At 46.4% G+C, this 144,179-nt stretch overlaps 2 protein-coding genes across 6 annotated transcripts in view; one reads left to right on the top strand and one right to left on the bottom strand.

Moving 5' to 3' along the window:
* Positions 1–30,827, bottom strand: part of RNF4 (ring finger protein 4) — a 56,663-nt gene extending 25,836 nt beyond the window's left edge. Inside the window, exons 1-7 of the mRNA XM_077280167.1 lie at positions 30,693–30,827; positions 22,718–22,758; positions 12,016–12,033; positions 11,198–11,321; positions 10,079–10,180; positions 5,047–5,200; positions 3,597–3,645 (exon numbers count right to left, since the gene is read on the bottom strand). Coding sequence (XP_077136282.1) covers positions 3,597–3,645; positions 5,047–5,200; positions 10,079–10,180; positions 11,198–11,321; positions 12,016–12,033; positions 22,718–22,750 — 480 coding nt within the window. The 5' untranslated portion in view covers positions 22,751–22,758; positions 30,693–30,827. The remainder of the gene's footprint in view (positions 1–3,596; positions 3,646–5,046; positions 5,201–10,078; positions 10,181–11,197; positions 11,322–12,015; positions 12,034–22,717; positions 22,759–30,692) is intronic.
* A 33,306-nt stretch (positions 30,828–64,133) lies between these two features.
* Positions 64,134–141,553, top strand: BOD1L1 (biorientation of chromosomes in cell division 1 like 1). 5 transcript variants are annotated; one of them, XM_077280166.1, is made up of 22 exons: positions 64,134–64,456; positions 83,003–83,127; positions 83,978–84,168; positions 87,626–88,234; positions 96,775–96,927; positions 97,414–97,583; positions 98,643–98,757; positions 111,150–111,282; positions 111,411–111,489; positions 112,337–118,999; positions 119,114–120,368; positions 124,201–124,244; positions 125,214–125,298; positions 125,407–125,489; positions 125,582–125,663; positions 125,745–125,803; positions 135,527–135,563; positions 136,001–136,047; positions 136,811–136,892; positions 137,145–137,295; positions 137,412–137,540; positions 138,679–141,553. In XM_077280166.1, the coding sequence occupies exons 1-22, from the start codon at positions 64,229–64,231 to the stop codon at positions 138,797–138,799; spliced, it is 10,641 nt and encodes a 3,546-aa protein (XP_077136281.1). In that variant the 5' UTR covers positions 64,134–64,228; the 3' UTR covers positions 138,800–141,553. The 5 variants fall into 5 exon arrangements, with proteins under 5 accessions (XP_077136281.1, XP_077136280.1, XP_077136279.1 ...); XM_077280165.1 differs by having other exon boundaries at positions 119,084–120,368; XM_077280164.1 differs by having other exon boundaries at positions 112,337–119,143; positions 119,198–120,368.
* Positions 141,554–144,179: the final 2,626 nt, after the last annotated feature.

Raw genomic sequence — 144,179 nt, 5'->3', positions numbered from 1 at the left:
GACGGACCCGTACATATTTGTTGAGCTGTTTTAGGTCTAGTATGGGCCGTACACTGCCTCCTTTCTTGGGAACTACGAACAGATTGGAGTAGAACCCTCGGAAACGGTCGGTCGTGGGTACCGGTACTATGACTCCTGATTGACAAAGCGAGGAGACCGCTTGGTGGTAGGCTCGAGCCTTGGCTGGCGGTTTTGGGGGGACAGAGAGGAAGAACCGGTCCGGTGGGTTGGAGGTGAAGTCTATTTTGTATCCGGAAGACACTAGTTCCGTGACCCACCTGTCTTCTGTAATAGGCAGCCAGACTTGATGAAAGAGCAAAAGTCGGCCGCCTACTGGTGTGGTGTCTTCCGGAGTCCGTGAGTCATGAGGAGGAGAAGGTCTGAGATTTTCCTCCTCTGGGCTTAGACTGGCCGGCTTTTGACTGCCAGGTCTTGTCCGACCTTTGCGTCGATCGTGAGTTGTCCCTGCGTGGGGAACGGTTACGATTTTGTACTGGACGCGAGACGGACCAGCCGGAGGAATTCCGAAAGGATCGGAATCGAGTTTGATTACGCTTCTTGTAAGTGCGTTTAGGTTTCAGTTGGGGAAGAGAAGTACTCTTACCCCCTGTGGCGTTGGATATCATAGTGTCCAACTGTTCACCGAAAAGTCTCCCACTGAGGTAGGGGAGGTGCGTGAGGGACTTCTTTGAGGCTGCGTCCGCTTTCCATTCCCGCAGCCAGAGGATACGCCGAATCGTGATGGCGTTTGATGCTATCCCCGCGACTCCCCTTGCTGAATCCAGAGCTGCATGGAGCATGTAATCTGCTACAACAGCAATTTGAACCGCTTGGTCCGACAGTTCAGGAGCGGATGCTTGGAAGGCTTGTAAATTGTTTGCCCAGGCCAGGATGGCCTTGGCAGCCCAAACTGAGGCGAACGCGGGAGCCAGGGATGCCCCTGCAGCCTCGAAAATTGAACGAGCCATGCGTTCTACCTGCCGGTCTGCTGCGTCCCTTAGGGTTGAGCTATCTGGCAGTGAAAGGAGGGTCTGTGCTGCTAGCCTGGAGACTGGGGGATCCACTTCAGGTGGATCTGTCCATTCCTTGGTGTCCTTCTGTGGGAAGGGGTACCTCGCCTCCAGATATTTGCGATTAGCGAATTTTTTCTCAGGCTGTGAGAGCTGTTTTTTAAGGATCGCCTTAAACTCTGGGTGGTTAGAAAAAAACCTTAGGCGGCTTCAGAGGTCCTTCAAAGGAAATCTGATGTTCTGGGGCCTCTGGTGGCGGATCAGAAATGTCCAGCACCCGATGGATGGACGATATTATGTCCTCAACTAGCGCTGTATTGCTAGGAGGGATTGGGATCAGGGATCCCTCAGTTTCTCTGTCTGAGTCAGTGTCGCAGATGCCTTCCGAATTCTGTGTATCACTGAGGCGTCCCCTGCTGGGTGAGCTGGGGAGGAGGCCTTCTCTGGTTGGGGATTGCGGAGATCTGCATTGTCTGTCCCTGGAATGGGACGGTCTAGATGACCTGGAGCAACGGTGTCTCTCCCTAGAGGGGGATGACCGTGTGCTATGGGATGACGCAGATGGACTTGATCTATGGATCCGCTTGCGTCCTGACCTAGACGTGGATGTGCCAGGGGCATCTTGTTCCTGAGTCAAGCTCTCCCGTTGTTGGGTAACGGTCATAGCCGGGGCATGACCCTGCAGAGCCTGAAGCAATGTGGAAGTTAGGTTATCTATAGACTGCGTCATAGATTGCGATAACTGAGTAGCCCATTCCGGTGTGGCATTAGACACCGAGGCATTGGCAGGGGCTTCTTGAGGCTGTGACACAGTAGTTTGTATACAGTTCTGACAATGCGGGTACATGCTACTACTGGGTAGAGCGGTCCCGCAGGCTGTGCAGAATGCATAATAGCAGTTCTGCCTGGTTCTCTTGGACCTTGAGCCCGGCATAGTGCACAGAGTGCAGAAGTGCTGCCAGCAGATGGACCTTACAGGGGTAGAGAACCTACAGGGGAGCCTTATAGGTAATATGGATTCACAGCTGAGTAAAGATAACCCAGCTGTGATCTTACCCCACCAGTGTGCTCCGAGGTCCAGCGCCGAAAATCCACAGTCCTGTGCCCCCCGGAGACTGGCTGCCTGGTCCTGCAGACCGGGAGATGCAGGGTTAATCTGCAGCCGAAAATGGCTGCAGAGACAGAGGAGAGAGGAGAAGGGGGCGGAGAGCTGGAAAAAGGCGGCAAGGCTATAAAAAACCCGCCCTTTCTGTCTCGATCCGCCCCTTGTATGACACTGTAGAGTGTCATATTTGTCATCTGGGGGGCGGGCCGGGGGGCGGAGAGGAGGCTGCTGCTTCAGCTAGGCCGAAGTCGGGGCCTAAATTAGATGCCTGAGGCCCAGAAGGGCTCCAGGCCGGCGCGAAAGTCCGGGAGGGGGTCGGATCTGAACCGGACCCCTCCGGATTTGAAGGCAGGATGGCGGTGGGGCTATAAGCGGAAGGGGGAGCCCGGCTGGTGGTCCCCCTGAGGCAGTATAGAGCTGGTGATGCCGCAGAGACAGGGACGCAGGGAGCCCTGTGTCTGTATGTGCCATGCCTGCCTGCACTCCCCCCGGCCCCAACAGGAGCCCGCAGCTGGGCTGGGGTCCCTGGATGCAGGCGCAGTGTGCTGGCCCATTGCTGGGAGCTGTAGGATGCTGCCTGTACAGGCCTTACCTGAGGTGTCTCAACCTAATACCCCCAGAGGGGGATAGGGAGGGTGCTTTTGTCACACCTTCAGGGGGCTTTATCCTCGCCTCGACCTCAACCCAGAAACCAAAAGGAATTGGGGAAGGAGGGGGGTCTCGACTTCGAACCAACACCCGAGAGGTTGGGGAAGGAGCAGCATGGGGAATAGCCATCTCAACTTCAACTGGGCACCCCATAATAGGGGGCCGAGGAAGGAGCCATGCCGGGGGTCTCACAGGAGACCCTCTTTTCTTCATCTGTAATGCCGTCGGAAAACGGGAAACGGAGTAAAAATCTTTAGGTGTGCCTCCTTTGCGACACTAAGCAAAAACTGGAGAAGGGTGTATACTGCACAGGAGGAGCCACAGTTAATCTTTTTCAGATTATGCATAGTGTCGCCTCCTAGTGGACAGCAGCATAACACCCATGGTCCTGTGTCCCCCAATGAGGCGACAGAGTAAAGAGGGTGGCACATGTTAAGGAGCTGAAACTCCTAAAATCTTCATCCAATTTTAATGTGGATACCCTCAAATGAAAGCTGAAAGTCTGAACTTCAACTGCATCTGAATTGTTTTGTTTAAAAATCATTGTGGTAATGTTTATAACCAAAATTGGAAAAATGTTGTCTCTGTCCAAATATATATGGACCTAACTGTATGTAATCCTATATTATTGGTTTTGTTATCCACCTGGATTATGGCTCATAGATGCATCAGAATCCGCATAGTTTCCTTTGTGCAAACTACATCACAATCCTACCAACACTACCGGCTGGTGGGTTACAGAGGTGCATCATGTGAAGGTTATTCCCAATAATTGCAGTCATGCCGAACACTTCAGAATTGAGTAAGACAATGCTTTAAACAGCAAAACGCACCTCTGAGTAACCATCCATGCAAATTGGACAAGTCACGCTCCCAGACGATCTGTAGAAACAAAGAACAAGTCACTAAACCAGATCAAAATACGCATGTCACAACTAGTAGTCCACACTAAAGACTGCCTGCTGTCCCATCATTGCCCAGGTCTTCTTCAGGATGCCGGATCGGCGGGGATCTGACATCATGTACCCCTAGCGATCAGATGTTTGCAGGTGTATTGATCTAGAACAGCACAGAGTAGGGGCCGTTCCCAGGTACTGCAGCTCAACACTCATTTGCCTCAATAGGCGATAAGCTGAAGTAGCAGAGAATAGCCATTATGCACGGTACCTGGTTGGTGGTGGGGCTACCGGGCATCAAAACACTGCAGACCTGATGTTAATAAAGCATCCTAAGGATCGATTATCAATATCATACTCTTGGACAACCCCAATAATCACCTAAGACTTCAGTATCCGAGACTTCTCCTGTGTCGCTTCTCTTCTTTGGAAAGCTCAGCCCAATTGTATAACAATTATCACCGGAAACAGATCCATTCATTACTGAGGGATCCATCTGCTGAATGCTATGTGTCCATTTTTTTTTTAGAACGGGAGAAGAATTGCATCATTCCACTCAGTAGGGATGAACGTCTTAATTTGGGGCAGGCCATATGTTGACGGCATAAAAGGGTCGTTTGCCTGAGACAACTGGTCATGTGTCCTGCGAGAAGTACTAACCAAAGGCGCTTGAAAAAGTGAAATCAAGTACAGGTAGATGGCTTTCTCCGCCACTCACAGAGAATGAATGGATTAGCAGTGGAGAAGGCACCTCAAGCTCTGGCAATTGGTGGGCATCTCAATGGTGGTCAGAGAGACCCTTCGACCTAGAAGTTAGCTCCCTTCGTGTGGATAGGTAATAACTAGTGATGAGCGAGACTGCTCGGATAAGGTGTTATCCGAGCACTTTCGAGTCCTAATCGAGAATTTTCGGTGACCTCAAAAAAAAAAAAAAAAAAAAGCTCGACAGCCACAACACATGAAGGGATGGTCTGTCAGGAAATCCCGGCATGTGTTGTGTCTGTCGAACAGCCGAGGCGACTCAAGCATTTTTTTCGAGCTCGCCGAAAATACTCAATTAGGACACAAGTGTGCTCGGATAACACCTTATCCGAGCACGCTCACTCATCACTAGGAATAACGTCTTGTGCCTGGATTTCACCTTTCCTACAGATCTGCAATAGCTATCAGGCAGAATTGTGAATACAGCTCTAGAGTGTAATACAGAACGTAACTCAAAATAAAGTAATTACAAAGTTTCTGTATATTTTATCAACTTATAAATTAACTTTACTTTTTATTTTTCTGAACAAAGCAGAGGATTTTTGTTTTTCTTTAGTGGCTGGGTGGGAGAATAATAACACTAAGCCATATGCAGCATCTAGGACATGATGACAGCAGCTTATACCTTGAGGTGGTATGCATTGTAGGAGGGAGATTGCTGGATCTTCTGCCTGCCAATATATCATTGTCTAATGAATCCTCGTCATCGCTGCTTAATATACAGCTGGTCGACTGGGCGGTGGTGCGGCCGGCGTTCCTCCTCCGATGACTTGACTGCTCTGGAATACAGAAATCTCATTAGATTCATGGGATCATTCTTCTCTTGGGGAATAAAACAAACCCTCAGATGCTGCTCTCAATAGCATCTAAGATGCTTGACAAACAGGGAAGGGTCTAAACTGTCAGCCCAGCAGAGCCTAGTAAGACCACCAAATATAACACCTAGGACTGAATAACCTCAAGGGTATATCAAACTTTCTGAAAAACAACAAAAATGTGCCTAAGTACTAACAGGCAGGTAGTTACTACTTACCTACCTGCCAGTTGTGGATGGAGCCGTTCTTCCCCGCCACAGAGCAGTCACTGACAGCTCCTGCCGGCGATTCAGCTGCCTCTGCTGAATGTAGGCTTCTTTTCCATTCCGCTCTGCCCGTTAACGAGTGACTTCAAATGTCATTTTGATTGACAATGGGCTCCTCCAGTTAGGTAGCTGGATTCCCGCTGTCTATCAGAAAGACATCGGAAGGCCGCCCTGTCAACAGAGCGGAGCGGAACAGGAACCTCCGCTCTGTCAACATGAAGTCAGCAGAGGCAGCTGAATCACTGGCAGGAGTGGTCTGTGACTGCTCTGTGCCAGCAAAGAACAGTGCCATGCACAACAGGAAAATAAATAGCAACTACCTGCCTGTTGGCGCTTAGGAACATTTTTTGGTTTTAAGAAAGTCATGGATATACCCTTTAAAGACTAATCAAATTTAGATTTTTGGGCTTTTGCTTTTTCCTCATCTTCTTCCAAGAGCCATAACCTTTTAATTTTCTGATCACACAAGTCTTATTTTTTTGGGGAATGAGATGTACTTTTGAATGACGCCATCCATTTTATCATGAGATGTACTTAAAAAACGGGAAAATTCCAAGTGCTTGAAAGATTGTGGAAAATAAAAAAAAAATCCTGAATTATTTTTTGGGGTTTTGATTTTATTGGTGCACATTGTGCTGTAAACATCACCAATATGATTGTTCTCCAGATCAGTAATTACAGCGATACTAAACTATATATATATATATATATATATATATATATATATATATATATATATATATATATATATTATATATATATATATATATATATACATATACACATATATATACACACACACATACATACATACACACACACAATTTAAAAAGGGGTATTCCCATCTCCAAAATCCTATCCCAATATGTAGAAGCTGTAGCAATAATATTAGGAAATGTGCATGACCATTGAAGTGGCTCAGGTATCCAAGGTTACAACCACTCATGTAGCATGTTAGTTGTTAGTGGTTGTAACCATTGATACCTAAGCTACTGCATGCCTTGAACATGGGGTAAGTGACATGTAGCAAGTATAGTTCTTCCGGTAACCTTTGCCGTTTACCCCATTTGCAGGGCATTGCAGTAGCTTGGGTATCCATGGTTACGACCATTCAGTGACAGTGGTTAGTGGTCGTAACCATGGATGCGTATGCTACTGCAAAGCCCGGCACATAGGGTAAGCAACAGTGAATCAGAAGAACTATACTACATTTCTAACTGGAGGTATTTCATATTATTATACCTTCTATATATTGGGAAAGGATTTTGGAGATGGGAATACCCCTTTAAGTGATGAAAAAGAAATCCAGGAATTTGTAAAAAAACAAACCCTTTAGCAGCCCACAATCAAACCATGGGGAGGGCTGACTGGCGCTGTAAATGCTGCTGTCAGATATTGACAGCAGCATCTAACAGGTTGACAAAAGCAGGCAATGCTCCACTCCACCAGCAACAGTTAAGAGGCAGATGATGACTGAAAAACACAGCAATCATCTGCTGGGAATGTGGCAGGCTAAGCTCCGGAGCCTGCTCAATAAACATGCTGCTGACGATCATCGTACAAGTACAGCCCTTGTAAAGGGGGTCAAAGGAGATAAAATCACCGCAGTTAATGGCACATGGATAAGCCTCATTATAAGGAACTAACCCACAAGTGGATCTGGGATAATGCAAACTGCTGACCCGCTGCAGAAACCTGAGAATTCTGCTGCAGATTCGGAGCCACAGCTCGTACATCGCCAGTTTTTGCTAAATTGAATAATAGCACGGTGTAATTTGCCATGTGTTGTTTAACGGAGGCTGCATTAAACTGATATTATGACCTTTTAAAGACCTCTCATATGTAAAACTAGAGCAATCAAAAAGGTGTACTTATTTATTTTCTCACGACTAACACAAATCATGCAATTCCTCCTATTAATATAATATGTGGAACAAGAAATCTCACCTGCAACAATCTGCTCACATGTTCAGAAGGTAAATGTCAGAGGGGAAAAAAAAAAGTTACATTAGTCATAAATACGATCTTATCGTCAATACAATAGAGATCTGCAGCTCATCGGACTGCCAGTACGGCTGCCGGAGAGGGGGCCGCCACCGACCGCCCACCATGGGGGACACGTAATGGCACGGGTACAGGCTCGTAGGTTGTTGTCTGTATGACAGCCACTATTTACATCATTACTTCAGGCTCAGCGACGCAAAATTAACCCCTTATACAATTGATAGACAAAAGTATTAGGACGTGATCCCGCCACACACACTCACCCAGTGTATAACATCTGGCCCCTCGTTTCACCTCAGCTGTATAACATCTGGCCCCTCGCTCCACCTCAGGTGTATAACATCTGGACCCTTGCCCTCTTTCCCCGCTCCCTAGGGTATAACATCTGGCCCGTCGCCCCACCCGATGTATAACATCTGGCCCCTCGCTCCACCTCAGGTGTATAACATCTGGCCCCTCGCTTCACCTCAGGTATATAACATCTGGACCCTTGCCCTCTTTCGCCGCTCCGTAGGGTATAATATCTGGCCCCTCGCTTCACCTCAGGTGTATAACATCTGGCCCCTCGCTTCACCTCAGGTGTATAACATCTGGACCCTTGCCCTCTTTCGCCGCTCCGTAGGGTATAATATCTGGCCCCTCGCTTCACCTCAGGTGTATAACATCTGGACCCTTGCCCTCTTTCACCGCTCCGTAGGGTATAACATCTGGCCCCTCGCTTCCCCTCAGGTGTATAACATCTGGCCCCTCGCTTCCCCTCAGGTGTATAACATCTGGCCCCTCGCTTCCCCTCAGGTGTATAACATCTGGCCCCTCGCTTCACCTCAGGTGTATAACATCTGGCCCCTCGCTCCACCTCAGGTGTCTAACATCTGGCCCCTCGCTCCACCTCAGGTGTCTAACATCTGGCCCCTCGCTCCACCTCAGGTGTCTAACATCTGGCCCCTCGCTCCACCTCAGGTGTCTAACATCTGGCCCCTCGCTCCACCTCAGGTGTATAACATCTGGCCCCTCGCTCCACCTCAGGTGTATAACATCTGGCCCCTCGCTTCCCCTCAGGTGTATAACATCTGGCCCCTCGCTTCCCCTCAGGTGTATAACTTCTGGCCCCTCGCTCCACCTCAGATGTATAACATCTGGCCCCTCGCTCCACCTCAGATGTATAACATCTGGCCCCTCGCTCCACCTCAGGTGTATAACATCTGGCCCCTCGCTCCACGTCAGGTGTATAACATCTGGCCCCTCGCTTCCCCTCAGGTGTATAACATCTGGCCCCTCACTTCACCTCAGGTGTATAACATCTGGCCCCTCGCTTCCCCTCAGGTGTATAACATCTGGCCCCTCGCTTCCCCTCAGGTGTATAACATCTGGCCCCTCACTTCACCTCAGGTGTATAACATCTGGACCCTTCGCCCTCTTTCCCCGCTCCCTAGGGTATAATATCTGGCCCGTCACCCCACCCAATGTATAACATCTGGCCTCTTGCACCCCCCTCCGGTGTATAGCATATGGACCCTTGCCCCACCTAGTGTATAACATCTGGCCCCTCGTGCCGCCCTCTTGGAGTAGAACATCCAGCCCCTCGCGCCCTGTGTATAACACCCGCCCCCCCCAGACATGCCATCTGACTTTAGTAACGGGAATGAATGGCCGGTGGTCCAGAGATCACTGATCCCAGTGTGGTCCTGTAGGAGCCATCGATGTAACAAGTCCGGTCATGACATTTCTTCCTCCTAAATATTCCCTTTATAGAGAAGTGTAAGGGAACGCAGCAACTCATCCACAAAATGGAGACCCCGTAACGTTACAGTGCAGGGGGCCGAGTGCTGAGGGCAGAAAAGTCACCAACACTCACACCACACAAATTGTGCCCCTGCCAGGAGCTTCCTAGCTGTAGAGCGTCTGATAGAGGAGCCTGGGGTTGGTGAACACAAGGAGATCGTTACCCGGCCGTACGGCACAGTGCCCGCTGTACAATTTGGAGGAGGGGGTGTTTTTCAGGACTAGTCCAGTATTAAGGGAAATCTTAATACTTCAGTATAAGACATTTGTAGTCTCCAGCTTTGTGGGAACAGTTTGAGGAAGACCCGTTCTGTTCCCCATGACTGCGCCCAGTACACAAGCTCCATTCAGACATGGAGGGGAGAGTTTGGTGGAAGAACATGACCGGCCGCACAGATCCCGGACCTTTGGGATCAAATAAAACGACGATTGTGAGCCTGTCCTCTCCCCAGGATCTGACCTCACAAACGCTCTTCTGGATGAAGGGGCAAAAATTCCCACGGACAGAAGTCTACAAGATCTTGTAGCGAACCATCCAGAGAGTGGAAGCTGTTCTAGCCGTAATAAAAAGGGAGGACCAACTCCATATTAATGTCTATGGATGTAGAATGGGAGGACATAAAAGCTCCTGTAGGTGTAATGTGGAGGGGTCACATTTGTTTTGTTCATATGCTGACTATTCCCAAGAGGATGAGACTCAGAGACCCCCCCAAAAAAAACATCAATAAAGATGGAACTTAACAGTAGAGGTGAGAATTAGCCCGTCCAGCGTATGTGAGTAGGGGAGCACTTACAACCACCGAGTCATTGAGCGTTTGGTCAATATTGTGCGTTAGGTCGACAACCACTGGTTCCAATGACGACTCACATGTCAGGTCAACGACTTCTTCTCCTGTCCGAAGAGATAAATGACGTTGTGTAAAACCAAGTAACCGCACTTATTATGACGCAAAGGTTTGTGGCAAAGTCTGTAAAATGTACTCAGTTGAGTTATTTCACGAGAGGTTGTCATGCACTTGAAGTTTTCAATTGCCAGAAAAGACTATGTAGACTAATTTCTGCTTTATCATCCAAGCTAAAAAACAAATAATTTTTTTATTATTTTTTTTTTTTTTTAACAGAGAAACACACAAAAAAATTCAACCTAAGCCTTTCAGAAAATGGCCTTCTGAAATAACTAATGACTGGATTGTAGGGATCTGTACACGGTAACTGCATCACTGTTAGCAAAGTCTATAGCTGAAGTTAAAGGGGTTTCCTCCCATTTTTTTTAAAAGGAGGTTATTAGGAAAAAAAAGTGTCCATGAGGCTAAAAACTTACCAGCAAGTAGTTGCTAAATACCTGCCTGTTCTGCCCTGCAACAATCTCTCACGGCTCAGGCGGCGATTCTCTGGCTTCCTTTGACCTCACGTCAACAGAGCAGCTCTTCCTCTTCCGCTCTGTCGACAGGCATCACTGCTAACGTCATGCTAACTGACAGCCAGCTCCCCGCTGCCTAACTGAGGGGAGCCACATGTCAATCAGCAGGACGTTAGCAGTGACGCCCCGATGACAGAGCAGGGTGCAAGAGAAGGAGCTGTTCTGTTGATGTACCTTAACCGTAAGCAGCAGAATTTGCCGGCAGGAGCGGTCCGTGACTGTTCTGAGCTGGGAGAGATTGCAGGTTAAGATTTTAGCCCATGGGCTGGGAACAAAAAAACCATAGCCCCAGATATACCCTTTAATCAGATTTTATACTAAATCTGTATATTGGGCCTTAATACAAAAGTTCCACTTTTCCTGCCTGAAGAACACATTAACTTAAGTTTCCTGAAAAGGCCGCCACAGCAACTTGCGTATTATAAGGAGATCAGACTGATCAAATGTGAAGAAAACCTAAAAAATGTGAGATTAGTAAGCTGGATGTACCGCTTTCCTCTACTTCGATGGGTTCGGTCACTGCTGCCATTGTGCTGGTCGTACTCGCTCCTCTCCTCCTTCTCTGCGACAATCGTGACTTACCCACGGCTGATGTTTTACGCTTTCTTTGACCCTAAAAAGGAAAAAAAATTAACAGTGGGGAGGAGGTAATGCAAAATGAAATAGTTGAAGCATAGAATTTCCCACAATAACATCTCAAGATGCAGTCACGTTTTCATTTTGCCTATTTACCAAGAGCTTGGGAAGAACACTGTCCGTATAGTTTCAGATAACTTCTATGACAATCTTTTTCTACAATGAAAAAAGTTCCACAGTATGGTGGAGAGCAGAAAGAGTTAAGGGTGACTCCCCTTATGGCCTTTTGATAAGTTACGTGGTCAGCCATGGGAATGGGTAGGAATTAAAACCATATTTTACCCTTTGTTATAAACATAAGGGAAAAGCCTCATCAAATATGAGACCTGGGGGAGCACAAGGGAAGGAAACCTCAGGAGCACAAGCTCCTCCACCACTTCAAGGCCAACCACGGTCACTGTACGCTGCCAATTACATATGGGCTTAGTTGTTTCTACAGTCGAGGGTTCTTGATGATACACTACATTTACATTCAGTTTTCTGTGTCACTATATATTTCACTAGGACACGCGCTATAATACTTACAGAGCTCATGGTGGTCTTCAAAAACAAGTTAGACACAAAAGAGTGATAAAGACACCATAAAGAGTGCAGAAAGAATAGGACTCCGCTCTTCAGAGTGCAGCGCTTCTCACAGAGTGACAACTACAGAGAAAAGTCCAAGATCTTACGAGAATGATCTTCAACACCTGGAAGAGAAGACGGGGAACATTATAGACAACCACATGTCACATGAACGATAAGTTATCACCTATCCTAAAATGATTTACGGATCAGTCCGGATGCCCACTGATCCCGAGAATGGGGTTATAGAATAACTGTGGGAAAGGAGAGGTGGACATCCATGTCATGAAAGAAGAGGTGGACATCCATGTCATGAAAGAAGAGGTGGACATCCATGTCATGAAAGAAGAGGTGGACATCCATGTCATGAAAGAAGAGGTGGACATCCATGTCATGAAAGAAGAGGAGGACATCCATGTCATGAAAGAAGAGGAGGACATCCATGTCATGAAAGAAGAGGAGGACATCCATGTCATGAAAGAAGAGGTGGACATCCATGTCATGAAAGAAGAGGTGGACATCCATGTCATGAAAGAAGAGGTGGACATCCATGTCATGAAAGAAGAGGTGGACATCCATGTCATGAAAGAAGAGGTGGACATCCATGTCATGAAAGAAGAGGTGGACATCCATGTCATGAAAGAAGAGGTGGACATCCATGTCATGAAAGAAGAGGAGGACATCCATGTCATGAAAGAAGAGGAGGACATCCATGTCATGAAAGAAGAGGTGGACATCCATGTCATGAAAGAAGAGGTGGACATCCATGTCATGAAAGAAGAAGAGGTGGACATCCATGTCTTGAAAGAAGAGGAGGACATCCATGTCATGAAAGAAGAGGTGGACATCCATGTCTTGAAAGAAGAGGAGGACATCCATGTCTTAAAAGAAGAGGAGGACATCCATGTCATGAAAGAAGAGGAGGACATCCATGTCATGAAAGGAGAGGTGGACATCCATGTCATGAAAGAGGACATCCATGTCATGAAAGAGGAGGACATCCACGGTTGCTCACATTTTAGAGCTTCATTCTCAGGATTGGCATGGTTTTCAAATCTAATAAAGGGTAAAATACGGCGCTACAAGGGTCTGAAAGGTGCTGCTCGTACTTTCAGACCCTTGTAGCGCAGTATTTTACCCTTTATTAGTTTGTTTGCTTCTTGGCAGAGTGGGCACAAATCTGCCTAAATACCTGCAGCACTTGGGCTCTTTTTTTGCAAGTAGCGCCAGTGTGTTCCAGTACTGTTTCTATGGTTTTCAAATCTATATTATAAAAATAAATCTACTATATAATTGTCTAAGGGTCACTTCCGTCTCTCCTTCTGTCCGTCGCGGATATTCATTGGTCGCAGCCTGTGTCTGTCATGGAAATCCAAGTCGCTGATTGGTCGTGGCAAAACGCCCACGACCATTGCCACGACCAATCAGCGACGGACACAGTCCAGCGGCAAAATGGCTGCTCTTTCCTCCCCGCAGTCAGTGCCCGTTCCATACTCCCCTCCAGTCAGCCCTCACACAGGGTTATGCCAGCGTTACCGGAGCGCGGTGTAAAGCACTCCGGTTACGCAGCTATTAACCCTTTGTGACCAACTTTTTACTATTGATGCTGCGTATGCAGCATCAATAGTAAAAAGATCTAATGTTACAAATAATAATAATAATAATAATAATAAAAAATGCTTATTCTTACTCTGCGACGTCGCCCGCTGTCCTCAACAGTGCAAGCGGCAGGTTCCGGTGCCAAGAATGCTATGCGAGAAGGACCTTCCATGACGTCACGGTCATGTGACCGCGACGTCATCACAGGTCCTGCGCTCATACCAACCCTGGGACCTGAAGCTGCCGCGTGCACCGCACACAGGCGCCAGGACTTCAAGGGGCCTTCGGAAGGTGAGTATATGTTTATTTTTTATTTTAAGTCTTTTTTTAACCACGCATATAGTGCCCACATTGCTATATACTACGTGGGCTGTGTTATATACTACATCTCTGCTATATACTAACGTGGCTATGTTATATACTGCGTGGCTGCTACATACTGCATGGGCTGTGTTATATATTATGTGGCCAGTGTTATATACTGTGGGGCTGTGCTATATACTGCGTGGGCTGTGTTATATATTACGTGGGCTGTGCTATATACTGCGGGGGCTGTGCTATATACTGCGGGGGCTGTGCTATATATTACGTGGCCAGTGTTATATACTGCGGGGGCTGTGCTATATACTGCGTGGTTGCTATATACTGCGTGGGCTGTGTTATATAGTACGTGGGCTGTGTTATATAGTACGTGGGCTGTGTTATATAGTGCGTGGGCTGTGTTATATAGTGCGTGGGCTGTGTTATATAGTGCGTGGGCTGTGTTATATAGTGCGTGGGCTGTGTTATATAGTGCGTGGGCTGTGTTATATAGTGCGTGGGCTGTCTTATATAGTACGTGGCCACTGTTATATACTGCGTGGCCACTGTTATATACTGCGTGGCCACTGTTATATACTGCGTGGCCTGTATTAACGAGGCGGGTATTCTACAATATGTATCTATGTATATAGCAGCCACATAGTATATAGCACAGGCCACGTAGTGTTTGTCTGCTATATACTACATGCCTCCTATATACTACGTGGCCTGTGCTATATACTATGTGGCTGCTATATACATACATACATATTCTAGAATACCCGATGCGTTAGAATCGAGCCACCATCTAGTAAATAAATATTGGGGGAAATTTACCAAGCTAAATTGATTCTAATTAAGCAAAAAAGGTTGGTGAAATTTGCTATAATAAATGTGGTTTTTTTGCCATTTTATTTACTCCTTGCTCATCAAGGGTGTGGCTTCTTACTAAAAAGAAAAAAGAGGGGCTTTAGCTTGTGGAAAAATAAACTCGAGGAAAGAGAAGGAGAAACTCGAAGAACGACATGAGGAGGAAGACTGAGGACGTGGATAAAAGTAGGAGGAGAAGAAATAATATATTCTGCACAACTTTACAATTCACAAGTAATTATACAAAGAATATCAGACATTACAGAGTAACAAACTGAGCCAGGGCGCCGCACCCAAGAGCTTACCATCTATAAGGAAATAATGAGGCCGCTAAAGGTAATAATTGAGCAGTCCGGCCATCTTTACATTGAGTAACGCTATACAGCCCTGGCAAAAGTTAAGAGACCACTGCAAAATGTTCAGTTTGTCTGATTTCTCTCTTTATAGGTATATTTTTGAGTTAAATGTTAATTGTTCATTTATTCTATAAACTTCTGGCAACACATCTCCGAATTTCCAAGCAATAAATTTTTTTTTTTTCTGACAAGGAAAAATGGTCAAAACTAAAAAAAAACAAAAAAAACCCAGTGCTTTCAGACCTCAAATAATGCAAAGAAAACAAGTTCATAATCATTTAGTAACAACAATACTAATGTTTTAACTCTAGAAGAGTTCAGAAATCAATATTTTGTGCAATAACCATGATTGTTAGGCTACTTTCAGACATAGCGCATTTTTGAGCGCTATTTTGCGGGCGCTTTTCAAAAATGCGCAATGTCATTTTCGTCTGCCGGCAAAGTGAATGAGAAATTCACTTTGCCGTTCAGACACACCGCAAAAAAACGCGGCGCTTTTGTCTGCAAACACGCCGGCGTAAAAAGAATTGACATGTCAATTCTTTACGCAGCGGCGTGTCTGCGTATCCCCCTAGGGCCCCATATTACCTTCCACACACAGCGCCTTTGTCCTGGGTGTCGGCGTCTTTGTACGGAGGGGTTGACACCCAGGACCGGACGTGACGTCGAACAGGAAGAGGGAAGCCCCCGCCCCCCAGTGAAGCAGCATGGAGTCCTTCTGTGTGTGTGTGTGTGTGTGTGTGTGTGTGTGTGTGTGTGTGTGTGTCCCCATGCGACGCTAGTGCCACCATTGTGCTAAGTCGCCGTATGGGACTACTACTCCCATCCGGTATTAGGATGGGAGAGTTGTCCCTGTGTCCGGCGACTTAGCACAATTGTAAAGTTACACAAAACACCTACACACAATACACATACATGACACACAGTACATACAACACATAACACAGAGTATATACTCACCAACAGCACACTTGTAGGTGAAGCCCTCGATCCTCCAGGAAAAAATCCAAAAATAATAAACCAAATCCATACTCCCTGTCCGCAGAATCCATAAAACGAGTGTCCCACGCCGATCCCCTGCTCTCCGGCGATACACTGCCAGGAGCGAAGCTCCTAGCAGTGTATCGCGTACTGTCCCGGAGTTCAATGGCTCCGGCGTCTCGGTTAACAGCAGTACAGCTGCGTTGAACTTTCCCACGCAGCACTGCCGTTAAGCGAGAGTGCCGGGGTCAATGACCGCCGGTAAACTCGCTCGCGCATGCGGTGACACACCGACAGGAACTATGGCTCCTGTCAGTGTTGCTGCAGCCGTGGAGAGCAGACATATCTCTGGATGTGTCTGTTCTCCATGGAAAATCTTGATACGTGGCACTTAAATATGTGGCAATTAAATACGTGACACGTGGCACTTATACGTGATACGTGTCACTTAAATACTTGGCACTGAAATATGTGGCACATGGCACTTTGATACGTGACACGTGGCACTGAAATATGTGGCACGTGGCACTTTGATACGTGGCACTGAAATACGTGATACGTGGCACTGAAATACGTGGCACTGAAATACGTGGCACTGAAATACGTGGCACTGAAATACGTGATACGTGGCACTGAAATACGTGGCACGTGGCACTGAAATACGTGGCACTGAAATACGTGGCACTGAAATACGTGGCACTGAAATACGTGGCACTGAAATACGTGGCACTGAAATACGTGGCACGTGGCACTGAAATACGTGGCACTGAAATACGTGGCACTGAAATACGTGGCACTGAAATACGTGATACGTGGCAAAGAAATACGTGGCACTTAAATACGTGGCACTTAAATACGTGGCACTTAAATACGTGGCACTTAAATACGTGGCACTTAAATACGTGGCACTTAAATACGTGGCACTTAAATACGTGGCACTTAAATACGTGGCACTTAAATACGTGGCACTTAAATACGTGGCACTTAAATACGTGGCACTTAAATACGTGGCACTTAAATACGTGGCACTTAAATACGTGGCACTTAAATACGTGGCACTTAAATACGTGGCACTTAGGCTATGTTCACATTTGCGTTGTGCGCCGCATGCGTCCTTTTTTTGATTGATTTTGGACGTGCGCTGCAGTGACGCATGCGGCGCAAAACGCAAGTGTGACGCATGTCCATGCGCCCCCATGTTAAATATAGGGGCGCATGACGCATGCGGCGCCCGACGCTGCGGCGCAGACCGCAAATGTGAACGTAGACTTAAATAGCTGGATAGAGCTGGATCCGCGGGCTGTGATCCGGCCTACGCTCAGCACTCTGCGGAGCGCTGTCATTCAAAACACGTCCACTCATTTTGGTGTTTAGTCCCAAAATGGAGGATGGAAGAAGAAAAGGGTTGGACAAGGAAATGACATCATTTCTTTTTTTTTTTCCCCCACTGCAGTTAAAGCTTTATTTGTGTCAAACACAGACAATCTGCAGAGAAAACTGCATAAAAAACCGCACTAAAAACCGCATCAAAAACGCACCAAAAACGCACCTGCGTTTTCTGCCAAGAGCTGCGGTTTTTGTCCTGAAAAAAAAGGATTGAAATCAGGATCGTGTGAACATACCCTTACCGTACAGGGTTACGAGGGGGGGCGTCTGACTGACGCCTGCCCTAGTAACCTGGGGTTAGTGACAGTGGGGTTAGTAAACCCCAGCTGATGTCTGTTCCGCTTGCTGAGGCGTCTTTGGCTCAAGGCCATTGCAGCTGGCAGAATCGACATGATGTTAACTCCAGTGTGTATTGTATTCTGAGTCATAAAGACAGGAAATGACCTCAATGACTTTTTTTTTTTCCCCTTTTTTTTTTTTCAAACAAACTTTATTTTCAGTACACAATGCTGAAAAAAACGCAGCTGCAAAAAACGCAGCAAAAAACGCTGTGTGTGAAAGCAGCTGCGTTTTTTGCCTGCGTAAAAAAACGCAGGTAAAGCAGCAGCAAAATACGCGCGCGTAAAAATACGCAGCAAATATGCTGTGTGTGAAAGTAGCCTTAATCACAGCTTTCATGCGTCTTGGCATGCTTTCCACCAGTCTTTCACACTGCTTCTGGCGCAAAAATGTAAGCAGTTCTTCTTTGCTTGATGGCTTGTGACTATCCATCATCCTTTTGATTACATTCCAGAGGTTTTCAATGGGGTTCAGGTCTGGAGATTAGGCTGCTCATGACAGGGTTTTCATGTAGTGGTTTCTTACATTTTGCCAGAACTGTACATGTAAATCTGACTGAAACGGTCAGCAGCCAGTGTCTGCATATGTCCAGATATAAAGGTTTACTGAGTATATGGAGGGTGTCAAAACAGATCATAAGAGGCAGGGCCAGCTTCAGGTTTTTGAGGGCCCCGGGCGAAAGAGTCTCAGTGGGCCCCCCTTTAACAAATACCACGATTCATGATTGCATATAACACAGCCCACGTAGCATATAACACAGCCACGTAGTATATAGCACAGCCCACGTAGCATATAACAGCCCATATAGCATATAACACAGCCCACGTAGTATATAGAACAGCCATGCAGTATGTAGCACAGCCCACGTAGCATTTAACAGCCCATATAGTATATAGCACAGCCACATAGTATAACACGGCCCACGTAGTTTATAGCACAGCCCACGTAGCATATAACAGCCCACGTAGCATATAACAGCCCACGTAGTATATAGCACAGCCATGTAGTATATAGCACAGCCCACATAGCATATAACAGCCCATATAGTATATAGTACAGCCACATAGTATATAGCACAGCCCACGTAGCATATAACAGCCCACGTAGTATACAGCACGGCCCACGTAGTATACAGCACAGACATGTAGTATACAGCACAGACATGTAGTATACAGCACAGACATGTAGTATACAGCACAGACATGTAGTATACAGCACAGACATGTAGTATACAGCACAGACATGTAGTATACAGCACAGACATGTAGTATACAGCACAGACATGTAGTATACAGCACAGACATGTAGTATACAGCACAGACATGTAGTATACAGCACAGACATGTAGTATACAGCACAGACATGTAGTATACAGCACAGACATGTAGTATACAGCACAGACATGTAGTATACAGCACAGACATGTAGTATACAGCACAGACATGTAGTATACAGCACAGACATGTAGTATACAGCACAGACATGTAGTATACAGCACAGACATGTAGTATACAGCACAGACATGTAGTATACAGTACAGACATGTAGTATATAGCACAGCTTCCCTCACCCCAAGAATGGCCCCATAGTCCAGTACTCAGTTATAGTTACCCCCCAAAAAAAAAAAAAAAAAAAAACACTCCTCACCTCTCAACGTTCCCGCGCCGCGCTGCCCCCTCCCTGCTCCGGTCTCGGCGGCTGCCGCTGCACTGCCTGGCACACAGCGAGTGCGCGATGACGTTATCGAGCACACGCAGCGGCAGTGTCAGAGGCAGAGTGGAGAATGATGGGAGAGGGAGCGTCAGGTGACGCTCTCCGCCATCATTTGCTTTGCAAACGCCGGTAAAGTTCAAAGCAGAGGCGAGGGAGTTTGCGCTTGCGACAGGCGGGCCCCCCTGCCTCACAGGGGCCCCATAGCAGCTGCGTGATGTGCCGCTAGCTGAGGGCCCCTGGGGGAGCGGAGGCCCTAGGCATGGGCAGCTGCCTGCCCCTAACGCTGGCCCTGAATGGGTCCCCTTGTCTTGTCAGGGCCCCGGCACTTGCCCGGGTACGCCGGGTGCTGACGCTGACCCTGATAAGAGGGGTCAGATCCTGAGGAAAAAGTAGGAAGGGAGAGTTAAATTTATATTAGTGATGTGATGTGATAGGCCTGTCTATAAAGGTGTGATTTTAGGGCACACTTAAAACTCTGGATATGGGGAATTAACTGGATTTTCCGGGGGTGCAGCACAAGCAAGGTATTGGAGGTAAGAGAGAGGTTCGGATATTAGAGGATGTTTGTCAGAGAATGAGTAGGGTGGTAAACAGACGAGGGAGGAGTTGCAGGGGGGTGCAGCACTGTGGAGAGGAAGGATAGAGTGGTAGATAGACAGGGAGGAGATGTAGGGCGGTGCCGCACTATGGAGAGAACAGGTAAGTTGGTTGTTATAGATAAGAGAAGAGATGAAGGGCAGTGCAAAACTGTGTAGAGCATATTCATCACTAAAGCGCAGGATAGATTTGAGATGTATGGCTGCTGGGGATTGTGGAGTGCTGATTGTTGAGTGATCTCGAGAAAAGGGGCATGTGTGACCTCCACTTCTATAGTACATGAAAACAGCAGTGGTCGCACATGATCGCTACAGCACCAATCACACGGGGACTTTATGATCCCAGTTTTTTAAATCAATGGTGTGGATTTCAGAGATCAGACCCCCAGCGATTAAATGGATTTGTTGAGGGAGGATCTAAAGTGATCCTTCACGGGTGACTCAGTGATTTTCAAATTGATCTACAGAGCGTTGCCGGCAACTGAAAATGACCAGACTGAGACATGTGTCTCTGTTTGGGGGGATCGAGCAGATCTCTGGCCCCCGTTTATTGTGTATCACTTTTCATAATTATAGAAGTTATACTTCAACCAATCAGCATAAGAACACGCTCACAGTTCTTAACCTATAAGAATGCAGGAACAGTCTGTACGTCTAAGTCTCGTAGAACAATACACCCTCAGTCTCATGTCCTGTCCAGGTTGAAACAATCAAGGTCTCATAACAGCTGTGAACTTTACCTAGTAACAAAAATTTATCTCAAAACAGCAAGATAAGAGTCGAAAAGCACAAAATGAAGCCTGCTTTAATTTTGATCTTAGTTTAACCCTTCACAGATTTATCCCCTACTCTGCAGATTATTTTTTATTTATATAGCACCATTAATTCCATGGTGCTGTACATGAGAAAGGGTTACATACAGGGTTATAGATATCGTTAACAGTAAATAAATTTACAATGACAGACTGGTAAAGAGGGCAGAGGACCCTGTCCTTGCTGACTTACAATCTACGGGATAATGGGGAAGAGACAGGAGGTCGGTGTGCTGCAGCTCGGGTGGTTGGTGAAGCGGCAGCTCGGGTGGTTGGCGAGGCGGCAGCTCGGGTGGTTGGCGAGGCGGCAGAATGGTTATTGCAGGCTGTAGGGAGGCCACAGTGGAGGGTGATGCAGTAGTCGAGGCGGGAGAGGATGAGGGCATGCACAAGAGTTTAGTAGATTGTGGACTGAGGAAGGGACGGATTCTGGAAATATTTTTGAGTTGGAGGCGACAGGAGGTGGCAAGAGTTTGGACGTGCGGTTTGAAGGACAGGGCAAAGTCGAGACTTACCCTGAGGCAGCGGATTTCAGGTGCGGGAGAGAGCGTGATGCCATTTACTGTAATAGATAGATCAGGTAGGGGGGATACGCGAGATGGGGGATAGATGATGAGTTCGGTTTTGTCTACATTGAGTTTTAGGAAGCGAGAGTTGAAGAAGGAGGATATGGCTGATAGACACTCCAGGATTCTGGACAGCAGAGAGGCGATATCTGAACCAGAGAGCAAGATCTAAGTGTCGTCCGCATATAGGTGGTACTGGAAGCCATGGGACTTTATGAGTTGTCCTAGGCCAAGGGTATAGATCAGTGTTTCTCAACTCCCGTCCTCAAGACCCAACAACAGGTCATATTTTCAGGATTTCCTTAGTATTGCATAGGTGATGGAATTAATGCTTGAGCAGGTGATGAAATTATCACCTGTGCAATACTAAGGAAATCCCGAAAACATGACCTGTTGTGGGGTCTTGAGGACTGGAGTTGAGAAACACTGATATAGATGGAAAAAGTAGGGGCCCGAGGACAGAGCCTTGACGGACTCCAACAGTGGGCGGGGTGAGGAGGTAGTGTGGGAGTGGGAAATGCTAAATATAAGCAGATAAGCAATATATACTGTATATGGGACAACCTGTTTTGTGCTAATCTCATCTATTGGATCGCTGTACCATACTGTCTGGTCTCCTTCACATTCCACTGATCTGAACTTTTCCAGGTGTCTGCTTCAATACTCTTGCATGCCATCATTTACCAGATGGAGGACAAGAGAGTGTTCTTTTAGCCTGTGTCGGCAGGCAAATGTCTATATACCTTTTGTACAGCTGAATAGTAAAGCACAGCAGTCTGAAATTTTCTATCCAGACGGACATTGCAAATAACGTATAGCTTGGGGTATATTTTTTTCCCCCCCACAATGGGCCCCTATGGTGGACAGATGCCTCTGAAGACAGTTGTCAGGGGATAAGAATGGTTGGACGTGTCGGATTTCAACCTGCCCAATCTTCCTGTTCTCCAGCAAGGTAAGCTGTCGGCAGGGGTGTCCCATAGGTTCTTATTCCCATTTCCTTATGGAGAACCCATACTTGACTGGCCAAGCATGCCTAAATTCCAGGTGGGCGTTTCCGGAGGAGCTGCCGGCCGACCACCATCTGTATGGTCAGCTTTAGTCCGACAGCCGGTCCGCTGCTAAACACTGAAGCTGCCGTTATGTTACGGGGTGAATCAATATAGATTAATAAGTGGTGGACGCTTTGAGTCGGAGCATTAGCGAGTCCTCCGACACCGCGATCAGATTATAAAGCCTCAGTATATAGATGGGGGTGATATGACAGAACAGAGCTGGAAATATGGAAACTGACCTTTTCAAGAGACCAGAAAACCAAGACGTCCATTCAGTGACCTGCCAAATAAGCCGGAAACGTAATTATTCAGAGAAGTCATGGCAGCATTATAAAGACGTCTTTTGCGCCATCATTGTACAGACAGAGCAGAGTGTGTCTCATCGGGCCACACACACTGCAAGAAATAGGGCTATAGACGTATTATATGGTAGGAGCCATGGCGTCTTATAAGGCGGTATTCGCATTATGTTTGTAAGTTACATCGGCCGCATGCAGCAGGAAACCTCTTGGTATCTACATGGGCCAAGAGTGGAAATAAATGCGGCCTTCACACTTATTTGTGGAGTTGTTGCAAATGAAAAATGTATTTGTCAGAATGGTTGTTTAACTATTTATCCATTTATGCTGCGGTCACTAAGGGAATCTGTCAGCAGGTCTTTGCTTTGTAATCTGACAGCACCATGATGTAGGGGGCCGAGACCCCAATTCCAGCGATGTGTCACTTACTAGGCTGTGTTATGGTTTCAATAAAAATCTGTGTTATCAGCAGGAGATTATCACTACTGGACTAAGTGTCTCCTGCTTCCTAGTCATCTGTTCAGTGTAACCCCGCCCCTACCCGATTTGATTGGCAACTTTATATATACAAAGTAGGTAGGCTGGAGACTGCCAATCAGTGGTGTGGGCGTGGTCATTCAGGGCTCAGCATTAGAGGTCTGCAAAAGAGAAAACTGCGATTGTATCAAAATGACAGAAAGCAGCCCAGTAAGTGACACATCGCCGGAATCAGGGTCTCATACCCTACATCATGCTGCTTTCAGATTACTTATCCAAAAAATCTGCTGACAAATTGCCATTTAGCTGAGTCAATCATTTAGGCTGCATTCATATGACCTGACACAGACCGGTTGCAGGTCTACTGAACCAAACCCAACAGCCCAATATATGACTAACTTTGGAGGATGCACTAGAATGTCCAAATGCTGGCACCGTCTATACACAGTCATGCTATACAGGCTGCTTAAAGGGGTTGTCCTTGATGAGAAAAACAAAACAGGGCTGTTAACTTTCACCTGGAAGTTGCACCGTATGGCAGCTCAGCTCGATTCACTATGATGGGTCAGAGATGAGATGCCAGACACAACCCACTGATAGGGGAGGCACGGGTTCAGAAAGACGTTTTCTTATCCCGATCAACCCCTTTAACAGCTCAGTCACAACAACATAATTACCAGGTTCCTGCCACAATATGCTTTCTGAGGCAGCACTGCCATGATCCTGGCACTACAGGGGGTTAATGTTAATGGGGACAGATGTCCAATTCCCAACCAGGGAAACCAGGGAGGAGGCTCAGACCTCACACTTCATTCAGGATTCCTGTGCCTCCTTCACAAAGTCTGACGTCAGACAGAAATAAAATATGCCGCCCAAAAAACATAAGGGGGTTTAATTTTTTGAGGGTTTAAAAAAAGGCGCAAAGATGATGATGAATCAGGGGCCGAAGAGTCTTTCCTGTCGCTGCAGATACACGCAGATGCCGGCTATGTAGTCCGAGTCTTTTTATGTTTCCATCAATGGAGGGGTGTGATGGCATGGCGAGCTGGTGCTTTTATTGGCACCATTATAGCGCACCGTACACTTGCCTGTTAGGGTGTGTGCAGACATTCAGGAATTGGCAGCGGTTTGGACGCAGCATATGTCCGCTGCCGTCTACTGAACGCAGGTGAATCTGCATGTTCAATACATTGTGTGGGTGAAGTTTATCTTGCGGAGGCTTATGTCTCCGCAAGATAAAGACATGCTGCGGTCTGGAAAGACGCGCCGCATGTCCATCTTCACGGTTGAGCCGCAAACCAAAAATACAGCAGCCTGAATGGTGGCCATAACATCAATCAAATGACCGTTGCAGCTAGTGACTGGCTGCGAGATCAGGACATTGCCTCAGCGCTGCTGCTCCACTTTGACAGATTTCCATTCTTTTCCTTGTCTACTAAAATAATATCTAAGTTGAGGACAAAAAGACTTTTGTACGGCAGTTTCTAATGGTCCATTCTTGGGTTGAAACACCAGGACTGACCACCTATCAAGCGGTTAGCGCAGGTCTTCTGAAGTGAGAACGATCTGTGAAACCGGCCTCGGTCTAACCCAGACTAAGGAGCGATCTAGATACGCCGAGTGCACACACATCCCGCATGATTTGGCCGTATTATGCGCGAAGAATGTTCATTGTTTTCCCCCCTATTTTCCAGAGCAGGAACGCAATTCATATCACGTTTATTACGAGTTACAGCACTACAGAATGCAACTCTGCGCATATATCACACAGTCGTGCCGAGAGTAAGTCATGCGTCTTTAGTTACCCTTTAAGGATTGGCTGATTTTTCATTTTCTTCCATTTTTGTTTTTAACTGCTTTATTCCAAGTGGCAGAAGGTTCTTGTTTTTCCTTCTACTTACCTATAAGAGGGCTCGATTTGTGGGTCTACAGGGTTAAATTATGCAGTGAAAAAGGGTCTCTTTAACAATAAAAAATTAGGAACGTTTTTCTTTGTTTTTTTTTTTTACTGTCGATCGAGCCAAGAGAGGGTTTTTTTTTTTGCGTGACGAGAAGAGATGGGAGAATGGATTTGTAGGACTCTAGCCGATCAGCCGGGTCTGTGACCACTGGACAAGAAGCCTGCGTACCTCATCTCGCCTCCCGGCAGTCTCGCCTCTTCTCTTGCTTAGCCAGGGTCCCAGTGACGTCAGGTGTGCGTCATGCCACCACAAAGACATCGGGCCTCATCCAAAGAGCTGGCCGGAGGGTCAAGAGGCGGCTGGCAGCAGATTACTGACCCGCCCGTTGCGCCAGAGTCCTGCGACCGATTCTCCAATCTCTACTGGAGTGGTTGTTTTTATACTGAGCTAACATGTTGACTAATACCTAAAATCAATTTTTATTAATAAACCATTAAAATATCAGACAAAAAAACCTACAAAACCTGCAAACTACCAAAAATAATACATATACCCCTAATAAACCCTTCCTACCAGCGGAGGTTGGCACCCTATGATGTATGCAATACGGCGCCCCCGCTCACCGACGGCTCACCCTGGATGCACGCTAGTAAACCCTAGATAAAGATAGACGCAACCAGTAAAAAACGCAACAATCTGCCAGCAAAAGGTGCCGTGTGAAGAAGTAGAAAAGAAGGGAGGTAGAAAATGATACAGAAGGTGAAGTCTTATCAATGCCAAGCACTGTACATCCCTCTGAATTCTGGAGCCAAATGCAAATGACTTTACACAAACGAAAAATGACTATGACAACAAATTGGAAACCCAGATATAGATGTTTACAAGGGCAAAAAATGGAAAGGCCTAAACTGCTTACCCTAAGTGATTTGTCCCTGCCTTGCTGCGGAGTATGGATTCATACAAGGTGTGAATTTTTTCAAAAGGAATTTTAGCCCATTTTGCAGTTAAAACACCCTCGACGCGAAAATGGTGGCGGAAATCGACATCTAACTTGAATCTCTAAAATCGACCACAAATTGCTCAATAATGTTGAGGTCTGGGGATTGTGGGGCCAGATGAGATGCTCAGCTTCATTAGAATGTTCCTTGTGCCATGCGTTAACGATTCTAGATGAATTGGTGATTTATCATCTTGAAAGATGGCGTTCACCTCCGGGAGCAGTGCTTGAACCATTGGATGCACTTGGTCGCCCAAAATACCTAAATAATCTCGGCTGTTAATTGTTCCATGAAGGGATATCATTGGCCTGGCGGATCTCCACGAAATAGCACCCCAGATCATCACAGAACCTCCACCATGTTTTACGGTTGGGAGAAGGCAGTCTGGATGGAATGCTCTTTCGGCTGTATGCAAACGTACACTCGGCCGGAGGTCGGAAATAGGGTAAACGATGATTCGTCTGAGAAAATCACGTTTCCACTGCTCGCGGGACCAATTCTGGAGGTTTCTACACCACTCTAAACGCTTGGAAACATTTGTCATTGAGAGCAGCGGTTTTCTAATTTCAGCTCTTCCTTGGAATCCAGATTTGTGCAGCTCCCGACGAACAGTTTTCGTGGAAACTGGGTTCTGTAGGTGTTCATTGAGCTCAGCAGTGATTTTCGGAGCCGTGGTCTTGCGATCCTCTCTCACAATTCGCTTTAGAGTTACGACGGTCTCTCTCAGTCAACTTTGACTTTCGGCCGGATCTGTGCTTTGCTGCGGCCGTTTTTCCTTCTCTTTACTTTGGAGACAGTACCTCTTGACACGCCAAGCATTCGGGCGCTTTCTGTTATAGTAGCGACTGCCATACGAGTACCAACAATTTGGCCTCTTTGAAAATCCGAGGGGTCTGCCATTGGTATCAGGTTCTCATCAATGTTCTTACAATTATGCAAAACAAACAGTTAATTTACATACACGTATCACTTAACACAAATAATCAACTACAAAACATTACCATATGTCACGGTTTGCATGTTTATCACATGTTCGAAGATTATGATGCCAAAACGTTAGGCGTTTCCATTATTTTGTCCAACCCCTGTATATTCCAGTACTGGACTGTTTGCTTTCAAACCAAAACAAGTGTACTCACAACACCCCTCTTATGTGTTACCCAACAACATCTAATACCAGATTATGGCACTATTGCAGCTTACAGATGATAAACATATGCCTCTGCCTCAAAGCGTTTCCCTGCCATGATGCCAGTTCATCAGGAGGCTAATGGATCAGCCGATGCCAGTAGATACGCAGCAAACGGCAGTCAGGACATCCTAGTTGCAGGTGTCACACGCGTTGAGGCAGAGGCATATGTTTATCATCTGGACCCCAGATAAGATTGCTTTTTTGATTTAAGTGTTGCTTTATTACTTGCGGGATTGTGCAATAAGGGGAGCTGCAATAGTGCCATAATCTGGTATTAGATGTTGTTGGGTAACACATAAGAGGGGTGCTGTGAGTACACTTGTTTTGGTTTGAAAAGCAAACAGTCCAGTACTGGAATATATATCTGCTGTCATTGACTCCCTGTCATTACCCCTAAGCACACTTTTCAGCATCTCAAAATCTGGGCTGGTTTGTTGTCCTTTGCACCCTTGATTTAGGGATTCCGTCACACGTTGTTCCCTCACTCTCTCTTGGGTCAATGATTCCTATCTATTTTTTGAGAGTTGAGAGGGTAAGTGTGAAGGGTCACCGAGGGTCAGCAGTTTAGGCCTTTCCATTTTATGCCCTTGTAAACATCTATATCTGGGTTTCCAATTTGTTGTCATAGTCATTTTTCGTTTGTGTAAAGTCATTTGCATTTGGCTCCAGAATTCAGAGGGATGGACAGTGCTTGGCATTGATAAGACTTCACCTTCTGTATCATTTTCTACCTCCCTTCTTTTCTACTTCTTCACACGGCACCTTTTGTTAGCACATTGTTGCGTTTTTTAATGGTTGCATCTATCTTTATCTAGTGTTTACTAGTGTGCATCCAGGGTGAGCCATCGGTGAGCGGGGGCGCCGTATTGCGTACATGATAGGGTGCCAACCTCCGCTGGTAGGAAGGGTATATTAGGGATTGGTAGGGTTTATTAGTGGGATATGTAAATATTTTTTGTAGTTTGTAGGTTTTTTTTGTCTATGATATTTTAATGGTTTATTAATAAAAATTGATTTTAGGTATTAGCCAACATGTTAACTTGTTAAATCACTATACCATCATATCTTTTCGTTTTTATACTGATCACTTGTTTTTTATGGGGAAGCAGTTATTGAAGAAAAGCACATTTTCGCCTTGCAATGTTTGTTTTCCTCTTTCCACATTTTCGGCACAGCTTATATCATTTTGATTTCGGACTTTTTACAATGTCAGATGTGATTATTTAACATTTATTAAACTTGTGTTTTGTTTTCATGTTCCTGAAAACTTTTTTTGTAACTTTTCTCCATATTAAGTCCCTTCTCCCCTTGGAGGCCTCAGACCTGCGATCAGTTCCACCACAGTAGGGCAGAATATAGTAGGAGTCGGGGTCACAGGATGGCGGGATGTACAGGGGCCCCGGGGATGGCGGGATGTACAGGGGCCCCGGGGATGGCGGGATGTACAGGGGCCCCGGGGATGGCGGGATGTACAGGGGCCCCGGGGATGGCGGGATGTACAGGGGCCCCGGGGATGGCAAGACGTACAGGGGCCCCGGGGATGGCAAGACGTACAGGGGCCCCGGGGATGGCAAGACGTACAGGGGCCCCGGGGATGGCAAGACGTACAGGGGCCCCGGGGATGGCGGGACGTACAGGGGCCCCGGGGGTGGCGGGACGTACAGGGGCCCCGGGGGTGGCGGGACGTACAGGGGCCCCGGGGGTGGCGGGACGTACAGGGGCCCCGGGGGTGGCGGGACGTACAGGGGCCCCGGGGGTGGCGGGACGTACAGGGGCCCCGGGGGTGGCGGGACGTACAGGGGCCCCGGGGGTGGCGGGACGTATAGGGGCCCCGGGGGTGGCGGGACGTACAGGGGCCCCGGGGGTGGCGGGACGTACAGGGGCCCCGGGGGTGGCGGGATGTACAGGGGCCCCGGGGATGGCGGGATGTACAGGGGCCCCGGGGATGGCGGGATGTACAGGGGCCCCGGGGATGGCGGGATGTACAGGGGCCCCGGGGATGGCGGGATGTACAGGGGCCCCGGGGATGGCGGGATGTACAGGGGCCCCGGGGATGGCGGGATGTACAGGGGCCCCGGGGATGGCGGGATGTACAGGGGCCCCGGGGATGGCAAGACGTACAGGGGCCCCGGGGATGGCAAGACGTACAGGGGCCCCGGGGATGGCAAGACGTACAGGGGCCCCGGGGATGGCAAGACGTACAGGGGCCCCGGGGATGGCGGGACGTACAGGGGCCCCGGGGGTGGCGGGACGTACAGGGGCCCCGGGGGTGGCGGGACGTACAGGGGCCCCGGGGGTGGCGGGACGTACAGGGGCCCCGGGGGTGGCGGGACGTACAGGGGCCCCGGGGGTGGCGGGACGTACAGGGGCCCCGGGGGTGGCGGGACGTACAGGGGCCCCGGGGGTGGCGGGACGTACAGGGGCCCCGGGGGTGGCGGGACGTACAGGGGCCCCGGGGGTGGCGGGACGTACAGGGGCCCCGGGGGTGGCGGGACGTACAGGGGCCCCGGGGGTGGCGGGACGTACAGGGGCCCCGGGGGTGGCGGGACGTACAGGGGCCCCGGGGGTGGCGGGACGTACAGGGGCCCCGGGGGTGGCGGGACGTACAGGGGCCCCGGGGGTGGCGGGATGTACAGGGGCCCCGGGGGTGGCGGGATGTACAGGGGCCCCGGGGGTGGCGGGATGTACAGGGGCCCCGGGGATGGCGGGATGTACAGGGGCCCCGGGGATGGCGGGATGTACAGGGGCCCCGGGGATGGCGGGATGTACAGGGGCCCCGGGATGTACAGGGGCTCCGGGGTTGGCGGGATGTACAGGGGCTCCGGGGTTGGCGGGATGTACAGGGGCTCCGGGGATGGCGGGATGTACAGGGGCCCCGGGGATGGCGGGACGTACAGGGGCCCCGGGGATGGCGGGACGTACAGGGGCCCCGGGGATGGCGGGATGTACAGGGGCCCCGGGGATGGCGGGATGTACAGGGGCCCCGGGGACGGCGGTTAGGGGTTAACACTTACCAGCTGGCTCTCCCCTCACCCCTGCACGGTTCCTCCATGTAGCAGAGCCTGAATTGTGCCCACACCTGGCGACAGGCGACGCTCAGCTTTACAAGCGTCCATTTTTAATGTTTTCTTATAACAAAAAAAAACAAGTACTAACTATATAAAACGTTCCCTCATCCATAATTCAGTGTAGCCAGGACCAATGACAGCACGGGAGGGCCCCGGCAGTCACCCAGCTTTCCCAGGCACAGAAAGGCCTCAGTCACACACGACACCCCCTACACTGACACCTCTGCACACTACACAGACCGGCCTCGGTCACGTGTGCCCGGGCACTGCCAGCCTCACCCTCATTAGTAGCTTTCCCGGGTTCCCGGCCTTGACATCTTCTCGGTAACTGTCTAGTTTTCAAATCGATTCTGTTTCCGGTTCCGCGAAGTGCATTATGGGGAATGTAGTCTAAGGAGCGGCAAGAAAAAAAAAGGCTTTACGGCGCATGTCTAGTATCGCGAGAAACGGTGCATGCGTACTAATAAACGCTGGGTGCCGGCAGAGGGCAGCAGAGATAAGGACATGCGTAGAAGCCGGCGCTGTTACAGTGAAGTAATCATAGATAACACTCTATAGGAATGGCGCCATGTCCGTGACCAGGAAAATCACTGCTACACAGTGCAGGCGGCACCCCTATACACTGACAGACGGCATGTGTATATATATATATATATATATATATATATATATATATATATATATATATATATATATATATATATATATATATATATATATATATATATATATATATATATATATATAATACAAGGGTACACACAAATATATATATATATATATGTATATATATATATAATATATATAACTATACACACACACACACTAGATGGTGGCCCACTTCTAACGCATCGGGTATTCTAGAATATGTATGTATGTCTATATAGCAGCCACATAGTATATAGCACAGGCCACGTAGTATATAGGAGCCATGTATATAAATATTAAAAAAAGAATTAAAACCACATAAAATAAAGTACATGCGGAAGTGTACACAGAGAATAGAGCAAAAGCAACCGGTGGATTACAAATATGGGGCAAAAGAAATATTCTCGTTCAGACCCTCAGGCTGGACAGTCTGGAGGCGCCATATCCATTGTGTCTCAAGCATCCCTAGCCTCTTAGAGAGTTGGCCACCCCTAATGTTAATTTTCAGGGTATCTATCCCCCTGACCTTAAGGAGTGACGCATTACATCCGTGAAAATCCTTAATGTGTCTGGGGGTAACGTTTTAAGTGTAGATCCATCCGTGTGGCCAGAGGCCGCCTGTATTGGATATGGCGCCTCCAGACTTTATTTTATGTGGTTTTAATCCTTTTTTTAATATTAGTGACTGTGGCACTTGAGGATGGGTGACTGCTGTGGTAAACACTTCGGGAGGATACTAATCTCTGTGGAACATTGTCAAGATCCCCGGAAGACGACGTTACTATTGGAGTGCAATACTGGGATTATGCATGATGGGACAATTCTTTTTGGACCATGGACATTACCTCCTGCTGTTTATGGACTACTTATGATATTAATTAGTCTGGGGGGATGAGTGATTGTGCCATTATGGCTGTTAATGCATCTGTGTATCGCAATTATATATGTATTTGTATGATAGATGGTTTATTCCTTTATCAATAACATGATGACTTTACATTCTAGTAATGTCCTCCTATACTTTTGCGGTGGTTATTCTTTCTCACTTATGAGCATGTCACGATTTTCTCCTTTTTTACCTTTTACTTTATTTCTTTTGGGCGTATATAAAAATAAAATTTAGGGGTGGACATGTCGGGATTTGTTCCCTGTATATTTAGCCTTATATGTAGTTATCATCTGGCATAGGTTTTGGTATACGCCATTGTCACCAGTATGGCTGCTCCATTATGTGCATTGAGCATATGGGTATGTCCCCCCTATTTTATTTGCACAGTACCATTTGGCTATCACCTTCATGATGGCCCTGCAGCGTTATTTGGCCATGACTTTCGCTGTGTGGTATAATTTGCGTGCGCATGTTGAGCCACATTGAGATATAATCTTCGCATGTCAGGCTATACTAAGATGGCCGCGCAGTGCTATTTAGTTATGGCCTTCATTAAGATGGCCGTGTGGTATGATTTGCTCATGTCGAGTTCCGCCAAGGTGGCCGCGCAGTGATATCTAGCTATGGCCTTCAATAAGATGGCCGCGCGGTACCATCTGCGCATGTCCAGTCACTGTTTGACTGCGCTATGCCCTCAGAACCTTATTTCCAGTCCCATGTATCGTGGTGCCACTTCCTCTGGAACACATGGGGCCCGTGTGTTTCCGGCGCTATGTGACCATGTGAACTGAAGACCGGTAATTAAGGTACTCCGAAGGGCGGATATAATTAAGTTAAGCCCTATTTAAAGTTTCCCTATATATACTGGACCCAGTATTACATCTGCATACCCCTTGAGAAAGGCATTTACCGAAACGCGCGTTGGGGTGGACGCCTGCACAACTTGTATCTTTACAGTTGACTGATATGTATACTTTCTGTGAGTCTGTTCCTACTGCTGACATTTGTTTAGAGCATATACACTCACCGGCCACTTTATTAGGTACACCATGCTAGTAACAGGTTGGACCCCCTTTTGCCTTCAGAACTGCCTCAATTCTTCGTGGCATAGATTCAACAAGGTGCTGGAAGCATTCCTCAGAGATTTTGGTCCATATTGACATGATGGCATCACACAGTTGCCGCAGATTTGTCGGCTGCACATCCCAAAGATGCTCCATACAAGGCAGGATGGATCCATGCTTTCATGTTGTTTACGCCAAATTCTGACCCTACCATCCGAATGTCGCAGCAGAAATCGAGACTCATCAGACGAAGCAACGTTTTTCCAATCTTCTACTGTCCAATTTCGATGAGCTTGTACAAATTGTAGCCTCAGTTTCCTGTTCTTAGCTGAAAGGAGTGGTACCCGGTGTGGTCTTCTGCTGCTGTAGCCCATCTGCCTCAAAGTTCGACGCACTGTGCATTCAGAGATGCTCTTAGGCCTACCTTGGTTGTAACGGGTGGCGATTTGAGTCACTGTTGCCTTTCTATCAGCTCGAACCAGTCTGCCCATTCTCCTCTGACCTCTGGCATCAACAAGGCATTTCCGCCCACAGAACTGCCGCTCACTGGATTTTTTTTCTTTTTCGGACCATTCTCTGTAAACCCTAGAGATGGTTGTGCGTGAAAATCCCAGTAGATCAGCAGTTTCTGAAATACTCAGCCCTTCTGGCACCAACAACCATGCCACGTTCAAAGGCACTCAAATCACCTTTCTTCCCCATACTGATGCTCGGTTTGAACTGCAGGAGATTGTCTTGACCATGTCTACATGCCTAAATGCACTGAGTTGCCGCTATGTGATTGGCTGATTAGAAATTAAGTGTTAACAAGAAGTTGGACAGGTGTACCTAATAAAGTGGCCGGTGAGTGTATATAGATATGCAGACATATGAACTAGCCCTCTATTATTGTTTTTTTGTACGGTCACCTTGTGTACTTGTTTTACATCATAGGTACCTACCCCCTTCCTATCTTTGTACGTGCTATGGGTGGCACGGGGATTGTTCCTATTTGTCATTTTTCTACCTGTTGTTATTATTAATAAAGTTTTTTCGTATTTTGCATATATTTGGACTTTTGATTGCAGTTCTTTTACCGAGTTTGATTAATTTCTTAAAGTAAATGATGGCCACTCGTTTTTCTTTACTTAGCTGCTTTTTTCTTGCCATAATACAAATTCTAACAGTCTATTCAGTAGGACTATCAGCTGTGTTTCCACCAGACTTCTGCACAACACAACTGATGGTCCCAACCCCATTTATAAGGCAAGAAATCCCACTTATTAAACCTGACAGGGCACACCTGTGAAGTGAAAACCATTCCCGGTGACTACCTCTTGAAGCTCATCAAGAGAATGCCAAGAGTGTGCAAAGCAGTCATCAAAGCAAAAGGTCGCTACTTTGAAGAACCTAGAATATAAGACATAATTTCAGTTGTTTCACACTTTTTTTGTTAAGTATATAATTCCACATGTGTTAATTCATAGTTTTGATGTCTTCAGTGTGAATGTACAATTTTCATAGTCATGAAAATACAGAAAAATCTTTAAATGAGAAGGTGTGTCCAAACTTTTGGTCTGTACTGTATATTGCCATCCCTTATTATACAGTGCCCCCTCTTGTAAGGTACAGCACTGTCCCTTACATATTGGATTTTATAGAGCCCTGTTTTTTACCATCCTGTCCTGTCTTGTTAGCTGTATAATGCAATGATGGCTGATGGAGCATGGGAAAGCTTCTTTTCTAAAGTAGGAGCTGATGGACTGGTAGTCTGGTCACCGGCTCCTCCATCAGTAGTCATGTTATATCTAACAAGAGAGGGGACTAGGTAATAAAAGAGGGCGCTGTGAATAACAAAAATAGCAAGAATACACTATGTAAGAGACAGCACTGTACATAACAGCAGAGGAAGCTATATAATAAGGCTACGTTCACATTTGCGTTGTGCGCCGCAGCGTCGGCGCCGCAACGCACAACGCAAACAAAAACGAAGCAAGACGCTTGCACAACGCTGCGTTTTGCGCCGCATGCGTCCTTTTTTTGATTGATTTTGGACGCAGCAAAAATGCAACTTGCTGCGTCCTCTGCGCCCGGACGCGGGCGCCGCAGGGACGCATGCGGTGCAAAACGCAAGTGCGACGCATGTCCATGCGCCCCCATGTTAAATATAGGGGCGCATGACGTATGCGGCGACGCTGCGGCGCAGACCGCAAATGTGAACGTAGCCTAAGGGAGGACATCATATATAACTAGAGAGGATGGTACATAATAAGGGACGGCGTTATACATAACAAAAGAGGAAACCATGTAACTAAGGATGGTGTTATACATAATAAGTGAGTACACTATACACTAAGGGAATGTGCTATACATAAGTGAGTACACTATATACTAAGGGACTTTGCTATACATAATAAGTGAGTACACTTTATACTAAGGGACTGTGTTAGCCATAATAAGAAATCCATTATAAATCCCCCTTCCTCCCATCCCAATCCCCCACACCCCTCATTGTCCTCCTCCCCCCGCATCCCATTATTGCCCTCTCCCCCACCCCCATGATTGCCCTCTTCACCACCTCCATCATTGTTTTCTCTCCACCACCCCATTATTGCCCATTCCAACACCTCCATCATTGCCTCCTCCTCACCACCCCATCATTGTCCTTTCCACTGCCACCATCATTGTCTTCTCCAGCAACAGATACCAGCAACAGGTGTTGGTGTGGTCCGGTCGGCCTGGATGCAATGGTGGATTCCTCTCCCAGGTGAGGTTCGTAAGCCTTCCTTCTCGCTCTTTTATGTGAGTTCCTTGCTGCCTGTCGCTCCCTTACAAGGACCTCTCTCTCCTGTCCTGGGACAGTACCAATATGGTGGGCAATGCGAGCCTTTTTACAGGGTCTCTATCACGACCCGGGCTCTGTGTACTGCTGCACCTTCGGGTGTGGGTGCGGACAGACTACATAAAGTCTTCTGCTCTCCGGTTCTGCTGTGGGATGTAAAGTACTACATAGCCTCGGGCTCCCAATGCCCGGTTCCTGCGCTTCAGCTCAGAGGGTGCCCGGTCACAGTTCCCCTCTGAACTCCTTTGTTCTCCTTTGCTTCTCCCCTCTCACACTTGCTATCGATGCAAACCGTCTGGTTCTCATCTGTCATGGAGCTGCAGCACCACACATGGCTGCACGGCCCCACTCTCTGCTCACACTCCTCTCTCCTTCACTGTCTCCACTCAACTCCCTGGATCAACTGTCTTCTCCTCTGGTCTCCCTGGACCAACTAACTCCTCCTCCAGACCAGAATATATATCTGGGGCAAGCTCCCCTGAATCCGGGTTCAGAGTTCCCCCTTCTGGCCTCGATTCAGAATGTGTTGCATGTAGGTGTATTACCTGTTAAAGGGAATCCTCCTTGCCTCCAGGCATGACATCACCCTCCCCGAAAGGAATGCAACATCACTGTAACAACCGGTTACCTGGGGTGTTACATGGGCAAGAAGCAGGAAGGATCCATTCCCTGCAGCTCCACTCTGCTACCATTTTCTCTTGCAGGCAGCAGAGCTGCAGGGATTGCTCCCTGCCCACCGCACATGAGGTTGAACAGGCGGTATGTCCGCCCATGATTCAGCATCTCCCACTCACACACCATCTCCTCACCCCCTATCTGTCAGAGTCCTGCAGGGTTCAGTCCTAGGGCCTCTGCTCTTCTCCATATACACCTTGGGCCTCGGACAGCTCATAGAATATCACAGCGTTCAGTATCACCTCTACGCTGATGACACACAGATCTACATCTCTGGACCAGATATCACCTCTCGACTAACCAGAATCCCTCAATGTCTGTCCGCTATTTCACCCTTCTCCGCTAGATTTCTAAAACTTAATATGGACAAAAAAGAATTCATCATCTTTCCCCCATCTCACTCGACTCCCCCAACAGACCTATCTATTAAAGTAAATACCTTCTCACTCTTCCCAGTCCCACAAGCTCGCTGCCTCGGGGTAATCCTTCACACTCATCTCTCCTTCAAACCACATGTCCAAGCCCTTTCTGCTACCTGCCGACTTCAACTCAAAAATATTTCCCGGATCCGCACATTCCTCAACCAAGAATCTGCAAAAACCCTAGTCCATGTCCTCATCATCTCCTGCCTTGACTACTGCAACCTCCTGCTCTGTGGCCTCCCCTTTAACACTTTCATGCCCCTCCAATCTATCCTAAACTCTGCTGCCTGACTAATCCACCTGTCCCCCCCCCCCGGTATTCCCCGGCCTCTCACCTCTGCTAATCTCTGGACTGGCTCCCAATTACCCAAAGACTCCAGTTCAAAACCCTAACTATGGCATACAAAGCCATCGACAACCTGTGTCCTCCATACATCTGTGACCTCGTCTCCCGATACTTACCTGCTGTCAGGACTCTGAACATTTTTTATTACCTTTTTGTGCATTACTGCCCTTTTCCAAGATGGCGTCTTTGGTCTCATGTGCACTGTGTCTTCCTGCTATAAAACTCCACCCCAGCCTTCAGTCTGTGCTAGAGTATTCTGCCTTGCATCCAGCTCCTGACCTCTGGTGACTCCCTGGCTATATACCTGCTCCTGTTAACCTGTGGGGTTATCCTGCTACTCTGCTCGGAGTTCCTGCTGCATACACTGTTGAGGGAGGATTTAAATTGATCCTTCACGGTTAACCCAGTGATTTCCAAATTAATATACAAGGTGTTGCCGGCAACTGAAAATGACCAGACGGAGACGTGTGTCTCTGTATGGGGGATCGAGCTGATCTCTGTCCCCCGTTTATTTTGTATATGAGTTTTCATTGTCACAGAAATTATACTTCAACCAATCAGCATAAGAACACGCTCACAGTTCTTAACCTATAAGAATGCAGGAAAAACTTAACCCATGAGGATACAGGAAAAATGGAAACTACAGATATAGTCATGTCTTTTTGGCACAGTATGTGTTTTTCTAACAGATGCCTCAGTCTTGTATAGTGATACACCCCCGAATCTCTTATCTGGCTCGAGACAGAAGACTCAAGGTCTTTATACCAATTATGAAACATAGCCTAGTTGCATACCAGGCTTGTGAACAACAAGATAAAGTTACTTCATGGCAGCTGTAACCTTTTACCTAATTAAATAACAGAATTTATCTTTAAGCAACAAGAAAATGGAGTCAAAAACACAAAATGGAGAATCTAGCACAAAATGGAGAACCTTTCATAATTTGTTCCTTCACATTCCCCCCTAGATAAATTTTGTTAATTAATGTCCAGCATCAGAGATACTATCCCGAGCTCTAAGCTCGAGGGGTACTGGTCTTCACATGACTGGTGCCATGTTACCAGTCATTTTAAATACAGTTTCATTAATATCTACAAGCGAGGGAAAAATCTTATTATTTCACAGTCTAAGATATAGCAGTACAAAAAGTATATAAGAAAATATATTTTCACCTTGACAATCCCCCCTAAACACTAAGTTTTTCCCTTAAAGAAAGATCCTTCGAGACTGTCCATGTGATGGGAAAAGGGGAGGTGGATTTCTTCATCCAGACACCTCAGAAACTCTCCCCTAGCGAGAGGCCTCCAGGCAGCTGAACCCTTCACTAACCTCACATGGAGTTCTCCCACTGTCCCTAAACTAAATCTCTTAGCATCATCTGAGAATGGGGGGTTCTGTCTACTCTCTTGAGGGGGACATACTTAGGGATCTCCCCTGGATCAGTACCATCGTACTCTGGTGGGTCTACTTCTTGATTGAGGAAGGTGCCAGTCGGGATTGCTTTCACTAACTACCTAGGCCTGCCCAGGTGTACTTATACATCTATCATATTGTCATTATTTGTTTGTAAAATGAGAAAGGTTGGTTCTCAGGGTCAGCCAATTGTTTCTGCATAGCTAGCTAGTCAGAGGGCCTCCAGGGATAATATTCCTGTATCTGTCTTACCCTACCTGATGTGGTTGGTTCTCTGGTGGTGGGGGGCGACATGACATGCTGGTCTACAGCTCCTTCCCAAAAGGATTACTGTCAGCCTACTCCTAAAAGTTAATGTCTCCACTATCCACCAACCACAATCCTGTGTCAGCTTCTTATGTCACTACATGTGATCTTGTCTGGACAGGATTCAGTGTAATTCTCTTAGGTCGGGTTGCAGCACGGGTCATACAAGTGTTAGGGCCCAAATCCTCAACTATACCCTGGAAGGCATCACAGCTATAATTGACAAATCTTTGTTCACTGTAATATATATATATTTGATCCATTCAACATTTTTATTAATCTGCACCTGTGGGATTATAGAAGCAATGCCGGCATAAATCTGGTTCTGGGCTTTAAACTGGTCAGGCACCCCCCTTGGCACTCCAATGGCATCAATATATACTAGTGGATCTTCTTCATAACTCATGTGGAGCTGATCAAAACTTCTCCTCTTTCTGGTAAGTTCATCAGGTATCTTGGTGTACATATATTGTGTATGTTTAATTAGCAAATCAGTATCTAGAGAACTGTTCTCTTTGCAGAAACTTGTCTTGAAGATCCCTACTGGTGTACCTGTGGTGTCGTGGGAATTATAGCAGGTGTAATTGTCAGCTAATACGGTTACTCCTCCTGGAACCTTTAGTTTAGGTTCCTTATGAATAATCTGGGCAATCAGTGGACTTCAAACCTTTCAACAAATTCATGACACAGGCAGTGGTGTTGTCATCAGGAAAAAGCAGTGCATGTGTGTATAGGTGTGTATTCGCAGCAGCACAAGCAATACATCCTACAGAGATATTCTGGACTCTTACATTATATCTCACCCATTCTAACCATAGGTTTTTCCTTGGGGCTGTTTGTGTTTCTATGGAGAAAACCTCTTGCCAACTGAGAGCTGGAATGGGTATCACTTCATTAACTACATTTTGCAAACGCTCACCTGGGCCTGTTTTAGGTGTACTGGTAACGGGGGCTTTGGTTGGTCTGAAACTAATATCCTGGAGCTGTATATGGCCTAAATACGCATAGGGTCCAGCACTAAATACATAATTATAATGCCTTCCCAGTACAAATGTCTGCAGGTCAGCAGATTGGGGGCTTTCAAGATTCAGGAGAAGGGGGTAACAATTTTTACCCCATTTACAGCCCCTAAGTGGTTGCAGAAGGGCTGTTAGATGCATTCTCTCACGAAGACTCCTACCCGTCCCATCCTTGGGAACATGGCTTCACTAGATTTATATCCCCAATCATCTCCCGTATTCCAGGCAGCATCTGTCCAATAATAATGGTTATTGTTGTCATTTCTGGTAACACATATATAAAACTGGATGATTCCCTCTACCACCCGTTCAGTCTCAAGGCACTTGACTACATCACAGAAATCAAATCGCCAGATATTCACCGGGGCTGTCAGGTTTACCCAGAGTATATTGGGGCCAGAATTCTTATTTACAATAGGGGCCGAAGAGGTAGGGGCGAGGATGGCCCCTGGTCCCAGGATCAAAAACAAAAGCAACATTTCCCTTCAGTCACTACTGTGACTAAACACTGGTTCGGTCTCTTTTACAGTGTGAGGCGTGGATCCAGGTGCTCTTTCCTTCAAGTTTTACTGCAGTGGGGGTGACCAGGATCACCGTGTGGGGTCCTTCAAATCTCGTCTGGAGACAATCTCTGCACACAAACTTTTTCACATACACCAGGTCTCCTGGCACAAAGGGATGGTGTCCAGGAACCTTGTCTGGGTCTGGAAGAGAACTGAAGACAGTTAAATGCACTTTGGCAAAGTGTCCATGTAAGGCCTGCACATAGCTAGTCAAGTCCTGGTACTTGAGCTGCAACTGTTGTGGAAAGAAACATCCAAGATTGGGGCTCCTGCCAAACAGAATCTCATACGGTGACAGTCCTGTCTTCCTGTTTGGGGTATATCTTACTGAAAACAAAGCTAGAGGAAGGCATTCTGTCCGTGGTTTACCAGTCTCTACCATTGCCTTCTGGATTTTAAGCTTAAAAATTCCATTTAGTCTCTCCACTCTTCCACTACTCTGCGGATGGTATGCAGTATGCAATGCTTAACTTACCCCCAGTGCTGCCATTACCTCTGACATGATCTCTCCAGTAAAATGGGAACCCTGATCGCTTTCAATGACTTCAGGAACTCCATACCTGCATATGATCTCAGCCATCAGTTTCTTCACCGTTGTCTTAGCCGTAGCTTTGGCAACTGGGTAGGCTTCTGGCCAACCTGAAAATAAATCAATGCAGACCAACACATTCTCATACGTCCCTACCCTAGGTAACTGAATATAATCAATCTGCAGTCTCTGGAATTGGTTAAAGGGGCCGGGGAGTGTGTTTGGATGGGGTTTTCACTGTCCTACCCTGATTATGTGCGGCACATATCATGCAGCTCTGTACCTGCCTTTCTGCGCAGGTGGAAAACCCGGGGGGCAATCCATTGTTTCTGTAGGGTGTCACACATGGCCGTCTTCGAGTGGTGCACATTCTCGTGCAGAACCTGTGCCATCATTGGGTACAGTACCTGTGGTAGGCAGACCTTTTCACCCCTCCCCCATAGCCCAGTGACGGTATCAGAGCAAGCCCCTATCCTTTGCCACCTATCTTTCTCCTCCTTACTTGCCTGTTCTTGTAACCGGGCTAAGATGTCTTTCAACACAAGTGGAGATGGTGGGGTGTCTAGGTGATGTACTTTAGAGGCTACAGGAGTGCTTGCTGCTTTCTTGGCAGCCTGGTCTACCAGTGCGTTACCCTTCGTCCGTCCATCAGTGCCTTTGGTATGTGCCTTTACCTTTATGATGCCTGCTTGGGTGGGAAGCTGTAGTGCATTCATAAGTTGCTGGACTGCCTCAGCATGTTTAAAGGGGTGGCCATTTGCTGTCAGGAAAGCCCTGGCTCTCCAGATAGGCCCATAATCGTGTGCAATGCCAAAAGCATACCTGGAATCAGTGTAGATATTTACAGTCTTACCTTCTGCTAGTTTGCTCTGCTTCTTGTGCAGACATATGAGCTGGCATTGACTCTGCCTTGATTACCTCATGTTCTGAGACCACAGCATATCTGGTACAGTAGCATCCTCGGTCATCTTGGTGACGGGATCCATCTACAAAAAGCTCAAAATCAGCATTAGAATAGGCACACTAGAGACCAGCCGTTTCCTGAGACATCAATTCTAGACAATCATATGGTTTGGAAACCTAATCTTGTTCCTCTGGATCCATTCTAGAAAGAAAAAGTGTCCTTTTTCATGTCACCTACTCCTCCCCCCTTTGCATCCATAGGAACTAGGAGGAGAATAGCGGGGTTCAGGACAGTGCACCTTTTCAAAATCACATTAGTAGGCATGAGAATAGCACACCGAAGTCGCAGCTGTCCAGCCATGGACATGTGGCTAGATTATACTTGGTTAGGGATACTATATACATCGTGTGGGGTATGGACCATCAGTGGGTAATTTGATTGAGTCCATGAGGGTTTTAACAGCTTCAGCATTCTTCACTGGAGTCCCGGCGGTGGTAATAAACCCTCGATTGGCCCATTGGGCTCCGAAATCATGAGCCATACCAAATGCATACTGTGAGTCCGTGTATATATTAGCCCGCCTGTCTTTGGCCAGAACACATGCAGTAGGCAGAGCCTGAAGTTCTGCTTCTTGTGCTGACAGTGAGGGAGGGAGTGCAGCTCTGGTCACTACAGTATCTTCCGTAGTAACAGCGTATCTGGTGTGGAATCTGCCAAATCATCAGCACATCTTAAACCGTCTTTCAGGGCATTGTAGAAAGGTTGCATTATACGGGATGCGTCCGGTATCCACTGACAACAATAAGTACATAGTCCCAAGAAAACGCTGGAGTTCAGTCTCATCTTTTGGTAAAGGAAGGGAGCTGACGGCTATTTTTCTTTCTTTTGTGAGGTGTCTGGCACCCTGAAGGAGACAGTGACCCAAAAATATCACTTGACCAAGGCAGAACCGAAATTTCGAGGCCGAAACCCGACAGTTCAGATCTGCCAGATACTTGAGAAAACTAACAGTGGCAACAATGGTTTCCTGCTCTGTCCTTTCACACAACAAAAGATCATCCACATACTGAAGCAGCGTGACATAGGGGTGCTCTAATTGCCAGGGTAAAAGACACTCTCCCATATTTTTTGCAAACTGATTGGGACTTCTTTTTGCGTCCCCTGTGGCATAACTGTCCACGTCAATTGTCATCCCTGATAAGTGAATGCAAACAGAAACTGGCAATCTGGGTGTAATGGAATGCTGAAGAAGGCATTGGCAAGATCAATAACTGTGAACCAAGCAGCATCCTGAGATATCTGGGACAAAAGAGTATGTAGATTAGGCACCGGAGTTTCTGGAACAGTAACTGCATTAACTGCCCGTAGACCTTGTACCAGCCGGTACACAGGGGGTTGGCCGGGTGGGGTCTTTTTCTTAATGGGAAACAAGGGCGTGTTCCATGGGGAAACACAGGGTACCAGGGCACCATTATCGAGTAACGTTTGTATTTGCCCCTTGAGGCACTGCTCCTGATCATGTTTCAAAGGGTATTGATGGACTTTGGGAAAAGGGGCACCAGGTTTGAGAAACACTTTTACTGGTTCTACAGGCATTATTGGGGGAGAATCTGGGTCTATCAGGACCATTATAACTGTGGGAAGGGCATGTAGGATACAGATCTCATTATATTCATCTGCATAGGGGTTATATAACGTAAGGACCATCTGACCATCATCTTGGAATTGTATTCTGGAGCGGAACTGTGATAATAAATCTGCCCCCAGTAAATTTACCGGACATGAGGGAGAGATTACGAACTGAGCAGTAACTTCAGGGAAAGGTCCCACAGGGATAGGTTTTATAAGAGTATATTTATTGGGTCTGTCATCTACTCTAATTAAAACAAGCTCTTGATCTGAGAATTGACATGGGGCTGGGGAGGGAGATTCCCAGACAGGGTTAAAAGGGATATTTTAGTATGAGACTAGATTTGTGTAAGGTGGGGAGGGCAGGAGCCTGTTACATGATCCGCTGATAATGAGCGTCCTTGCAGCTGTGAAAGGGGGGCTGTCTTTGGAGCGGGGAATTGCTGTCAGCGTTTAGCAAGGGAAAGGTGGGGGCTACGACCCTGGATCTTCTCGCTCCACAATTGTAACAGACCTCTCTACACTGAGAATTAGTAACTCCGCATACATCACAAATCCACCCGTCAGGATCATAGCGTGGAAGCGCACTAAGTTTTGGCAACCCAGTATATATTGGTGCTTTGGGATTGAGGGGCACAGAGCTTACAGTCGGGAGAAGAGGCTTGATTTCCTGGGGAGGGACCTTATCATCAAGCAGGGAGACCCCCTGTTCCAGATCATCATTTTTAATTGTTTGTCTTTCTGATACATTATTCATCAGAATTCACTTCCTCTGTTGATCCTCAATTTGCTATATATCAACCACTCAACTTGCTTTTACCAATCTTTCAATCACTTACAAATTTCCTTCTAAAACTAGACACTAGATTTCACTTTCAATTTTCCAGATTATATTTCTTTGTACTTCAAACAATATTGTCGCCTTAAACAAAACACAAATTTATCAGCGCGTAATCTACACCAAGAAAACACAGAGAGACTCAAGAGCGCAGCTACGCGCGCGCGCCCCCTCCCTTTTCAGAAACAGAGATAAAAAAAATCACAGCATTCCTCAGCACAGAAGAAAGCCATAACGCAGCTGTATGACTCCCCCCGCCCATCGGATATTCCAAAGACAAACACAGACACAAAATACAGCAGTTCTTAGACTTAATTAATTTCTACGAAACCTTCACACACCTTAGAAAAACCTATAATTGAGAATATTTTCCCCATTTTTGGGCTAACAATATCAGATTCATAATACAACTTCAAAGACTTCTTTTCCTTCCACAAAAACGGATTCTCCTTTAGAGCTAAATATCCTTCTTAGTTGTGCATAATACCGACGGCCTTACGGTTTTATTCCACTGGGTCTCTCTCTGTCCCCCGCTGGGACAACCCAAAAACGCGGTACTCAGTGAAAGGAGGAGGGCGTCTTAGACTTAACCCTCCGGACACCCCTGGAAATACATAAATATATGATTCCTGAGTTACGCATCCTACCCAATCTTCGATCACCTCACCGCGCCTGATTCTAACAGTGATCAGGAATTCAGGATATTTTGACTATAAAGAGAATTACATCACTGGTCAATCCGGGGTGTCCGTCCCTTATGAGGTATGGTTCGAGCACTGGGCTTCCAACGGAACTACACCTCTATATGATTCCACCCAAAAATCATCCCACCTCCGGGGACAAACCTCAGATCCTCTTTGCAGCAACAAACACAGGAAAACCACACCAAACGGTCAGTCTGGACAGTATAACTGCCAACTTACCGTGGTTGTTGTGGGGGATGATCAGTCCCAATTTTCCAGTGCCTGTGTCCGGTCCGAGGATCCTTTGTCTTGTTGTCCTCCGGGCGGCAGAGGCGTTCCTGCTTGGAGCCCCACGTTGAAGGGCGCCAACTGTTGAGGGAGGATTTAAATTGATCCTTCACGGTTAACCCAGTGATTTCCAAATTAATATACAAGGTGTTGCCGGCAACTGAAAATGACCAGACGGAGACGTGTGTCTCTGTATGGGGGATCGAGCTGATCTCTGTCCCCCGTTTATTTTGTATATGAGTTTTCACTGTCACAGAAATTATACTTCAACCAATCAGCATAAGAACACGCTCACAGTTCTTAACCTATAAGAATGCAGGAAAAACTTAACCCATGAGGATACAGGAAAAATGGAAACTACAGATATAGTCATGTCTTTTTGGCACAGTATGTGTTTTTCTAACAGATGCCTCAGTCTTGTATAGTGATACACCCCCGAATCTCTTATCTGGCTCGAGACAGAAGACTCAAGGTCTTTATACCAATTATGAACAATAGCCTAGTTGCATACCAGGCTTGTGAACAACAAGATAAAGTTACTTCATGGCAGCTGTAACCTTTTACCTAATTAAATAACAGAATTTATCTTTAAGCAACAAGAAAATGGAGTCAAAAACACAAAATGGAGAATCTAGCACAAAATGGAGAACCTTTCATAATTTGTTCCTTCACAACACCAGTTCCAGTAATCCTCCTTCATCTGCTGCTCGTGTTTACTTCCATCTGAATTTGCTGGACATGTAAGCTGTTGCTGCTCTGCAAAAACCTGAGACTATTACCCAGACCTCCTTGGTTGAGCTAAGATATTATTTGAACTGCCTTATAAGCATATCTATCTGTGTTTTGGACTAAGCAAGGCCTTATTCATGTCAAGAATTCTCAAGAATAATTGTGCTTCATAGACTTTCTGTGTGATTGCATTTTCCTCTGAAGTTTCCTATAGACTGCTGAGCTGCATTTGATATTTGCACCAAGTGTTGTGGACTTGAGTTTCTCTCTGCACCTGTTTGAATCACCGTGTGATAATATAGACTTTACCACTTATAAAACTGTGTCCTGTAGTTGTCTTGTTCCACGCAAAGAGTCTCCTGAGTTATCCCCTATAATTATTACACCTGCATGTGTGGCGCCCCAGGGTCCTGGCCGTCACAATGGCATTACTTTCCCCTTGGGGAGAGTGGTGTCACGCTTGGAAGCGATGAAGGATATCTTTCATCAGGTAAATCTCACATACAACACGTTTACACTCCAGGCCAGAAGGGGGAGCTCTGAACCTGGATTAAGGGGAACTTCCTTATATTCTGGCTGGAGGGAAAGTTAGTGGGCAGTCTGAGAGAGACACTGTAAGAGAGCATACAGACCAGGAGGGTCAGAAAGTCTGAAGGAGCCCTGTGGTCCGAGGAACCACAGCTCCTGGAGCAAAGGAACAGAAAGCACGGACAGCTTTCTAAACTACTAAAACAACTAAAAGGAGAATAGGAGGGAGAAAGCAAAGGAGAGAAACACCAGGGAGCAGAGCTGAGAAGAGGCTACCTCCCTGGCTAGTGCAGATTCCGGTAGCCGGAAGACCGTGGCATTACAAAATGCTGTAGATAAGCCCCTGATGATGGTGAGCTTACCTCATCATCGATTTTGGGGGTGACAGGTTCCCTTTAAAGACCTTACCCTATTGGGTGCCCAGTGCCACAGACCGGGTCGCAGCCACCGTGACATCCCCTTTAAGACTGGACCTGGTACCGAGTACCCCCCTGCCCTGGTGGGCGATCCAACTTGGCGTCACGAACAGGATGGACCGACCCAGTGAACTGGGTCATGTACACCTCAGACACTGTGATTTGTTGTGCGACTATTGAACTGTAAATTGTGCCAAAACCGCCGCCATTATAGCACCATGTTGCGTGCAGGAGGAAATGGGCACGTTGTCGTGGGCGGCACCTGGAAGAATGGCGCGAAAACTATGGCCGCCCCCCATCAATATTACTATGTCCGTGAAATATGCCCATGAATTAGAGAAGTCCGCCTCCTGATCTGGGATGGCGGGCAGAAGAAAAAGAACCGCCTACGAAGATGGGCATGGTACTGTAAAACCGCGGGAAGCAACGCCGAGGAGGCAGAACCGGAAATCAACATGGCAGAGGGAGGTGAACTGACCCCGGGTGCGGGATGGAGTAAGAGGACTCTCCCGGCAGGGACCCGCAAGAACCATACCCATCACCGAAAATGAATCAGGACCTCCTGCAGAGAGAAGTGGAGGAGCTGACCAGACAACTCATGCGGCTTCAGCAGGAGACCATGGCCAGGTAGAGAGAGGCCTTCATAGGAAGTCTCGCCTGACGACCGCTGTATACCCTGACTGGTCCAGAGCCAAAAAGCAGTGCGGGAGCTTCAGAGGCAGAGGTACGGGGCAAGACCCTGACGACTCCGACAGCAAAAGGCCCGACAAACGCCGCCGACTCACCTCCACCGCGATATGCATCACCCGACCAGGGGTATGAGGCCCTAGAAAACACACCACCATACCAAGAGGATATCCCGGCCGGCAGCTCGACACCATCTTCTGGGCCAGACGACACCCTGCTAGGCCCCTTCCCGATCCCGCCGACACCACCGGGTGGACGGACATGTCTCCGGATACCGCGGAACACCAACGAACTGAGACAGCTGACAGCGCCACTGATCCCCGTTAGTGGGCCTCAGACTAGCTCCTCGGAGCCCATGATTTTTGCACAGGGCCCTGCAGAAGAGGATATGATAGCGCTCCAGGGGGAGATCCCCATGATTTCCTGGCAGGAGCACTGCAGGCGCCGGGAGGAAAGGGAGCAACAGGAATCTTTAAATCGTGCAGCGGCATTTGAGGAGAAGAACCTAGCGGGTAAGGCCCGTGTACGTAAGATCTCACGGTCAGAGAGAGGACCACTGCGGCTGGGGGAAATTGTGGTCTTTAACAAACAGCGTGGCTGGGGCTTTATAAAAGAACTGAGCATGATCAAGACTTTACTTTAAATAGTTGGCACCTCCTTAGGTGCTTTCTACTTGTTTTAAGTAGAACCTTTAACCCCTTCATGACCCAGCCTATTTTGACCTTAATGACCTGGCCATTTTTTGCAATTCTGACCAGTGCCCCTTTATGGGGTAATAACCCAGGAACACTTCAACGGATCGTAATGATTCTGAGAATGTTTTTTCGTGACATATTAGGCTTTATGTTAGTGGTAAATTTAGGTCGATAATTTTTGCATTTATTTGTGAAAAAAACGGAAATTTGGCGAAAATCTTTAAAATTTCGCAATTTTCAAATTTGAATTTTTATTCTGTTAAACCAGAGAGTTATGTGACACAAATAGTTAATAAAATAACATTTCCCACATGTCTACTTTACATCAGCACAATTTTGGAAACAAATTTTTTTTTATGAAGTTATAAGGGTTAAAATTTGACCAGCGATTTCTCATTTTTACAACAAAATTTACAAAACCATTTTTTTAGGGACCACCTCACATTTGAAGTCAGTTTGAGGGGTCTACAGTATATGGCTGAAAATACCCAATAGTGACACCATTTCTAAAAACTGCACCCCTCAAGGTGCTCCAAACCACATTCAATAAGTTTATTAACCCTTCAGGTGTTTCACAACAGCAGATGCAACATGGAAGGAAAAAAATAACATTTAACTTTTTAGTCACAAAAATGATTTTTAGCAACAATTTTTTATTTTACCAAAGGTAAAAGGAGAAACTGGACCCCGAGAGTTGTTCTCCAATTTGTCCTCAGTACGCTAATACCCCATATGTGGGGGGGAACCACTGTTCTGACAGGGTTCGGAAGGGAAGGAGCGCCATGTGACTTTTTGAATGGAAAGTTGGCTCCAATCTTTAGCGGACACCATGTCGCATTTGGAGAGCCCCTGTGTGCTTAAAGATTGGAGCTCCCCCACAAATGACCCCATTTTGGAAACTAGACCCCCCAAGGAACTTATCTAGATGCATAGTGAGCACTTTAAACCCCCAGGTGCTTACCAAATTGATCCGTAAAAATGAAAAAGTACTTTTGTTTCACAAAAAAGTTTTTTAGCCTCAATTTTTTCATTTTCACATGGGCAACAGGATAAAATTGATCCTAAAATGTATTGGGCAATTTCTCCTGAGTACACCGATACCTCACATGTGGGGGTAAACCACTGTTTGGGCACGTGGCAAGGCTCGGAAGGGAAGGAGCGCCATTTGACTTTTTGAATGAAAAATTAGCTCCAACCGTTAGCGGACACCATGTCGCGTTTGGAGAGCCTCTGTGCACCTAAACATTGGAGCTCCCCCACAAGTGACCCCATTTTGGAAACTAGACCCCCCAAGGAAGTTATCTAGATGCATAGTGAGCACTTTAAACCCTCGGGTGCTTCACAAATTGATCCGTAAAAATGAAAAAGTACTTTTTTTTCACAAAAATTTTCTTTTAGCCTCAATTTTTTTTAGCCTCACCTAGACCCCCCAAGGAACTTATCCAGATGTGTGGTGAGCACTTTGTACCCCCAAGTGCTTCACAGAAGTTTATAACGCAGAGCCGTGAAAATAAAAAATCATTTTTCTTTCCTCAAAAATGATTTTTTTTTAGCCCGCAATTTTTTATTTTCACAAGGGTAACAGGAGAAATTGGACCCCAAAAGTTGTTGTCCAATTTGTCCTGAGTACACTGATACCCCATACATGGGGATAAACCACTGTTTGGGCACACGTCAGGGCTCGCAAGGGAAGTAGTGACGTTTTGAAATGCAGACTTTGATGGAATGGTCTGCGGGCATCACGTTGCGTTTGCAGAGCCCCTAATGTGCCTAAACAGTACAAACCCCCACAAGTTACCCCATTTTGGAAACTATACCCGCCAAGGAACTTATCTAGATGTGTGGTGAGCACTTTGAACCCCCAAGTGCTTCATAGAAGTTTATAACGCAGAGCCGTGAAAATAAAAAATAATTTTTCTTTCCTCAAAAATGATTTTTTAGCAAGTAATTTTTTATTTTCACAAGGGTAACAGGAGAAATTCGACCCCAATAGTTGTTGTCCAGTTCTGAGTATGCTGATACCCCATATGTGGGGGTAAACCACTGTTTGGGCACATGTCGGGGCTCGGAAGGGAAGTAGTGACGTTTTGAAATGCAGACTTTGATGGAATGGTCTGTGGCGTCACGTTGCGTTTGCAGAGCCCCTGATGTGCCTAAACAGTAGAAACCCCCCACAAGTGACCCCATTTTGGAAACTAGACCCCCCAAGGAACTTATCTAGATGTGTGGTAGCACTTTGAACCCCTAAGTGCTTCACAGAAGTTTATAACGCAGAGCCATCAAAATAAAAAATCATTTTTCTTTCCTCAAAAATGATTTTTTTAGCCTGCAATTTTTTATTTTCACAAGGGTGACAGGAGAAATTGGACCCCCAAATTGTTGTCCAGATTGTCCTGAGTATGCTGGTACCCCATATGTGGGGGTAAACCGCTGTTTGGGCACACATCGGGGCTCGGAAGGGAGGGAGCACCATTTGACTTTTTGAACGCAAGATTGGCTGGAATCAATAGTGGCGCCATGTCACGTTTGGAGACCCCCTGATGTGCCTAAACAGTGGAAACCCCTCAATTCTAACTTCAACACTAACCCCAACACACCCCTAACCCTAATCCCAACTCCAACTATGACCCTAATCACAACCCTAACCCCAACACACCCCTAACCACAAACCTAACCCTAACACACCCCTAACCCTAATCCCAACCATAACCCTAACCACAAGCCTAACCCTAACCCCATCACACCCCTAACCCTTATCTTAACCCTAATTCCAACCCTAACCCTAATTCCAACCCTAACCCTAAGGGTATGTGCCCATGTTGTGGATTTGTGTGCGGATTTTTCCACACCGTTTTTGAAAAATCCGCAGGTAAAACGCACTACGTTTTACCTGCGAATTTCCAGTGTTTTTTGTGCGGATTTCACCAGCGGATTCCTATACAGGAACAGGTATAAAACGCTGTGGAATCTGCACAAACAATTGACATGCTGGGGAAAATACCGAGCGGTATTTTCCGCACCATGGGCACAGCGGATTTGGTTTTCCATAGGTTTACATGGTACTGTAAACGTGATGGAAAACAGCTACGAATCCGCAGGGCCAATCCGCTGCGGATCCGCAGCCAAATCCGCAATGTGTGCACATAGCCTAATTCTAACCCTACCCCTAATTCTAACCCTAATTGCAACCCTAACCCTAGTGGAAAAATAAAAATAAATATATTTTCTTTATTTTATTATGTTCCCTACTTATGGCGGTGATAAAGGGGGGGGTATTTACTATTTTTTTATTTTGATCACTGTGATAGAAACTATCACAGTGTTCAAAATGTACCTAGAATAAATCTGCAGGCCGGCAGATTTGGCGGGCGCACTGCGCATGCGCCCGCCATTTTGGAAGATCGCGGCGCCCATAGGAGAAGACGGATGGACACCGGGAGGGACACTGCGACTCAGCATGTAAGGGGGGTGTGATCGGACAGCGGGGGGGGGGGGGGGCGGAGGGGAGGACGGGGGACAGAGGAGAGAGGAGGGCGCGGAGGACAGGATGGAGGGGCAGGAAACACTGACGGTGACTGCAGATCGCTGCCGTCAGTTCGTGGCGGGGTCAGATCAGGGTCTCCAGCCATGGCCGATGATATTGCAGCATCGAACATGGCTGGATTGTAATATTTCACCTATTTTCATTGGTTAAATATTACGATTGCTCTGATTGACTGTTTCACTTTCAACAGCCAATCAGAGCGATCGTAGCCACGGGAAGGCGGGCAAAGCCACCCCCCCGGGCTCAAGTACCACTCCCCCTGTCCCTGCAGGTTGGGTGAAATTTCAGTTAACCCTTTCACCCGATCTGCAGGAACGTGATCCTGCCATAATGCCACATAGACGTCACAGGTCGGATTGGCAATGACTTTCATGATGCCTACGTGGTGTCACAGGTCGGGAAGGGGTTAAGAGAACTGTTCCAAAGTTGCCTTTAATTGTTGATTGTTTACCTATAGACCTGAAGCAAAACCCATTGGCGCAGCAGAACCCTGGGTCTGGATACGCCTTGTAGCCCGCCGAAGGCCTACGTTGGGGGTTGATAATGGGTCCCTCGCATCGTTGTTGCTGTTTACAAATGTTATTTGATGGACTTGAATATTGATTTAAATAATAACATTGCACTACCTCAGAGATGAGAAAAGTTAGAAAGTTAGAATTGATTTTGATGAGCTTGAGCTAGAGAGTTTGCAGATTAAATTATGCAGTTTGACCAGTGAAAGTATTGCACTTTTGATGTATATGTGATGTAGCATACCTGAAAAGGTAGTTGTTAGTTGTGAGAATAGTTATGCACTCTAATTGTGAAGATAGTATATCCTTAGAGGGTAATTGCACTGTATTAAAGAGATAGTTAATGAAAATTAAACTGCACTCTGAAGACTTGAAGATAGAATAACCGTAATGGTATTAACCGTGCATAGCGTAGGAGTTGTTTACATTAGTGTAAATATGTTTGGTAACATTAAAGAAATTAATTCATCCCGAATTGGGATGCCACAGTTACTACTAGTTTGTTACTATGCATATCAAAAATTTGCATGTTTTATTAATACCTGTCAATTGTTGTTTTTCTTTTTCCCAGTCCTGGGAAGGGGGAGTTTAGTGTTGCGTCCCAGGGTCCTGGTTGTCACAGTGGCATTACTTTCCCCTTGGGGAGAGTGGTGTCACGCATTGGAAGCGATGAAGGATATCTTTCACCAGGTAAATCTCACATACAACACATTCACACTCCAGGCCAGAAGGGGGAGCTCTGAACCCGGATTACAGGGGTTGTCCACTACTTTCAATAAACCCCCCAATGTATCCCCCCGGGGCCCCTAATGAATTTTGTAAATACCTTATGTTGCCCTTTTCGCCTTTGAGCGGCGCTATGCCGGCGGCTTAGTCTGGGTCACATGACCCTCAGGCTGCAGCCAGACTCTGGAAATTGAAGTGACGTCATCAGTAGGAGTGACCCAGCCTGCACAGACAGCGGTCACTCAAGAGTGACTGGGCTGTGGACGGTGCTGGGGGCTGCATGCGGGACTGTGCTGGGATGTACGGGCGGGGCTAAGCTAAGATGTGCAGGCTGTGCTGGGATGGGCGGAGCTGCACTGGGATGTGTGGGCGCGGGGGGTGTGCGTGGCGGTGCCGAGATGTGGTGTAGCCGCGCTGGGATGTGCGGGCGCCGGGCGGTACTGGGGTCTGCGGTGGGACCGCTGGCCATGCTGGGGTCTGCTTCGGGCGGGGGGGATGTCATTGGTGTGTGTGTCTCTGTATGCAGGCATCATCCGATGGAACTACAAGTCCCATCGGGCTATGCCTGCTACAGTGACAGTGAGTGACACGTTAGCCAATGATGGACAGTAGTAGTCCCATCATCCGGCTAATGTGTTGAATATTTAAAAAAAACCACATATATAGACATACAAGATACATACAGACATACAACATACATACAGACATACAACATACACCATGCAACATGCGATGTGCGACATGCGACGTGCGACATGCAATGTGCAACATGCGACATGCGACATATGACATGCGACGTGCAACATGTGACATGCAACATACGACATGCGACGTGCAACATGTGACATGCGACGTGTAACATGTGACGTGCAACATGCAATGTGCAACATACGACATGCAACTGTAATAATTATAGGGGATAACTCAGGAGACTCTGCGTGGAACAAGACAACTATAGGACACAGTTTTATAAGTGGTAAAGTCTATATTATCACACGGTGATTCAAACAGGTGCAGAGAGAAACTCAAGTCCACAACACTTGGTGCAAATAATAAACGCAGCTTAGCAGTCTATAGGAAACTTCAGAGGAAAATGCAATCAAGCAGAAAGTCTATGAAGCACAGTTATTCTTGAGGATACTTGACACGAATAAATCCTTGTCTTAGTCCAGGCACAGATAGATATGCTTATTAGGCAGTTCAAATAATATCTTAGCTCAACCAGGGAGGCCTGGTTAATAGTCTCAGGTTATTGCAGAGCAGCAACAGCTTACATGACCAGCAAATGCAGATGGATGTAAACACGAGCAGCAGATGAAGGTGGATTACTGGAAACTTGTGTATGCAGCAGGAACTCAGAGCAGAGTAGCAGGATCACCACACAGGTTCACAGGAGCAGGTGTATAGCCAGGGAGTAATCAGAGGTCAGGAGCTGGATGCAAGGCAGAATACTCTAGCACAGACTGAAGGCTGGGGTGGAGTTTTATAGCAGGAGACACAGTCCACATGAGACCAAAGACGCCATCTTGGAAAAGGGCAGTAATGCACAAAAGGTAAAAAATGTTCAGAGTCCTGACAGCAACGTGCGACATACAACATACGACATATGACGTGCAACATGCGACATGCAACATGCAAAAGATCGTATCTGCACAAAAGTGGTATCATTAAAAACGTCAGCTCGGCACACAAATAATTAGCCCTCACCCAACCCGATATCTCAGAAAATATAGACGCTATGGGTATCGGAAAATGGCACAATTATTATTATTATTATTATTTTTTTAGCAAAGTTTGGAATTTTTTTTCACCACTTAGATAAAAAAGAACCTAGACGTGTTTGGTGTCTATGAACTCGTAATGACCTGAAGAATCATAATGGCAGGTCAGTTTTAGGCTGTGTGCACACGGTGCAGATTTGGGTGCATAATTTTCTGCACAAAATCTGCATCTCCTGGCAGAAAACGTAGCTGCCTTTTTGATGCGTTTTTGCACGGTTTTGATTCAGTCTTTGATGCGTTTTTTTATGCAGTTTTCGGTCCATTTTTTTGCGAGGTTTTGATGCAGTTTTTGGAGCGTTTTTTTGCGCTGTTTTGATGCGTTTTTGATGCAGTTTTTGATGCAGTTTTGATGCATTTTTTGGTGCGGTTTTTGATGCAGTTTTTTATGCAGTTTTGATGCGTTTTTTATGCAATTTTTATGCAGTTTTTGGTGCGTTTTTTGCGCGGTTTTGATGCAGTTTTGCGCTGTTTTGATGCAGTTTTTGATGTAGTTTTGATGTGTTTTTGGTGCAGTTTTGATGCGTTTTTAATGCAGTTTTGATGTGTTTTTGATGCATTTTTTGGTGCAGTTTTGATGCGTTTTTGGTGCGGTTTTTGCGCAGTTTTTGGTGCAGTTTTGATTCTTTTTTTATGCAGTTTTTGGTGCAGTTTTGATGCGTTTTTGATGCAGTTTTGGTTTTTTTATGCCGTTTTTGATGCGTTTTGGATGCAGTTTTTTGGTGCAGTTTTGGCGCGGTTTTTATGCTTTTTTATGCCATTGTTATGCAGTTTTTGGTGTGGTTTTTGCGCGGTTTTGATGCAGTTTTTGCTGCGTTTTTGCTGCATTTTTTATGCAGTTTTTGCTGCGTTTTTGATGCAGTTTTGATGCGTTTTTGATGCAGTTTTTAGTGCGGTTTTGATGCAGTTTTTTGCTGCAGTTTTGCTGCATTTTTTATGCAGTTTTGATGCGTTTTTGATGCAGTTTTTGTGCGGTTTTGATGCAGATTTTGGTGCGGTTTTGATGCAGTTTTTGATGCAGTTTTGATGCAGTTTTTGGTACGGTTTCGATGCATTTGTTAATTTGTTTTGTGTTGTTTTTATGCGTTTTTTGATTTTTGTACGTGTTTTTGTATGCGTTTTTGAAAGCTAAATAAAAATGTATTATTGAACAATAAAAAAAGATTTGTGATGTCATTATTGTCCAACCTCCTCTTTTACATTTGTCCAACCCACACTCCATTACACACACAGATAGACAGATAGATGATAGATGAGATGGATAGACAGATCTACATATAGATAGATCTATAGATGCATACATCTATTTATTCATATATCTATCTGTAGATATATCTGGAAAAAGAAAACAAAAAGCAGCACCAAAAGAAAATAAAGGGTGCAAAAAATCCTTCCAGGTATGTACCAAACCTCATGCTATTATCCAGAAATTTCTCAAGGCTTGAGAAAGGTCCACATCCTGGACTGAAACGTCGCACATGGGCCAATAAACCATATTTATTTTTTTTCTATTGGAGTGCTGCCTTCATTTTTATAGATATATCTGGATAGATATATCTAGTGATAGATGTATGGACAGTGTAGGGTGCATGTCCACTGTCCGGATTACATCCGGATTAGCTGCAGATTGGATGCTGCGTACTTGTAGTCCCATCGGATGATGCCTGCACACACAGACCCCGACAGCCTCGCATACACCCGAACAGCACCGCACACACCCGAACAGCCTCACACACGCTCGAACAGCACCGCACACACCCGAACAGCCTCACACACACAAGCACACATCCGAACAGCCCACAGACCCCACCCGCACACACATACACGCACACAGTCACCGCCCACACACTTCCCTCCTCCCGATCTGCAGCGTTTCTTGGACCCACATCCGCAGCAAAACTGCAGATCTTTTTTACATCTGCGGTTTTGCTGTGAATGTGCCCGACTCAATGCAAGTCTAAGGGTGCAGAAACGCTGCAGTTCGGCACAAAAGTGTCATGCTGCCGAAAAAAAAAGCTACGTTTCGGTGCGTTTTTTTCCGCAGCATGTGCACAACAAGTCTGCGGCTCCCATAGACTTACATTGGTTGTGCACTACGCTGCGGATTTGATGCAATTCCATGCGGCAAAAAACGCTGCAGAACTGCAATCAAATCCGCAACGTGTGCACACAGCCTTAGCATTTAGGGAACCTAGCAAAAAAGCCAAACAAAAAACAAGTGTGGGATTGCACTTTTTTTGCAATTTCATGGCACTTTGAATTTTTTTCACATTTTTCTGTTACACGACATGGTAAAACCAATGGTGTCGTTCAAAAGTGCAACTTGTACCGCAAAAGATAAGCCCCCACATGGCCATATTGATGGAAAAATTATGGCTCTGGAAAGGAGGGGAGCGATAAACGAAAACTAAACAACGAAAAAAGCTCCGGGGTGAAGAGGTTTAGAAACATGGATATGGATTATCTATCTATCTATCCCTCTATCTATCTGTAATGGAGTGTGGGTTGGACAAATGTAAAAGAGGAGGTTGGACAGAAATGACATCACAAATCTTTTTGAAGATAGAGGAGGGAGAGGAGGGAGGGGTTGGGGTGTGTTTTGGAGTGGGTGTGCCAGGTGCAGAGGTACAGGCGAGTGCAATGCATCATGGAACTTGTAGTATTAGAGCACAATAAGGGTATGTTTCCACGTTCAGGAAACGCTGCGTGTTTAACGCTGCGTAGAGCCGCAGCGTCAAACACGCAGCGTCCAGATGTTACAGCATAGTGGAGGGGATTTCATGAAATCCCGTCTCCACTATGCATTAAAAGACGCATGCGGCACACCCACGGAAACGGACATGCGGCGTGTCTTTTAAGAACGCAGCATGTCCTTACAATGAGCAAAACACGCAAGAACACCTGCATAAAATCCTGACCAAATCCTGATGCAATCCTGAACGTGGACACATATCCTTAGTCAGGAGAAAGGAAGTTGTCGATTAACCCCATGAGAGCTGGATCCAGCACTGAAGATGTGCTACTACAGCATGATAAAAGGTAATATTGCTAAAATAAACACAGTGGATGTTTTCAGTGGCGCATAATAGCAAGATTTATGAAAAAAAAAAAAAAGTTATAGTAGTGGACAACTTCTTTAAGGGGAACTTCCTTATATTCTGGCTGGAGGGAAAGTTAGTGGGCAGTCTGAGAGAGACAGTGAAAGAGAGCAGACGACAGGGAGGGTCAGAAAGTCTGAAGGAGCCCTGTGGTCCGAGGAACCACAGCTCCTGGAGCAAGGGAACAGAAAGCACGGACAGCTTGTAGAAGGAGAATAGGAGGGAGAAAGCAAAGGAGAGAAACACCAGGGAGCAGAGCTGAGAAGAGGCTACCTCCCTAGCTAATGCAGATTCCGGTAGCCGGAAGACCGTGGCCGTGCTGAACTCTAAAGTGGCATAGCTGAAACCGGCAGGACAGCTGGATTGCAGATCACCTGTCCGCATTTATACCAAGGAGACACAGTGATAATTATAGGGCCCGGGTCATCCAAGAGACCCTGTAAAAAGGCCCAGTTCACCTGTCATACGGGTTGTGTCCTATCCTTTATGGGGGACAGAGAGAAACTGTGAGGACCTTATATGAAGCCTTAGGCAGTAAGGGACCACATCACTACCGCACTTGGAGGAAGGCTTTGATCTCCACCTGGTGAAGGAGACTCTGGATTCGCTTCCAAGCCGGCCGGACCCTGCCTGCCCCATGGTCTGGTGCCCTGGACTGCGGTTGTCTGAAGCTACAGTAAACCAGGTAAAGACTGCAAACCTGTGTCCTCGTTCTTCATCATACCATCCACCACACCATCGGAGCCTTACACTTGGGAAGCCCTGGGGACCCCGCTTCACCTGTGGGAAGCGTCACCATCTTGCTGCATACCATCACCCCAGAGGACCCCTTGAAGCAGCGTCGGTCTCCACTGACCGAACACCACAGGTGGCGTCACGAACAATGGACTTTATCCACAAATCCCCTTAAAGATCTTCCCCTTTTATTGGGCGCCCAGGTCCACTGACTGGGTCGCAGCCACCGTGACATCCCCTTTAAGACCGGACCCGGTACCGAGTACCCCCCTGCCCTGGTGGGCGATCCACATTGCAGCCTCCGATTCTCACAAGATCTCCTTCTCTACTCCCCTCTTATCTCCGCTTCCCACAATCGCATACAAGAAATCTCCCGCGCATCACCCCTACTCTGGAACCCTCTATCCAACATACCAGACTCTCACCTACTGTGGAAAATCTTCACAAGGAACCTGAAGACCCACCTCTTCCGACAAGCCTACAACCTGCAGTAATCACCGATCGACCAAACCATTGCACGACCAGCTCTATCCTCGCCTACTGTATCCTCACCCATCCCTTGTAGATTGTGAGACCTTGCGGGCAGGGTCCTCTCTCCTCCTGTACCAGTCGTGACTTGTATAGTTTAAGATTATTGTACTTGTTTTTTTATTATGTATACCCCTCCTCACATGTAAAGTGACATAGAATAAATGGCGCTATACTAATAAATAATAATAATAATTATGCCCCCACTCTCTATTATGCCCCCTCAGTAGCCCCCACTCTGTATTATGCCCCCTTAGTAGCCCCCCACTCTGTATTATGCCCCCTTAGTAGCCCCCCACTCTGTATTATGCCCCCTTAGTAGCCCCCCACTCTGTATTATGCCCCCTTAGTAGCCCCCCACTCTGTTTTATGCCCCCTCAATAGCCCCCACTCTGTATTATGCCCCCTCAGTAGCCCCCACTCTGTAGTATGCCCCCTTAGTAGCCCCCACTCTGTATTATGCCCCCTTAGTAGCCCCCACTCTGTAGTATGCCCCCTTAGTAGCCCCCACTCTGTATTATGCCCCCTCAGTAGCCCCCACTCTGTATTATGCCCCCTCAGTAGCCCCCACTCTGTATTATGCCTCCTTAGTCGCCCCCACTCTGTATTATGCCCCCTCAGTAGCCCCCCACTCTGTATTATGCCCCCTCAGTAGCCCCCACTCTGTATTATGCCCCCTCAGTAGCCCCCCACTCTGTATTATGCCCCCTTAGTAGCCCCCACTCTGTATTATGCCCCCTTAGTAGCCCCTCACTGTATTATGCCCCCTTAGTAGCCCCCACTCTGTATTATGCCCCCTTAGTAGCCCCCCACTCTGTATTATGCCCCCTTAGTAGCCCCCACTCTGTATTATGCCCCCTTAGTAGCCCCCACTCTGTATTATGCCCCCTTAGTAGCCCCCTCTGTATTATTCCCCCTTAGTAGTCCCCACTCTGTAGTATGCCCTCAGTAGCCCCCACTCTGTATTATGCCCCCTTAGTAGCCCCCACTCTGTATTATGCCCCCTCAGTAGCCCCCCACTCTGTATTATGCCCCCTTAGTAGCCCCCACTCTGTATTATGCCCCCTTAGTAGCCCCAACTCTGTATTATGCCCCCTTAGTAGCCCCCACTCTGTAGTATGCCCCCTTAGTAGCCCTCACTCTGTAGTATGCCCCCTTAGTAGCCCCCACTCTGTAGTATGCCCCCTCAGTAGCCCCCACTCTGTATTATGCCCCCTTAGTAGCCCCCACTCTGTATTATGCCCCCTTAGTAGCCCCCACTCTGTATTATGCCCCCTTAGTAGCCCCCACTCTGTAGTATGCCCCCTTAGTAGCCCCCACTCTGTATTATGCCCCCACAGTAGCCCCCACTCTGTAGTATGCCCCCTTAGTAGCCCCCACTCTGTAGTATGCCCCCTTAGTACCCCCCACTCTGTAGTATGCCCCCTTAGTAGTCCCCACTCTGTATTATGCCCCCTTAGTAGCCCCCACTCTGTATTATGCCCCCTTAGTAGCCCCCACTCTGTAGTATGCCCCCTCAGTAGCCCCCACTCTGTAGTATGCCCCCTTAGTAGCCCCCACTCTGTATTATGTCCCCTTAGTAGCCCTCACTCTGTATTATGTCCCCTTAGTAGCCCCCACTCTGTATTATGCCCCCTCAGTAGCCCCCCACTCTGTATTATGCCCCCTTAGTAGCCCTCAATCTGTATTATGCCCCCTCAGTAGCCCCCACTCTGTATTATGCCCCCTCAGTAGCCCCCACTCTGTATTATGCCCCCTTAGTAGCCCTCACTCTGTATTATGCCCCCTCAGTAGCCCCCACTCTGTATTGTGCCCCCTCAGTAGCCCCCACTCTGTATTATGCCCCCTTAGTAGCCCCCACTCTGTAGTATGCCCCCTCAGTAGCCCCCACTCTGTAGTATGCCCCCTTAGTAGCCCCCACTCTGTATTATGCCCCCTTAGTAGCCCCCACTCTGTATTATGCCCCCTTAGTAGCCCCCACTCTGTAGTATGCCCCCTTAGTAGCCCCCACTCTGTATTATGCCCCCACAGTAGCCCCCACTCTGTAGTATGCCCCCTTAGTAGCCCCCACTCTGTAGTATGCCCCCTTAGTACCCCCCACTCTGTAGTATGCCCCCTTAGTAGTCCCCACTCTGTATTATGCCCCCTTAGTAGCCCCCACTCTGTATTATGCCCCCTTAGTAGCCCCCACTCTGTAGTATGCCCCCTCAGTAGCCCCCACTCTGTAGTATGCCCCCTTAGTAGCCCCCACTCTGTATTATGTCCCCTTAGTAGCCCTCACTCTGTATTATGTCCCCTTAGTAGCCCCCACTCTGTATTATGCCCCCTCAGTAGCCCCCCACTCTGTATTATGCCCCCTTAGTAGCCCTCAATCTGTATTATGCCCCCTCAGTAGCCCCCACTCTGTATTATGCCCCCTCAGTAGCCCCCACTCTGTATTATGCCCCCTTAGTAGCCCTCACTCTGTATTATGCCCCCTCAGTAGCCCCCACTCTGTATTGTGCCCCCTCAGTAGCCCCCACTCTGTATTATGCCCCCTTAGTAGCCCCCACTCTGTAGTATGCCCCCTCAGTAGCCCCCACTCTGTAGTATGCCCCCTTAGTAGCCCCCACTCTGTATTATGTCCCCTTAGTAGCCCTCACTCTGTATTATGTCCCCTTAGTAGCCCCCACTCTGTATTATGCCCCCTCAGTAGCCCCCCACTCTGTATTATGCCCCCTTAGTAGCCCTCAATCTGTATTATGCCCCCTCAGTAGCCCCCACTCTGTATTATGCCCCCTCAGTAGCCCCCACTCTGTATTATGCCCCCTTAGTAGCCCTCACTCTGTATTATGCCCCCTCAGTAGCCCCCACTCTGTATTGTGCCCCCTCAGTAGCCCCCACTCTGTATTATGCCCCCTTAGTAGCCCTCACTCTGTATTATGCCCCCTTAGTAGCCCCCACTCTGTATTATGCCCCCTTAGTAGCCCTCACTCTGTATTAAGCCCCCTTAGTAGCCCTCACTCTGTATTATGCCCCCTTAGTAGCCCTCACTCTGTATTATGCCCCCTTAGTAGCCCTCACTCTGTATTATGCCCCCTTAGTAGCCCTCACTCTGTATTATGCCCCCTTAGTAGCCCTCACTCTGTATTAAGCCCCCTTAGTAGCCCCCACTCTGTATTATGCCCCCTTAGTAGCCCTCACTCTGTATTAAGCCCCCTTAGTAGCCCTCACTCTGTATTATGCCCCCTTAGTAGCCCCCACTCTGTAGTATGCCCCCTCAGTAGCCCCCCACTCTGTAGTATGCCCCCTTAGTAGCCCCCACTCTGTATTATGCTGAGCGAAGAGATGATATCATGGTGCCAGCGCACGCACAGGATGTCAGAGCCTGGCGTGATGATGCCATCATGTAAATCTGCCTACGACCTACAGAATGCAGGCTTTTATGTTAATGTGAAATGTGTCATTCAAAACTACAAGTCAGCCAGCAATAAAAAAACAGAACAAGCCCTGATAGGTCTATGTCAGCGGAAAACAAAAAAAGGGATGAAAAAAGCGAAGTCGCACAAAGGAAAACTGGTTAAAGACTAGCATGCTATGATTTCTTCAAACCGCATATCCAAGCCCTTTCCACTTTCTGCCGCCTTCAACTCAAAAATATTTCACAAATCCGTTCATTCCTCAACCAAGAATCTGCAAAAACCCTAGTCCATGCCCTCATCATCTCCCACCTTGACTACTGTAACCTCCTGCTTTGTGGCCTCCCCTCTAACACTCTCGCACCCCTCCAATCTATTCTAAACTCTGCTGCCCGACTAATCCACCTGTCCCCCCGCTATTCCCCGGCCTCTCCCCTCTGTCAATCCCTGCACTGGCTCCCCATTACCCAGAGACTCCAGTACAAAACCCTAACCATGACGTACAAAGCCATCCACAACCTGTCTCCTCCATACATCTGTGACCTCGTCTCCCGGTACTTACCTACACGCAACCTCCGATCCGCACAAGATCTCCTTCTCTACTCCCCTCTTATCTCCTCTTCCCACAATCGTATGCAAGATTTCTCTCGCGTATCACCCCTACTCTGGAACCCTCTACCACAACATATCAGACTCTCACCTACCATCGAAACCTTCAAAAAGAATCTGAAGACCCACCTCTTCCGACAAGCCTACAACCTGCAGTAACAACCGATCAACCAAACCGCTGCACGACCAGCTCTATCCTCACCTACTGTATCCTCACCCATCCCTTGTAGATTGTGAGCCATCGCGGGCAGGGTCCTCTCTCCTACTGTACCAGTTATGACTTGTATTGTTCAAGATTATTGTACTTGTGTTTATTATGTATACCCCTCCTCACATGTAAAGCGCCATGGAATAAATGGCTCTATAACAATAAATAATAATAATAAAATAATAATTTCCTTACTTAGCTCAGGCTGCGGCTACACTGACACTTTTACTGATTAATAAGTAAGTGCAGCATTGCTGTCAGTATTCAGTGTCAGCCGCAGTCCACATCCATCCTGCTACTGTAGCTAAGAGCGAAAAGTGATCAGTCCTTACAAAAAGTCGCCTCGAGTGCAGACCATGGCCCGTCACCACAGCCTGCTCTACCCTCCGGCTACCCTTAGAGGTCGCACCCGTGTAATCATCACTCTCATGGTTACTGCGCATGCGCACTTTACAACCATTTCCCACCTCTAGAGGTCGCTGTTCCCCAATGTCTCCCCGCAGCAGTGAGCCAGCTCCACCTCTAGATGTCGCTAGTTTGTTACACTTATCTCCATTCCGCTGCGGAGTGATTCTCTTGTTTCAGAAATGGCCTTTTCCCAGAATCCCTCGGCATTTCCGGGTCAGGGGTCGGGTGCGGCGGTTGCGTTTGTTTTGGGTGATGAGTGGAGCGGCTGCCGTTGGAACACACGGGACGTCATGGCGAACCTGCCGCCCGGGGACCCCAAGCTGGTGTCGCTGATCGTCAACCACCTGAAGAGCCAGGGACTGTTCGACCAGTTCCGCAGAGACTGCCTGGCTGATGTGGACACTAAGGTGAGGGGTCTCTGCTGTGTGCGGGGGGCGGCAGGGACTGCTGGCTGCTGACCGGAGGCCGCGGTGCTGGGGGCTGCAGGCAGACGCTCGGTGTCAGCAGGGGGCGCTACAGCCCGGACTTCATGTGCTGCAGGTGTCATCACAGCCTCTTGTTAACTCCTTCACTCCTGGGCACAGCTCACTATTGCACTTGCCATTTTTTTTCTCTTCCCTTTCATCCACGAGCCGTTTTTTTTTTTTTTTTCCCGTAGATGTCGCTGTACATTGTCTTTTGTGTATTTGTATTTATTTACTTTTTCTTTTGGGAGGGCCGAGTTGTAATTTTGAATGACGGTCGTTTTGTCATAAAATGTGTTTGAAAACGTAGAAAAAAAATTCCAATTGCGATAAAATGGTGGGAAAAAAAAAAAAGTATTTCTGTATTTCTGCCGGTGTGTTATTTTTAGGCTATGTGCACACATAGCGGATTTTACCGCGGAACCGCAGCAGTTTCCATTGCGTTTACAGTTACATGTAAAGCTATGGAAACCGCAATCCGCTGTGCACATGCTGCGGGAAAAAACGCACAGAAACGCAGCGGTTTACATTCCGCAGCATGTCACTTCTTTTGTGCAGAATCGCGGCTTTTCTGCACACACAGGAAAGCATTGATCCGCTTACTTCCCGCATGGGGCTATGCCCACGTTGCGGGACGTAAGCGGATCATGTGCAGATGGTACCCGGGGTGGAGGAGAGGAGACTCTCCTCCAGGCCCTGGGAACCATATTTGTGTGAAAAAAAAAAAAAAAAAAAAAAAAACTAAAATAAAAAATAATGATATACTCCCCTCTCAGCGCTGCACGCGGCCGTCCGGTCGCAGGGTTGCTGTGCGAGCAGGGCCTGCGATGACGTCGCGGTCACATGACCATGACGTCACGAAGGTCCTTCTCACACAGCATCTTTGGAACCGGACCGCCGCGTGCAGCGCCGAGGAGATCAGGACGTCAGAGGGTGAGTATAACCATTTTTTAATTATTTTTAACATTACTACTGATTCTGCATATTCCTGCATATGCAGCATCAATAGTAGGAGTAAACCCGCAGCGGCAACCGCAAGATAAATCTGCAGGGATAACCGCAGCGGTTTTGCCCTGCAGATTTATCAAATCTGCTGCGGGAGAACCCGCAGAGGACCCTCCCTATGTGTGCACATAGCCATAGTGTTCATTGTGCAGTTAAAGTAACATGATCCTCCAGGACGAATACGGCGCTAACAAACTTACATAGCTTTAACAATTTTTTCTATTTTTTTTTTATACTTTTTTTATATGTAATATATATTGCCTCCAAATTTAATATATGTAAGCAGGATGCAGTGACGGACAGGAGGCAGATCAAGGGTTAACAGATTTTAACAACAAGGTCTAAGGCTTCTTTCACACTTCCGTCTTCCAAATCTGCACAGGATCCGTCAAGACGTTGAAATGACGGATCCTGTGCAGATTGTGGAAAACGTGTGCACTGGGCTTGTCTTTCTGACGGACCCGTCGAGCCTATGTGCACCTGTTGTGTATGCGTCTTCGCGGCGGTTTTCCTCTGCGAAAACGCTTACACAACACAAACCAGGTTAAAAAATGTTAAAAAAAAAATATCGCAATATTCTCATAGGCAGCATCAATAGTAAAAAGAGAGAGAGAATTTCCCTGACGGGAAATTCTTCCACGCATGCTCTCTTTGAAAAGGCGGGACCCGTCGCTGGATTCCTGCTTTTCACAGGCAGCGACGTATCCTGCGCCCATAGGCTTCCATTGTAGCCAGTGATAGGCAGCACAGGATGCGTCGATGACCGATTTTCCGACGTGCACCGTTTTTTTATGCAGGATCCAGTGAAAGACGGATGAAACGGATGGCGATCTGTCACAATCCGTCGCTAAGGGTACTTTCACACTAGCGTTTTTTGCAATACGTCGCAATGCGCCATTTTGGCGAAAAAACGCATCCTGCAAAAGTGCATGCAGGATGCGTTTTTTCACCATTGGCTAACTTCAGCGACGCATTTGCGAAGCATTGCCACACTTCGCAACCGTCATGCGACGGTTGCGCCGTGTTGTGGTGGACCGACGGCTGCAAAAAAAGTTACATGTAACGTTTTTTGCTGCCGTCGGACCGCCATTTCCGACCCCGCATGCGCGGCCGGAACTCCGCCCCCACCTCCCCGCACCTCACAATGGGGCGGCGGATGCCCTGGAAAAATGCATCCGCTGCCCCCGTTGTGTGGCGTATACAACGCTAGCGTCGGTACGTCGGCCCGACGCACTGCGACGGGCCGAGTACGACGCTAGTGTGAAAGTAGCCTAATACTAGTCTGAGAAAATGCAGGATCCTGCAATTTTTTTGCAGGATCCTGCATTCTCAAAAAACAACGGATTGTGACGGGAGGTGAAAGAGGCCTTACTCCACGCAGGGAGATAGGGAAAAGAAACGTGAGGTAAAATGTAGGCAGAATAGGGAAAATAAACGTGAGGTAAAATGTAGGCAGAATAGGGAAAAAACGTGAGGTAAAATGTAGGCAGAATAGGGAAAAAAACTGAGGCAAAATGTAAGCAGAATAGGGGAAAAAAACGTGAGGTAAAATGTAGGCAGAATAGGGAAAAAAACGTGAGGTAAAATGTAGGCAGAATAGGGAAAAACGTGAGGTAAAATGTAGGCAGAATAGAGGAAAAACGTGAGGTAAAATGTAGGCAGAATAGAGAAAAAAACGTGAGGTAAAATGTAGGCAGAAAGAATAGGGAAAAAAAGTGAGGTGAAATGTAGGCAGAAAGAATAAGGAAAAAAACGTGAGGTAAAATGTACCCAGAATAGAGAAAAAACGTGAGGTAAAATGTAGGCAGAATAGGTAAAATGTAGGCAGAATAGAGAAAAAAAAGTGAGGTAAAATGTAGGCAGAATAGGGAAAAAGACGTCAGGTTAAATCAAGGCACAATAAGGGAAAAAAAGGTGAGCTAAAATGTAGGCAGAATAGAGAAAAAAACGTGAGGTAAAATGTAGGCAGAATAGAGAAAAAAAAAGTGAGGTAAAATGTAGGCAGAATAGGGAAAAAGACGTCAGGTTAAATGAAGGCAGAATAGGGGAAAAAAACGTGAGGTAAAATGTAGGCAGAATAGGGAAAAACGTGAGGTAAAATGTAGGCAGAATAGAGAAAAACGTGAGGTAAAATGTAGGCAGAAAGAATAGGGAAAAAAACGTGAGGTAAAATGTAGGCAGAAAGAATAGAGAAAAAAAGTGAGGTAAAATGTAGGCAGAAAGAATAGGGAAAAAAACGTGAGGTAAAATGTACCCAGAATAGAGAAAAAACGTGAGGTAAAATGTAGGCAGAATAGGTAAAATGTAGGCAGAATAGAGAAAAAAAACGTGAGGTAAAATGTAGGCAGAATACGGGAAAAAAAGTGAGGTAAAATGTAGGCAGAATAGGGAAAAAGACGTCAGGTTAAATGAAGGCACAATAGGGGAGAAAAAAACGTGAGGTAAAATGTAGGCAGAATAGAGAAAAAAACGTGAGGTAAAATGTAGGCAGAATACGGGAAAAAAAGTGAGGTAAAATGTAGGCAGAATAGGGAAAAAGACATCAGGTTAAATGAAGGCACAATAGGGGAGAAAAAAACGTGAGGTAAAATGTAGGCAGAATAGAGAAAAAAACGTGACGTAAAATGTAGGCAGAATAGGGAAAAAGACGTCAGGTTAAATAAAGGCAGAATAGAGGAAAAAAAGGTGAGGTAAAATGTAGGCAGAATAGAGAAAAAACGTGAGGTAAAATGTAGGCAGAATAGAGAAAAAAACGTGACGTAAAATGTAGGCAGAATAGAGAAAAAAAAAGTGAGGTAAAATGTAGGCAAAATAGGGAAAAAAGTGAGGTAAAATGTAGGCAGAATAGAGGAAAAAAAAAGTGAGGTAAAATGTAGGCAGAATAGGGAAAACTGAGGTAAAATGTAGGCAGAATAGGGAAAACTGAGGTAAAATGTAGGCAGAATAGAGCGAAAAACGTGAGGTAAAATGTAGGCAGAATAGAGAGAAACGTGAGGTAAAATGTAGGCAGAATAGAGAGAAAAACGTGAGGTAAAATGTAGGCAGAATAGAGAGAAAAACGTGAGGTAAAATGTAGGCAGAATAGAGAGAAAGGTGAGGTAAAATGTAGGCAGAATAGAGGAAAAAAACGTGAGGTAAAATGTAGGCAGAATAGAGGAAAGAAAGGTGAGGTAAAATGTAGGCAGAATAGAGGAAAAAAACGTGAGGTAAAATGTAGGCAGAATAGAGGAAAAAACGTGAGGTAAAATGCAGGCAGAAGAGGGAAAAAAAACGTGAGGTAAAATGTAGACAGAATAGGGAAAAAACATGAGGTAAAATGTACCCAGAATAGAGAAAAAACGTGAGGTAAAATTTAGGCAGAATAGGGAAAAAAAACGTGAGGTAAAATGTAGGCAGAATAGGGAAAAAACGTGAGGTAAAATGTAGGCAGAATAGAGAGAAAGGTGAGGTAAAATGTAGGCAGAATAGAGGAAAAAAACGTGAGGTAAAATGTAGGCAGAATAGAGGAAAGAAAGGTGAGGTAAAATGTAGGCAGAATAGAGGAAAAAAACGTGAGGTAAAATGTAGGCAGAATAGAGGAAAAAAACGTGAGGTAAAATGCAGGCAGAATAGGGAAAAAAAACGTGAGGTAAAATGTAGACAGAATAGGGGAAAAACATGAGGTAAAATGTACCCAGAATAGAGAAAAAACGTGAGGTAAAATTTAGGCAGAATAGGGAAAAAAAACGTGAGGTAAAATGTAGGCAGAATAGAGAAAAAAACGTGAGGTAAAATGTAAGCAGAATAGGAAAAAAAAACCGTGAAGTAAAATGTAGGAAGAATAGGGAAAAAGACGTGAGGTAAAATGAAGGCAGAATAGGGAAAAAAACGTGAGTTAAAATGAAGGCAGAATAGGGGAAAAAACGTGAGTTAAAATGAAGGCAGAATAGGGGAAAAAACGTGAGTTAAAATGTAGGCAGAATAGGGGAAAAACGTGAGTTAAAATGTAGGCAAAATAGGGAATAACAAATGTGAGGTAAAATGTAGGCAGAATCGGGGAAAAAAAGGGAGGTAAAATATAGGCAGAATAGGGGAAAAAAAAGTGAGGTAAAATGAACATAGAGTCCAAGAATAAGAATGACGGTTCAGGTAACAACAGTTCCTGTGTCAGAAGCTCTGCAGACCATAACTCCTATTGAGGACTCAATGGCGCCAACAACGGTTGGCGCGGTGTCTTTACTAATGGAGTTCAGCAAACAACACTGTTTTCTGGTGACAGTAGTCGGTCTCCGGTACCTTCCACTGCCCCTAGTCTATATACTGTAGTGGCTACTTAACGGTGAGGGCCACAGTCCTGTACAAGCCCAACGCGGCTCTGCTAACATACGCTGGCGAAGTCAGGTCACAAGTCTCTGAGCTGACATTCACTAGTACAGTCGGGATGTAAATAACGGTCACTCTCCCGGTCTCTTTCAGGCGGCACGCTCTTGGTACTCACGATCCTCTAACGTCTGGCACCTGGCTTTATAATGGTCACCGGGCACACACTATGTCTCTGTTTCTCTGTGTCGTCCCCGCTGTTGACTGGGGGCGACAGCCGTCGCTGGTCTGTGTGGCTCTGATTCTTCCCGGACAGAGCACTCCTCTCTCTGACTGCTGCAGCATCCGGCTTGGCGCTGCTCTGCTGGCGACGGGGGCACTTTCTACACTGCCTGTTGTCACTCAGATACTCTCTGATGAGGGAAGCAGAGCGCGCCGCTCACCGTTTTGCTCACTGCTCCCTATGCTTCCCTCCTCACTGCTCTGAGACCACGCCTGGCTGACTTTGTACGCTTTTTCTTTTTATGTCTCCATCGCTGCGTGCCCTTTTCTGACTCCGCCCACCCTCCTGGGTTCAAGGGTTGGTCCGGCTCCCTCAGGCTTCCCCCCAGCAACCGGGGAAAGTCCAGCTCTGTTAAGCCTTCCCCCCCCCGGAAACAGAGGATGCAGCCCCTTCAGTTCCAGGCACAGCGCGCAGGTACCCGCTGCTTCGTCGACCCCCTTACCCTTAGGCTAGGTTCTCATTTCGTTTTTGTGTGAGCGCTAACGGACAGCGTTGCACGGCGAAATTAACACCGTGCAATGCGTCCGTTAGCGCTCCCATTGCCAGCAATGTTAAAGCGCCTTGCTAGCGCGTGCCATTTTCAGCACGCGCTAGCGATCTGCTGTTCTTTTGTGGCGCGCCTCGGACGCTGCTTGCAGCGTCCGCGGCGCGCCCGAGGTCCGTTCCCCGCTCTGGCAGATCGGGGATCTGCGCTAGCGGGGACATTTAACGCGACCCCTAAAAAGACATTGCATTAGCGCAATCCGCTAGCGCTTAGCGCTAAACGGATTGCCCTAACGCAATCTGAACCTAGCCTGCGATGTATATTATTACACTTGGGGAGCATTGATATTTTCCGCAACCTGTCATTTTGTTAATATTTTTACAGCTGGATCTGTGAACTGTACCATTTTGGGGTCTATATAACGCTTTGCTCGCTTCTGCTGGGAGTTGTGGAGACTGATTGCTTTTCTGGTTATTAGCGTTTTTTTTAATTTACTATGCAAATTGCCTCTTCAGAGAAAAAGAGGACTTGCACTCTATAGCGCCACCTATTGGAAGTAGCGATCCAACAAGTCACAATGAACCCTTTAAAGGGACTCTGTCACCCCCTCCAGCCGTTAGAAACTAAAAGAGCCACCTTGTGCAGCAGTAATGCTGCATTCTGACAAGGTGGCTCTTTTAGTTATTGGTGCAGTCAAAGCAGAAATAAAGCGTTTTATAATTTCGCAAAAATACCTGTCTTTAGCCCTGGAGGCAGGTCTTAACCCCCCTGCTGCACACGCCACACTGCCGTCACTCAAGGCTTCTTCGGTGCCGGCTGCCGCCCCCTCCGCGCTGTCTTCAAATCAAATCCGGCGCCTGCGCTGTTTTGTTCTGCCTGGGGCAGTGAGCGCCGCACTGTGCATAATGCATAACACACTGCGTGGCTGGGATTCACAAGCTGGGTGGCCGCACAGGCGCAGTCTGCGAGACTGCATCTGAGGTCAGACAGGCAGCGCTCACTGCGCCTGCTCCAGGCAGAACAAAACAGCGCAGGCGCCGGATTTGATTTGAAAACAGCACGGAGGGGGCGGCGCCGAAGAAGCCTCGAGTGACGGCAGTGTGGCGTGTGCAGCAGGGGGGTTAAGACCTGCCTCCAGGGCTAAAGACAGGAATTTTTACGAAATTATAAAACGCTTTATTTCTGCTTTCACCAGGGCTGTGGAGTCGGTAAGCCACAGTTGCGACTCCGACTCCTGGATTTTATCAGGTTCCGACTCCGACTCCTTCATAAATGGCCAATTCGTAACAATAAATTTACTGTTGTAAAATATTAACATCGTGCTTATTCAGTTTCTCACCATCATATAAGTAATCAGACCACCAGCAAAAACTATATTTATTAGAATACAATTAGAATATAGCAAATAACTTTTATAAACTTTTCTAAACTCTTGTAAGTAAATATGCAATAAACACTGTTATGCAGTTAATAAGAAGAAATCTATAAATTTGTCCTCAGAAAAAGTACTGCCTCTGTCAGATCCTCCTTCATGGATGCCCTCAAATCTGATCTAATTATTTTGAGAGCAGAGAACAACCTCTCTACACTAACTTGGGTTGGTGGCAAAGCAGTAACCACTCGGGCAACATCTCTGACAATGTCCAGATACAGAGGAATCGCTTGTTGCACTGTTATTTTTGATGAACGGTCAAATTTCTCAATTTCTTTTAGTGCACATGAAAAATTCTGCTGAAATGTACTGGCTGTGTTCTTTGATGGGGATGACTCTTCTTCTGTGCGGGAACACTTTGCACGGTCCTTGTGATCCAAATATTTTTCAAAATTAAATTCTTCATCAGTTGATGAGGGTGAAGATGTGGCAGGACGACCAAATTCTTCTTGTTCCTCCTGACTGTTCTGCAACCCTTTCATCCTTACTGCTATTTCAAACAGAGCTTCTTTTCCTTTAGTTAGCTGTTGATCATCTAGAAGAATCCGATGCATTGGGTCTACATAAACAGCTGCCAAAAAAATGTTATTTTGTAATAGTAGCTCCTCTCTCCGTTTCATTAATGTAGCAATGCCACTTGCAATTAACCCTCCTCTTTGGGACAGGCGAATCATCAGGTTCTTCCACTCCTTTAATAAAATACCTGGAGTTAAGTCCTCTGCTTGTAATTTTTTAGTCACTATAAATGGGGGCTCTAGCAATTTTTCCAGCTCAGTCACCTGATTCCACTGACTTTCATTTAGCGTCAGTTGAGGGTTAGCCATGTCTACAAGAAAGGTTTTCAGTTCAACCAAGCGCTGAATCATTAAGTAAGTACTGCCCCATCGTGTGGCTTGATCAATAATTGCCCCTTTTCCAGCACGTCTCTTCAAAATTGAGTCAACTTTAGGGGTTCTGGCAACAGTAGCCAATTTTCTCACCTTGCCAATCAGTGCAGCAGCATGTCCTTCTTGCAGACTGTCTCTTATAGCCAGCTGTAGCGTATGCACAACACAGCGCATGTGATGAATGAAAGAACGTATTGACACAGGTTCAACAAGATCATCTAAACTATCATGTTGCTGTTCATCTGAAGCAACTTCAGTTTGCTCCTCAGTTACAATACTGTGTTCCTCTATTTCAAACATTTGTGTCTGTGGACCCAGAATGTTCTTCTAGCTGCTGGTCACCATCATTATTCTCATTCATTAGCTTAATAGTACTTATCATATTTGAATCATTGTCAGTTACGACAGAAAGAACTTGCTCTTTTTTAAGTTCATAGTCTTGCAGAACCTTTTCCACCAAGACCTGGAGAAACTCACTGGTGTGATGAGCTTTGGTGTCTTTTACTGCCAATGCCTTGGTAACTATTTCATTTTTGTCACAAACAAATCGGACATTGATGGCAAAATAGTTCACTTTGTGACTTGTGCAGGCATCCATTTTAAGAAAGAGAAAGCGTCCCTTGAGAGTGTTTTTTTTAAGTTCTTCCTTTTGTTTAAAAGCTTCTTCGATTACTAATTTTCTAATTCTCTCTCTCTCCAGAGAAACACCAAGCTTGCGGGCCATTTCCCCATTCAGACACATAAAAGCTGGTTGTGAAAATAATGAAATAGGCACACTATCCTTTACAACAAGCTCTATGATCTGTTTTTTAAATGTATCTACTGTCATTGTCACAGTAACTTTGTCACTGACAAAATATCTTGCAACTGATGGCTGCAAAGTTCTCTGCTCCTTTGTTTGGCTGGAAGAGCTGGGCACTGGTTCATTGGTTTGGATGCAGTCTTTCTCATCCACTGCTTTCAGTACTTCTGGATGAAAGCGCTGTAAATGTCTCTTTAGATTAGAAGCTCTGGTAGGAGCATTTTTATCTTTGCCTGAATATGCACTGATCTTGGCTTCACAGCATTTGTTTTTGTCTGGATCATTTGTCATACACTGACAGACATAATGTTTTCTATCTTGAGTGATGGTGAAATATTTCAAATACAGCTGATTTAATGTGACGCTTCTTTGACATTCTCAGGTTTTTAATTCTGCATTCACAATACAAGTGACTATTGTTTTTCCTAAAAACAATTGTACAAAATTGCCAGGTCGTACAACTGATATAGTGGTCAGTAATACTGTTATTCCTCATGTACTCACAGTTAACTGATGCAAAGTTTGTTGAAAGGATAATACTTCTTACAGTCTTCCTCTTCTGAGTAGCAGCTGTGAGATGCTTGGAAGACGCACACCTAGTAAACATCTAGTCTAGAGGAGGAGCTTTACTACTAAGAATTTGCAACACGTTTTCACTTTCAGTTTCATACATTGTAAGTAGGGGGGTTGGGGCAGCATGAGGTTAACCAAGTATAAGATTAGATAAGGGCAGTGGAGGACAGTGACACACAAGATGTAAAGGCCCCGTCTCACATAGCGATTTACCAACGATCACGACCAGCGATACGACCTGGCCGTGATCGTTGGTAAGTCGTTGTGTGGTCGCTGGGGAGCTGTCACACAGACAGCTCTCTCCAGCGACCAACGATCAGGGGAACGACTTCGGCATCGTTGAAACTGTCTTCAACGATGCCGAAGTCCCCCTGCAGCACCCGGGTAACCAGGGTAAACATCGGGTTACTAAGTGCAGGGCCGCGCTTAGTAACCCGATGTTTACCCTGGTTACCAGCGTAAATGTAAAAAAAAACAAACCGTACATACTCACCATCTGATGTTCGTCAGGTCCCTTGCTGTCTACTTCCTGCTCTGACTGAGTGCCGGCGTACAGTGAGAGCAGAGCGCAGCGGTGACGTCACTGCTGTGCTCTCACTGTACGGCGGCACTCAGTCAGAGCAGGAAGCAGACGGCAAGGGACCTGACGGACATCAGATGGTGAGTATGTACTGGTTTTTTTTTACATTTACGCTGGTAACCAGGGTAAACATCGGGTTACTAAGCGCGGCCCTGCGCTTAGTAACCCGATGTTTACCCTGGTTACCAGTGAAGACATCGCTGAATCGGTGTCACACACACCGATTCAGCGATGTCAGCGGGACCTCAACGACCAAAAAAAGGTCCAGGCCATTCCGACACGACCAGCGATCTTGCAGCAGGGGCCGGGTCGCTGGTACGTGTCACACATAGCGAGATCGCTACTGAGGTCGCTGTTGCGTCACAAAACTTGTGACTCAGCAGCGATCTCGCTAGCGATCTCGCTATGTGAGACGGGGCCTTTAGAAATGTCTCCAGCAGAACTGCTTATCACTGTTGTTCATAGTTTGATAGAACATATATATTTGAGTAACATTTATAAAATTCAGATGAAAGTTCAGTTATGAAATATTAATACATTTTTTTTAAAGCTGGAGTCGGTACATTTCTACCGACTCCGACTCCAACTCCAACCAAAACTATCTCCGACTCCACAGCCCTGGCTTTGACTGCACCAATAACTAAAAGAGCCACCTTGTCAGAATGCAGCATTACTGCTGCACAAGGTGGCTCTTTTAGTTTCTAACGGCTGGAGGGGGTGACAGAGTCCCTTTAACGAGTCTTGCAATATGACTTAGGATAAAAGCCTCTATCCTCCATTAATAAGCCGCGGGCTTGCTGTCTCCTGAAAGATGACATCAACCCCACAAATATTACCTCACTTACCACTACAGGATAAGTGGGAAGAGCCGGGCAAAGGGCCAGAAAAGGCGCATCTAATACATGCGCCTTTTCTGGGCAGCTGCGGGCTGCTGTTTTTAGGCTAGGGGGCCTATATCAATGGCCCCTTACCAGCCTGAGAATAGCAGCCCCCAGCAGTGAGCTTTAGCAAGGCTGGTTACCAAAAATGGGGGAGAGACAACGCCGTTTTTTTTAAATTTATTTAAACAAACAGCGTGGGGACCCCTCTATTCTTGATAACCAACCTTGCAGAAGCTGACAGCTGTGGGTTGCAGCCCCCAGCTGTTAGTTTTGTCAGGTTGGTTCAAAAAAATAGGGGGGAACCCACGTCAGGTTTTTCAGTCATTTATTTAATTACAGTGCCTTACGAAAGTATTCAGTTCCCTGGAACTTTTCAAACTTTTCCCACATATCATGCTTCAAACATAAAGATACCAAATGTAAAGAAAAGCAAGCCCAAACCATGATGCTGCCACCACCATGTTTGACAGTGGGGATGGTGTGTTCAGGGTGATGAGCTGTGTTGCCTTTACGCCAAACATATCGTTTGGCATTGTTGCCAAAAAGTTCAATTGGTTTCACCTGACCAGAGCACCTTCTGTCACATGTTTGGTGTGTCTCCCAGGTGGCTTGTTACAAACTTCAAACAACACTTTTTATGGATATCTTTGAGAAATGGCTTTCTTCTTGCCACTCTTCCATAAAGGCCAGATTTGTGCAGTGTACGACTGATTGTTGTCCTATGGACAGACTGTCCCACCTCAGCTGTAGATCTCTGCAGTTCATCCAGAGTGATCATGGGCCTCTTGGCTGCATCAATGATCAGTCTTCTCCTTGTTTGAGATGAAAGTTTAGAGGGACGGCCGGGTCTTGGTAGATTTGCAGTGGTATGATAATCCCTTCCATTTCAATATGTTCGCTTGCACAGTGCTCCTTGGGATGTTTAACGTTTTGGAAATCATTTTGTATCCAAAGCTGGCTTTAAACTTCTCCACAGCAGTATCACGGACCTGCCTGTTGTGTTCCTTGGTCTTCATGATGCTCTCTGTGCTTCAAACAGAACCCTGAGACTATCACAGAGCAGGAGCATTTATACGGAGACTTGATTACACACAGGTGGATTATATTTATCATCATAAGGCATTTAGGACAACATTGGATCATTCAGAGATCCACAATGAACTTCTGGAGTGAGTTTGCTGCACTGAAAGTAAAGGGGCCGAATAATATTGCACGCCCCACTTTTCTGTTTTTGAATTTCCACAAAAATTTAAAATAACCAATAAATTTCGTTCAACTTCACAATTGTGTTCCACTTGTTGTTGATTCTTCACCAAAAATTTACATTTGGTATCTTTATGTTTGAAGCATGATATGTGGGAATAGGTTGAAAAGTTCCAGGGAGGCGAATATTTTCGCAAGGCTCTGTAGATCGCAGCCGGCGGCTATGCAATACCTCGATCATCCACTCCTGCTGTCACTGTTATTATTAGCGGCAGCAGGTGTTGGTTCATGGGGGTAATAGTCCCAAAAGCCCCCACCTGCTGTCATTCAGACTTTAATAGAACGCTCATCATTCTCCTCTACTCACCGGCGGAGCAGGAGAGAACAATGAGAGCCGGCTTCAGCACCAGCTGCCGGGGAATAGCGCTTACTGTAGCTCTTCTTCCCCGGTGGCTGTCCGTGTGGTACTGATACGGCACACGGGGTGGCACATGGTTGCCACATGTGTGCCACACATAGTATACACATGGACACGGATATCTCCGGGAACCGGGGTTTCCGTTACCAGGAAATAAACGGACGTGTGAAACCGGCCTAACTCTGGCAGAGACCAGGCAGACATGCAGGTTATACTGCAGCTTCTAGCGAATTTATTTCATTTCAATGCTGGATTCACAGCCACACTGCTCAGTATTGCTGTATAAAGACATCATGTTGAAAGGATAAAAAAAATTCCTTCTTGAGGGAAATGTTGGAAACGTGCTTATTCCCCTCTACTGAAGGAAGGGAATTTTATAGGCACTTCCAACCGGATAATAAAATGAAAAATATTTTATTGGATAAAATTAAAAACTGTTAAAACAGAACCTCGAAACCTGACGTGTTTCTGGTGTACAGCGACACCCTTACTCATAGAATACAGGTGGTAGCTATGGGTGCCTCTATATAGAACGGCCTGAATGTGCCAATTACAACAATTAGGATAATTATAGATGGTCAGCTGTGCCAGTCTGGAGGAACAAAAACCACAACATGGAATGAAAATCAGTCAAGGAAATAAATACATTCCAAAGAGAAGTGCGCATCAGATGATGATGTCATTTACCTTCTCAAAATCGCCATTATGTCTTATTACTTGGTAATAAAAATAAACGTGTTAAAGGAGTTATCCGGGAGTTACACACATACTTGGATTTTGCATGGGGTGGAGAGGGTATGCTGTGTGCTACTTTGTTTTTTCCCAAATGGATTAACCCCTTCCCGACCCATGACGCCACGTAGGCGTCATGAAAACCTGTGCCAATCCGACCCATGACGCCTATGTGGCGTCATGGTTTGATCGCGTCCCTGCAGATCGGGTGAAAGGGTTAACTCCAATTTCACCCGATCTGCAGGGACAGGGGGAGTGGTACTTCAGCCCAGGGGGGGGGGGGGGGTGGCCCCCCGTGGCTACGATTGCTCTGATTGGCTGTTGAAAGTGAAACTGCCAATCAGAGCGATTTGTAATATTTCACCTAAAAAACTGGTGAAATATTACAATCCAGCCATGGCCGATGGTGCAATATCATCGGCCATGGCTGGAAACACTTATGTACCCCCCCACCACCACCACCACCGATCTCCTCCCTGGTCCTCCGTCCGGTGCTCCGCTCCCCTCCGTCGTCCTGTCCGCTCCCCCGTCCTCCTGCCCGCTCCCCCCGTGCTCCGATGCCACCCCCCCGTCCTCCGATCCACCCCCCCATGCTCAGATCCCCCCCCCCCTCATACTTACCGGGCCTCCCGGTGTCTGTCCGTCTTCTCCATGGGCGCCGCCATCTTCCAAAATGGCGGGCGCATGCGCAGTGCGCCCGCCGAATCTGCCGGCCGGCAGATTCGTTCCAGGTATATTTTGATCACTGAGATATAACCTATCACAGTGATCAAAATAAAAAAAATAGTACATGACCCCCCCCTTTATCACCCCCATAGGTAGGGACAATAATAAAAAAAAGATTTTTTTTTCTTTTTCCACTAGGGTTAGGGTTAGAACTAGGGTTAGGGTTAGGGCATGTGCACACAGTGCGGATTTGGCTGCGGATTGGCCGCGGATCCGCAGCGGATTGGCCGCTGCATATTCGTAGCAGTTTTCCATCAGGTTTACAGTACCATATACACCTATGGAAAACCAAATCCGCTGTGCCCATGGTGTGGAAAATACCGTGCGGAAACTCTGCGTTGTATTTTCCGCAGCATGTCAATTTTGTGCGGATTCCGCAGCGTTTTACACCTGTTCCTCAATAGGAATCCGCAGGTGAAATCCACACAAAAAAACACTGTAAATCCGCAGGTAAAACGCAGTGCCTTTTACCTGCGGATTTTTCAAAAATTGTGCGGAAAAATCTCACACGAATCCGCAACGTGGGCACATAGCCTTAGGGTTAGGGTTGGAATTAGGTCTAGGGTTGGAAATAGGGTTAAGATTAGGCTTGTGGTTAGGGTTACGGATAGGGTTAGGGGTGTGTTGGGGTTACAGTTGTGGTTAGGGTTGGGATTAGGGTTGGGACTAGGGTTACGGGTGTGTTGGGGTTAGGGTTGTGGTTAGGGGTGTGCTGGGGTTAGGATTGTGATTAGGGTTATGGCTACAGTTGGGATTAGGGTTAGGGGTGTGTTGGGGTTAGTGTTGGAGTTAGAATTGAGGGGTTTCCACTGTTTAGGCACATCAGGGGTCTCCAAACGCAACATGGCGCCACCATTGATTCCAGCCAATCTTGCGTTCAAAAAGTCAAATGGTGCGCCCTCCCTTCCAAGCCCCGACGTGCGCCCAAACAGTGGTTTACCCCCATATATGGGGTACCAGCGTACTCAGGACAAACTGGGCAACAACTATTGGGGTCCAATTTCTCCTGTTACCCTTGCAAAAATAAAAAATTACTTGCTAAAACATAATTTTTGAGGAAAGAACAATTATTTTTTATTTTCACGGCTCTGCGTTATAAACTTCTGTGAAGCACTTGGGGGTTGAAAGTGCTCACCACACATCTAGATAAGTTCCTTGGGGGGTCTAGTTTCCAAAATGGGGTCACTTGTGGGGGGTTTCTACTGTTTAGGCACATCAGGGGCTCTGCAAACGTAACATGATGCCCGCTGACCATTCCATCAAAGTCTGCATTCCAAAACGTCACTGTTTCCCTTCCGAGCCCCGGCATGTGCCCAAACAGTGGTTTACACCCACATATGGGGTGTCATCGTACTCAGGAGAAACTGGACAACAACTTTTGGGGTCAAATTTCTCCTGTTACCCTTGGGAAAATTAAAAAATTCTGGGCTAAAAAAATATTTTTGAGGAAAGAAAACACATTTATTATTTTCACGGCTCTGCGTTATAAACTTCTGTGAAGCACTTGGGGGTTCAAAGTGCTCACCACACATCTAGATAAGTTCCCTTGGGGGTATAGTTTCCAAAATTGGGTCACTTGTGGGGATTTCCTACTGTTTAGGCACATCAGGGGCTCTGCAAACGCAACGTGACGCCCGCAGAGCATTCCATCAAAGTCTGCATTTCAAAACATCACTACTTCCCTTCCGAACCCCGACGTGTGCCAAACAGTGGTTTACCCCCACATATGGGGTATCAGCGTACTCAGGAGAAACTGGACAACAACTTTTGGGGTCCAATTTCTCCTGTTATCCTTGGGAAAATAAAAAATTGTGGGCTAAAAAATCATTTTTGAGAAAAGAAAAATTATTTTTTATTTTCATGGCTCTGCGTTATAAACTTCTGTGAAGCACTTGGGGGTTCAAAGTGCTCACCACACATCTAGATTAGTTCCTTTGGAGGTCAAGTTTCCAAAATGGGGTCACTTTTGGGGGAGCTCCAATGTTTAGGCACACAGGGGCTCTCCAAACGCAACATGGTGTCCGCTAATGATTGGAGCAAATTTTCCATTCAAAAAGCCAAATGGCGTGCCTTCCCTTCCGAGCCCTGGCGTGCGCCCAAACAGTGGTTTACCCCCACATATGGGGTATCATCGTACTCAGGACAAACTGGACAACAACATGTGGGGTCCAATTTCTCCTATTAACCTTGGGAAAATAAAAAATTCCAGGCTAAAAATCTTTTTTGAGGAAAGAAAAATTATTTTTTATTTTCACGGCTCTGCGTTAACTTCTGTGAAGCACCTGGGGGTTTAAAGTGCTCACTGTGCATCTAGATAAGTTCCTTGGGGGGTCTAGTTTCCAAAATGGGGTCACTTGTAGGGGAGCTCCAATGTTTAGGCACACAGGGGCTCTCCAAACGCGACATGGTGTCCGCTAGCGATGGAGATAATTTTTCATTCAAAAAGTCAAATGGCGCTCCTTCCCTTCCGAGCCTTACCATGTGCCCAAACAGTGGTTTACCCCCACATTTGAGGTATCGGTGTACTCAGGAGAAATTGTCCAACAAATTGTAGGATCCATTTTATCCTGTTGCCCATGTGAAAATGAAAAAATTGAGGCTAAAATAATTTTTTTGTGAAAAAAAAAAAAGTACTTTTTCATTTTTACGGATCAATTTGTGAAGCACCTGGGGGTTTAAAGTGCTCACTATGCTTCTAGATAAGTTCCTTGGGGGGTCTAGTTTCCAAAATGGGGTCACTTGTGGGGGAGCTCCAATGTTTAGGCACACGGGGGCTCTCCAAACGCGACATGGGGTCCGCTAAAGATTGGAGCCAATTTTTCATTCAAAAAGTCAAATGGCGCTCCTTCCCTTCCGAGCCCTGCCGTGCACCCAAACAGTGGTTTACCCCCACATATGAGGTATCAGCGTACTCAGGACAAATTGGACAACAACGTCCGTGGTCCAGTTTCTCCTTTTACCCTTGGGAAAATAAAAAAATTGTTGCTAAAAGATCATTTTTGTGACTAAAAAGTTAAATGTTCATTTTTTTTCTTCCATGTTGCTTCTGCTGCTGTGAAACACCTGAAGGGTTAATAAACTTCTTGAATGTGGTTTTGAGCACCTTGAGGGGTGCAGTTTTTAGAATGGTGTCACTTTTGGGTATTTTCAGCCATATAGAACCCTCAAACTGACTTCAAATGTGAGGTGGTCCCTAAAAAAAATGGTTTTGTAAATTTTGTTGTAAAAATGAGAAATCACTGGTCAAATTTTAACCCTTATAACTTCCTAGCAAAAAAAGATTTGTTTCCAAAATTGTGCTGATGTAAAGTAGACATGTGGGAAACGTTATTTATTAACTATTTTGTGTCACATTTCTCTCTGGTTTAACAGAATAAAAATTCAAAATGTGAAAATTGCAAAATTTTCTAAATTTTCGCCAAATTTCCGTTTGTTTCACAAATAAACTCAGAAATTATCAACCTAAATTTACCACTAACATGAAGCCAAATATGTCACGAAAAAACAGTCTCAGAATCCCTAGGATCCGTTGAAGCATTCCTGAGTTATTACCTCATAAAGGGACACTGGTCAGAATTGCAAAAAACGGCAAGGTCATTAAGGCCAAAATAGGCTGGGTCATGAAGGGGTTAAAGGGAATCTGGCAGCAAGTTTTGACTATGTAATCTGAGAGCACCATGATGTAGGGGGTGAGACCCTGATTCCAGTGATGTCACTTACTGGGTTGTGAGAGTTGTATCAATAAAATCAATGTTTTATCAGCAGATTATCGCTACGGGACTAGGGGTTTCGTGCCTCCAGGTCCGCCCCAGCCCCCACCACTGATTGGCTGCTTTCTGTCGATGCAAAGTGTATGCAGAAAGCTGCTAATCAGTCCTGCAGGCGGGTTATACAGGGCTTGGCATTGAGAGCATGGCCAGATCTGCTGCAGAAAATGCAACAATATTAAAAAATGACAGTGACAAAACGCTGGAATCGGGGTCTGAGACCCTGCATAATGCTGGTGACAGATTCCTTTATCATACAGAAAACAGCTCTGATTTTTGAGGCAGACTGAGGTGCTGTATGAGGCCGTGTGTTTTTCCGTGTATATCGACTCATACGACACAAGAACCCCTCGTAATGTGTGTGTTTTCGGTGACCTGTGGCAGCTTTAGGCTGAGCTTATTGCTTTTTCCTTGCAGCCCGCATACCAGAATCTGAGACAGCGAGTGGACAATTTTGTGTCTAACCACTTGGCAAACCACACATGGAGTCCTCATCTGAACAAGAACCAGCTGAGGAATAACATCCGGCAGCAGGTGCTCAAGTGAGTAAGAAGCGTCAGTAGAAACAAGCAAAGCAGTCGGCTTGCGCTGAGCCCAGAGATGATGGCTGTCGGTCGACTTCTGTCCACCTCAATATTTCTATTAATGGGACGCTGTCTTTCTAATGAAAATACTGGTACGGCTGTATACGTCCTAGTACAAGAGTAACAATGACCTCTCCCTTATAATAATCCCATGTGCCAGTGCTGAGGAATCGAGCTTTAAAGCCATATGCATATTACCCTGCAAGTGCATTGGGGGCAATGCGAGTCCAATCCAAGTTCCAACACGCCCCCAATGCACTTCCAGGATAATTTGCATGTGGCTTCAAAGTTTCCAGCTCTGGCAAACTGACTTGCAAAACTTTTTAATCTTCTTTTCATTACAGACAACTTCTGACATGAAGTCCTGTAGTTTAATATGGTAAAGGCCTGTGGTTCTCTGTGGAGGCGTGAGGACAGTCTGGAGAGCGACGTACACAGGACTGTGGTTTCGGAGTCATGGAAATTGAGGAGGCGGAGGTTTGGCTTTCTGACTCCACAGCCCTGGCAGGCCTGTGGTGTCGGAGCCCATTTTGGTGGAGTCGGTGTCATGGAACTTGAGGAGTCAGTCGGAGGTTTGGCTTACCGACTCCACAGCCCTGGGTGTACATCTGCAGCTTCTTCCAGTCGATGCAGACTGTGCACCGCGCTCCACTCTTTACCGCAGCCCCCTCGTTCTAGGTTTCAGCGAGGGTCCGACCTCTTCCAGACAAGTCGCGACATAGCATCTGCCTGAGCAGACTGGCTGTTCACTGTTTCTACGATGTGTAGGTAATAAAATGGCCATTGAGTTGTGTTCTCCTCTCCTTAGGTCCGGGATGCTCGAGTCTGGAATTGACCGTATTATATCCCAGGTTGTGGACCCAAAGATAAATCACACCTTCAGACCTCAAGTGGAAAAAGTCGTGCAAGAATTTTTGGCCACGCTAAACAACAAAGACGACGCAAATGCAAATTTCGAGCAAGTGGAAGAAAAGTCCGAGTCATCTCTGCCTGTCACCGGTAATTCAGTCTTGCTGTTTTAAGATCATGGTTGAATGTGTTGTGGCTGCAGGGGCAATGCACTATTATACAGCGCCTATGTAATATGTGATTGGTCCAGTGGTGGCTGCCACGTGCAGGCGCCCACAGCTCAGGTTTGTGGTGAGGAGCCCAAGTGGCGGACTACTGAGACAGATGTAAAGGGGGTGATCCTGACAGGACATGGCCAAAGCTAGGCTTTGTGCAACTTTATCTAACTAGAGATGCAGTTAAGTCACTTTGGTTCAGGGATAGACAGAGGAGCAGACCTGTATTCCACCAGATGGAGCCATGCTTCCTTGGTCCATTCAGGACATTCTTTCACAGGATTGGAGGAGAGTGGGGGAAGGTGATCCTACATTGTGCGATTGTTCAAATAATATACATATTTGTCCAAAGTTGTGTAGATTAGTAGACTGCAGTGGACCGATGCAATGCGTACTCAGCAGGCATTCACAAATTAACATACAACCAGAGACAACGAACAGTTTCGTATGAAACAATGGCTCACTTGAAGCCTCTGAAGAGGCCTTAAGGTACCGTTACACTAAACGACTTACCAACGATCACGACCAGCCATACGACCTGGCCGTGATCGTTGGTAAGTCGCTGTGTGGTCGCTGGGGAGCGGTCACACAGACAGCTCTCTCCAGCGATCAGGGGAACGACTTCGGCATCGTTGAAACTGTCTTCAATGATGCCGAAGTCCCCCTGCAGCACCCGGGTAACCAGGGTAAATATCGGGTTACTAAGCGCAGGGCCGCGCTTAGTAAGCCGATATTTACCCTGGTTACCATTGTAAAAGTAAAAAAAAAAAAAAAAAAAAACACTACATACTCACATTCTGATGTCTGTCACGTCCCCCGCCGGCGTCCACCGGCGTGCACTGAATGTGTCAGCGCCGGCAGTAACAGCTGTGACGTCACCGCTGTGCTCTGCTTTATGGCCGGCGCTGACAGTCAGTGCAGGGAAGCTCTCGGCAGCAGCTCGTGCATATTAGCAGCGCTCTTGCCGAAAGTAGTTTTAACCCTGTGGACGCCGGGGAATGTGACAGACATCAGAATGTGAGTATGTACTGGTTTTTTTTTTTTTTTAACTTTTACAATGGTAACCAGGGTAAATATCGGGATACTAAGCGCGGCCCTGCGCTTAGTAACCCGATATTTACCCTGGTTACAAGTGAACACATCGCTGGATCGGCGTCACACACGCCGATCCAGCGATGACAGCGGGTGATCAGCGACCAAAAAAAAGGTCCTGATCATTCCCATCGACCGACGATCTCCCAGCAGGGGCCTGATCGTTGGTCGCTGTCACACATAACGAGATCATTAGCGGGATCGTTGCTACGTCACCAAAAGCGTGACGATGCAACGATATCGTTAACGATATCGTTATGTGTGACTCAGCCTTTACTATCAAGAGTAAGGGAATTATGATTGCTTGTACCTTTATCTTACGTATGCATAAGATTCAGCCCTCTTGTCTTCCTCTGTTTACTGTCACTGAATGGAAACATTGAATCCAGATGCTGAACACTTTCCAGGTGAAATTAGTGCACTTAAGCTGACGAACAAGCGAATCTCTAATAAAACACAACAATAAGTTGGACGTAATCGGTGCTCCGTGCTGGAAAAAGTCTGCATCCCTTAGAGCCATGAATTCCGCTCTACTTCCATTAGTCCAATAGTCTGTAGAACAAGGACAGCTCCTCAGTGTGATAGTCACTTGTCCGTTTTTTCTGGTATCGCAGATAAAAAGGGCCAATGCCAGTCTATGGTTCTGTGCTGTCTGTATTTAACATTACAAAGTATAGGAGAAGATTTGTAATTTTTTTATTTTTTTATTTATCCATCCTTGATAAACGGGGGTAACACACGGTCTGTACACTGATCCAAAACAATGGTAACACTAGTAGCAATTTTTCACATGCGTGTTTAAACATGGATGTGTAATTGAGGCCTTACTTGGCTACCAGGCAGATTCAGTGGCCATTTATGTCATACGAGGACAGCACAAGTCCTCCAGAACTGAAGCGTCTTCTGCAGAGCAGGACGCTCCCCACAATATCCTTATACCCTGATGAGTCATATGGACAAGAGTTGTCGTTATGAGACACCATCTTTAAAAAATAAAAAATTATCCATTTTGATACGTATGCTTTGGAGGCATAGCTGTTCTCTACGTGTGTGGTTGTGTGTGGTTGTGTGTGTGTACAGTTGTAGTAAAAAGTTTTGTGACACAAACTGTTTTTCATAGTTTTCTGCTTCAATGTTTTTAAATCTTTTAGACGGATGTTTCCATGATTACTGAAGTACGATTATCAGCATTTCATAAGATTCTTACACTTTTACTGGCAAATGCATCAAGTTTATTAAAAAACTCAATATTTCCCTTATTTTTAAAGACTTCTGCCCTTCCCTTGGCAGCTGGATTTTAGCTTCTGGGCCAAATCTTGTCTGATGACCTCCCATTCTTACTTAATCGGTGCTTGGAGTTATCATTATTTCTGTTTCTTTGTTAGTCTTGCCACTATTTGATGATTGACCACAGATTGTCATTGGGATTATCTGGGGAGTTTCCTGGCTGTGGACCCCAATATGTCAATGTTTTTTTCACCGAATCAATTAGTTATCACTTTTGCCTTGCAACATGGTCTTCATCACGCTGGAAAAAAGCATTGTTCATCCTCACATTGCTCCTGGATCGTTGGGAGAAGTTGCTCTTGGAGGATCTTAATTCATGGCAATGTCCTTTAGACAAAATTGTGAGTGAGCCCCCTCCATGGATGAAAAGCCCCCAAACATGAGTGGTCTCAGGATTTAAATAATAATTATTTATAATGCCTTCTTATGTAGGACCATTAGTTCTCCAGCGCTTTACAGACATCATCATCTCTGTCCCCATTGGGGCTCACAATCTAAATTCCCTATCAGTTTATCTTTGGAGTGTGGAAGGAAACCAACGCAAACACGGGGAGAAAATGTGGACTCCTTGCAATTGTTGTCTTTGGTGGGATTTGAGCCCAGGACCCCAGAGCTGCAAGACTATAGTGCTAACCAGTGAGACACCCCTCGGGATGCCCCTTACTGCTGGCAGACACAGGACTGATGGCAGCACTCGCTTTTATTTATTTTTTTTCTTTGGAAAATCATTCTTTCCAAGTGTCCCAGACAATCTGAAGGGGGCTTCATCAGAATTAATAACTTTTCTAAAAAGACAGGGATTGAACTGCAGAGGATGGGCTAAAGTTGTTTTCTCTGATGAAGCCCCCTTCAGGATGTTTATTACTGCAGTTTCATTCACATCCTTAGACATTTACACAATCTGGATTATCAGAATATTTGGCTATCAAAGTGTTCAGTTAGTAATTCGTGATTTTTGTTTTGTTTTTTGCCTGTATGAATTAATTGTATTTTTTCTCCTCTTCTTTCCTAAGGATCTGCCTCCATGGTTGGACCCAGCACCAGTGTTGCTAGTGACGCAATGTCCATTTTGGAAACCATAAGCTCGTTGAATCAAGAAGCGACGGCGGCCTGGGCTTTATCGGAAAACTCTAATCTTAAATCTACAGATAAGGCGTCCAGAAAAGCTCCTCCATCGCAGAGCAATGATGTCTTCACAGAAGAGGCTCTGGAGAATGACAAGCCCACTCCAGAAGTCTCATGTGAAAGCGTGGAGCCACTCGTCAAGGCAGAAGATATAACTGACATTTCACTTCCAGCTGAAGACATTAAAAATGCAATCAATGAAGCAATTAGCGACACACTAGGCAAAGACACTCCGAATGACATTGATGAACAGAGACCCAAGTCTGTGGAGAGAGCGGAGAAGAAAATTGAGGTCAACGAGAAATCAGACCGGAAGGAGGAGAAGAAAGAAATTAGGACAGAAAAAAGGAACGAGCACGTGAAGAGGAGCGATGACAGCACCAGGCAGAAGGAAGACAAGTCCGGGAAGGAGAAGGAAGGTGACGCCGAAGCTGCCAAATACAGTAATGCTGAAAAGAGTAACAGCAAGCAAAAACCTGCTGACTCTGTGAAGGAAGGTAGGGGGCACTCGCCATTGTTCATGACTATAAGGCATAGCATGTAATGCCAATAGTAAATTTACCATGTAATCTACTGGAAAACTTAAGAAGTTTTGTCTGGGTGTTGTTTTTATAATGCACAGTAAAAATACATGAACTTTATTGTGCGGTTCAGTATAACACCAATACCAAAGTGAGACAGTTTCTTCTATTTTATTAATTTTTGGGGGGTTTATGTCACTGTTTTCTGAGATTCCTAAACTTGTATTTATTTTTTTTTAAACCTCATGATTAACCCCTTCCGAACCTTGGACGTGTCCATGCGTCCAGATTGGCTGGTACTTACCAACCTTAGATGTATGGATACGTCGTGTTGATTTTGCGTTCACACTGGCTATGTGTGCCCAACTGACGCCGGGTGTCAACTGATTCTTACAGCTGACACCTGTCACTCCCGCCCGCACCACTCCCAGCAGTTTATCCCCATAAATACTACAGTCGCAGCATTTAGCAGGCATGCAGAGGGAGGGAGCCCCCTCTGCACTCCGATCGGCGCCCCCCCGTGATGTCATTCCGGGGGGCCCGATCATTGCTATGGTGACCCGGCACTAGCATGTTTTTTTAGATCATGCGCAGTGTACTGACTGTTCTCCATGCATTGCATTGCATTAGATCAGCGATCAGACTGCATAAAGTGAAAGTCCCATGAGGGGACTTGGTAAAAAAGAAAAATAAAAAAATTGTAAAAATATATTTAAAAAAAAATCACAAAATAATAAAATACAAAATATCTTGCACCAGTAAATAATTTTATGACAAAATAAACAAGAAAAAAGTACACATATTTGGTATCGCCACATCCAGAACGACCCGACCTATAAACCTGTCTCACCAGTTAACCCATTCAATGAACATCACGAAAAAAGGCAAAAAATTGCTTTATCATACCACTGAACAAAAAGTGGAATAAAGCTCAATCAAAAAGATGAATGTAAATAAAAATATCGCTGAAAACGTCACCTTGTCCCTCAAAAAACAAGCCACCATACAGCTCAATCAGCCAAAAAATACGGTAAGTTCTATCTCAGAATAAAGTGACACAAAAGAAATTATTTTTTCAATAAAAGTTTTTATTGCATAAAAGCGCCAAAAAAACAAAAAGTATATACCGTATTTTTCGGATTATAAGACGCACTTTTTCCCTCCCAAATTTTGGGGTGGAAAATGGGGGTGCATCTAATAATGTGGATATACCTTGTCGGCATACCGACAAGGTCCCTGGTGCTGCGGGGGCCTCTGCCGATATTTTGTGAAAGGCCAGAGCCCCCAGCAGTCCTTCCATGGTTTCCTGTGTGGTGGTGGACTCCGAGAAAATGGCCGCCGGGAGGCAGCGCATGCGCAGATGGAGATCTCGGGAGATGAGATCTCAGTGCTGAAAAAAAAAATGTTTTTCTAAATCTTATTAACCAGCGAGTTCTCCTTTCTTTTTTTTTTTTTTTTTCTTTTAATCCTTTTATCTTCCTAACAAAAAAAATTGTTTCAAAAATTGTGGTGATGTAAAGCAGACAAATTAAATGCTACTTATTAACTATTCTGTGTGATATATCTCTCTGGTTTAAGGGCATAAAAATGAAGTTTGAAAATTGCTAAATTTTCAAAACCTTTTGTCAAGTTTTTGCCATATATCCATTTTGTTCACAAATATATGCAAGTCTTATTGAAGAAACTTTACCACTATCATGAAGTACAATATGTCGTAAAAAAACAGTCCCAGAATCAGTGGGATCCGTTGAAACCTTATTACCACATAAAGGGACACTGGTGAGAATTATTAAATGTTGCATGGTCATGATGGTGAAAACAAGCTCAGGGGGTGAAGGGGTAATCCTTGTTATATCTCTATCCAGTGCCAATCTCTATCGCTAGAGTGGTCACAGACCGCTCTTGCCTACGATTCAGCGACTTCTACTGACGTCATGTCGGCAGAACTGCTTCTCCTCATCCACTCTGCCTAACTGCAGGGAGCCGGCTGTCAATCCTCATGACATTGTTAGTCGCGCCTCATCGACAGAGCGGCCTGTAGGATCAGCTGAAACGCCAGCAGGAGCAGTCAACAACTATGATGTGCTATTTCTTTTAGTCCCTTTAGGGGATATGATCCTGCAATACTTATTTTCTCCTTCGCCTCATTGGGGGACACAGACCGTGGTGTATGCCGCTGCCACTAGGAGGACACTAAGTAATACAGAAAGAATAGCTCCTCCCCTGCAGTATACACCTCCTGCTGGCTCTCAGCTAACCAGTTCTTGCTTAGTGTCCGTAGGAGGCACACGGACGGGTCTGCTATTCAGACCCAAAACTTTCTTATTTTACTTTTCAATTTTTACTCTCTTACCTTTTTGATTTTTAAATTTTTCCATGGACAAATGGGGTGACGGATCCTTTCAAGGTTCTGATCTCCCCGAACCATCAACAGGCGAGCACGGAGAGTGTCGCCTCTCCGTATCCTCTCCTGCGACGTGGGATGCCATGCTTGGGCTTATTCTTAAGGCGACGGGTCCCTTCAAGGCCACCGATCTCCCTTCACCATCAACAGACGAGCACATGGAGTGTCGCCTCCACGTATCCTCTTCCTCAGCCAGGCCTAATGCCGGACAACTGGCCCTGTCCACCCGGGGGCTGAACTCCGTGGATGTACAGAGGCCCCTCTATGGCGTCCGAGCAGCCCCCACTGTACCACCACTGTTAAAGCGGATGGCACAAGGAGGCGGACGGTTCCTCTCCACCTCCCTAACAAAGGGATGGTGGATTGAGGTTTACCCCTCTATCCCTGCACCATCCACGCTGCAATACCTGACCTGCAGCCGAACAGTAGAGTGTGCGCGCTTTCCTCGGCGCTGAAACACAGTCATCGCGGCGGCTCCATGCCGCGACGTGCACCGATGGTGAGTGGATCCAGTTATGCAGTGGGATATTCACATGCTGACAGGCAGCCTCAGCCATGGCTTCCCTGTGGCCCACCTCCCTGAGGTAACGCTTCGGCCGGCTGCAGAACTTTAGCCCCCGGCTTCGGCCGATGTGTAGGCCGCATCCCGGAAACAGCGCCCGCACTATGGCATGTTAAGGAGGCTCCACCCACTTTTCTGGCGCTTCTCGCCTGGCACGGGAGCGCTCGCTTTTCTCGGCCACTCCAGCGCCCCTCACTTCTACCCTTGGTATTGCTTCTGCCTGCTGCAGAAATTTTGGCCCCGGCTTGGGCCTATTCATGGAAGTCACGAGGCTTCACCCACATCGCGACATCCCTGGTCTTAAAAGCACATGACCAGTATTCCCTGGTCTAAAAGGCACATGACCAGTATTCCCTGGTCTTAGAGGCACATGACCAGTATTCCCTGGTCTTAAAGGCTCATGACCAATGTTCCCTAGTCTTACAGTCACATGACCAGTATTCCCTTGTCTTAAAGGCACATGACCAGTCCGAAGCCGATCACTCTAAATGAGCTCAGGAGCCCTCCGCCGCTGGTCCCAGCTTATCCCAGAGTACCTAGTTCGCCTGAGTGGGCTTCGTCATTGACCGCAATCCATGGCTTTTCTGTCCAAGAGATTGAATCCCTCCGTGAACCCTCTGTATCTCGGAGTGCTCGCAGGACCGATATAGATGGTCCCTCTCCGACATGGGAGCCGTCGGCTAGCAGGGGCCGCAAGTATTCTAGAAATGTACAGACGTTTAGAAATGTACAGGAGTCTAGAAAACGGGAGCTTCATTTCCTGATCTCCCTCACCAATGATTTGCTGAGAACAAGACTCTGAATATGGATCGGTATTGCCTCAAATCTGGACTCGCCAAAGCTTCAGAAAAGGATGGATTCAACTTTGGTTGATAATATAATCTCTGTAGATTGACGAGGACTTCGGTTCTGCTGTAGATCACACAGTGTCCCTCATAAGGAGACTAAACTCCCAGCAGAGTATTTGCCAATCACCCGGACAGGGAGCGTCTGGATAAGCGATTCACTGGACAGAAGCCTCTTCAAACGCGGTATCCTTTTTCAGCCAGTATGCAAACACGTGGGGTGTCCCCTCCATGTATACCCCCTACGACGTGGGATGCCATGCCTGGTCTGATTTTTAGGGGCAACGGGTCCTTTATAGGGCACCGATCTCCCCACATCAATCATCAGCAGACGAGCACATGGAGTGTCGCCTCCATGTATCCTCTTCTGCAGCCAGGCCTAACGCCAGACAACCAGCCCTGTCCACTTGGGGACCTGAACTCTGTCGATGTACAGAGGCACCCTTTTTAGCCTCAGAGCTCCCCCCTCTGCCTCACAACTATTTAGCAGACAATGCAAGAAGGCGGACGATCCCTCTCTACTTCCCTGTTAAGAGGATGGTGGATCGAGGGTTCATAATTTTAACTCTGCAATATCAAAAGGGAGCAGCGATAGTAAGAGATGGCTTTTTCCTGACCTGCTGGATGCAGCCGCACATTCTGCCACTTGGCAGATTAACCAGGTAGAATCTCCTGTGGTATACCTACCAGTATCCCTGCCCAATGGGTCATCAAATAAAAATACCATGGACTGTCAGATAGCAAATCTGGTTCTTTCTGTCTTGCGGCCTCGGGTTCAGCGCTCTACCCTCCCTTAGCCGCCGCATGGGTTGCTAGAGCAATGGTCTCCTGGTCAGAGACCTTAACTACTTTGATTCACAAGAGTAACCTTTTACCGAAGACAGTACAGCTGGTCAATCAAATCTCTTGAGCGGGAGACTACGTGGTTCACGCTTCTTGGATGCGGCTATTTGCGCAGCGCTGTCAGCAGCAAATGCCGTTACACTCAGAAGGGCATTATAGCTTAGAGAATGGAAGCGTACTCTGCATTCAAAAAGCCTCTGACATTACTCCCTTACCAGAGTGGTCGGTTATTCAGTGAGAAGTTGGGAGCGTTCTCCACTCAGGAACAAAGGATCGTATGTTTCCTATAGACCCAACTAGCAGTGGAAGGGTTGTTCAGGACAGTCTAGTTCTAAGGGATCTTGGTTCCAAAAAGGGGACCGAAAAGTAAGAGCGATCCTGGACCTCAAACTTCTAACATGCTTGACAAGGTCCTCTTTCGGATGGAGTTCCTCCGCTCAGCCATTACTTCTTTGCTTACCTGCACATTCCTATTTTTCCCCTCTTCAAAAATTCCTTTGCTTTTCCATTCGCGAACAACATTTTCAAGTCACGACCTTGCCCTTCGGCCTTGCTACCGCACCCAGAGTGTTCGCAAGGGCCATGGCTGCTGGCATGTTCCTCTTGCACCTAGAAGTGTGGTTGTCCTGCCCTATCTGGTCCTCTTTCTAGCCGCTCTTCCAGGACTGCACTGAGTCGTCTATATCTCTTGGGCTGGCAGCTAAACTTGGATAAGTTTTCCTCATTTCCAACCCAGCATATATCCTTATTGAGGATGATCCTGGACACTTCCAGAAGGCTGGTAATTCTCCCATGAGACAAAGCCGTGGTCCTTCAACAGAGAGCTTGCGCACTTGATCACTCATCCCCTCATTCCATTCAATTTGCTAGGAGGGTTCTGAGGAAAAATGGTGACGGCAATGGAAGCAGCTTCCTTTGCTCCTCTCATTTTCTGCAGGTCAAACAGGCTTTCAGAGGGTAGTCTCTGAGCTCCTTGCTCATCTAGGGGAGATCCTTTCTCCCGGTTCAATGGTTATTAGTGACTACCGATGCCAGTCTTCTTCTTCCGATCATTGTTCTGGGGATCCGAACGGTACGGCTAGTCCTACAGCAGGTCCGCTGCCTTCGGGCGGGTCATTCCATCCGAATTCAATCAGATAATGCCACGGCTGTGCCGTACGTCAATCATCTAGCAGGTACCCACGGTCAGGCGCCATGGTCGAGGTACCTCACATTCTCTGATGGGTCGAGATCTATCATTCGGTGATCTTGGCACTACACATCCCAGGAGTAGAACTCTGGGCGGTAGATGCCGTTACGGTCCGGCCTGAAGTGAGTGGGAACCTTCACCCGGAAGTCTTCCATCAGATCTACCTTCACTGGAGCACTCCAGATGTAGATCGGATGGCATCCAGACTGAACGCCAATGTACTCTAGTTCATGGTTCGGCCTCGAGATCCAAAAGCCTTCGCAGTACATGCTCTGGTTCCAGTTTCCACAACCCCTCTTCAACTACTTCTGAGAGCCTTTCGGAAGCAGAAAGGGCCCCAGTTATCCTCGGGGATCCGCACTGACCACGTCAGGTTTTTTTTTTTTTTTTGTGGAACTAGTATTTTTCCGTCTTATCGCAACAAAACTGCAAGTAGGGACTTTCTCACATGCGGTTCTTCTATCGCATACCGTTAGATCTTTGGGACCTTAATGGTCCTGGATGTCTTACAGTAGACTCCTTTTTGATCCGGACAGACTTTACTATCAGGTTAGGTAACCCCTTTTTTTTCCTCTGCAGTCTCGTGATTCCCACTGTTATGAGGGCATCGTTCTTCCCTCATCTCTTTCGGCACCAGTCCACAAAACTGAATGGGTTCCCCATATTCTGGACGAAGTGAGTGCTCTGAGTAGGTAAGTGTCGAGGACGGTGTCCTTCCGAAGGTTGGACACTTTATTTGGGCTTCCTGACGGTAAGAGGAAAGCTTCCTGACGGTTACAGGAAGGGTTTAGCCGTTTCTTCGGCCATGTTAGCCTGGTGGATTCTTTTCACCATCCAGGAGTCCTTCCGTGTTAGATGTTAGCCTATCTCCCTGTCTATCGAGGTTTCATGGGTTCTAGGCACCAGGCGTCGGCAAAGCACGCTTGCAAGCTTGTGGGTTCGTCCAGTCCGCATGCATCCTTAAAGCACTATTAATTTCCAGTCTTCCACAGATGTGAGTCTGGACAGGCGGACTCTGTAGGCCCCGGTGGCTAACTTGTAAGAAGCGGTTACACACGGCATGATCTCATGTTGTTCCCACCCAGGGACTGCTTTGGGACGTCCCACAGTCTGTGTCCCCCAATGAGGCGAAGGAGAAATAGGGATTTTTGTGTACTCACCGTAAAATCCTTTTCTCCGAGCCATTCATTGGGGGACACAGCTCCGACCCTGTTATTAGCTTGTGCTTATTTTATAATTTGACATGCTATACACACATATGTTGTTGATTTCCCACTGCTTTTGCACTGAACTGGTTCTCTGAGAGCCAGCAGGAGGGTGTATACTGCAAAGGAGGAGCTAACCCTTTTGTTATATATTCACTTAGTGTCAGCCTCCTAGTGGCAGCAGCATACACCCATGGTCTGTGTCCCCCAATGAATGGCTCGGAGAAAAGGATTTTACGGTGAGTACACAAAAATCCCTATTTGTCCAACTGAGGCAGGTCTCACATATGCGGTTGTGTCCGCAGCGTCTTGTCCGCAACCACATGCAAAAACGCATGCTTCCGCAGCGTTTTTTATCCGCATCAGCTTACGCATGACTGCAAAAAAACGCGTTTGCTCTTTTTATGCCCATGCGTTCGATATTTCAAGGAGGGCGTGTCTCAATGGGCGTGTCTAAATCAGTTCCTGGACATGCGCAGTCCGAAGTACGTAAGCGAATTGAACGCATGCATACGCAAAGACATGCGTACGCATGCATTTCCGTAGACAGTAATGCGTTTTTTTAACGCACTCATCCGCATGCCTGTACATATTTGACGGAAATTTGCCGCCTAAAAAATTGCAACATGGTGCGTTAGCCGCGCCCCGACGCACACCGCGAAAAAACGCATGTGTAAGCAAACACAGGCGAACGCATGCAAACTCATAAACATGCGTCCACAATGTAAAAGATATGAAATCAAGACACATGTGGATGTATGCGTCAGAAACGCTGCGGACACAACCGTGAAACCGGCCTGAGTGACCTGTGTCAGGGTTTCATATGGGGACAAAGATGGCATACACGGTGACAGTCTGCAAGTCCGAGATGCCATAATGACCTTGCAATGGGTAAGTGAGAGGAACAAGTTGCCCCTCTTTCTGACCACTTAGGTGCTGCAGTCTGTATAACACAGCCGCCTCTTGCTATGTATGAAGTTCGCTCATATATGTACATCATATGTCAGGAAGGGGCTTACAGCTGGGGAACAGCCTGAAAATTGCAGACCGGTAGAGAAGCCATGGCTGATTTCATTCTTGTCTGCAGTAAGGATAGACTTCCTCTACTAGTGATGGCCCAGGAAAGCAGATATTCCTGTCCTTCTGTCTCCCATACTGTGATCAAGGACTGCAGCAATCATTCCCATTGCGCTCTTTTATGTCCTATTATACATGAGTAAAGGGGTTCCCCTTTCAATATGAGACTAGCCCCTTGCAGTCGCTGCCATTTTTGTTTTTTATTGCTTACATTTATCCTCCTTGGGTCCCAAAGAGCCAACAATCTGATGTTGATGACCAATCCAGAAAATAAGTCGTCCACATCATGTGCTCGGGATAGTCCCTTTTAAGTTAGTGCTTGTCATGGTGTTTTATATAACAATTTTTCTTTACCAATTTTTGACGTATATACTTGTCACCAATTTTACAGAATGTACCTTACCGGATTCTGACGTGGACGCTTTCTCGGATGTGACGGTCAGCTCTGTGCACACCAGTGACTTGTCCTCATTTGAAGAAGACAGTGATGAAGACAATGATGCTGTGTCCGATACTACAGAAGAGGGAGAAATTACTTCTGACGGTAACTTCCTAGTTACGGTTTTATTTGTCGCTCTGATATTTTACACGTTTTCGTTACTGTATTGTTTTTAAGGATTGTATGCCACTCTCGGAAGTACCTGTTGCTATAACGTAGTGTAATATACCAATGTTCACGTAAATATAATACATAAAAGGCTTAAAAAGTGGCTTATTGAGGGGGCTTCTGTCTAATATCTAATATCCATATGACAGAATGCGGCACGTGGACAGAGCTTGTCTCGATGGGTCAGTTCTTTTTAATGTTGACTTTATGGATACACACTTTGACTTCCCACAATACCTAAACTTTTTAAAGGGGTTATCCGGAATAACAGCACATCACGGACACACGTTCCCTCGGTGAACTACACCTAAATGTCTGCATCTGGGTCGTGCTGTGTTGTGCCACCTCTGGATGTGTACCTGAATGTTTTTCCTTTCAAAATATTAACCTACTATTTATATTTTTTATTACTTTTTCTTTTAGAAGAAGAGAACAAAATAGACCCAGAGAGTAAATCTAAACCGTCTGGAGAACAGCAGGAAACCAGGACAAAAGGCACGCGGCAGGCCTACGTTCACAAGCCGTTCCTGTACTCTAAGTACTACAGCGATTCAGATGACGAACTGACCGTAGAACAGCGCCGGCAATCTGTGGTGAGCGCCCTTCATAAATGTCTTCACCTTACTGTAAGGGTCGTCGAGGCTCTCTATGTCACCGCTGCAGATATGGCCCCGTCTCCTTGGTCATGGTGTCTTGGCACTTTGAGCAGTGATTCTTCATCCTTGACCAATGTGTCTCCTAAATCTAACACTGGATGGAGTCCTCTGCATGGACAACCGACTGTATACAGACTGACTTCTGCCTGACATGTAGATACTTGTGTAAAAGCATCAGTCAATCAGTGTGTAAACAGGACCTGTCGCCTTTCCTGACCTCTCCATTACAATTAAAGAGGTATTCCCATCTCCAAGATCCTATCCCAATATGTAGTAGATGCAATAATATTAGCAAGTACCTCCTATTAGAAATGTAGTATAGTTCTTCTGATGCACTATGCCGCTTACCCTATGTGCAGGGCATTACATAAGGTTGGGATCAATGGTTACGACCGCTCGTATATGAACAGTTAGTTGTTAGTGGTCATAACCATGGATACCTAAACTACTGCAGTGCCATGCACATGGGGTAAGCAACATAGCGAATCATAAGAACTACACTACTTTTCTAATTGGAAGTATTTGCTATTATTATTATTAGTACACCTAACACATATTGGGATGGATCTCGGAGCTGGGAATACCCCTTTTATACTTGTATTGCCCATTAAATAATAATTCTGGAGCATCTTTTCAAGACACCGCTGCTGCACGTCTCGTGGCTGTTCGACAGCTGACCCTTGCAAGGATTTCCTAACAAACGGGCAGTCCCTGCATGTGGTGTTGCTGTCGGACAGCCGTGAGACATGCAGCCGCTGGGACTCAAATTTATTTTTCGAGCACGCCGAATTCATTTGATAGCACCTTATCGAAGTATGTTCGCTCATCACCACTTGTTTGCTCTAAGTGACAGAGCGAAGGAAGATATATGAAATGCAGGAACATGTGTAATATGGTCTCTATTTTTTCTTATTTCGGGTCTGGATGATCTCGTTGATCTCCCGACTGTGCAGATGATTAGTTGTTGATATTTTGACTCGCGCTTTTCTTTTTTAGGCTAAAGAGAAGGAGGAGCGGCTGCTGAGGAGACGGTTGAAGAGGGAGAGACTGGAAGAAAGACGCAAACAGAAGGCTTTGGAGAGAAGCAAGACTTCCAAAATGAAGACTCATGGTAATCAATGTCATGTATGCAGGATTATATCGTGTTTAGCCAGAAAAACCTAGGAGCTTAATTGGCATCAGTGTTGTATGCTTAGATCATCCCTATGATATAACATTAGAGCATGAGGTATTTATTCAGTACAAATTATACATTTTTAAATATTTTTCTTTATTTTTTTAATAAACTTAGTAATTTGTAGCATTTTTAACCCAATAGATCCTCACTGCAGTTCTGCGGAGAGATGAACAGAGCCATCCACTCGCTTTCATAAAAGGCTTCTCTTTTTTTTTTTTTTTTTCTTTTTTTTTTTTTTTCCCTCTGTGCTTTGATCCAAAATTTTCTGTTCAGTCGTCTAGTAGCCAAGTTATTAGTAGGTCGTCTTCTCCACTGTAAGCCCTCATTCAGACATCCGTGAAACATAGTCCAAGTCCCCACGGTACGGACTCTCGACTCGAACTCGAGCCTGATATATTCCTACGAGGCTGCGAAGTGTGGATCAGGAGACCTATGGCCGGTGCCCGCATCACAGTTTGTAATCGGACCATGTGTCATGGGAGTAAAATGTGGCCTAAGGGGGTATTCCTATCTCCATAATCCTATCCCAGTCTGTAGTAGGTGTAATAAAATATTAGCAAAGGCCTCCTATTAGAAATGTAGTATAGTTCTTATGATTAGCTATGCCGCTTAGTCCATGTGCAGGGCATTGCAGTAGCTTAGATATCCATGGTTACGACCACCATATAGTGAGAGTTAGTTGTTAGTGGTCATAACTAGACATGAGCAAATGTATTCGGCAAGCTTATAGTGCTTACCGAAGAAGCTGCAGCGGGAGCGCTCCCAAGGTGTCCGGCACAGCAGCTGCATGTGTCTCGGCTGTGTTACAGTCGCAACACATGCATGGAGAGCCTGTGTGTTGTGACTGTCATACAGCCGTGACGCATGCAACTGCGCTGCCGGACACCTGATTATCCGGAGTGCTGCAGGTATCCGGGTTCCCGCTGCAGCTTCTTCGGTAAGCGCTATAGCCTACTGAATAAGGAGGGAGCCGAACGTATTCGTTCTTGTTTAGTCATAACCATAGATACCTAAACTACTGCAATGCCCTGCACATGGGGTAAGCCACATAGCGAATTAGAAGAACTATATTAGAGAAAAATGTATCGCCTCATTGGGGGACACAGGAAACCATGGGTGTATGCTGCTGCCACTAGGAGGCTGACACTATGCAAATAAAAAAGTTAGCTCCTGCTCTGCAGTGTACACCCCACCGACAGGAAGTAGGATATTCATTTTAGCTTAGTGTCAGTAGGAGGACACGGGTCTTTCATTAGACCCTTATCTACCTCAATGTGCGTCGTTTTCTTACAGGTGAACAGTCACACCTGTAATCCCACAAGGCGGACTATGAGTATGGCGTGTACGGTCACCCCGTATCCTCATAGATCAGACAGCAGGACCATGATCCTAGCACACAAGCGTGCTTAGAAGTTTGGTCCTAGCTCCGTCCCTCACCCACTCGCCCACCAGAGCCTGTCGGTTGGAGGAGACGAGGACGTCCACCATCAGCTCCATGGACGTCTGACACCTTTCTCGGTTTAAGGTTAGTAACGGACGGCGTGGGAGTTCTTAGGTGAGTATTTCCCCCACCCGTCCCAGTTAGCTTCCCCTCCTTGTTCCGGGGGGCCGCCCTATCTTTCCTCCGGCGCGGCGACCTTTTTACCCTCGCTGCCTTTTATTCCGGCGGCGGGCGGCCGCTCTGCCTCCTCGCTCCGGCGCTGCGGTCTCTACAGGCAGCCCCGCTGCGTACTTCCTCCGGCAGACACGTTCCTCTGTCGTCTGGCGTGGCGACCTTGGCGGCAGTCGCGCTGTTCCCCTTTCCGCAGGCCGCACCGTTCATTCTTCAGCGCAGCGGCCCTCTCCAGCTGTCGCCGGCCTCTAATTTAGGCCTCGGCTTCTGCCCAGGCCTACTTCCAGCGCCGCGACTCCGCCCATTTCCATTTTCATCGGGTGGGCTTTTTTCCCGCCAGTCACTCTCTCTACCTCTTCCTGCGCAGGGCGCTAGCTCTGCCCACTACTCTCATCCTTCCCAGTCGCCCTGGGATCACCGCCATCTTGCTCCTCCGGACCCGGTGGCTAACCACCCTCTGAGAGCGGGTCCTTTGTCCCCAGCGCACGCTTTCTCCGACTGGGTCCCCTGCATCCTTCTTAGGTCGCCGTTTTCCTGCTGGTGCCCTGGACCTGTGCCATGATGCCGGTCGTAGCTACAGCCGGGAGCAGTTTACAGGACTCTACTTCTGCTGTGAGTAGCTCTGCTATGCAGTCCATTACTCCCCTCTCCTGTTCCCCTAACCTTCGGGCATCATTTAGTGGGTCTGCTCCCAGGCTTAAACCTAAAAGGAGAGCTTTCCCATCCTGCTTCCGCTTGTCAGCTGCAGCAACTCCATTGTACCCACCGTCCAGGAGTCCCTACCCCGGGTGAGACTGAGACCCCTATCCCTGGGTGGTTTTTTCTTCTGTCTCAGTCTGGGGCGGACCTCACCAGGATGTCACGACCCTGGTGTCCGTGCTTGACCGCAGTTGCCAGTGGGTCACAGGATTCTCCGTCCAGCCCTTTCAACTCAGGCCACAAGAGATCCAGACAGGAGCGAAGTTCTAAGTTCCTTTTTTCGGAGGGATACAGGGTGAACAGTCACACCTGTAATCCCACACTATGGACTATGAGTACGGCGTGTACTGCCACCCCGTATCCTCATAGTTCCATCAGCAGGACCATGATCCTAGCACACAAGCACCAGAGCCTGTCAGTTGGAAGAGACGAGGATGTCCACCATCAGCTCCATGGACGTCTGACTCCTTTCTTTCCCGCTCCATCTCGCCCTCCGGTCTGGAACGGTGAGATCCCTCTTCCAGATCCTCCTCTCCTGAGAGAGACGGGCTTCCTCGGTCATGTTTGCAGAGGAAGTTTCAGACTTGGTTTCACTACAGGTACATATCCTTATTGTTGCTATCAACCAGACCTTAAGCATCATGGATACCTCTACGGAACCCGCAGAATAGGCGGTTTCGTTTAGACGGTTAAAACCACCTTCCAAGGTCTTTGCCCCACACACTGAATTTGTGGTGGTACTTGACAGGGGAAAGGTGAACCATACCAGATGCTTTCAGACAGGGAAGCGTCTCGGCATCCTATATTCCTTCGCCCCTGAGCTCATCGCTAACTGGACTGATCCCTCGGCAGGAAGCGGGCAATTCTGGACTCGTCAGTTCCCAGACTGTCTACCAACTTGGCCCCTCCACTTTCTAATGCAGCATCCCTCATGGGTTCCAAGGATACAATTATAGAATTGCTTGATAAATCAGCCTTTGAAGCGGCTGCTTCTACTTTGTGCCTCGGCCATTGCCTCTACCTGGGTCTCAAGGACCATAGCTAGATGGACCAAACAGCCTTGTAAGAGCACCCTGGCTGGAGCTCCTCCGGGGGAGCTAGCCAACCTGACGGACCAGATTTCCTATGCAGGGAAATATTTGGTATCTGCCTCCCTAGATGCGCGGCTTGTGCAGGTCACGCGTCCAGCAATATGGTGGCCATCCGGCAGAATATTCGGCTCTACACACGGCAGGCGGACTTGTCTTCAAGAAGTCCCTTACCAGCCTCTCCTTCCAGGGGGCCCGTCTCTTTGGCTACATGCTGGAACAAATTATTAAGGACGCCACGGAAGGCACGAGTTCCCTTCATGCCCCGCCCGCCTCCCCTGAAATGGCAGTTCAGCTCCCTTTTGTCGTTTCGTGGCGTCGGAAGATTCCTCTAGCTAACACAGACCGTGATCTCGTCTAGCTAGAGAGAAGGCTTCCTTCAAGCCTACCCCTTCCCGGCGTTCCCCCAACTCCCATGGTTGGTTCACCAGGCCTAGACCTGGTAGATCTTCCTCAGCATAACTCGTGCTAAGGGCCCAACGTTTCTTCCAGTTTGGGCGGGCTTCTCCTGTTTTGTTCAGGGATGTTTGGCTGGCCTCGGAGGACGCTTAAATCGGGGAGCTAGTATCCTCTTGATACAAGTTAGGGTATCGCTTTGCGGCCCCGGAATCGCTTCTCTGAATCCCGCCCTCTAAAAAATCCTCCTCTGATCCCAGGTTTCTTTGCGTTCATTACCTTCCTTCTTTGTTCGGAGGTTATCGTTTCCGTCCCACAGCAGGAACGCTTCACAGGTTTCTATTCAAACCTGCTTATAGTGCCGAAGAAGAGCGGTGCAGTTCGACACTAACTTCAGAGCCAGGATGGGAACAGAAGGTTCCGCCTGCGGCATTTCAGGAGGAAGTTCCTCTGTTCAGTTCTGGCTTCCATGGATCCACAGGAATTCCTGTGCTCCATGGATATCCAATATGCCTTTCTCCATGTTCTGTTTTTCCCAGCACACCTGAGTTTTCCTGCGTTTCGCGACGCAGAAGAGTCATTTCCAGGTTGTCGCCCTGCCGCTCGGTCTTGCGACCGCTCCCAGTGTCTTCATAAAGATCATGGCTACATTTATTGCCATTTTGAGGATCAGGGGCCTAGTGCTCATTCCATACCTCAAAGTCATCCTCATCAAGGCTCTGCCCCTCTCTCAGGCCCAGGAGAGTCTGACCATTGTCCTCGACTCCCTGTCCCGTTTCTGATGGCTGGCCAACAGAACAAAGTCTTGTCTTGTTCCGAGTCAGCGCCTCGTCCTCTTAGGCATGCTGTTCGACACCCGTCAGTCGGGGGGTTTCCTTCTCGAGGAGAAGCGGGCAAATCTCCATACGGAGTTCGCTCTCTGCAAGGCCCTCGGCTGCCTTCCTTCCGTTCAGCAATGAAGGTCCTGTGACGCATGGTGACCGCATCGGAAGCATTCCCTTTTGCGCTGTTCCACTTGAGACCACTTCAGCAGGCCATCCTTTCTCAGTGGGACACGTCTGTGCTGTCTCTGGATCCTCCGATCCGGCTTTCCGTCCGATTCTAATAGCCTCTCAACTGGTGGCTGTCATCCCCACTCTTTCCCCAGGTCCGGTCCTCCCATGGCAGGTGGTGATGACGGTCACCAGCCTTCCCAGCTGGGGCGCGGTTTCTCGCCATCTGTCAGTCACGGGGGCGTTGGTCGGAGCAAGAGTCCTCTCTGCCGATCGACACCCTTGAGATAGGGGCCATTCTGAGTCACTGGGAAAGGCTTCTCAGAGGTCTGCCAGTCAGAATCCAGACGTCCAATGCCTCGGCGGTGGCATATGTCTCTCACCAGGGAGGTAATCAGTCTTTTGACAATGGCGGAGGTATCCAAGATCCTCCTCTGGGCAGAGGCGACGGTTTCGGCACTATCCGCAGTGCATATCCCCGGCGTGGACAACTAGGCTGCAGTGTTTTCTCTACCACGAGGGCCTTGCGGCAGGAGAATGGTCCCTGCTTTAGGAGGTCTTCCTTCAAATTTGCCTTTGATGGGGAACTCCGGACGCGGATCTCCTGGCGTCCCGACTACTTAGGAAGGTTCCACCGTTTGTTTCCAGGTCCGCGATCCTCTTGTTGTGGATACCGGTACCTTGGCCATTCCTGGGTCGCAATTTGTACTTCCCTATCTGCTCCTCCCTTCCCTTTCTTCCCAGGCTGTTGAAGATCAACGCGGAGGGGGTGCTGGTCATTCTGACCGCAACAGATTGGCCCAGAAGGTTCTGGTTCGCTGAGATTGCCCATCTCCTCGCGGACTCCCACTGGAGGCCCCCCAGACGGGCCAGATCTGCCACAGAGTTCTTGGTGACTCAATTTAACAGCTTTGCCATTGAAACCTTCCATTTTGGCCATTTTCTCAAGGCGGACTTGATGCTGGCCTTGCCCTTAGTTCTTTAAAAGGGTCAGATAGCAACCCTTTCCATTCTTTTTCTGAAGTCCCTTTCAGAAGTCCTTAGCTACTGGCTATCACGGTACAAGGATTTATATCCGTCCCGTTCTCAGATCAGAACCTTTCTTCAAGAAGTGGCGCATGCGGCTCTCCCGTAACACACTCCCGTGGATCCTTGGGACCTCAATCTTGTTCTGGAGGCTCAGTGGGGTTCCCCCCTTGAACCTCCCCATGAGGCCTCACTGTCTTTTCTGTCCTGCAAGGTGGCGTTTCTGGTGGCCCTCTCCATTAGGCGCGCCTCGGAGTTGGTGGCTCTCTCCTGTCGCCCTATTTCTTGGTTCTTCACCAGGATAGGGTAGTTTAACTTTTTTTTTTTTTTTTACTTTCTTCCCAGGGTGGTGTCCTCCTTTTTACTTGAATAAGATTGACCTGAGGCGTTCGCTGAACAGGCTAGACCTGGTCAGGGCAGTGAGGATCTATTTGTCTAGGACCGCCTTCTTTAAGAAGACGGACCGTCTTTTTGTCATTCCAGACGGTACGCCAAGAGGCCTGCCGGCCTCCAAGGTTATGATTGTTCTCTGGATCAGACCTGCCATTCTGGAGGCTTACCGGGTCAAGAACAGAGTGACTCCTCCTGGGATTAAGACTCACTCTTCCCCGGGCAGTGGGCGCCTCCTGGGCGGTACACCATCAGGCATCCGCCCTACAACTTTGCTAGGCGGCAACCTGGTGTTCCGTTCACTCATTTGCCAAATGTTATAAGCTCCATACCTACGCTTCGGCAGTTGCCAGCCTAGGCGGAATGATCTTGGAGGCGGCAGTGGTGAGTCCTCCGACCTGAATGGAGTTTTTCTGCTGTTCCCACCCCAGGGGACTGCTTTGGGACGTCCCATGGTTTCCTGTGACCCCCAATGAGGCGATAGAGAAAACAGGATTTTTGGTTGCTTACCATAAAATCTGTTTCTCAGAGCCTTCATTGGGGGACACAGCACCCTCCCAAGTTGAACAGCTCTGTTTATTGTGTTATACTGTTAACGTTTGAGTTCTTTGAACACTCTTTGAGTGTTTGAAACTGTTAATCTGTAGAGCGCTGCGGAACTTGTTGGCGCTATATGAATAAAGATTATTATTATATTATTATTCTTTCTCTTTTACACGTTGCTTCTCCTACTGCTTTCTCACTAACTGAATATCCTACTTCCTGTCGGTGGGGTGTACACTGCAGAGGAGGAGCTAACTTTTTTATTTGCATAGTGTCAGCCTCCTAGTGGCAGCAGCATACACCCATGGTTTCCTGTGTCCCCCAATGAAGGCTCCGAGAAACAGATTTTACGGTAAGCAACCAAAAATCCTGTTTTAATTTGATGTATTTGCTAATTGTGAAGAAAACTGGTTCCTCCCACGTCACTACACAGGCACAGCTCTCCGGCGCCCCCTTTGTCTCTCAGGTCAATAAGGTAACTGCACCTAGAGCAAATGGCCACCGGGGAGACTGCCCTGTTACCCACGCTGGGTATTCTAAGATTCACAATCGGATTAAAAGGATCAGCCCAAAATTAATTTATGGTTTAATTGCCTTAAGGGCGCACTAGGTAATTACAAGAAATATACACTAAAAATATACCAAGAGTTACAGTCAGAGTAAAATATAACAATAATAGTACAAGGCTTAGAAGTATGAAGCTGGAGGTCAATTTACCAGGTTGCAGGTTACTTGTGAAGGCCGGGGAGCTCTGCTTTCCACAGGTACAAGACTTCTAGTTGCCAGGCAGCCCCCAAAAAGCATGTGCTTGCTCCCCTCTGGCTGGCATATGCCCTGTTCCTTATTTCATTATCATCTTCTTCTGTTATCTGTCTCTCCATATGTCCTCCGCTCCTAATCCTTCTGTGTCCCTCCCCCCTGTACCTGGGTGGGCTAACAATCTCCACCCTTCAGCTTCCCTGCAGAATCTATTCCAATACCTAATAAATGGAATAACTTCTCTCAGGATGATCGGATCCGTACACGGGTGGTACCAGCGCATGTGGTTTGTTCTGCCGGTCGTACAGGGATCAAACCTGGACCCATTTGATCGCTGTGGGAGGCTGAACTCTATATCTCAGGTTCCAGAAATCTCACTGACCCAGGAGTTGCACTGTCAAATGCGCAATTTCTTCAGGGCTGTGAGGATATTTTTTATGAGCCAGTACCTCGGACGATGCGTTCATAATTTCATGTTGTAGACGGTCCGGCTGGGAAGACAATAGATGTGTCCTCCTGTAGCCATCTGACATGTACATTACAGACCAAAGGTTTGGACACACCTTCTCATTTAAAGATTTTTCTGTATTTTCATGACTATGAAAATTGTAAATTCACACTGAAGGCATCAAAACTATGAATTAACACATGTGGAATTATATACTTAACAAAAAAGTGTGAAACAACTGAATTATGTCTTATATTCTAGGTTCTTCAAAGTAGCCACCTTTTGCTTTGGTGACTGCTTTGCACACTCTTGGCATTCTCTTGATGAGCTTCAAGAGGTAGTCACCGGAAATGGTTTTCACTTCACAGGTGTGCCCTGTCAGGTTTAATAAGTGGGATTTCTTGCCTTATAAATGGGGTCGGGACCATCAGTTGTGTTGTGCAGAAGTCTGGTGGATGCACAGCTGATAGTCCTACTGAATAGACTGTTAGCTGCTTTTTTCTTGCAATACAATACAAATTCTAAGTAAAGAAAAACGAGTGGCCATCATTACTTTAAGAAAAGAAGGTCAGTCAGTTCGAAAAATTGGGAAAACTTTGAAAGTGTCCCCAAGTGCAGTGGCAAAAACCATCAAGCGCTACAAAAAACTGGCTCACATGAGGACCGCCCCAGGAAAGGAAGACCAAGAGTCACCTCTGCTTCTGAGGATAAGTTTATCCGAGTCACCAGCCTCAGAAATCGCAGGTTAACAGCAGCTCAGATTAGAGACCAGGTCAATGCCACACAGAGTTCTAGCAGCAGACACATCTCTACAACAACTGCTAAGAGGAGACTTTGTGCAGCAGGCCTTCATAGCTGCTAGGAAACCACTGCTAAGGACAGGCAACAAGCAGAAGAGACTTGTTTGGGCTAAAGAACACAAGGAATGGACATTAGACCAGTGGAAATCTGTGCTTTGGTCTGACGAGTCCAAATGTGAGATCTTTGGATCCAACCACCGTGTCTTTGTGCGACGCAGAAAAGGTGAACGGATGGACTCTACATGCCTGGTTCCTACCGTGAAGCATGGAGGAGGAGGTGTGATGGTGCTTTGCTGGTGACACTGTTGGGGATTTATTCAAAATTGAAGGCATACTGAACCAGCCTGGCTACCACAGCATCTTGCAGCGGCATGCTAGTCCATCCGATTTGCATTTAGTTGGACCATCATTTTATTTTTCAACAGGACAATGATCCCAAACACACCTCCAGGCTGTGTAAGGGCTATTTGACCAAGAAGGAGAGTGATGGGGTGCTACGCCAGATGACCTGGCCTCCACAGTCACCAGACCTGAACCCAATCGAGATGGTTTGGGGTGAGCTGGACCCGCAGAGTGAAGGCAAAAGGGCCAACAAGTGCTAAGCATCTCTGGGAACTCCTTCAAGATTGGCCCAAACAAGTCTCTGCTAGAACTCTGTGTGGCATTGACCTTGCCTCTAATCTGAGCTGCTGTTAACCTGTGATTTCTAAGGCTGGAGACTCGGATAAACTTATCCTCAGAAGCAGAGGCGACTCATGGTCTTCTTTTCCTGGGGCGGTCCTCATGTGAGCCAGTTTTTTTGTAGCGCTTGATGGTTTTTGCCACTGCACTTGGGGACACTTTCAAAGTTTTCCCAATTTTTCGAACTGACTGACCTTCATTTCTTAAAGTAATGATGGCCACTCGTTTTTCTTTACTTAGCTGCTTTTTTTCTTGCCATAATACAAATTCTAACAGTCTATTCAGTAGGACTAGCAGCTGTGTTTCCACCAGACTTCTGCACAACACAACTGATGGTCCCAACCCCATTTATAAGGCAAGAAATCGCACTTATTAAACCTGACAGGGCACACCTGTGAAGTGAAAACCATTTCCGGTGACGACCTCTTGAAGCTCATCAATAGAATGCCAAGAGTGTGCAAAGCAGTCATCAAAGCAAAAGGTGGCTACTTTGAAGAACCTAGAATATAAGACATAATTTCAGTTGTTTCACACTTTTGTGTTATGTATATAATTACACGTGTTAATTCATAGTTTTGATGCCTTCAGTGTGAATTTACAATTTTCATAGTCATGAAAATACAGAAAAATCTTTAAATGAGAAGGTGTGTCCAAACTTTTGGTCTGTACTGTATGCTTTAATTGAGCCCCCCAGGCACCTCCATGCACCCTGCTGGCGTGGCTTCCTCGTTCAACTTTGAAGTGCCATCTGCCTGCTACACTGGTCTCAGTCCATTAACATACTAAAGGGTCTTCATTCAAGTAGGGAAAAGGCGGGGGCCAGGAGTGCTCATGTCCCGGCAGACGTGTGACCAGGTGAATTCTGATATGAGACAACATGGAGTCAGGCCAATCTCTGATAGGAGGCCAGCATTATGCCCCATATCCAAGATGGCGGCTGCTCCCTCTTCACACTAATATTATTATACCTACTACAAACTGGGATATTATCTTGGAGATAGCAATAGCCCTTTAAGGGTCAGAGTTGGGAAATATCACCACTTTTTCTCATACCTCATTCACTAATGTGTCAGGTTTTATTGCATTTCGCATTTCTAATTTTTGCTCTTTACACTTCAATATATGTAGCTACGAGTTAGATGCTTATTTATGTATTGAGTGGACATTGCTTGATACATGGTAAAATTGTACTCAGTGTTTCTTACAGGGTTATATGGCAATACTCGTTTCCATATCAGGATGTGAACGTGGCCAGGTGACACCATAGCTACCGATATCTGCCGATGGCGCTTATGTTGCAGCAGGCACCAAGCAGACTAGATGTCACCGTCTCCGTTCACTTTTCGATACAGAAATGAGCCGAGCTGTAATAACCCTTTAAAAAAACACTCCCACCTACATTTTAATCCTCTTAATATATTGCAATCATATAGCGCTGTGTACTTGCTCATTTTGCCTTTCTACCCAACTCTTTTCCATTCGGTATATGACAACCCGTGATTAAAAACTGACTAGCTGAATCATTCTAAGCTCTATGTAGAAACAGGAGGTCCATTTTCTCAGCACAAGTTATGAATCACTCGGTCAGGGGATGAAGAGGGGAATAATAAACCACATATCCAAGTCCTTTCCACTTTCTGCCGACTTCAACTCAAAAATATTTCACGAATCTGTTCATTCCTCAACCAAGAATCTGCAAAAACCCTAGTCCATGCCCTCATCATCTCTCGCCTTGACTACTGAAACCTCCTGCTCTGTGGCCTCCCCTCGAACACTCTCGCACCCCTCCAATCTATTCTAAACTCTGCTGCCCGACTAATCCACCTGTCCCCCCGCTATTCCCCGGCCTCTCCCCTCTGTCAATCCCTTCACTGGCTCCCCATTACCCAGAGACTCCAGTACAAAGCCCTAACCGTGACATACAAAGCCATCCACAACCTGTCTCCTCCATACATCTGTGACCTCGTCTACCGGTACTTACTTACACGCAACCTCCGATCGTCACAAGATCTCCTTCTCTACTCCCCTCTTATCTCCTCTTCCCACAATCGTATACAAGATTTCTCTCGCGTATCACCCCTACTCTGGAACCCTCTACCACAACACATCAGACTCTCGCCTACCATCGAAATCTTCAAAAAGAACCTGAAGACCTATCTCTTCCGACAAGCCTACAACCTCTGCAGTAACCACCGATCGACCAAACCGCTGCATGACCAGCTCTATCCTCACCTACTGTATTCTCACCCATCCCTTGTAGATTGTGAGCCTTCACGGGCAGGGTCCTCTCTCCTCCTGTACCAGTTATGACTTGTATTGTTTAAGATTATTGTACTTGTTTTTATGTATACCCCTCCTCACATGTAAAGCACCATGGAATAAATGGCGCTATAACAATAAAAATAATAAATGCAGGGACAAGAGACTTCCTGTTTTTCCATAGCGCAGAGAAAAGAAAAGAATTAACTGGGTAGAAAGGCAAAATTAGCAATTGTAAGTACACAGTGCTGTATAATATGACTGCAATATATTGAGAGGATAAATACTTTGATGGGATTGCTTCCTTAAAGATGAGACCGAAGGATCCGTTGAACGCAGCAGATCTGGATTTTCTTTCCCCTATCTTCTGGGGATATCTGAGCCAGCCACACTTGTCCTGTGCAGGGAAATATAGCATTACATGCTGACCATTCAGGTGAATGGTATTCTGTGTAATGTATAGGTATCTGGAGCCACTCCAGTCTGGGAGAAAGAGGATCTTATGAAATGAGACTTGTAACACCCATATGCACCTGTAGGCATTGTGGGACAACCCCTTTATGATGTTGCAGAATGATAATTGGGTTTCCAAGTGATTTATACATGTAAAATATGATTTTCTTTAAATTGTAGGAGGAACAAGTGCTCCCGATAACTCGTCCAAAGATCTCAAGCCAAAACCTAGCAGCTTAAAAGAAGTACTTAAAGAACAAATGTTTCTAGAAAAAAAAGTTGCAATGAGCAGAAAAAAGAAGAGCGAGCTGAGGTAGGATTGATAGTCCTTTTTTTTATGTTAAACAGATATTACGGAACAAAAGTAATTTTTTTTTGTCAGTTTTGTATTGTTTTTTTAACGTTTTTATTCTTTTTTTTTTAATTTTCTTTATTTTATAGAACTGATCTTACTAGCGGTCTGAAGATAAAAAGCGAACTTCATGATGAAGACTCAAGAGACACCCAAAAGTCTAATGAGGTAGATGGGGTGAAAGATGGATGGGATACAAATAGATGAAGTTATAAGTAGATGCTAAATAAGAAGAAAATTACCTTGAGGGTATGTGCACACGTAGGTGGGATGTCTGCGGATTTTTCCGCACCTGTTTTTGTAAATCCGCAGGTAAACCGCTCTGCGGAATTACCGCGGATTTACCACGGTTTTTGTCCGGATTCCACCTGCGGATTCCTATTATGGAACAGGTGTAAACCACAGCGGAATCCACACAAAGAATTGACATGCTGCGAAATGTAAACCGCTGCGTTTCCGCGCGTTTTTTTCCGCAGCATGTGCACTGTGGATTTTGTTTTCCATAGGTTTACATGGTACTGTAAACTCATGGAAAACAGCTGCAGATCCGCAGCGTCAAAACCGCAGCAAAATCCGCACCGTGTGCACATACCCTGAGGCAGTATTCACACATTTCACTTGCTGCCTCCAATTTCTGAAATCACAGCTCCTAGCGATGATTTTGCAAATACGAGCCCAACTTAGATGTTGCCTCATAAAGACAACTTTTTTTTGTGTGTGTGCAAATCGACTTAAAAAAAAAAACAAGCCTGTCCAAATGCATTGACTCACCCACATGCACTTCCAGACTGATTTACATATTGCTTTTACGCTAAACTTGTCATGACTGGGAGAGCAGATAGCAACTAAAAAGGTAGAGTTTTTATTGGTGAACTAGTCTTTCTCAGCCAGATTACCTACTTATTTATATAGAGTGAGCTGACAGGTTCCCTTTGTTTGCTGCTCTACAGATTTATTACATGAAATGATGGAATTGTTTTTATTAAAACTGATATTTTTCTTCTTTTCTTGCTAGTCCCTGGACAGATTTTCCTCATCCACGAGGGAGCCCAAGTCAAATACTACAAGGATTGACCCTAACAAAGCATCAAGGAAACTTCTAGAATCCACAGAGCAAAGTAAAAACGATTCCAGAGGAGAAAAGGAATTTAAGAAAAAAACCTTAGAAAAGATGCAAGATGTTGAAACCGCAGATGGTCGTAAACACGTGGAGCGATTAGATTCTGCTTCTGAAGATTATCCCAAATCTAAAAACGTAAGCAGACCTGAAAAGCATTCAAAAAGGGATGGTAACGATGGAGAGTCGCAGAATGCCAAGAGCATGCCAAGGAAGGAGCTGAAGTCTTTTAAAGGTGAACGTGAAAGGACTTACTCAGAGGAGCGTTCAGCCTTGAAGCACAGACATAAGTTGGACAGTTTACATAGACAAGCAACTGATGACTCGGATTCTCAAAAATCTAAGAGGACTTCAAAAGATGAAGAACAGCCAAGTAAACACAGTCAAAGTAAATCCAGCTCTGAAGAGCGAACTGACCGGAAAAATAAGCAGAAAATCGACGGAAAGTCGTCTTTGTCCAGCAAAGATGAGAGATCATCTGAACATATTGACAAAGTAGACAGCAGTAAAAGAGAGAGACATCAGTCTACTGAAAAGTCCAGACCTGAGAACCGAAATAAGCGATCAGATAGTGATTCCCGACAACACAGAGAGCTTAAACGGTCACATAGTTCATCAGAGAAGAAACCCAAGCTTTGGGCAAATGAAAAAAATGAAGTGGACTCTGCCAACTCTGACAACTCAAGGCAAGAAGAAAGTGTTAAAGACAGAAAGAAAATACACGGCTCTTCTGAAGAAAAGAGTCAAGCCAAGGCAAAGTTTAAAAGCAGTAGTAAATCGCCTAAACCGAGTGACCAAGAAGAGGTGAGTCAAAAGAGTGAAAGAGAAAAACCAACAGAGAAGTCTCGCAGATCAAAATCTGAAGATAAAGAAGATGAGCGAAGGGAAAATGCCACTGGTCAGAATTCCAGCAATGCCGCCAAAGATGCCATTCAGAAGTCCAAACATAGCGATAAATTGAAGGAGAGAGCTCGGTTGGACAGCAAGGACCACGACACTCTCAAGTCGGATAAGAAATATACTGAAGTCTCTAGAACGAAGCACGGTCATAAAGATGAGCGTCGAAAAAGTGAAAGTGGCAAAGTGGAGGAAAGATTCCCTAAGTATCTAGAGGACAAAAGAACCCAAGACCGTGCGAGCAGCTCAGATCGAAAGTCAAATAAGAAATCTGTCTCTGAGCATAGAAGTGAAAGTTTTAAAGGTGTCAGTTCCAAAAAGGGAAATAAATCAGAAAGTGAAAGTGACTCTCAAAGTCTTACCATGACCGGGGAGTCAAAAGATGTGGCGCGACCTCGAGAGGACAAAAAGTCTGGAAGACTTAATGTAGAAAGCACAGAAGGGGCAAATATTGAGTCTCCAGAATCTATATCCAACCTTGGTAACGCAAGCCCTCATTCATTTGCTGAAGCTACTACCTCAAAGAAATCTATTACTCTGAAATCCAAGGTAAAACATGCAAGCGGTGATCCCAAGGTTAGCGGAGGTACGTTCAAGGATACTGCAGCTTCGTTACCGATTAGAGCTGCCAATGTGGAGAAGGACGCATATTCATCAGACTGCGGTGAGCGTAATAAAATGAGCATGCAAAATACACAAAATGCTATTGCTGTTCAAAACGAGAGCAATACAGGAATTCTTGCCACAAACTCGAGTATTTCCTTCTACGACATTTTCGGCAGAGTTCCCTTGCAGCCCAGAGATCTAGAAAATTCTGCTCAGGGGCCAAGTGAATTTGCCTCAGAACCCAGTAATATTGATAATTCCAGTTCGTCTCCTGATGAAATATACTCTGAAATTACCGATTCCAACGACGGGGAGATTTCGACTAGTGACCTTGCTGAAGAAGATGGGAAATGCACAAAAGAGGCTAACAAAAAAGAAAATGGAAATATCCCAGTTCAGATTGATTCAGCGGAGCTTGATAACCTAGTCACTGGAAATAGTTTAGAAAGGGAAGCTTCTGCTATGGAAATTCACACATTCGAGATGGAACATTTAGAGAGATCCAACTCCGCAGAAGACGGCTCTGCAGTTGTCGGAAGAGGTGCTGGTTTTGTGAGCGTGATTTGTGCAGAAAGAAATGTTGGAAGTAGCCTTATGGAAGCAAGTCGGGGACAGGCCGGTAGCAATATCTCTGTACGTTTTGAGATTGATAATCAGAGTGTAAAAGAAACTGAATGTGAAGATGCTGCCACTTCTTCCAGCTCTATTATAAACACTACCAATGAATTAAGGCTTCTTAGTGACGACACTGCCACATCATCAAATACTGCATTAGACGTTACCGCCGATAAAAGCAGCATAGATATGGACACTGTAAACCTTGATACGAGCAGGGGATATACTTCTTCGGCTTCTGCAGATGGTAACTTTGTCGAAGATGACGGAGATTTCACAATGTTATCAGAGAATAGCTTTGAAGATGCCACCACTACTTCAAGCACTGATAGAAACTTGTTCAATGACCATACCGAAAGTTCAGAAACCTGTTCTCAAAGCACCAGTAATAATCTCCCACAACAAGTGAGTATCATTACCTTTAAGCCTGCAACATCCAGTGCTACCAGAGAATCTTCAGAAAGTACTCAGGAGAACGCAGCCTCTTCATCCAACAATGCAGAATCGCTCAACGACACCCACCCAGCAACGTCTTCTGACACCACAGAGGGTCCCAGAAGTGCCATTGTGAATATAGCAACCTCTTCAGAGAGTTACTGCGTGCTTGCCATTTCTGAAAATATAACTACACAAGCGGCAACCTCTTCTATCACTGCAGCAGAAATTGATGGAAGTCTTGGGATAGCAGAAAGGCACACGGCCACCTCTTCAAGTAGTGTGATTGATAGCAGTAGGGGTTTGAACTTTGAGGTCTCTCTGGTTTCGTCTGAAATCGATAGCGAACATGTTGCCGCGTCCTCCAGTAATTTAACGGATAACAGCTTGACTGATGACTCTTTAGAAAGAGAGAGCGACAACGCAGCAAGTTCTTCTAGCAGTCTCCCTAAAAACTATATATTTGGTAACGCCGAGGAGAGCAAAAATACGGGAGCCACGTCAAGCACAGAGCGAGATGGCGTGAATGACACATGTACAAACTGTATCTCCTCTGGAACTCCTAAAGAATATCCTGGAAATTCATCTGATCTCGCCATGGACAGTAGTACTGAAGCTTCCATCGGCAGCAACCTGTACTCTGGAAACACCTCGAGTTGTTCTAGCACTGGGGGAGGTCAAAGCAACAAATACATGAAAAAGAGTAAGAACAATACAGCATCTTCAAGCAGCGGAGATCCTTTGCTTCTAACACAAACTTCTACTGAGGAGGCGGCATCCTCTTCAAGCTATTTTAGTCAAAGTATTACAAATCACCCAGCCATAATAACCTCCGAAAACACAGAAGCTACGGCATCTTCAAGTATCGCCATGAACCTCAGTACCGATCACTTTGACAGATCATCCCCTGGAAATAGTACTGATACGACAGCAACTTCATCCAGCAACTCAACTAGAAATAGCACTATTTTACATCTGTACACCAATACTCAGCCCGCCGCATCGTCAAGTGTCGCAATGGACAGCAGTACAGAAGAGGCTTTAACCATGATCTGTACTACAGACGTAGATAGAGGTACAGGTACTGCAACGTCTTCCAATGTTTTAGACATGGGCAGGGAGGACGCAGTGAGAAATGATGAAATTCCTGCATCGTCAAGCACAATAGCTGCAAATAGGACTAACGATAATGCAGAAAGTGCAGATAAGGCCAATGACCAGACAGCAACATCCAGCGACATGATGGATAGCAGCATAGAAGACGATAAAACTTGCGCTGATATTTCTGACAACACTTATTCCACCGCATCCACTACTATTAACAATGATTCTGGTGCAATTATGGATCACGATGTTAATAGTGAAGCTACAGCTGCCAGTTCTAGTAATGCCCTGGAATCTTCTTTTGATAATGATAATAACGCCACATCATCAGATTACATCATGGGTAGCAGTTTAGAAGAAGAGGTACAGGCTTTGGATCCATGCAAAAATGACGAAGCTGCCAGTTCTTCAAGCTTCAGTGATGGCCTAGTCAAAGAAATCCAAGCCGAAGCATCCATTAACAGACCTGTTGACGATGCAACAACATCCTCCAGCACGGAAAGAGATAACGATCTTGGGGAAAAAGATGAAGCCGCAGGCAATGAAAGCATCTGTGGAACCTTAGACATGTCAGTAGAATCAAGCTTTGCAGATAACCAGAGCAACATTGTCATTTCTGGTACAGCAGAAGATCTCATAGATCAGCTTTCAGGGGTAGATGCAAATATTGATCCAGGATTTATTGAGGCATACTCCGATGAAGGAGAAAATTATATAAGCTATGAAAAGGAAGATGCTGTGAGCAGTGCAAGCTCTGAAGAACAAAAACACATCTGTATTGTATCTAGGCAGGTTGGAGATAGAGAAACTGATGGTGTGGTAACTAGTGCCGGTACTGGAGCAATAGTGTCACCTGGTAGTAGGGACAGTTCGGAAGCTTATGGTCATGTTACTTGTGCAGATAAAACAGTCACTTTGGATGCAAGCAATATCACGGCTTATTGTCCTGTTGAAGAGGAGGCTGTCTCTCATACAAGTGATCTTGATATAACTGAACATCAAGAGTCTGAGGCGTCTGCTGATAACCGGGACACTGAAGATCCTGAGAGAGATGCCGCTGCTGAGGATGCACAGTTTGACGATATTGCTGTAGTTGAGCATGAAGAATCAAGGCCTGTAGTGGAAGAAGGTGAAGGTGCTGTTACAAGTACCGGTATTTCTGAAGAAACTGAGGGTGTAAAGCAAGATAATAGTGCATGCTGTGCTACAGAAAGTACTGAGAGCAGCAATATCATGAGTAGAGCTGCAAGCATAGACTCCAGAGTCACTACAGAGGATGACGAAAGTGCCATCACAAGTACTGGAGCTAAAGAAGATGAAGAAGAAGGGGAAGGGTTTGTTACAAGTACTGGCACTGCAAGCGAAGATTCTTCTTTTTCAATTACTGTGGATCAGAACTCCAGTCTTTTGATGCATACTGCAGAGGTCCCAATGAATGCCGCGAACCGTATGGTTGAGCAAGAGGCAGTAGCACGGCTTGAGGAAGAAGCACTTTTGAAGGAACAGGTAGATGAAGAGACGATCGTGGAGGAATGGGTTGAAGAAGGGAAAGCGACAGAGAAACAATTTCAGGAAGCCGAGGAACAGTTGGATGAGGAAATGGTGACAGAACGGGTACAAGCAACAGTGACAGAAGAACAGTTTAAGGAAGAGATGGCTGTAAATAAGCCAGTTGAGGAAAAGCAGGTTGAAGAGGCAGTTGCGGAAAAATGGGTTGAGGAAGTCCAGAAAGTACAAATTTTAGAAGAGGCAATCACGCAAGAACTAGTTGAAGAGGCAGTAGAGGATGGAGCAATCAAGAAAGAGTTAGTGCTGGATGAAGGCATCAAGGAAAAGATAGTGGACGATGTTAAGGAAGAAGCATTGGCAGACGAAGGGATCAAGGAAGAAGTAGTGGTGGATAATGGGGTAGAGCAAGAAACCCTTACAGTGGAAGAGGCTTTGGAGGAGAAAAGGGTCATAGAAGAGGCATTGGATGAGGAAAGGGTCATGGACGAAGCAATGGATGAAGAAAGGGATGAGGAAGTGGCATTGGAGGAGGGAGGAGTCAAAGAGGAGGCTTTGACGGAGGAATGCATTGAAGAGAAGGCGTTGGCAGAGGAAAGGTTCCAGGGTGAAGCATTGACAGATGAAGAGGTCATTGAGGAGCAGGCATTGATGGGGCGGGCGGCATTGGTGGAGGAAGGGATGATGGAAGAGGAGGCATTGGCGGAGGTAGAGATGATGGAGCAGGTGGCATTGGCGAATGAAGGGATCGATGAGGAGGCATTGGTGGATGAAGGGGTTAAAGAGGCAGTGCCACATGGAAAGGTTAAAGAGGCATTAGCTCAGGAAAGGGTCGAGGAAGAGGCTGTGCTGCAAGAAAAGTTTGAAGAGGAGACCTTAGCGCAGGAAAGGGTGGAGCAAGAGACGTTGGTAGAGGAAGGGATGATGGAGCATGTGGCATTGATGAACAAAGGGATTAAGGAAGAGGCATTAGCGCAGGAAAGGGTTGAGGAAGCGGTATTGGTGGAGGAAGGGGTCGAGGAAGACTTAGTGCCACAGGAAAAGGTCGAAGAAGAAGCATTGGTGGAGGAAGGGGTCGAGGAAGAGGCATTGGCGGAGGAAGGGGTAGATGAAGAGGCATTGTTGCAGGAAAGGGTTGGTGAAGAGGCATTGCCGCAGGAAAGGGTAGAAGAGGCATTGACGCAGGAAAGGGTAGAAGAGGCATTGACGCAGGAAAGGGTAGAAGAGGCATTGATGCAGGAAAGGGTAGAAGAGGCATTGATGCAGGAAAGGGTAGAAGAGGCATTGACGCAAGAAAGGGTAGAAGAGGCATTGACGCAGGAAAGGGTAGAAGAAGAGGCACTGACGCAAGAAAGGGTAGAAGAAGAGGCACTGACGCAGGAAAGGGTAGAAGAAGAGGCATTGACACAGGAAAGGGTAGAAGAGGCACTGACGCAGGAAAGCGTAGAAGAAGAGGCATTGACACAGGAAAGGGTAGAAGAGGCACTGACGCAGGAAAGGGTAGAAGAAGAGGCACTGACGCAGGAAAGGGTAGAAGAAGAGGCATTGACGCAGGAAAGGGTAGAAGAGGCATTGACGCAAGAAAGGGTAGAAGAGGCATTGATGCAGGAAAGGGTAGAAGAAGAGGCATTGATGCAGGAAAGGGTAGAAGAGGGGGCAATGACGCAGGAAAGGGTAGAAGAGGCAATGACGCAGGCAGGGATTGAGGAGCTGGCATTGGTGGTCAAAGGGGTTGAGGAAGAAGCATTGGCGGACGAAGGGGTTGAGGAAGAAGCATTGGCGGAGAAAGCGGTTGAGGTAGATGCATTGGTGGAGGAAGAGGCGTTGGCAAAGGAAAGGGTTGAGGAAGAGGCATTGAGGGATGAAGGTGTTGAGGAAGAGGTATTGATGGACAAAGGGGAGGAGGCAGTGCCGCAGGAAAGGGTCGAAGAGGCATTGGCAGAGGCTGTGATCGAGGATGATGCAGTTGCCAAAGAAGAGTTTGAGGAAAAGGCAATTGCTGAGGATCGGGTTGAGAAAAAAGCAGAGCTGCTGGAACAGGTTGAAGAGGAAGGGGCAGTAATGAAGGAACAGGTCAAGGTAGAGTCAGTGCCACAAAAATGTCAAGAACAAGTTGCAGTGGCCCAAACTGAAGTAAAAAGAGCTGGTGAAGTAGTAGTTGAAAGTGTTAGAAGTGTCTTCATTGTGCCAGAGATTTCATTGCATAGAACTTCAGAAGATGAATGTCCTCCTTGCCCATCAGTGCAGACTGTTATATCTGGGCATGGTGCACCATTCTCTCTTACACTTGGTGCTGCAGAAGTAAGGAAACTTGAAGATTTTGACAAGGAATACCAGTTCCCCAGTGACCTCGACACTAGAACCTCAGTGGAGTCTCGGGCTTTTCTTACAGGGAGCCACAGTGAGGCAAGCAGCACATTATTAGATGGTAGGACAGTGCAAGTAAAGCCGCATATGTCAGATGAAGAAAAAAATGTGGAAGAAAATCCAGAAGACAGAATAATGAACGTTCTTTCTACAGACAACAGTGAAGATGCTCCATTATCTGTATCTGACACAGGAAAAGCCTCACACTCCAGAATAGATGTCCCATCGGAAAGCAGCCAGGGAGCTATAATTGACCGTCCTGTGTCTGAGTCCAGCAACAAACCTAAAGCATTTGAGGAAAGTAGCAAGACAAAAAGAGACATTAATAAGCACACAGATGAAGGAGAGAACACTACCTCAGCTGATGACTCCGAAAACCAAATACCGATACTTACTTCAGGTAGGTTTCCTTAATCTTAAACTGTAAATTTTCTGTTGGATAAGTGTGTTAACGACAAAATAGTAATAGTCCACACATAGGAGTACCAACATGACAGTATAAGAAGGTGGGAGAATAACTACAGCACCAAATGTACTCGGATGGCTGACTGCCGCTAACAGCACATGCACTCCACCATCTGTATTGGCCATGATCAAGTTCTTGAAAGGACCATAGTGTTGCCTATTTTTTCTCGTCCAACATATGCTGTGGTAGTCATGCTGGTTCAGTATGCCTTCAATTTTGAATAAATCCCAGTGTCACCAGCTAAGCACCCCCCACACCATCACACCTCCTCCTCCATGCTTCACGGTGGGAACCAGGAATGTAGAGTCCATCCGTTCACCTTTTCTGCGTCGCACAAAGACATGGTGGTTGAAGCCAAAGATCTCAAATTTGGACTCGTCAGACCAAAGCACAGATTTCCACTGGTCTAATGTCCATTCCTTGTGTTCTTTAGCCCAAACAAGTCTCTTCTGCTTGTCCTGGTTTCCTAGCAGCTATTTTACCATGAAGGCCTGCTGCACAAAGTCTCCTCTTAACAGTTGTTGTAGAGATGTGTCTGCTGCTAGAACTCTGTGTGGCATTGACCTGGTCTCTAATCTGAGCTGCTGTTAACCTGCGATTTCTGAGGCTGGTGACTCGGATAAACTTATCCTCAGCAGCAGAGGTGACTCTTGGTCTTCCTTCCTGGGGCGGTCCTCATGTGATCCAGTTTCTTTGTAGCGCTTGATGGTTTTTGCCACTGCACTTGGGGACACTTTCAAAGTTTTCCCAATTTTTTGGACTGACCTTCATTTCTTAAAGTAATGATGGCCACTCGTTTTTCTTTACTTAGCTGCTTTTTTCTTGCCATAATACAAATTCTAACAGTCTATTCAGTAGGATTACCAGCTGTGTATCCACCAGACTTCTGCACAACACAACTGATGGTCCCAACCCAATTTATAAGGCAAGAAATCCCACTTATTAAACCTGACAGGGCACACCTGTGAAGTGAAAACCATTTCCGGTGACTACTTCTTGAAGCTCATCAAGAGAATGCCAAGAGTGTGCAAAGCCGTCATCAAAGCAAAAGGTGGCTACTTTGAAGAACCTAGAATATAAGACATAATTTCAGTTGTTTCACACAGTATATAACTCCACATGTGTTAATTCATAGTTTTGATGCCTTCAGTGAGAATTTACAATTTTCATAGTAATTAAAATACAGAAAAATCTTTAAATGAGAAGGTGTGTCCAAACTTTTGCTCTGTTCTGTACCCTGCGATACCCTTCCTCACCTGGGCTGGCGAATAGACTTAGACAGTTCTTCGTAATTTCCAGCCCAGCAGATTTCCTTTTTAAGGATGATCCTGGACACCTCCAGAGGGTTGGTAATCCTCCCTTGAGACAAGGCCGTGGCCCTTCAACAGGGAGCCCCCGCACTTGGTCACACATCCCCTCACTCTGGGCCAGACCGGCCATCTGGCAAATGCCAGAAGGGCCTGTCTGGTCGTGGGCTGCCTTGTCTGCTACATTGTTAAAAGAATCGGGTTCTCAAGACAAGGCTGAATTTTAGCCCCAGTCCGTACCTGCTTTCATTCCATCCGATTTGCTATGAGGGTCCTGAAGAAAAATGGTGGCAATGGATGCAGTTCCCTTCGCTCCGCTTGATTTCTGCAGGTCAAACAGATTTCCAGAGGGTAGTCTCTGAGCGTCTTTCTCATCCGGGGGAGATCCTTTCTCCTGGTTCAATGGTTACTAGTGACTACAGTGTCACCACACTGCTCAAGGCCGCTGGTTATCTCAGGAATCCAGTTCAATGCCTTCTGGCAGGTCTCCCCATCCGAATTCAATCGGATATTGTCACGGCTGTGCCATACGTCTATCATCTAGCAGGTACCCGCGGTCAGGCGCCTTGACCTACGTGCCTCACACTCTCTGATGGGCCGAGATCTATCATTCGGTGATCTCTGCAGCACTCAACCCAGGAGTAGAACTCTGGGCGGCAGTCTTCTTCAGCCACCAGGGTCTCGCCTCAAGTGAGTGGGAACTTCATCCGGAAGTCTTCCAACAGATCTGCCTTCACTGGAGCACTCCAGATGTAGATCGGATGGCATTCAGACTGAACGCCAATGTACTCAAGTTCGTTTCAGCCTCGAGATCCAAAAGCCATCGCATTGCGTGCTCTGGTTCTTCTGTGATACCAGCTCCATCACGCCTCTTCCATTAATTCCGAGAGTCTTTAGGAAGCACGAAGGGCCCCCGTGATCCTGGGAGATCCACACTGACCAAGTCAGGTGTTAGGTTTTTTGTTATTGCAACAAAACTGCAAGTAGGGACTTTCTCGCAGGAAGTTTTCACATGTGGTTCTTCCCTATCACGTATTGTTACACTTTGGGACTTTAATTTTCCTGGGGGTCATACAGTAGACTCCTTGTGATCTGGACAGACTTTACTATCTTGGAAGGACCCCCCTCTTTTCTCTGCGTTCACGTCATTCAGATGAGTCTTCGGAGCTGGCCGCTCTGTTCCTTCAGACCTTTTCCTGCTTACCATCAAGGCAAGGTTGTCCTCAGGCTGTCCCCGTCCCTTGTTACCAAGGTGGTATCGTACTCCTACTGTTACGAGGGCATCGTTCTTCCCTCATCTCTTTCGGTACCAGTCAACAAAACTGAATGGGTTCCCCATACCCTGGACAATGTGAGTGCCCTGAGTAGGTACGTGTCGAGGACGGCGTCCTTCCGGAGGTTGGACACTTCATTTGGGCTTCCTGACGGTTACAGGAAGGGCTTAGCCGTTTCTTCGGCCATGTTAGCCTGGCGGATTCTTTACAGCATCCAGAAGTCCTTCCGTGTTAGACGTCAGCCTATTTTCACTCCACTCTGTAGATCGGGGTTTCTTGGGTTCTAGACACCAGGAGTCAGCAAAGCACGTCTGCCAGCTTTGCGGGTTCGTCCAGTCCGCATGCACCCTTGAAGCACTATAATTCCCAGACTTTCGCAGACGTGAGTCTGGGCAGGCGGACTCTGCAGGCTGCGGTGGCGCACTTGTAAGTAGTGGTTACACAGGGCCTGATCTGATGTTGTCCCCACCCAGGGACTGCTTTGGGACGTCCCACGGTCTGTGTCCCCTAATGAGGCGAAGGAGAAATAGGGATTTTTGTGTACTCACCGTAAAATCCTTTTCTCCGAGCCATTTATTGGGGGGGAAGGGGGGGATCACTCCCACCCTGTTATTAGCTTGTGCTTGTTTTCTAATTTGACATGCTATACTGTCATATATAGTTTGACATGCTATACTCTCATATGTTATAGATCTACTGCTTTTGCACCGAACTGGTTAGCTGAGAGCCAGCAGGAGGGTGTATACTGCAGGGGAGGAGCTAACTTTTTTGTATTAATTAGTGGTAGCCTCCTAGTGGCAGCAGCATACACCCCACGGTCTGTTTCCCCCAATGAATGGCTCGGAGAAAAGGATTTTACGGTGGGTACACAAAAATCGCTATTTTTGCACAGTTTGGCTTTTGCAGGCTCTTTGTTTCTTTCTACACTCGTCTTTGTAGGTCAGCTTAGAGGAGCACAGAAGGCAGAAAAAAGCATTGAAAACCCAATATTATTTTAAGCGACAATTGCATTCGTTTAATAATAATAAAAATACCCAAAGGTCTCCAACCACTTTAATAACATTGTGTATGATAGTATTGTTATGCAAGACCCTCCTGTGGTTTTAAAAGCAACTCTATAAGGAGTTTGGATTTCTTCGGAGGTAATGCGTTAATTTTTTTTCTAATATTTGTGTTTCTTGACAGACTCCATGGAGAAAGCGCAGCCTCAGCAGGATGCCGAATCTCATGTAAGTAATGAGCTGTAGGTCTGATTTAGACACACACACACACACACACACACACACACACACACACACACACACACACACACACACACACTTTTGAGAAGACATCTTATTGTCATCTGTCTGTTTTAATCCTGGCACAACAAAACCTGTATTCTGATTTTTATGGATCCTTTGCAAAACTCTTTAACTTGGGAAACTATAAATGGCCTTGTAAATTTTTAATTGCTGCTGTATATAAAAAAAACACACACAAAAAAAAAAAAAACTAATGCCATACGGATAACAAATGAGAAACATTGACTGGCTTTTCTGGATGAAACTCAAGACGATTTTTTAATACACTCGTGTGAACGTAGCCTGATAATGATAAAGAGCTTTACATTTCCCATACAAAGTGGGCCTAATATGATTGGCAGACTAGTATGACCGAAGTAAAGAATGATCGAGTGCATCAGAGTTCCAAGTCTTTGTTCTTGCTGTGTATAAACCTCTGAAAAAGGAGTCTGGTTTTCCATGAAAAACATTTCCACGATGAAGTGAGCATGCATGTGTATTGTATCCCAGTATGTAGTAGGTGTAATAGCAAATACCGCAGACTTTTCTCAAGTGGACATGGTCCTCCCAGTAATACATGCTGGATGTGAGGTTTGTGAAGGATGCTGCTGTGTTCCATAGCTCTTGTTTATCAACACGGCTTCATTACTGGAGTGATTTCCCTTTCTATAGCTCATGAAGGAGCATGTGAACCAAAATTTATAGCCCACACGCATGCCAGTTAAATGAAATTTTTGGCTCTGAATGGTCAAAAATCCGTGCCTCTCATAACAAAAAAGCTTTTTGCTATTCCATAAAATATTAGACCCATGCACCATTTGTCCCCAGAGGTCCCATTTTGGAACCAAGTTCTTGATCTTAATAGTCCTTTTAAAATTAAGGATTTTACTATATAATTTTTTTTCTATTGCTTAGGACCAGAAACTTAAGGAGGAAGACAAATCACTTTCAATAAAATCGGATGGACCAAATACAGCCGAAAGTGTCACAGAGCAAGGAGGTTAGTATGGAACTGGGCTTTTAAGGCTACGCAAAGATATATCCTGACATCCAGTCATCGGAATACACGACGTGCGTTAATCTGTTTTGTGTTTTCTTCATAACACAGATAATGTGGAAACTGACGCTAAAGATGTAAAGAAAGAGGAGAAAGCCAAAGAGACCCCGCCAGATCCAAAACCTGACACTGTGGTGAGCCACGCGTCTCTTACCTTAGTAAATTGCTGTTTTCCTGGGCTTTCTTATATGTTTCTATGGGACTTATTTTTCTTTTGTTATTTTAGGAATCCGATCCGAAGCCTCAACCTGAGAAAAGAAAGCGGGGAAGGCCCCCGAAGAGGCGCACGATTTTAGCCATGCAAGCTGGTAAGTGTCCTCCATCTCGTCTTGTTAATTCCGATATGTTCTATTCACCGACTGATCCTAATGTTTTTGCTTCTTTATTAGCCGCGAGGTTGCAGTCTGAAGCACAGCACCCTCCAGATGTATGCATTGCCTCTGCAATGGTAAAAGAAAATACTTTTCATCTATTGTCAGTTCTTTTCTATAATCTTACATAGTAACTGCAAAAAAATATATATATATTCTGCATTTTTGGACTGTAGGACACCCCGCAGTTTTAGGCTTCAAAAATTGGAAAAAAGTGTATTAACCCGTTTACGATTTATGACATACAATTACGTCATATGTCCTGTCCACGACTTTGGTACGGGCTTGCAAGCAGAGCCCGCATCTTTCATGGCAGATGATGGCTGAATTATTTAGCCATCATCTGCCACTAACTGCTTCGGGTGGAACTCCGCTCCGCCTGCAACTATTAACATGTTAAATGCGCCAGCAGAGGGGAGGACGCGTCATCGGTGCATCTGTGGTGTGATCAGCGGGCGTTGCCATGACAGCTGGGGGTCTGCTGAAGACCTACATGCTTGTCATGACTGTACTTCTGTGAATGCCAGCATTTAGCTGGCGTTCATAGGAGACTGTGACTTCATTGATACCTAGCAGTGCTGATGTACTGGTCTGTATAGTACAAGCAATCGGAGGATCGCAGCTTCAAATGTCTTAAGGGGAGTAAAAAGTGATAAAAAAAAAAAATACACATTCCGTATTGCTGCGTTAGTAAAGGTCTGATCTATCAAAATCTAAAATAATTGAAAATAATGTAATCTGTAACATGAAAGCAAAATCAAAATGTCAGAATTATTTGTTTTGTTTTTCTCCTTTGCCACATTGGGGGACACAGTACCGTGGGTGTATGCTGCTGCCACTAGGAGGCTGACACTAAGTGAATACGAAAAATGTTAGCTCCTCCTCTGCAGTATACACCACCCACTGGCTGTAGAGAAAACCAGTTCATGCTTAGTGTCCATAGGAGACACACGGGGTCTGCTATTCAGACCATACTTTTTTATCTTATTCCTTTTAATTTTTTTATTTTTTCTACAAGGAAGGGGTGACAGACCCTTTCAAGGGGCCAACCTCCCCCAGTCAACAACAGGAGAGCACGAGAAGTGTTGCCTTCATGTATCCTCTCCTGCAACGCAGGTCAGGCCCTGAGCTATCCTATAAGGGGTTGTTCTCTTCAGGGCACCGGTCTCACCGCTCCAGCAACAGACGTGAACATTAGGGTTGAGCGAAACGGGTCGTTCATTTTCATAAGTCGCCGACTTTTGGCAAAGTCGGCGTCTCATGAAACCCGACCCGATCCCTGTGCGGGGTCGGCCATGCGGTACGCGATCTTGGCGCCAAAGTCGCGTTTTGTATGACGCGATTAGCGCCATTTTTTCAGCCAATGAATGAGCGTGGGCAGAGTGATGACATAGGTGTTAGGGGAGTGAACGCCTATCGTCATGTTATCGCTTGTGCACAGTAGGGATTTGGAATGTGCAATACGAAATTTTCTGTGCTGGGACGGAGATCGAGAGAGAGAGAGATCGAGAGAGAGAGAGATCGAGAGAGAGAGAGATCGAGAGAGAGAGAGATCGAGAGAGAGAGAGAGTTCCTGCACCGTCCACATCATACCTTCAAGCAAGGCCTTTCCTCCAGCCAGGCTCCGCAGTAAGGCCAGGTTCACACTGCGTTAGCAGCACCCCGTTAAGCACATACGCGAACGGGCTGCTGTTAACACAAGTGCCGACGTTACATCGCGCTAGCGCAGATAGAGCATCTGCTAGCTCTATCTGCGCTAGCAGTGACTGACCCGGAAAAGCTGCAGCCCGCGTCTCAGGGTCCGTCACTCAATGATGGCACATGGCTAGCGCACGCCCATTGTGGACGTGCGCTAGCGATACGTCAGACATTGCATTCAATGGCGGCGTTAACTGACTACGTTACACCGCGTTATGCCACAGTGTAACGTAGTCCGTCTAACGGACGCCAGGAATGCAATGTGAACCCAGCCTAAGTTGAGGATCCGGGGGTGTCTCCGTTAGCGCGTCGCGGGTCTGGTCGTGTTCCTAGGCCGGGCGCCGCTAATTTAGTCCCCGGCTTCGGCCTCTGCTAGGCCACAAGCCTGTAGCCTCGCCTACAAGCGTGCGACCGCGCCGGCAGTACCACCCACCTTCCCGGCGCTTCTTGTTCTCCACGAGAAGCGCCTTTCTACTCTCGGCAGCCATCTTCACAGGAGGACAGGACTGCGCACCAACCTATAGGCGACTAAGCTGTCTTGGGGCACAGGACCTGGGTAAGTGCTCTGCACATCTTCCCCAGGCCACTGCTTGTCTTTTACCACAAAGGGCTCCGCTACAATCTCCCTTGAAGTAAAGCATTCTCTGTGCTGCACTTGTTCATCTTCCCTGCAGTATATACATTGGAGATAAAGGTAAAGCATGTCCCTACCTAAGACTTCTAAAAAGGCCACCAAAGCACATAGTATTTTTCACCTCATGTACCTCCTGTCAGGCTGCGTTACCGAGCGGACACACTACTCCAGTCTGCCAAACGTGATGCCAAATGCGCTCAGGAGCCCTCCGCTGCTACCGATCCTGTGAGTAGTCACCCTGAGTTGGTTGCATCCTTATCACAGTCCATGGCTTCCTTAACCAAGGCCATTGAGTCCCTTCAGTATCCCTCCATGAGTGGGTACACTAATCTGCCTGTCTCGGAGGAATCCCCTACATCTGTGGAACCGTTGACCTGCAGGGGCCATCCTCGCTTAGGCTGCTTTTTGATGTCAGGCACAATCCGGCGAGTTTTTTTTAAAAAAAGCGGATCCGGTTTTTTTTTGCCGCCTGATCCGTTTTTTTCTTATAGAATTGTATTAGCGCTGAATAGCACCTGATGGCCAAGCATTTCAACCGGCGAAAAAACGCCGGATGGCTCTATCTCTCTCTCTCTCGATCTATCTCTCTCGATCTATCTCTCTCGATCTCTCTCTCTCGATCTCTCTCTCTCGATCTCTCTCTCTCTCGATCTCTCTCTCGATCTCTCTCTCTCTCGAGATCTCTCTCTCGAGATCTCTCTCTCTCGATCTCTCTCTCGATCTCTCTCTCTATCTCTCGAGATCTCTCTCTTTCTCGAGATCTCTCTCTCGATCTCTCTCTCTCTCGATCTCTCTCTCTCTCGATCTCTCTCTCTCGATCTCTCTCTCTCTCTCGATCTCTCTCTCGATCTCTCTCTCGATCTCTCTCTCGATCTCACTCTCGATCTCACTCTCGAGATCTCTCTCGAGATCTCTCTCGAGATCTCTCTCGAGATCTCTCTCGAGATCTCTCTCGAGATCTCTCTCGAGATCTCTCTCGAGATCTCTCTCTCTCGAGATCTCTCGATCTCTCTCTCTCGAGATCTCTCTCTCGAGATCTCTCTCTCGAGATCTCTCTCTCGAGATCTCTCTCTCGAGATCTCTCGAGATCTCTTTCTCGAGATCTCTCTCTCGATCTCTCTCGATCTCTCTCTCTCTCGATCTCTCTCGATCTCTCTCTCTCTCGATCTCACTCTCGATCTCTCTCTCTCTCTCTCTCTCTCGAGATCTCTCTCTCTCGAGATCTCTCTCTCGAGATCTCTCTCTCGATCTCTCTCGAGATCTCTCTCGAGATCTCTCTCGAGATCTCTCTCGAGATCTCTCGAGATCTCTCGAGAACTCTCTCTCGAGATCTCTCTCTCGAGATCTCTCTCGAGATCTCTCTCTCGATCTCTCTCTCGATCTCTCTCTCTCGATCTCTCTCTCTCTCTCGATCTCTCTCGATCTCTCTCGATCTCTCTCGATCTCTCTCTCTCTCTCGATCTCTCTCTCTCTCTCGATCTCTCTCTCTCTCTCGATCCCGGAACAGGAAGTCCAAATTGTGTGCCCAATAACATGGATCCGGTGCATCAGTTTTTCACACTTTGTACCGGATCCGTTTTTTGCAAAAATAGACGTATTATGCCTGAAGGCAAAAAACTCATGTGTGAAAGTAGCCTTAAAGCAAACATGGGCATCTCCCAGGCCTTCTGACGCCTCGGCATCCGTTAGCTCCATTTTTCGCTCTCCCTCTCCAGGGATTGATAGCGATCAAGCCTCTGAGTATGAGTCTGAAGGGCCCCTTGACTTCGAATCTCCGGGTTACCAGACAACAATAGATAGTCTCATAGAGGCCGTCAAAGAGACCTTGCAGGTTAGCGAAGAACCTGCTTCTGCACACGCTGATAACGCGGTGACCTTTAAGAGGGCCAAACGTCCTCATAGGGTGTTTGCCAATCACCCTGAGTTACAGGACATAGTTCGACGCCAGAGAGAGTGGCCACAAACGCTTTGCTGGACAAAAGTCCCTTGAGGCCAGATATCCTTTCCTATCTGACCTCTGCAAACAGTGGGCAGAATCCCGTCCAGATTGGCTTCCAAAACTTTTCTGTCCTTGCCTGATGGATCCTCCATCAGGGATCCCACGCATCACCTAACTGACAGCTTCACCTGCTCAGTTTTTGAGGCATCAGGTTCTGCACTTGCTCCCTCCTTTGTAGCAACATGGGTAGCTAAAGCCATGGTATCCTGGGCAGATTCTCTGTACAAGACTATACAAAAGAGTAATCTTCCCCAGAGATATCAGCTGGCAAATCAGATTTCTGTGGCTGGTGACTACGTGGTAAACGCATTCATAGATGATGCTGATTGCGCTGCGCTCGCAGCTTCAAATGCAGTAGCTATCAGAAGAGTGTTATGGCTCAGGGAGTGGCGAGCGTACTCTGCATCCAAGAAGTCTTTAACTTCTTTGCCATACCCAAGCGGCCACTTATTTGGAGAAAGACTAGACCAGCTTATCTCAGATGCTACAGGCGGGAAGAGCAAGTTCCTTCCCCAGCAGAAAGTTAAGCATCCTATTCGCCGAACGCTGCAGACATGATTACTGTCCTTTTCGCAGCAATCTCAGCTGGTCCTCTACGGACAATTCGTCTCGCTCAGGGCGTCCCACTCAAAGGGACAAGAGTCCACAGGCATCGAGCACGACCAGCCACTTGTAGAAGTCCCACTCCAGTCAGGCCAGATCTAGAGGATCCAGGTCCCAGAGACTCTCGGTTAAATGACTCGCGATGTGCTCCGGACAAAACCAGCAGAGTAGGCGGCCGCCTACTCTTTCCGCCATGTCTGACTCGCCGTCATCCACGACAAATGGGTCCGAGATCTGGTGTCCGGATACAAAATAGTTTGTTTCCCATCCCCCGACCTGATTCTTTGCCTCTCATCCCCCCAAAGAGGGAACCAGAGTTCGGTCCTTTTACCAAGCCATCGAGTCACTCCGCCAGGATGGCGTAATTACCCCGGTTCCAGTAAGCAAGCGGTTTAAGGGGTGCTATTCAAAAAAGGATGGTACAGTCAGACCCGTCCTGGATCTAAAACTCGTGAACAAATTTGTCAGTCCGACATTTCAGGATGGAGTCCCTTCATTCCGTCATCGCCTCGATGGAGCAAGGCAAGTTCCTAGCCTCCATCGACATTCGGGATGCGTATCTTCACATTCCAATCTTCCCTCCTCGCCAATGGTTCCTGCGCTTCGGTGTTCGCGGAGAACATTTTGAATTCACAGCCTTGCCCTTCGGCCTTGCTGCCGCTCCCAGGGTGTGTACACAAAGGTCATGGCGGCCGTCATGTCCATTCTACACTCTCAGGGCTTGGTCGTCTTGCCCTACCTAGACGACCTCTTGATCATTGGACCGTCCTTCCAGGCCTGCAAGGAGTGTGTCTGCATTTCTTTGGATGCTCTTTCTCAGCTAGGTTGGTTGATAAACCCCAGCAAATCTTCTCCAGTCCCAGCTTAGCGGATTTCCTTCCTGGGCATGATTCTGGACACTTCCCGAGGGATGGTGCTTCTCCCTCAGGACAAGGTCATTGCCCTTCAGCAGGGGGTCCGAGCTCTTTGTCATCCATCTCCTCGTTCCATCCGTTTCGTCATGAGGGTCCTTTTTTTTTTTTTTTGACGCATGGGACAGGAACCCCTTCTCTCTCGATCGCCCGTGCGGACTTTCCCTGCTTGTCAAGCAGTCACTCAGGTGGTGGATGTTTCGGTCCTCCCTCCTAAAAGGGAAATCCTTCCTCGCGGTACATTGGCATGTGGTCACTATCGACGCCAGCCTTCTGGGTTGGGGAGCTGTCTTCCGTCATCACACAGCTCAGAGGCGGTGGTCGCTTCAGGAGTCACGTCTTCCGATCAATGACCTGGAGATTCGTGTGATTCGGCTGTCCCTGCGGCGGTTCAATCGTCTCCTGGCAGGCCGTCCCATCCAAATTAAATCAGATAATGCCACGGCTGTGGCTTACATCAATCATCAAGAAGGCACCCTCAGCAAAGTGGCAATGCGCGAGGTGAAACACACCCTTCATTGGGCCGAAAGAAACCACTCGGTCATCTCGGCTTTTCATATCACGGGTGTGGAAAACTGGGCTGCGGACTTTCTCAGCCGGCAAGGCCTGGCCTCGGGAGAGTGGTTGCTCCATCCGGAGATTTTCCAGCAAATCTGCCTTCGTTGGGGGACTCTATCACAGTTCAATGCCGAGGTGCCTGAGTTGGTAGCTCGGTCCCGGAGCCATTGGGGTGGACGCGCTCGTCCTTCCATGGAGCAGTTTTCGCCTTCCCTACCTGTTTCCCCCATTACCTTTGATCCCCAAGGTCATCAGGAAGATCAAAGCGGAAGGGGTTCTGGTAATCCTAGTTGCTCCAGACTGGCCACGCCGGGCATGGTACGCAGATTTAGTACAACTGGTTGCAGACACCCCCTGGCAACTACCAGATCGACCAGACATGCTTTCACATGGCCCAATTTACCACCAGAACTCTGGCCCAGTGTTTGACGGCTTGGCCGTTGAATCCTGGGTTCTAACCCAAGCTGGTTTCTCCCAAGAGGTGATGTCTACCATGATTAATGCTCAGAAGCCAGTGTCTGCATGCATCTATCATCGGATCTGGAAATCCTTTTTTGAATGGTGTAGAGGCCAAGGCCGGCCTCCTCTGGTTTTCTCCATTCCCACCATTTCTTCAGTCCGGCCTAGATTCAGGCCTGGCGCTGGGCTCCCTCAAGGGACAGGTTTTGGCCTTGTCCGTCTTGTTTCAGCGTAAGATCGCTTACAAACCGCAGGTGAGAACTTTTTCAGGGAATCTCCCATGTGGTACGTCCCTACAGAGCGCCCTTAGACGCCTGGGACCTTAACTTGATTCTAGGTGTCCTGCAGGAATCTCCCTTCGAACCGTTACAGGACGTCTCTCTCTCTCTCTCTCTCTCTCTCTCTCTCTCACACCTATCATGGAAGTTTGCCTTCCTAGTCGTGGTAACTTCAATCAGAAAAGTTTCAGAGTTGTCGGATCTGTCCTGCCGAGCTCCCTTTCTTTTTTTTTTTTAAACAATTAGTGTTTATTGAAGATTTCCAAAACAATACAGTACAGTAATAACAGTAACAGAGGTCAACTAAAAATGACCAGAAATAAGTGAGGAGAAAAACAAAACCAATCAGAAAGGGGGGGTGGGGGGGGGTAGGTACAGTAGGGGGAATAGGGGGGGAGGAAAGGAGTATAGGCATTCACAAGACAACTATCTAGCAGTTCAGTTATAGTCAAGGGGTCCTGGCAAACTGTGGCAGAATAAGAATATTACAAACACAAAAACAGACATGTCAATTATGCTTACTTATTCCCACTCAAGTAAACGGTCAAACAAGGTGGTGCGGGTCAATAGAGGAATGACCACTATGTAACCAAGGGTGCCAAATATTTTGTCTTTTGGTTTTGGCAGTCATGGAGTGAGCCAAGGCGAGTTCATATTGGCAGTGGACATTAAGTTTATTAATTAAGTCTCTAATATTGGGAGAATTAGTGTCTTTCCATCTTGAGGCGACTAATAACCTGGCAGCTATTAGAATATGTGATAGTGTACCTCGAAGTATGTGTGGAATGTCCTCCAGGCCGATGTGAAGAATGACCTGCCTAGGTGACAGTCAGCTGGATCCCTAAGACCTGTGCAATTAAAAGGTCCATATCTCTCCACCAGGGTTGAAGAATTGGGTACGACCACCAGGTATGTTCCAGAGTTCCCCTGTGACCGCACCCCCTCCAGCATTTATCCGACCCGGCAGGGTCATAGTGAGCCACCTGAACCGGATATTGATACCATCTAAGGTGTACTTTTTTCAATTGTTCGAGATTATTGACGCAGGCAGATACCCGTAATACTTCACCCAGTCCCTCCTACCAATCCATCGGGTCAGATCGGAAGTCCAGATCCTGTTCTCACTCGATCATATATGGCACTTTAACCTCTTCTGCTGGGTTGAGCTCCCTTTCTGACCTTTCATCAGGATAAGGTGGTTCTCGGGCCATCCTCGCCCTTCCCACCAAATGTCGTGTCTTTTCATCTTAAGGAGGACATTGTTCTACCTGGCTCCGGTGCACCGTGTGGAGAAAGCTCTTCGCACTTTGGACCTCGTGAGAGCTCTCAGAAGGTATGTTTCAAGAACGGCCTTTTTTCGACAGACAGATATGCTGTTCGTGCTCCCGTAGGGCTACCGGATGGGATTGGCCGGATCTAAGTCGACGATTGCCAGATGGATTCGTTCGGGTATTTAGGAAGCTTATCGTGTCAGCGGCAAACCTGGTCCAGCGGGGATCAATGCACACTCCACTCGGTCAGTAGGTGCTTCGTGGCTTATTCGGCAACAAGCATCAGCAGAACAGGTTTGCAAGGCAGCGACCTGGTCTAGCCTGCACACTTTCTCAAAGCATTACAATGTTCACACTCAGGCTTCAGCAGACGCCAGTCTGGGCAGACGAATTCTGCAGGCAGCGGTGGTGCATATTTGGACAGCGGGTACTTGGGGTTTACTTTGTTGACATTGTTCTGTTATTATTTCCCCCCCAGAGACTGCTTTGGGACATCCCACGGTCCTGTGTCGCTCAACGTGGCGAAGGAGAAACAGGGATTTTTGTGTACTCACCATAAAATCCTTTTCTCCGAGCCACTCATTGGGGGACACAGCACCCACCCTGTTCGCCTGATGGCTATCATTGTTCTCAGGTATGACATGTACCTATTGTTAGTATTCATGATCTCCTACTGCTTGGTCACTGAACTGGTTTTCTCTAGAGCCAGTGGGTAGTGTGTACTGCAGAGGAGGAGCTAACCTTTTTTGTATTCACTTATTGGCAGCAGCATACACCCACGGTCCTTTGTCCCCCAATGAGTGGCTCGGAGAACAGGATTTTACTGTGAGTACACAAAAATCCCTGTTTTTTTGTTTATTTGGGCCACTGCAACATTGAAAAAAAAATGCAATGAGAAACTATTAAATCATCGTATCTAAAATGTAATATGTATAAACAGCAGCTCAGGTCGCAAAAAATATCCCGAAAAATGAAAAAGTTACAGGTCTTTGAAAAATGGCGACACAAGCAAAAAAAAAAAATTTGTTAAAAAAAAAAAACAAACAAATAATAATTTCTGACTTTGTTTTTTTCACCACTTAAAATAAAAAAACAACAACTATATACTTGTTTGGTATCGGCGTACTTGTACTGACCTGGAGAATCATATTGTTTTGTCAGTTTTACCATACAGTGAACATGGGGAAGAAAAAAAAATGCTGTGTGCAGTAATAACCACTTGTCAAAAGGAAATAATCACCACTACTTGAAAATATAAAGGAAGAATATATATGAAAGTGCTCAAATCTCAATATATAACATTTTATGTTTTATTAACATCTGAATTTATTAACCATTTTTGCGCTCAATGATTTGCAATTATTTTATTCTGCTTTCCCATTTCCCCAGGAAAATCAATCCAAGAATGACGGCAAAAGGAGTAAAGGTATGTAAGGTAGACAAACGGAAAAACTAAAAACCCTGCGAATGATTCTGCGTTTGGCACTTAGGCTCATCATGTCCTCCCCTAAATCTGAGAGATCTTGGAGTTTATTATGAACAGAGGTGGTCACTATGAGAGGCCCCCAGCCACTGGAGACATTGTGGATTGTGTCCTATGGTGGAGGAAGGCTGGGAATGCCCTTCTTTTATTTTTCAGCATATCCATGCTGTTCGCTTCTATAGTCTTTCTATGTAGTCCAGCATACAACCAGCCATTTTCTGTCCCATGCTTGAAACCTGGCCTGAATCCTACAAAATGTGCACAATGTTTTGGGACATTTTGCTAAGAATGTATTATTTGGCTTCAGAAAAGTTTTTTTCTTTAATTTTTTTTAAAAATGTTTTATATAACAAATGTTTTCTGTTTTTTTTTTCCCCTAGATGCTCTCAGTCCTATAAAGAGCGAGAGCGAACCGAAAAAATCAGAAGTAAGTCAAATTGATGTTAAACTCTTCATGGTTGGACGTATCTGTATCCACAATGACCCACCATAAAAACATGTAGACTCAAAAATAAAAGTTTGGCTCTTGGCTTGCATACACATTTTGATGTAAAGTACTGATGAAATACTGAACATGTGAACGTGGCCTATAGGCCAGCTCCAGCAGTCTAATAGACAGTGGAACAACCCCTTTAACATAGTCCAGCCTTTTCTCGCTTTTCTCATTTTTCCTCTTTTTTTTTTTTTTTTTTTGTCTTCCATCTCCTAATTCCAAGAGTCGTAACTTTTAAAAAAAATTCTCTGATTTTATGTTTGTTTTTTTTTCTATTTCTTTTAATGTTTTTTTAAGCCCCCTAAGGGAACCTGAACCTGTGATCCCCTGATCACTTGCTTTGTATACTGCAATATCACAGTATTGCAATCAATAGATAAAATCACAGTCTCCTATGGAGCCCAGTCATCGTCACCCCTTTAATTGCCCAGAACGATGATCCCTCTCTTTCCTTGCCCCTTAAATACCCCTGTCAGAAATTGAAAGTGTAATTTTAAGGGAGTTAAGAGCAGCAATCAGAGCTTGGCTCTATTCACTGAGGTTTCAGGCAGTATATCACAGCTGACCTATGACCAGTATGGTGGGGGCTCAGCTCCTGAGCATGCTCCATGCACACAGATACGGATGATGTCGGGAAGCAGTGAAGGGCTAAAATCACAGTGATGGCCATAAATTCTAATGTGCTGTCATTTTGCAGGAGAGCAGCTCAGACAGAAGTCCAGACCCGGTGTCCAGGAGAGGAAGGAAAAGCAAACGTTCCCTAAGTTCTTCTGAGACCGGTAAAAGTTTTGGCTATTTATGGCAGTTTTTGCTATTTTATAGCTGACTTATTACTAGCGAGTGTGCTCTGGTGTTATATAAGTATCTTGGGTGTGCTGGGATAACATGTTCTAGTCCCTGCGGTTGCATGTTTTGTGGCTGTTGGGACCCTTGTAGGGAAGGAGCAACAGTGCGACCGGCTCTGAAGGCCGAGCTTTGCTGTTTGTGAAATGCCATTTCAAGTAACGTAAGTATTCTCATCATCACTGCAGAATGTTCAGAACCAGAAAAAAAGCGTAAGAAGTCCGAATCTATTGAGGAGGATGAAGACGAGGACGGAGAAGAAGGGGATGACAGTGAAGATGAAGAAGGTGGTCATCGAGGAGCCACAACCCGGCTAGCCTCTCGTTTAGAGGCACAGAGGTATAAAGAAATTAAAATGAAGTTCTCCGATTAATAAAGTCTGTCAATCACTGACATTTAAGATAATACACTGTCTGCCTTTCTGGAAGTGTATAAACATAAATCTTACATTGTAGGAAACTTCCGCACAAGCCAACGACTCGAGCAGCATCCAAGCTGAGCAGCCCTGAGAAATCTTCCCATGCAGGGCGACGTCGTAAAGCGGCGTCACCTGAATCAAATGCTGGCAAAGCCACAAAGAATCGGTGAGTTTCTGAAGTTTAAAGGGGCTCTCCGGGGCCATATTGGGAGGTGAGAAGCGTTGATGACCTGGTGTCTATATATACCTTATGGAACGAGTGGCTCACAATCACTGTTCTAGTTGACCCTGAAGGTGTAGTATGTGGTTGAGATCTGGGCTCTGTACGGCCAGTCATGTTCTTCCACAACCAGTTACCCCTACCATGTCTTTATGGACCTTTGTGCACTTGGGCACAGTCATGAAGAACAGAAAAAGGGCCTTCTCCACACTGTTCCCTTAAAGTTTCAAGCTACAGTTGTCCAAAATGTCTTGTGCTGAAGTGTTAAGATTTTCCTTCACTGGAACTGAGGCTGACTTTTGAAAAACCATGGCATTATCCCTCCTCCACCAAATTACCCATCGAGACAATGCAGTGAGGTGGGTAACGTTGTCCTGGAATTCGCCAAGCGAGCACTCTTCCATCGTACGCCAGATAGACATTTGAACAGTTGCTGCAAAACTGTTTCCACTGCTCCAAAGTCCAGTGGTAGCAGCTTTACACCACTCCACCTGACATTTGGCATTGTGCTTGGTGATGTAAGGCTGCATGCAGCTGCTCGGCCATGAAGCTCCCAGTGGGGGTGCAGTGTTTGTGCTGATGTTATTACCAGAGGAGGTATGGAGTCAGCAGAGAATTGGTGACTTTTCTGCCCTCTGCTCCTCAGCATTCGGCCCCCCTCTCTGTAACATTACGGGATGCATACTTCATGGCTTTTTTTAGCTGCGGTTCCTCCTTCTTTTCCGTAATAAAAGATTTAGGAAGAGAAGAAATTACATAACATGACTTGTTACTCCGGTGGCTTGTATCACAGGACTGCGCTGGTATCGGGGAGCTCTGCACCCCCGGCCGTTCTGTCACATTACAAAAGGCAGTCTGCATGGTGGGAGGCCGGATGTTATAGACTGGGGGGGGGGATGGGGCAAGGGGTTGGATATTATACGTCGGGGGGGGGGGGAGAGGCCAGATATTAGAAATGTCTGACCCTGTTCCTGGAGCCTCTTATATCTTCTGAACAGTACCACACTGATAGAAGAAGCCTTCACTGCAGAGCTAAAAAAATTAATCCCCTTCTGAAAACCTTTTTTGCTTTTGTCCGTGTCAGGTCTACCACACTCCAAGCAAGTGGAACAAAGAGACGAAGAGAACCCAGCCCATCAACACCCAAAAGTCGAGGTCAACAATCCTCAGACGAAACGTCGGCAAAAAGACTAAAGCGACAATAACTGTATAAAGTCCCCTTTTTTGTATTATTGTATTCTAATTTAATACTCTGTGTAAAAAGTCCATCAATGAAAAGGTGCTTAGAAATGTAAATGAATATACAATCTAGGCATCGGCTTATGGGGCGCACAATGTTTTTTTCCCTATTTCCTTTAGTTGTATGTAGAGGCCTCACAGAGATTTGGATTTCTGGATTGTAGCGATCAGTCCTCCCTCAGTATTCCTGCAATATAGTGTATAAATATGTATCATATGGGATAAAGGTTATACATAGATCAGTTCTCTCCGAATTCACCTCTCTTGCCTGTCTAGCATTATTTCTTGGACCATTTACCATACCCTTTGATGGTAAAAAAAATAAAATAATATATATAATGCAAAGATCAGCTGCTAAATATGCTCTCTAATTCTAAAGTTCTCACGTGTTGTAGAAACACGCTGGGGCTCTCATTAAATTGCTGGAAGCCCTAAAAGGGAGGTGTTAAGGATTAGCAAGCAACGCTGCAATTCACTTCTTATAGAAAAAGAAAAAACCTTTCCCTTCTTAAGAGCGCAGTGACGATTCATTTGATAGTGTAGTTCTCATTGCCTAGGTTACCAACTACCTCTGCAGTCTATCTCCTAAGCACGGAGCACAGCACTTACAAGATCTTTCCATTGGAGCTTGTAAGCGCCGCTCAGTGTGACCACTTTGATCAAACCAACAAAAAATGGCTACTTTCTTTGAGAAACAGTGCCCACCTTGTCCATAGACGTTATCTGGTTTTGCTGCACAGCCCCATTATAATAACAAGAGCTGAGCTACAATAGACAGGTTTTTTTGCATCCTGTAGATATCAGATCGGTGTGGTATCTGGGATTGCACCATTGTCCAAGATAAAGGGGCCATGTAGCCATGACTGAAAGGTCTGCAAATGGGTGGCTTTTGGTGGCGGCATCTGCCAGTCCCCAACGTTCTCAGTTGTGATTATATTTCATTTATTCTGGCTATTTCCACTTATTACATTGCTAATTTCATGTAATGGTGCTTCTCTCGGGCTCCTCCCAGTGATGGACACTGTATTATTTCCCAATGTTGGAGCAGGACGGCCACGTTCCCTGCATTGTAAATATGCTCAGTTTATTGAAATATTCAAGTTTTTTTAAATGGTTATATAACCAAATCTCCTTCAGTTAATGCTTCTTCCTCTTATATTTACATTGTAAGATGATTTCTGTTCTCACCAATTAAAGGGAGTGTCAGCCTGAGCTGACAGCACACAGCGTTGTAGGGGATATATTGTCCTTATAATAATCCCACCCTCAGTGCTCTCGTCGCTGCTTCCTTTCTGCAAAAATTGACTTTTAATCAAAGATGCTGATTAGGTGCTCCCGGCACCCTTTGTGAGGCCATATGGCTCCGGGCACCCTCGGTGAGGCCAAATGGCTCTGGACACTGTTCTGCCCACTGGTTTGACATATTCTGCCTCCCACTAACTTGCTTTTAGCGAGCTCTGTCTATGGAGAAATCTCGGGTTAGACAGTGCTGTCAATCACCAGTGAAGCAGATGAGCCATAAAAAGCTAGTGAGTAGAACGTTGCATTAAGCCTCTTGGTCAAACCCAGGGTGCACCAAGCACCATAATTAGCATGCTTTATTAAACTTCAATTTCTGCCAAACGGAGGCAGCAATTAGATCACTAAAGGTGAGTTTTATATATGGGCTATAACAAACCCCCACAAGGAATGTGTGCTTAGTTTATACGTCAGTTTGGGCTGATACACTCCCTTTAATGCCTGTACTGTTTTATGTTCTTTCTCACGTTTTCTGTAAAGTTATGGCTGACAGATGGGTTTAGTTTTTTTGAAGCAGTTGCCCAGTTTCAATAGTTTAATATGTAAAAAGGGTATGTTTAAGAAGGCAGGTTCCAAGAGTACACCATCCGTGTGTGAATGGTGGGTGTCCAACAGCTGGGACCACCAATGACCATGAGAATGAAGGAGCCTCTGCACTTATCTGAGTGCTTCAGATCCTTTGGACTTTTGCCGGTCAAAGCCCGATAATTTCCATGATCTACAGATCAGCACTATTGAAGTACATGGAGCTGATCTACAATGGGGCTGATTTATTAATCCTGACTAACTTTTAGAGGGTGCAAACTTAGACTTAAAATTCACCAAATTTATCGCAGTGGTTCATGCTAATAAAGTCTGACCCATCTTTAGACTGTTCTGTGCACACGGTGTATTAGTTGGCTTTACTGTGGTCCACCAAGTTACTCCAAATGTTTTCGGTGCCCATGAACACAATTTACACCCTGTCCCTTTTCGATAAACCATAGCCTGTTGCCAAGCTTATCGAAAAGATGTGTCTAAAGCACATAATGCACCAGCGTGTAAGACAGGGTTTTGGCACAGATTCAGCTACAATTCTACTTTATTTAGCTCGGTAATCCTGAGCATTGTCATCTGTAAAAAGTGCAATCCTGGAGCGTCATTGTTTATTTCGGAGTCCTAGTGGTTGGATCCCTTCCATTATTAATCTTAGAAAACCTCGTTAATAGACAAATTGCCAAATGATGAGCATTGTTACAGCAGTTTTCATTGCCTTCTGCTTTGTATTATTTATGTCCTCTATGTTGAAGCTTTTCAGATTGTTTGTTTTCTTTTATTTTTTTGTACAGTTGATATTTTCTTTGAAAAATAATTTCTTAAGGACTTGTTTTATGTTTAATTTTTTTTTTTTTTACATAAATTATAGACTGGTTTCAAACTGAGCTCTGATGTGGTTATTTTATAATTCTACGAAATGTGAGTGTATGAAGCGGTGGCTTGTCTGTGCTTCTGACACCTATGAAAAAAGAATCCATCTTAAGACACGCATACAGTTTAGATAGCGGTCGGCCAAACAGGCGATCGTTGAACTGCCGACTCTTTGCTGAACGCTCCTGTGTTCTCAATGAGAAAATCGCTGACGTGGTGGATTATCGGCAAGTCTGAAATCGGACACGTCCAATTCTTATCTTCCCCATTATCATCTGATTGGGGCCCCCACACACATTAGACTGACTAGCAAACCTGTCTATAACGTGTTTAGCCAATGGAAATGCCACAATACACATTAGACTGTCTCTCATGGAGCTAATTTTCTATGCCATCCAAAGGGTTTTTTTCGTCCTGCGTTCAGGACTATTCGGCAGGTAGTTTTTTAGGAGAATTCTTCTACTTCTGTTTCTCAGACTGTAGAGCACTACAGTAGATCTGGCCCCTTCCCTCTCCAGATCCCTCAGTCATTGGAACACTCTCCCCATTTATTTAATAAGACGTATTGATCAGATGGCCCCCTACGTACGGTGGTGTAATAACACATTCACTTAAAGTATCAAATCCCATGGGTGAGGAGTCAGTTAGCTGGTGACTTTGGCTGGCTTTTCTGCTTGCTGGAATAGACTCGATAAGCCAGACACTAATTTCAATGCCCATAACTTTTTTTGTGTGTGTTTGGAAAGTTTACCCACTTTCATACATGTACAGGTCCTTCTCAAAAAATTAGCATATAGTGTTAAATTTCATTATTTACCATAATGTAATGATTACAATTAAACTTTCATATATTATAGATTCATTATCCACCAACTGAAATTTGTCAGGTCTTTTATTGTTTTAATACTGATGATTTTGGCAAACAACTCCTGAAAACCCAAAAAACCTGTCTCAATAAATTAGCATATCAAGAAAAGGTTCTCTAAACGACCTATTACCCTAATCTTCTGAATCAACTAATTAACTCTAAACACATGCAAAAGATACCTGAGGCTTTTAAAAACTCCCTGCCTGGTTCATTACTCAAAACCCCCATCATGGGTAAGACTAGCGACCTGACAGATGTCAAGAAGGCCATCATTGACACCCTCAAGCAAGAGGGTAAGACCCAGAAAGAAATTTCTCAACAAATAGGCTGTTCCCAGAGTGCTGTATCAAGGCACCTCAATGGTAAGTCTGTTGGAAGGAAACAATGTGGCAGAAAACGCTGTACAACGAGAAGAGGTGACCGGACCCTGAGGAAGATTGTGGACTGAGTCTGGTGTGGAAACATCCAGAGCCACCGTGCACAGGCGTGTGCAGGAAATGGGCTACAGGTGCCGCATTCCCCAGGTAAAGCCACTTTTGAACCATAAACAGCGGCAGAAGCGCCTGACCTGGGCTACAGAGAAGCAGCACTGGACTGTTGCTAAGTGGTCCCAAGTACTTTTTTCTGATGAAAGCAAATTTTGCATGTCATTCGGAAATCAAGGTGCCAGAGTCTGGAGGAAGACTGGGGAGAAGGAAATGCCAAAATGCCTGAAGTCCAGTGTCAAGTACCCACAGTCAGTGATGGTGTGGGGTGCCATGTCAGCTGCTGGTGTTGGTCCACTGTGTTTCATCAAGGGCAGGGTCAATGCAGCTAGCTATCAGGAGATTTTGGAGCACTTCATGCTTCCATCGGCTGAAATGCTTTATGGAGATGAAGATTTCATTTTCCAGCACGACCTGGCACCTGCTCACAGTGCCAAAACCACTGGTAAATGGTTTACTGACCATGGTATTACTGTGCTCAATTGGCCTGCCAACTCTCCTGACCTGAACCCCATAGAGAATCTGTGGGATATTGTGAAGAGAAAGTTGAGAGACGCAAGACCCAACACTCTGGATGAGCTTAAGGCCGCTATTGAAGCATCCTGGGCCTCCATAACATCTCAGCAGTGTCACAGGCTGATTGCCTCCATGCCACGCCGCATTGAAGCAGTCATTTCTGCCAAAGGATTCCCGAACAAGTATTGAGTGCATTACTGAACATTATTATTTGATGGTTTTTTTGTTTGTTATTAAAAAACACTTTTATTTGATTGGACGGGTGAAATATGCTAATTTATTGAGACAGGTTTTTGGGGTTTTCAGGAGTTGTATGCCAAAATCATCAGTATTAAAACAATAACAGACCTGACAAATTTCAGTTGGTGGATAATGAATCTATAATATATGAAAGTTTAATTGTAATCATTACATTATGGTAAATAATGAAATTTAACACTATATGCTAATTTTTTGAGAAGGACCTGTATGTATAATTTTGCTCAAAAAAACAGAGGGAACACTAGAATACCACAACCTAGATATCACTGAATTATTCCAGTTGTAAATATTCATTACATAGTGGAATGCATTGAGAATAATAAAACATAAAATTGATAAGTGATCTAAATGAATTTTCCATGGAGGTCTGGATTGGAATGATACTCAAAAGTGTAAAATCAAATTATAAGCTGATCCAACTTCAGTGGATATACCTCAAGACAAGGAGATGATGCTCAGTAGTGTGTGTGGCCTCCACGTGCCTGTATGACCTCAAATGCCTGGGCATGC

The sequence above is a fragment of the Ranitomeya variabilis genome, chromosome 1 (genome assembly GCF_051348905.1).
Source record: "Ranitomeya variabilis isolate aRanVar5 chromosome 1, aRanVar5.hap1, whole genome shotgun sequence".
NCBI lineage: Eukaryota > Metazoa > Chordata > Amphibia > Anura > Dendrobatidae > Ranitomeya > Ranitomeya variabilis.
The sequence above is the reverse complement of the archived record's forward strand: the minus strand, read 5'-3'. Positions and strand labels throughout refer to the sequence as shown.

Bases quoted from the DNA above. Each gene is read 5' to 3' on its own strand.
- BOD1L1 (XM_077280162.1), top strand. From the start codon at position 64,229: ATGGCCTTTTCCCAGAATCCCTCGGCATTTCCGGGTCAGGGGTCGGGT. The intron at 125,804-135,526 runs GTAAAAGAAAAT...CCATTTCCCCAG, and splicing joins TATGCATTGCCTCTGCAATG to GAAAATCAATCCAAGAATGA. The intron at 136,893-137,144 runs GTAAAAGTTTTG...TCATCACTGCAG, and splicing joins CCTAAGTTCTTCTGAGACCG to AATGTTCAGAACCAGAAAAA.